At 49.1% G+C, this 141,545-nt stretch overlaps 5 protein-coding genes across 13 annotated transcripts in view; 3 read left to right on the top strand and 2 right to left on the bottom strand.

Annotated features, from left to right (window-relative positions):
- Positions 1-40,604, top strand: part of SMPD3 (sphingomyelin phosphodiesterase 3) — an 82,112-nt gene extending 41,508 nt beyond the window's left edge. Inside the window, exons 2-9 of one of the 2 annotated variants that reach the window (XM_059905110.1) lie at positions 12,923-12,995; positions 27,546-29,076; positions 34,063-34,138; positions 34,255-34,410; positions 35,182-35,271; positions 35,531-35,594; positions 37,483-37,645; positions 37,899-40,604. In XM_059905110.1, coding sequence (XP_059761093.1) covers positions 27,757-29,076; positions 34,063-34,138; positions 34,255-34,410; positions 35,182-35,271; positions 35,531-35,594; positions 37,483-37,645; positions 37,899-38,000 — 1,971 coding nt within the window. In that variant the 5' untranslated portion in view covers positions 12,923-12,995; positions 27,546-27,756 and the 3' untranslated portion in view covers positions 38,001-40,604. Of the gene's footprint in view, positions 1-12,922; positions 12,996-25,672; positions 25,728-27,545; positions 29,077-34,062; positions 34,139-34,254; positions 34,411-35,181; positions 35,272-35,530; positions 35,595-37,482; positions 37,646-37,898 lie in introns of those variants that run through there. The other variant, XM_059905111.1, reaches the window with a different exon arrangement.
- A 1,366-nt stretch (positions 40,605-41,970) lies between these two features.
- On the bottom strand, positions 41,971-93,142 carry PRMT7 (protein arginine methyltransferase 7). Of its 3 annotated transcripts, none has more exons than XM_059904812.1 (18): positions 93,062-93,142; positions 88,930-89,105; positions 86,079-86,115; positions 75,721-75,870; positions 68,645-68,753; positions 63,322-63,434; positions 59,167-59,408; positions 58,789-58,969; positions 54,920-55,047; positions 54,372-54,507; positions 53,282-53,365; positions 52,845-52,892; positions 52,082-52,171; positions 48,231-48,392; positions 46,843-46,917; positions 43,458-43,618; positions 42,436-42,532; positions 41,971-42,197 (listed from the first exon to the last, which is right to left on the bottom strand). In XM_059904812.1, exons 1-18 carry the CDS (start codon positions 93,080-93,082, stop codon positions 42,018-42,020), a joined length of 2,190 nt encoding a protein of 729 aa, XP_059760795.1. In that variant the 5' UTR covers positions 93,083-93,142; the 3' UTR covers positions 41,971-42,017. The 3 variants fall into 3 exon arrangements, with proteins under 3 accessions (XP_059760795.1, XP_059760797.1, XP_059760796.1); XM_059904814.1 differs by lacking the exon at positions 93,062-93,142 and adding an exon at positions 92,940-93,019; XM_059904813.1 differs by lacking the exons at positions 75,721-75,870; positions 86,079-86,115; positions 88,930-89,105; positions 93,062-93,142 and adding an exon at positions 72,065-72,316.
- On the top strand, positions 71,782-73,326 carry LOC132353552 (ras GTPase-activating protein-binding protein 1-like). Its single transcript, XM_059904815.1, has one exon. It carries the CDS (start codon positions 71,853-71,855, stop codon positions 73,230-73,232), a length of 1,380 nt encoding a protein of 459 aa, XP_059760798.1. The 5' UTR covers positions 71,782-71,852; the 3' UTR covers positions 73,233-73,326.
- Positions 93,143-93,224: 82 nt separating the features above from the next.
- SLC7A6OS (solute carrier family 7 member 6 opposite strand) lies at positions 93,225-102,033 on the top strand. 2 transcript variants are annotated; one of them, XM_059904810.1, is made up of 5 exons: positions 93,225-93,433; positions 93,572-93,847; positions 98,958-99,161; positions 100,391-100,511; positions 101,282-102,033. In XM_059904810.1, exons 1-5 carry the CDS (start codon positions 93,239-93,241, stop codon positions 101,443-101,445), a joined length of 960 nt encoding a protein of 319 aa, XP_059760793.1. In that variant the 5' UTR covers positions 93,225-93,238; the 3' UTR covers positions 101,446-102,033. The 2 variants fall into 2 exon arrangements, with proteins under 2 accessions (XP_059760793.1, XP_059760794.1); XM_059904811.1 differs by having other exon boundaries at positions 101,263-102,033.
- Positions 101,083-139,160, bottom strand: SLC7A6 (solute carrier family 7 member 6). Of its 5 annotated transcripts, XR_009499046.1 has the most exons (13): positions 138,456-138,527; positions 136,279-136,398; positions 129,385-129,468; positions 128,226-128,787; positions 116,552-116,677; positions 114,323-114,467; positions 113,560-113,683; positions 113,246-113,349; positions 109,961-110,057; positions 106,175-106,324; positions 105,873-106,056; positions 105,189-105,459; positions 101,083-104,146 (listed from the first exon to the last, which is right to left on the bottom strand). XR_009499046.1 is itself a non-coding variant. In XM_059904805.1 (12 exons), the coding sequence occupies exons 4-12, from the start codon at positions 128,749-128,751 to the stop codon at positions 105,365-105,367; spliced, it is 1,551 nt and encodes a 516-aa protein (XP_059760788.1). In that variant the 5' UTR covers positions 128,752-128,787; positions 129,385-129,468; positions 136,279-136,398; positions 138,962-139,160; the 3' UTR covers positions 101,083-105,364. The 5 variants fall into 5 exon arrangements, 4 of the variants coding, with proteins under 4 accessions (XP_059760788.1, XP_059760790.1, XP_059760789.1 ...); XM_059904805.1 differs by lacking the exon at positions 138,456-138,527 and adding an exon at positions 138,962-139,160 and having other exon boundaries at positions 101,083-105,459; XM_059904807.1 differs by lacking the exon at positions 138,456-138,527 and adding an exon at positions 138,916-138,935 and having other exon boundaries at positions 101,083-105,459.
- Positions 139,161-141,545: the final 2,385 nt, after the last annotated feature.

Genomic DNA, 141,545 nt, shown 5'->3' with positions numbered 1-141,545 from the left:
TCTCCTCCGTTGTAGGTGGATCCAGTGGTGTATCCTTCAGGGTGCTGGCCAAGCCTCGGGGTTGAAGTGAGCCAGGGTAAATTATCCTGCAGGCGATCAAACATCAGCAAATCCATCCTAATTCACTTCATTTAAAACTTTTGTTTTCCATAAAGGATTAAGCCAGGAAAGAATTTAATCACATCAAATCCACTTCCAAAATGGTTACAGATCCCACGATCAAGAGTAATGATTAGGGTTTCCCTGGTGGTGCAGTGGTTAAGAATCCGCCTGCCAATGCAGGGGACACGGGTTCGATCCCTGGTCTGGGAAGATTCCACATGCCGCGGAGCAGCTAAGCCCGTGCGCCACAACTACTGAGCCTGTGCTCTAGAGCGTGCGTGCCACAACTACTGAAGCCTGCGTGCCTAGAGCCCGTGCTCTGCAACAAGAGAAGCCACCGCAATGAGAAGCCTGCGCACCGCAACGAAGAGTAGCCCCCACTCAACGCAACTAGAGAAAGCCCGCGTGCCGCAACGAAGACCCAACGCAGCCAAAAATAAATAAATAAATTAATTTATTTTTTTTAAAAAAGACTAAAAAAAAAAAAAATACCCAGATGTTGAGAACTCGTGTTTGGTACCTAATTGATGAAAGTAGCCTTCCTGACACCAAGAAGTAGCCTTCCTTCAGGTTAGGGGCAGGAAGACAGAGGAAGAGGTGAGGTCAGGACCCTTTTCTTTACACCGAGCTCAGTTCTGACCTGCAGCAAATTTGCACTGGTGTCTGCTGTGAGCCGGGTGCTGTTCTGGGGGAGCAGCAGGGAACAAGACAGACACAGTCACTGCCTTTGTGGGCTTTACTTCCTAGTGGAGGAGGAAAGACAACACAGAAATGCATACTGTGTGAAGTGGTGATTCAGGAAAGAAAAATGGAGCCGGGTAAGGGGACAGAGGGTGATGGAAAGGGCGTTATTTTATACGGGGTGGTACAGGCTATGCCAAGGTGGGGGGGGGGGTGCCCTGAATAAAGCGGACGAGGGAGCCATGTGGATAGCAGAGTGTTCTGTAGGCGCAAAGACCCTGCTGGAGGCAGTACCCTGATGCGGCCGCTACAAATCCCTCTCCAGCCTCAAAGAGGCAAGCCTGGGGCTTCCCTGGTGGCGCATTGGTTAAGAATCCGCCTGCCAATGCAGGGGACACAGGTTCGAGCCCTGGTCCAGGAAAATCTCACATGCCGCGGAGCAACAAAGCCTGTGTGCCACAGCTACTGAGCCTGTGCTCTAGAGACCTTGAGCCACAACTATCTGCGCCACAACTACTGAAGCCCCCATGCCTAGAGCCCGTGCTGCACAACAAGAGGGGCACCGCAATGAGAGGCCTGCGCACCGCAATGAAGAGTAGCCCCCGCTCGCTGCAACTAGAGAAAGCCCACACGCAGCAACAAAGACCCAACGCAACCAAAAAATTTACAAATAATAATAAGAGCAAAGCTAAGTAAATGTCTTTAAAAAAAAAAAAAAAAAGAGGCAAGACTAGCTCCTTATCAATCCAGGAACAAAGCCTCCTCACCAGCAAGTCAACAGAGTGGGCCTCAGTCCCAACGAGCCATTCTTGCCCTTCTCAGCAACTTCCTGGAAGCCTCCTAACTCAGCACACACTGGCTTCCCAGGGGAATGACATGCCAACTTGGGGGTGCGTTCTGGACTGAGATACCAGCAGGAAAGGCTCTGAACAGCCATTGCTTTAAACTCTCAGTCACGGTACCCACCAGGCTGTACAACCAATCAGACCATTAGAAGAACACCCCATGCCTTCCAACACCAGCATAAACGTGTCTGCTGACCTCACGTGGACCCTGCTCTGTGGGGCTCCCACCGCTGGTGCCAAGACGAAAAGCCCGACTGAGTCATGATTCTGGCCTAAAGCTTATCCTCAGATGATGACAAATGTACCTGCCAGGATCAATCCCAGGCTCACAGCCCTTAGCACATGGATGCAGTCCCCTTCCCGGGGCTGGTATATCTCACATCACCCCCATTTTATGGGGGAGACAAACTGAGGGTGCTGTATCGCTCAGGGCTCAGTCAGGGAGGCAGAACCATGCAAGCATGATGGCATAAGGAAATTATTATAGGAGTCAGACCTTACCAATTGTGAGAGGAGCTGGAGAAGCAATGGTCCAAAAGAGGGACCTGATGGACCAGAGGAAGGTCACTAGCTGGCCCTGGTGTGGGTGAGGGCGTGTCGGAGCTTGCAGAGAGGTCTGGAAGGCAGGCCCGTGCAGTGAAGGGAGGCTGTGGTAGGAGTCTACGAAACATTGTTGGCTCTTAGTGGCCACCACCTCCATGAGTTTGCAGAGAAGGGTCTGGGATCTCTGTTGGTCAGCTGGGCTGGCAATCGAGAAGGAAGAGGGGACAAAAGTTTCAATCCAATCTGAAAGTAACAGATCCAATCACAATCCCCAATAATCTGATTATTATTTGGCCTATATGACTCCCAAATCACCAGTTAGAAGAGAAATTCTCTCCCACTCAGAGCTGGTCAGAAGTTTTCCATGTCCATGAGCTCAGTGGCTGAGAGTTTTATGATCCTCAGGCACAGAAGGGGAAGGAAGGGCCAGCCGCACTTACTGGTTGATCTCCCAGCTTTGGTTTTGAACAGGGCAGTGTTCCAGGTGTCTAGAAACTTTTGTCAGGACTTGAAAGATGTGACCATGGCAGGATGAGGCTGGCGGTGTGCACGTGGCCAGTCTGAAAGTTGCCCCCATTTATGTCTGGGACACATGACTGTGTGTACCTATAATGTATGGTACTGAAAAAGTTTGTCTCTTCCACTTAATTTTTTCTTAATGCTGTCAGAAAGTACTGGTTGGTCCTTCTGGTCTGAGTCTAATCCGACCATCACTGTTGTCTAACTCACTGGACCAGCTTCTATATCTTGATAAATGTTGACAGAGCCACTACATTGAATTAGCAGCTGATTATATCTGATTTACCCTCTAACAGGGTTAGGTCCATTTCCTGGGATGTAGCAGAAGGGCCGGACGGTCACCAAGATGATCCATAATTGCCTCTTAAAATTGCAGCCCAAATGGGTCATGCCAACGGGTCCCTCAACTAAGGGGGACACCCAAGCAGAGCTGGGCAAGACTGGACAAGAAGCACCATGGCTGCCAGTACCTCCATAAAGCCCTTGACCCAGGACACATCACCCCTGATGCTTCTGTTTGAGGGTGGCCCCTTCCAGAGGCCACTTGCCAAAGGCAAAAAATGAGACCAGGAGGCTCTGTGACAGGATAGATTGAGAAGAGCTCTGGTTTCAGAATCACATGGATCTGGGTTCAAATCCCAGCTCCTCCACTGTGATCTTGGGCAGCACGCTTTACTTCGCTGGGCCTCAGTCTCATCTGTAAAATGGTAACGACAATAGTAGCCACCCTGCTATGGTGTAGAATGGGGAGGTGTGATGATGTCAGGAACTCAGTGTAAGCCCCATGGAGCCGAGGGCTTCGGGGTATCATGGGTGTCACTGATGTGACTGTGTTTGTCACCAGGCACTCCTCTCTGGACGTGGGCACTACAGAAGCAATGTCGATACCTGGCAGCTGGCCAAGTCCTCTAATCAGTGAAGACAGGGAACCTGGCGGTCTGGGCAAGAAGCAGCTGACCGGGCTCTGAGTCACCCAGGAGGAACGGGGACCACCACCCTCCCCCCATATTGCAGTCAGCTACGTCTGGGGGAGCCTGGGCCTGGAGGGTCCTCGTATGTGGGTGTCCCCAAGATGGAATGGATGGCACTTAGCTCTTCTGGACCCCACGGGACTAGAAGAGGTCCCCTCCACTCCCACTCCCCTCCATCCCACATAGCAGCCGTGCTGGGGGGAAGGAAGGCGGAGGCCACCACTGTTGTCCTGTTTACATCCAAAGCCTGTGAAGACCAGGGACCAGTCCTCATAAATGAAGCGAGGTGGTAACAGATGTGCAGTGGAGCATCAGGCCACGGGGAAGTGGCAGCTGGATGGTAGCCCCTCCCACCTCACCCACCGCCACTGCCCGCCGCACCTCCACCCTGAACCCAGAGCAGGAGCCCACCTAGTAGGAGAGGCCAGAAGCCCCCACCTAGGCAAGCCAGGCCTCACCCTTCAGCCCAGCCAGGCCTGATTTTGAATCCTGAAGTGACCTCCCCCCACCCACACACAGAGGGACAGTTTTCTTCCTTCAGTATTTGAATGAGAGGCCAAGAGCCCGAGGAAGCTCAGGGAGAAGCTCCTCGGCCCAAGGAGGCCTGGGGGATCTGTTCTCTTTTTTCTGAGCCAACAGCTACAGGCTCGGTGTTTAAAAACGTTTGAATCAACAGAGGAACTGTTTATCAATATTTAAAAAAAGAAATGTAATTAGAGGTTGGCAAACCCCCAGGGCTCCAGGCCATAGATGTCAAAGGCTTCCTTGACCTGGAGCCAGGCGGAGGGGTTGGGGGGAGACAGGGTGGAAAGCGACCGCAGACACGGGCTGCTCCGCCATAAACCCCACTGGGCAGGGCTCCCTGCTGAGGCTCGTGAAAGCCTCCGTGGCCAATGGAATGGCATTTCACATGCGTCCACGTTTTCCTTTCCTAGGTGGTTTTTCTTTCTAAACTTGGGAATACAGACATTCTATTTTAAGAACATTAATTACTGTCCAATTTTAATGTAAGTAATGCGAACAAAAAAACCAACTTTGAACCAGGGAAAGAAAACAATTTATGGGGTGATTTTATGTTTACATCCCTCAAGATTGCCTGAGAACATTTGTCTAATGCATTTATTTCTGGTCAAGAGAAGTGAATACCTGACTTTTTGGTGGTTTCTGGAGAACGAGGTGAGGGCTGGCCACATCTGCCTCAGAGATGCCGGCTCGGTCCACCTCAGGCCAGGATGCCTCCTCGGGGCTCAAAGAGGTAGTGTCAGGAACGTAAAAATAGAGAGGGATTCGGCAGCCTCCTTGACACACGGTGTTCTCATCCCAGGGACTGCCACGTAGGGCCCTCCTGTTCCAGCTATTCTAAGTGAAACAGAAAAAAAGTAAGACTATCTGAGACCTAAATAAAAACAGTGCTATATCTTAGCTACTTTTTTTTTTTCTGCATTCTTCCACCTTTTCCCAAGTGCTCTTTTTGGCTCCTCTTTCCTCACCAAGCCAAAAATGGGATACGTCTCAAGGTTCTGTCCTTGACCCCTTTTTTCCCTCCACCTGCCTTCCTTGAGAATGGACGTCCACAGCTGTGGCTTCAGCTTGGGGTCCACGTGGCCACAGCCCTGCACGTTCCAGGCACTGCCCGCCTCTTGGACAGCTCCCCTCCCAGTATGAGGCCCCAACATCCTGGAACCAGATTTGACACCTCCCTCTGGAGGGTCACATTTGGGGTATGTTGTCCCTCCTGGTCGTCAGTCCCCATGGCTCTGTCTGTATGCAGGTGGCCAGGTCCCAGCCCCTAGCCCCCCGAGAGCTCACCTCTGAGGCAGGGCTGGGACTACCGGGTGCTGCCTGCAGGAGGCCCTCATACTGACCGCCGGGGAGATCAGGAAGGCTACCCTGAGGACGACTTTTCAGCTGAGACCTGAAGCTGAGGAGCAGCCAGCCAGGCAAGGGAGGGGGATTCCAGCATGAGGGGACAGCGCGAGGAAAGACCCTGCCTGAGAGAGACCAGGACCATGGAGGAAGCAGAAGGGCTCTGGAGGAGGAGAAGACTGGCAAAGAGTGAGACGTGAGAGGATGGTGGGCTCAGGGCATGGATTTTATTCCGGGGGCAATGAAAGAGTTTTAAGCTTGGAAGGCAATCAGGTTTGCACGCAGAAAGATCACTTTGGCTTCTGTGCGAGAACAGATGGTAGGGGCCAGGCTGAAGGACCAGGTGAGAGACAATGAGCTTGGCCAGCATGTCCTCACAGCACCTGCCCAGCCCCACGGCAACAGCTCTACCCGGTTCCTGCGGGTTCATACCTTCCAAGCCTCACCAGCATTCTGTCCAGAGCAACAGCCCTTGGACCAATCCACACTCTGGTGCTAAGGACAAATAGTGGCAGCATCCACCTCAAGTCCCTCTGGGACAGGAGGGCAGCAGCAGAGAGGGGGGAGAGTGGTGGCTACAAGCCTTCCCAGACCCCTGGGGTGTTCCTCCCTGGTCTGTGGGTGCCTCCTGAGCATTAGGGAGCCCTGGAGGGTCAAAACCCTAGCCAGGAGGGGGCCATCGATAAGCTTTCCCCACAGAGTCTGGGCTCTGCCACTCTCTAGCCGTGTGACTCAGACAAGTCACTTACCCTCCCCGAGCCTCAGTTTCCCTCTCCGAGTGTGGGAACAATAACACCCAAACCTTCCCAGGCTGTTCAGAGAATTAAACAAGAGGTTCTGCATGCAACATCCCTAGCTTAGCGCAGTTTCTGGCACGCAGCGGGTGCCCCCGAAAAGGTTGATTATGATGATGATGGTAGTGATCTCAGCCAGCTGCAAGCACTACCACCAACACACGTGAGTTCACACAGGTCTTTCAACATTTAAGGCTACATGTTTGCCTATCTCCCTTTATATAAGGCAGCCTAATGGATGCACTAGTTCAAACAATTAGGAGCAGTTTTCTCACAGCTCCTGCTGTGCCAACTGGTATGTACAGAGGGAACTGAACCTTTTGGTGACTAACTTTCTGGTCTGGCTAGAAACCACTTTATTAATTCAACCAAGGTTCCTTGAGGGCCTCTCAGGGACTGGGCTCCATGCTCTGCACTCGGGGGGCTCTGGGCTGCCAGCACAAAACCCGGTGGGTGTGCAATTGAAGGGAGGGGCTTGACAGCTGCCGAGCTGAGCCTTAGAGGCTGGGTGCCAGGTAGATGGACTGGGGAGGGTGTTCCAGACACAGGGGACAGCATGTGCAAAGGCACGGAGGCGTGAAAGAGCATGGCATGTTCCAGGAAAGAGGAAAGCTAGAGGTTGAGGCCATCAGAATGAATCACTGGGAGGAAGAAAAAGGCAGACGTGAGGCTGAGGAGGGGGGGCCCATCACCAAGGGTCCCCACGCCAGGCAAGGTAGGGGGATTTGTTCTGTGCACAGAGAGAGATCTGAGATGCTGGACGAGGGCAGGATGAACTCAGACTGCTTGTGGTGGGGATCACGGGCTTGGACACGGAGCATGATGGAAGGGGCCACACCCAGGCTTACTGGCTGTGCCACCATGCGGGCAAGAAATGAGGAGGCCTGAGGGGAAATGACAGCCAGAGAAGGGGGGCAGCAGGGACTGGAAATGGACCGCAGAGCTGGGAGGGACTGGCTCTGGACAGGACACGTTGAGGGTGAGGAAGAGGCCAAGGACAGAGCCTGCCCACCCGACTGAAGGGGCAGGGCCTGCCAGGGCTGGGAGCAGGGAGCTGCAGCAGAGAGGGCAGGGTGGTCCCTGGAGACAGGACTCTGACTCCTGCCTTCCCTCCACTGCTTTCAATCTCCTCTCTGTCTTTCTCTCTTCTTTAAGTGCCACCAATAGGAAACCAAATCCTTTTTTTTTTTTAATTTTTTAATTTTATTTATTTTTTTATACAGCAGGTTCTTATTAGTTACCTATTTTATATGTTTTAGTGTATATACGTCAATCCCAATCTCCCAATTCATCCCACCAGGAAACCAAATACTTTTTAATTGTTTAATATATTTCCTTGTTTTTACTCTAAAAAAAAATGAGCAAGTGGAATGTTTTCTATTTCCTCCTCAAACAGAAAAGCAAAATTACCTATACATGAGCATTCATGTGCATGAATCTCTCAATTTTTATTCTCCCTGGATGTATTAAAAAAAAAAAAAAGGCATTTCAGGCACCAGGATGAGGTCTGGCAACATTATTTGGTGCCCAGCTGGCCCTGGGTGCCCTCCACCCCACCACAAGAGAGGCTCAGGCTGGCGGCCACGACTGAGCTCATCACTCAAGGGCTTGAGTGAGACCCTGACATGACAGCTCTTTACCTGTAGGATCTGCAAATCTTCCCTCAAAGCCAGAGGGCATGTTCTTAAACCCCCGGACGATGACATTTTGATAAAGTTTTTTTTTTTTTAAAATGATTTCACTTTGCAAGACAAACAGCTAATAAAATAGAATCTTTTTTGGTAACCACCCATACACCAATCAATCTGTCACTCGGAAAACTTTCCTGAGAGGTGTGAAATGAGGCCACTCTGGTGTTCTATGGGAACAGAGAGCCCCCCAAGAAGACTTCTTCTCACGCAGATGACACCTGCCACCCCAAAACAGGGAAACAATCTGATTCAGAGCACAGGAAATACACAGCTAATTAGTTGCTCAATCAATATTGACTTTTGGAAGACGAGCAGGAGGCAACTGTTCCAGTGTTTACAGGCAGCTGCCCACACATCCACATCATGAGTGTATCTCACCTCTTGTTTCTTTTCAATTCCATCCCTATTGGGAACAAAACACAAAAGCGTTTCCCACCCTGGGGGCCTGCAGAGTGAGCTGCACCATGTGGCCCGTTCTGTGCTGCAGCCCTTCAAGTAAGAACTCAAAGGGTCAACACCAGCAAAAATCAAAAGGACAGGTTTCAGTCATAAAGCACATCTCCTTTGTGCCCATTTGAGGCTACCTTCAGAATCAAGACCCTCCCCTCACTCACTCCATCTTCCCATCTCTGCTTGGCTACTTCGTGTTTTTTCCACCTTTATTTTCCCTTAGCCCTAATTCTCTCACTGCTTAAAAAAAGAAGTATTATATTGTACATACAACACAGTTTAAGTCATCTTGAATTGTTTTTAGAACAAGATGGAATAAATCTTAATCAGAATCCCCCTCAAAGCAGCTCTAACTGCAGAATTCTCCTGAGTTAACCTTGGAAGGGAAGCAGGCACCACAGTGTTAGATACTAAGCAGCAGTGTCTGAACACAGTAGGCCCTCAAGGAATGTCAATTAATTTGTTTTTAGATGATGGAATCTGCAAACCCTCAGGAGCAAGTAAGGTGAACTGAGTAATAACTACGTTGAAAGAAAGAAATGACCAAAATACTACTAACAGGAACAGATCAGAACAACAACAACAACAAAAATGACTGTAATTCCATGACTGTAAAAGAATGGAGAAACATATGGATGTAGTAGTTTGCCTAATTGAAACAACAGAACAAAGGAATCAGTGATGTTGAGGATAAAATAAAACATCCAACCAGAAATGGAGACACAGAAAACAAACAAAGGTGCAAATAACTGATCTGGAAAATGGGAAATGGGGTCACAGCCCAAAAATAGGAGAGAGAGAGATGGATGGGATGAGGCATATGATGAGGAAAACATCTAGAAAGAAACAATACAAGAAAAGTTTACAGAGATGAAAAAACAGCTCAGCCTAGAACTAAAGTATACGCACTGTGCCTTTCAAGTTTGACTCTCAGGGAAAGAAATAAACATTTGCTAGTTCAATTTTTGAATGGTAAATTATCTGGCAAGCCAAAATGAAGGGAGATAGGTTCTTTTGAAATTAGAATGACCAGAGAGCTGACATCATGAGAGTAAAGATAAACCTCAGGAAAAAACGTGCAATTCTAACCACACGTGTATTCTAACCACACATCAGTTATGCTCCTAAACAAGACCTGCTCTGTACAAGTAGAAAGAAACAAACTCCTCTCACCAGCCATTCCTAGTAGTTATTCTAGGATACTTCTGCATCCCCCACTAAGGTCCCAACCAAATGCACAGACTAGCCAGCTCAGCTTGCCTGTCCAGCCATGCCTCTTCCCTTACCTTGGTGCTGGGGTTCTAGGGGTAACTCCTTCACCAGAGTTCAGTCAAGACCTTTCCCCAAGGCCAGCAGTTGCTCCCCACCCTTACCTCAAGGGGTTTCTGCCAACCCAACTTAGTCTCAGATCTGCATGAAGTCTGAACCTGACACTCAGCTGAAGGGCTGTGCGACTTTGTGTATGTTACCAAACCTCTCTGGGCTTGAACCTTGTCGAAGGTAACCTGACTCCAGCATCATCATGTGGATAAACAAACCAACCTTCTAGGTGCTAGGCCCTTTGCAAACATTATTTCTGGACCTATAAAGTCAGTGTTATTATCCTCATTTCAAGAAAGTAGAAACTAAGGCTTGGTGAGATGCCCTGCTTGAGGCCACTACTTACTGGTCTAGGGAGCAGGTCCGTCCAACTCCACAGCTGGTTCTGCTCTCCAGGCTGTGTCTCAGGACAGGTAGAGGCATCCAGGAACCTGGACAAAGCTCCGTGCGTCTGGGCATGTGGTCTCACTTGGAGCTGCACGTCCATCAGGGGTCATCCCAGGTGACGGTCTGTGGTCTGGGGGCCTGTGGGCTTGAGGCTCATGGTGGATAAGCAGGCAGGCGTGTGTTTAGGACCACTGCTGGCTCGGTGGACACTGCCTTGCTGTGCTGGGTAAACAGCCCACTTTCCATGCCCACCCCCCATGCCCGCCCTCACCCCCTCCCACTGCCTATTTAAGCAACAGGGCCCAGCTCCACTGGCCCCAGACACCGCCAGCTTCCAGAGCTAGGAGAGCAGTGCTGCAGGCCTCGCTCACTCGGGATGAAGGGTCCTTCTGTTTCACCATTTCCTACTGGTGCGTTTTGAATGATGATGCTGAGCTGGGTTATAGCGGGAGCTGATTCTGCTCGCCTGGGAGCGTACTGAGATATATAACTGGCAGAGGGAGGCTCTGATTGAATTTTTCCCATTTCTAATCCCTGACTTGATGTGGTCTTATTTTCAAAGAGGGAGAAAGGCTGTAGTTTGTTGAAGGACAGAGGAGAGCGTATTTCAAAACAAGGTCTGGCTCAGAATATCAATGATCTTACATGTTTTTCTTTTCTTTTGAGAAGAGGAAAAGTCCTGTAATCTCAAGGTTGCAGAGATTCCATTTCCTATCAGGAACCCCTCCCTAAATAGTTAGATCCTGTCATTTAATTTTATTTTGGAAAAACACACAGGGGATTTTTCAGAAGAGTCTGGGAGGGGGGAGAGACTATGCAGCCTACGGGGGATAGTTTGGGGAATATCTGAGGACAAAGACACCCTCCTTGGCAAATCTCTCATTGAGAGATGAGGTGTGAGCTCCTCACTGCTCTGGGAGAGCGCGGTGGGAGCTGAGAGCCGCAAAGGTCGGGATGGCTCCTTTATGTCCACTTTCAGATGTTTGCCAGCCTGTGGTCTAGGGGCAGGGTGAAGGTGGCTTACTGAGGGTGAGGAGGCAGGCATCCCAGGCACAGGGGACAGGACACCCTCTAACGTCTTGGCAGGTTGGACTCCCTAGGCCATGGGTGGGGAGGGATGCCTGCCAAGTGCTTAACTCAGAGGAAATAAGCCAGGGTGTCCATAAAAACAAGGGCCCCCTCCTGTAGAGCATGTAGAGCGAGGACCTAGGGGCTCAGGCTTCCTTCTTCCCTCTCTGATCTGGTAACATCCAGTACCTGTGCTCACTTGGTCCTGGCCGTAGCCATCCAAGATCCTGTAGGGAACCCCAGTGTTACGGGGGAGGGGGCATCTGAGGCTCAGAAGTTAAATGACTTGCCCAAGACCTTTCAGCTGACTAGAACCCTTGTCTCACTGGAGGTTTTCTAATGGATTTCTAATCAGGAGGGCGCCAACTGTTTCCCAAGTGAGAAGACACTCCTTACAGCTCCTCTGCAACATCTTTGGCTTGAGGGCAGAGGGCTTGGGACTCAAATTTCAGATTCTTCTGAAACCGTTTGGGTGATTTGCAAAATAAGTGTATATACAGGACAGCGGCTGGTCGAGGGGCCCTGGGGAGTAACAGTTGCCTTGCCTGCGATGTGAGGGTGGTAAGAGGGCTCTGGGCCGGGCAGCAGAACTGGCTTGAAAAGGTGTAAAGCCAACGAGCTCCGCGCAGGGTTGCGCGGGTGCGGGCTGAACTTCCTGGGCCGAAATCCAAGAGGCCGAGCCAAAAGCCAGGGATTCGGCTGCAAATTCGGGGGCGTGACTTGGGACTGGAAGGAGGGGCTAAAGAGCAAGGACTTTGCCTGAGGCCAGGGGGCGCGGCCAGAGAGCTGCCTGGGGCCAGGTTTCAGGAGGCGGGGCCGAGAGAGTCGAGGCCAGGTAGTGCCTGAGGCCCAGGGGCCTCGCGACCAGAAATCGGGGCGGATCCAACACCTGAGGCCGGGGCGGGGCTAGAAGGGTGGGGCGGGGCCAGAGAGTGAGCCGGGCCTAAGAACCCCTACTAGGGAGTGTCTGGGCCCGCCGATCCTCCGAATGGGTCAACAAGGAATGCGAGGAGCAGGTGGCTTCGTGTCCAAAGGTCTCCGCTCACACGAGCGCCCTCCCAAACGCCCCGCTCCGAAGACCCCATTGGGTTCACGAAGCGTCCCCGCTGAGCCTTTCCTCTGCCGGTCTGTGTACTCCTTATCTGCGGCCAAGCGGCTTCCTCCCCGTGCCCCACCCCCGTCCCAGTAGCCACTGTCCCTCTTTCCGGGTCTGGGTTCAGCTCTCCCCCACCCTCAGGTGTCTTTGTGAGGCTGAGAATTACACAAAGCTCCTGCGGAGAACTCCGATTGTTCTAGCTTCGCCTATCAGATCAAACCCCTACCCCGCGGCCAGGGCTCCGAATTCGCCTCTCCCCGCCACTCACCTGCACATCGCCGGCTTGGCCAGGGTCCAGCCGTCCACGTGGAAGCCTCATGCCTCCCACCCACGGAGTCCTCCGCACCTGTCAACCCTCCTATCCCCCGGGCCTGTCTAGGTCTGTCCCACAAACCTCAGCTTCCACCCCCTCTGGCTGAACTTCGTGGGGACAGCGGGGCCCACACCCTCTCCTTGGCGACGTGGAGGGTGTGGCGGTGCTTCCGGCGCGGGTGCGGCCCCTCGGTCTTTGTACCTGGCTCACTTGTACTGCGCTGTTCGGTGACTGTGGAGGTCCGGACACCTCTGTGAACCGCTCATCTACTTTCAGGTCCTTGAGTTCACGCAGGGAGTGCTCCCTCTTCAGCCAGAAGGACAAGAAGGTCCCCGCGGCCCCTCCTCAGGTGAGAGGAGCTTCTGGAAGGGGGAGGGGGACGGGAGGGGGCGCTCCAGGCCTCCCCTCATAGGCTACTTATTAATGTTTTATATAAAGAGGTACTGTGTGAGATTGTTTGAGAAAAGGTTCTGCTGCTTGGATAAAAAGTTTGAAAACACAGCTCTGGGGTAAGCAATCTGGAGCAAGCAGTTTGGTCCCATTCTGAACCCACCCTCATGTGGTTCAATGCCTGCAGAGGGGGTATGTCTGACACACCCAAATCTATGGAGAAAATTCGAACTCCTTCAATAAGTAGGAAAAGGATTGAGGCAGCACTTCACAATAATGAAGGAATACAATTTAAATATCCTGGAAATTGTAATCAGATATCATTACCCATTAAACTATTTAAAAAAATTTTTTTAAATGCTAAAACCCAGTGCATTTCACAGTAAGGATGCTGTGAAACAGGCACTCTCAAACAACCTTGGCGAAAAGCAGTTTGGCAATATGTATCAGAAGCTTTAAAGTTTACCTTGTAATTCTAGTCTCGAATCCATCCCAGAGAAATAATTCAAACTACTACAATAAAAGTGGAAACCAGAAACACATTTTCTGACCCCCTGACAGTTGGGAACTTCAGTCCAGGAGCCAGGACAGCAAGACCATTATAAGAACCTGCTTCCTCCCAAATATTGGCAAATTAGATGTTTTCGCGGTTTCTGGGGAGGTCACCAAGCTGGGAGTAGGGAGATTTGGGGGTCCAAGGTGAAGGTGACTGGATGGAAAAACAAAAGAGGAGCTGGATGAGGCCGGCAGTCCACAGGGAGGGAGGAAAATTATTAGGGTCTTCACTAAGGGCTCAGTGGGGGTGGGTGACAAATGTAAGCTTCAGAGACTGGAAAGACAGGGTGAGGATCTTGTTTGGTGGGAACTGAGGGGGAAGAACAAGCAAGACAAGGGGGATAGTGTGGGGAACTTGTCCTGGAGGTAGTGGGGCTTGGTACTGGACAGCGCTCATTTGCATATTTTGCATATCATGTGTATTAAACTTTGGTGAGAAATGCAGAGAGGAAAGGGAAATTGGGGTCTGGTGACCAGGCTACACTTCTCGGGGACTGTCATTTACTTTTCTGAGTCTCAGTTTTCTCATCTGTAAATGGAGCCAACAATATCTGCTTGGGGTGGTTGTACAGTGTAGCTGCACCATCAGTGTCAAGAGCACATTCTATGAGATGTGTTCTGTGCAACAACTGCTCAGATGTCCCAAGAAGTGGACCTGTTACTTCTGCTTTTCTGAGGCTCATTTCTAGTCTCCCTCATGTCTCTGCCATGGACTGGCTCGTAGTCCCACCTCACAGGGAGAGAGTGTGGAAGGGAGGGAGGGAATGAGTTTGAGGTCCTGAGCGGGCCACAGGTGGCCCCAGATGAGCTGGATTGCTGAAGCCGCCCTGGCTGGACTCCAGGTCTGCAGGGGGCAGGGCTGTTGCTTGTCAATCAGTCATCAGGGGTTCCTATTATCTGCCTACTCTGTGCCCAACATACAGGTGATGGGATAAAATACTGAGTGCCTGCAAGGGGAAAAAAGAACTTGAGTTCCCCAGGAGTGGAGGTCCAAGTGGGTGGATGAGCTCCAAAGCTGCTGGTGTCACCATGTGGGCAGGGTCCCTGGTCCTGCAGACACCCTATAGGGCCACACACATAAGGCCCTCCCTCCCTTTGTTTTGAGGTATGGAATTTGCCAACATTGCTCAAGCCTTCTCTCTCTCAATTCTGTGTCTAGTGTGGTAGATCTGAAAGTATGGGAGGCTGGTTACCTTTCTGGTGTGCAGACTGCAAACATGCAATAAATGCATGGAAACTACCAATGTCAAGAGAGAAATGGCTCAGTTGAGGCGGGCCAAAGGTCTCTAGTTATCCCTGGGGCCACAGAGGAGGGGACTGGCTGGGGTTTGGTGAAGAGACCATCACTGTGACTTGCAAACCCTGAGCGCCTCTGCTGAGGCCTCATCCCTTCGCACAGATGATGGTGGCAAGGAAACCGCCTCAGCAAAGGCATGGAGGGCTAGAAGGGCTTCGGGGGAAATTGCGCAGGTCAGGGTCCCCAGGACTTCAGAAGTAGGCGGGGACGCAGAGCAATCAGGCTGCTGGGCCTCGCCCCCCCTTTCCTGTCCTTCCCTGCCAGGTGCATCTTCCTGGGGTCAGCAAGGGCCACTGAAGAGTTTAGCAGGGGAGCAGTGTGGTCCAATGTGTAGTTTAGAAAGATGCCACCAGCTGCCATGTGGATCAGAGGAGGGAGGCCAGCTGCAGGGGGACCAGGTGATGGCTGTCACAGCGTCTAGGTGGGAGAGGGTGAGGCCTGAACTGGGCGTAGCCGTGGGAATGGATGCAAGGGGTTAGGGAGGCAGAACCGTGGGCTGGTGAGAGGAGGCGGGTATGGAGGAGGTCCAGGGGCCTAGGACCACTCAGGAGACAGAGCTGGTGTTGGGTAAGTAGGGGAAGACAAATGATAAACTTTTAGGGGAAGATAGAGAGCTGTCAATTAAATTCATGGGGTCAGAGGTCAGGAGAGACACCTGGGCTGGCTATCACCTGGGAACACGTGACCCATGAGAGATCAACCAAGAGAAGAAAGAGGAGGCAGGGGAAGGTCCAGCTCCTAAGGGGTGGGCCAGGGAGGAGGGGACAACAAAGGGCTCGGAGAAAGAGCAGTCCCAGGGGCAGGAAAGGGAACAAGAAGGATGGTGGCCCAGGACCAGGGGGAAGAGGGCTGAGGGAGAGATGAGGATCAAGCCGCTTAGGCCTCCTGTTGGACCTGTTTCTTAAAGCAAATCTGGTTGAAACTGCATAGACTGTTTTCACATTGGTGCTGACCTCTGTTCTGAAAATGTTCTTTCCAAATCTCTACCAGAAAGCCCGGTGAGATACCCTGTGCACCTTCTGTCTAGCAGTGGGGGGTGGTGCAGGTAGCATCAAGCTGGGTGGCTGCCCAGACCCGCAGCCAGCCAGAGGGTCACAGCCAGGGGGTCACTCAGTCCTTCCAGAGTGCAGCCAGCACACGCCAGGCTCTCACTGCTCTGAGGTCTGCGTGGTATGGGTGGGATGCTAACTGGACATTCTAAGCACTTAAGTTAAACAGAACCAACTAGGGGTGAACTGTAAGTGCATGCATCGGAGCCTCTTCTCAAGCCCATTTTCCACAGCTGCTCCTCCCCCGGTGTCTCCTCCTGGCCTGTAATCTGGGATCTGGCGCTCACTGTGGCCATCAAGGGCACAGGCTGGCAGGCAGGACTCCTGAGTGACACTGCCTTCCTCGTGCCTACTCTCAGCTCTCTCTGCCACCCCATCTTACCTCCCTCCCTTGCTCACTGCTTGCTTCACCCACCACCCACCACCCACCACTTTCCTGTCTCCATACCTTCTAGGAGTACCCCCCCACTCTAATATACACCCCTAGAAAGCAAGGCTCTGCCCCCAGAAATTCTTGGGCCCTTGCTGTGAAATACCCCAAGCAGCATCTGACTCACAGGGAATGGATGCTAAGCACCCCAGCCTCCCAGCTTGACAGCTGCTGCCCTGCCCCTGCCCCTGCCCCTGCCCCTCACCAGCCCTGGCAGGCACCAGTCAGCCAGCACGACCTGGCAGCGTCTGACCGCGCCTGGCCTCTGGGCTCTGACACCCCAAGCTGTTGGCTTCATCTCGAAGCTCCCTCCTCCCATCCCCTGCAGGCCCTGCTTGGCCCCTGGGACCAACCGCATATACCTGCTGTGAAGTACTCTGGCCCAGCAGTGACACACATCACTTTCACTCACAGCTTGTGGGTCAGAGCTAGTCACACGATATCACCCAACTGCAAGGGGACCAGGAGGTGCAATCTTGCCTCATGCCTAGAAAGTAGGCCCGCACTGCTCTAGGGGCCAGAGGAAGTGAGGTAAGAGACCTGTCCTAGGCTTGCAGGCAGATGTGGGCAAAAAGGGAAGAAAAGTCTAACCCGGATCTTCACAAAGGCAAAGCATGCTTATCTTTTTAAGTTAGTCACTCCTGAATGGAGACGCGTCACAGTCTACACTAGCATGTCTACACCAGCAATCTGGGGACATGTGGTCTCCATCGAAGCGTTCTTGTCTCCCTTTTCAGAAGTGTAGGATTCAACAGCTAAGAGTAGGTATAGACAAGGCACCACTACCAGAGAGGCAGGGGTTAACTGGAACCCAGAGCCTCAGAAGACCCTTGGAAGCAGGTTTGGTGGCAGCAACTAGAGGGAACTTGGGGGGCTATAGATCCCCATGATGTCTTCCCCACTGGTCTTTGCTGTGGACAAATGACTAATTCACATTCTTATGCAAATGTAGCTCTAAGTCCCACTCCCCAGGGTAGCAGACGGCAGCCCCCAATCCCCTCCCAGTTATACCTTCTGGAGCAGGCCCAGGACAGCCCTGCAGGCAGGTCGGAGGCCTCCCCAGGCAAGCAGTCCATGGTTCGGCCTGAGCTGGGCCATCCTCTCTCAGGAGGTCTTCTGGCTGGTTCTCTCAGAGCCAAGGGCTCCTGTGGTACCGTGTGCAGAGGCAGGACCTGAGGATAGCAGTGGCCTGGTGTCCAAGATCTCTGAAAGGGCCCAGGACAAGGACCTCAGCCCTCAGTGGTGAGTGAGATCCAGTCTCGGTTCAGAAATGCAGCCCTCGGGCCCAGCTGCCCAGAGCTACAGGGAAGGTTGGTGAGATGCTGATGCCTGATTTTATTTACTCATTCACACTGATTTGCTTTTTAATCTTTGCATAAATTCTCTTCTAGGACTCAGTTTGTTAAATGTTCTTTGCATAGAAAACTTGAGGCTGAATGTGAAATGATTCCTTTCAGAAGAATTTTAGCAAGTGTATTCCGTTTTAGGGAGGTTTGTTGTCTTCATCTGTGTTCTCTGGTGCCTTGAAATGCCTACACACTGCTCTGCCAGCCAATCCATTCCAGGAGGAAAGGCTGTACTTGAAATGCAGCTGAACACTGAGTCTGCATAAATCCTGCCATTTGTGTGGACTTGTATTTAAAGTTCTACTCCCACAGAAAGTATGTTGTCATTTCTTCTTAAGTGAAGTAGGTTCCAAGCCTTGTTCGGCTCAAGGACCGTTAACATCAGCTCTCATGTCAGGGAAGCAGGGACTTTGCTGGGACAAAAGCCTCAACAGTGGAGCCTGAGAGAAGCGAGATTCTTCCTAGTGTCCGTCCCTGAGGAAGGACTCTCCTGAGTGGCGCTGGCCAGCAGGGAACTTGTTGGGGGCTGGCACTCAGCTGGTCACACAGCACACAACACAGGGCTCACCTGAGGCAGGTGACGTGACCTGCTAGGGAGTTCCAGGATGCCCGGCTTCTGGCCACTTGCAAGGCGAGGCTCAGGCACAAACCTCAGCACTTGGGCAGGCCCAGAGCTCTTGAAGTAGGAGGCCCAGGCCCGTCTAGATGCTCAGCTGTTGGCACGTGACCTCTCCAGTAGTCAACAACTGCCTGCTCCAGTCCTGCCCTGGAGCTGCCCTGTCAATGCCAAGTGGAGCAGACCCTGTGAACAGGGCGATCTCAGACCTGATATTCATCATGCAGGAAGCCCTCACCCCCCAGCACCTCCCCACCGTGGGTTCAGCCGCTGTGAAGGCAAAGGACTGGCAGGCGCCCTATGGGCTTCAGCCCTCAGCAGACTCTAGGCAGACAGATCTGGCTGCAGGCAGGTTCCTGAAACTAATACAAGGGTACATAGGAATGAGAGAAGATGCCGCTCAGGATGGCTCAGGTGTGGATTTAGGTATCAGCCACCATCCAGCCTTCTCCTTAACAGTCCCCATTTCAGTCACACCAACAGATGATTCTGGAATGGCAGACCATAGAGGGGAGGGGAGGGTGGCCAGATCTTCGAACGCAGCCCCACCCCATTATGGAGCCCACACTCCCAGGCAACTGGCCCACATCCCTGCTACACAAGGTCCTGAACCCAAAGGTCCTGCAACTCTAAACACTAGGTTGGTTGGGGCACCCCAGCACATATAACTTCAACCTGGCTTAAGATTTGCTTTCCGGTCACGCAGGAATTGGCTTTATCTGGGCTTTCTGAGTTCTGACATGGAAATGCCGAGGCTGACTGATTGAAGGAGTGCCACAGAGCTGCTTGCAGCCTGTTCCTATTCTCAGAAACCACATGACACATTAATAGCTCCCATGGAAAATTTCGTTTTGAAAATTTTATGGCCCCACTGCCTGCATCTGGCTTCTGCAGAGGCCTGTGACTTGGGCTTGCACAAGCAGCCCACAGTAGACAGTCCTGTCCGGAGATGGAGGCCCGGCACCCCCTGCACCATCCTTGCCCCTCATTTGGGATAGCAGGGCACGCTTTTTGTCAAGCAACCAAGCACACGAGGAGGAAACTTCAAAGGCTCCAGCTGTATCTTGAGGGCCTTTGCAACAAAGAAATTAACAGTAGTAGTAGTAGTAATAAAATAATACCACAGTTGTCCTTCAGTATCCACAGGGGATTGGTTCCAGGACCTCCCACAGATACCAAAATCCAAGAGATGCTCAAGTCCCTCAGAGTCAGCCCTCCGTATCTGCGGGATCTGCATCCATGGATACGGAGGAGTGAGGAACCGTGGATTCAGAGGGCTGACTGTATGAGAGATGTGTCAGGCACCATGCTAAGTGCTGCCCATCCATCATCTCTAACTACCCTGAGATACTGTTACTATGTGTGCTTAACAGATGAGGAAACTATAGCTCAGAGAGTCAGTTAAGCACCTTGTCCAATATCAGAAGCAGGACCTGAACCTGCACTTCTGACACCAGAGTTTGTGCTTATCATGTCTGCACTGCTGTCTCCTAAGGGATGCTCATGGGGCACAAAACCACAGGCACCAGGTCTCACCAGGCCTTCGAGCACTCAGGAGGGAGACCCCCTTTGCCCAGTAGGCAAGCCAGGGGGTACCAAAGGAGGTTTGCACCGGAAGGGAACTGATAAGAATTAAGTCTTGGAAAGATCAAGTAGCAGGTATATATTAGTCAGGATCCTTTTGGGGGCAAATGACAGAAACCCAGATCAAAGTGTCTAGAGCAAAGACAAAGGTATTTTGCCAACTCGTTAGTTAGAAACTCTGGGGCTTGCGTTGGCCTCAGGCACAGGGAACTTGGAGCTCAAAGATGTCACCAGGACTTGGCCTCTCTCCTTCCAGCCCTAAGGTCTGTTTTCCTCTGAATTGGATTCACTCTCCAGGAAGGCTCCAGAAGCTTTAGGCTCTTAGTACTTCCATCTCAGAGAAAATGCAGGCCTCTTTCCTGAGGGGTCCAGGAAGAGCTAGGGTCGTGTGACCATTCAGTGGGGTCAAGAGGCTGCTGGGGTGCCGACTGGCCTGGTGTGGCTCACGGCCCTCCCCTTGCATTGGTGTGGGGCAGCAAAGTAGGTCTGCCACATCCATAGCGCTGGAGCAGGCTAGGATTTGGGCCTGTGTTGGTGCTTGAGACTCCACTGGGAGCTCCCAGGCTGGTGGGGGGCCTGATGTGCAAACCAGCAGGTACCCGATTAGAGGGACAGCTGGGGATATGCAAGGGAGGGAGAGGTGGGAGGGGTAGGGGGGCTGGGGAGGGCTTCAAGGGAGGGGAGGCAGGTGCTTTGGACATGGAAGGGTGAATAGACATTTACCTGGTACAGCTGTGTTGGTGGGAGTCGTTGCTACAGCACATGTGTTCACACCAGATCCTGGACCCCGGTTCGGCTTCTGGGATGTGGCTTTCAGGGATTAGCCTGGATTTGTCTGACCTGCGTCGCACGGGAAAGCATCCTCTTCCGTCGTTCTTTCTGTCCTCCCAGCTACGAGTTGACTCCAAGTTTCAGCAGCTCAGAGCCCATGTTGCCATGCCAACCCCTCCCCAGCAGGCATCCAGGCAGAAATGGGCCGGCCCTGATCTCAGTGCTGCCGGCGATGCGAGCACATTCTGGTCATTGGATTGGAACAATCCTCTCCGCCTTTCCTGCGGAAACCTGGGGCTTGGCCCAGCTCCTGCTAGACGTGAGCCTTTGGAAACAAAGACGATGAGAGGAAGTCCCTCTGCTCCAGAACTCCCAGCCCTGCTGCCGGGATGAGAGTGCTCAGCAGGCATGAGGACCACACGGAAGTGGTGTGAGGGAGGGCCAGGGCCCATCCTAGCCCAACATGGGGCAACACCTGACCCAGATTCCCAGAAGTTCCCAAAGTAAGGCTTAGAGATCCCAAAAGATGGTGTGGGCTTCCTCAGAGGAGCCAGGGCTTGCCTTCGCCAGTAGAACTGGTCTGGCTTACTCACTTTCATGCTGCAGGAGAAATTTAAATTCAAAGTCAGCACCCCTAGGACCCTTTGGGCCTCTGTGCAGCTCATCTTGGGGACCAGCACACATGCCAGGTCCACTTCCCAGGGAGATGGAAGTGGGATGGCGTCTCAGCGCCAGTGTTATTTGGCATCCAGTAAGCAGAGATCCTGTCCACTGCAGCTCGCCCACGAGGGCTGTTGGGGACCCATCTCTCTACCCCGCCATCTTCACTCATCTTCACCAGGCCTGGCCAGGCCCTATCCCTGAGGATGCCCCCCACCCCAGGGGACGGCAGATTAGCCAGCCCTGGAGCTCTGAGGACAGTGACTTTGATCAGTCCGAGTCCCCACTTCTCATGCTGTGGTGGCTGCAGGTCACAGGTTAGCAACCGGGGGTCTCCGTGTTGACGGGTCACCACAGATCATCAGTAACCTGCAGAAGCAAGTGCGGTGTGAGCTGCTTGCTCTCAATGGCCCAGGCATTGCCTGTCTGGGAGTGGCTGGGCCTGTGACCTCCCAGGTGCTGTCCAGGACCTGACCAGCCGCCTCTTCCTCTCCCATCTGCAAACTGTGGAGCTCTCTGCTCCTCTGTCCATCCTGGCTCCACAGCCCGGTCTCCTTGTCGCAATCAGACCCAGTCCAGTCCTCGCCGCAGGGGGAGGAACAAGTTAGTGAAGGCCAGTGGCTCCGACCTAAAGAGTGTGGAGGCATCTCTGAGGATCTGAGGGCTCTGCAGGTCAGTCCGGGGCCTAGAAATACAGTGGGCAGGCTCGAGCTGCCCCCAGAACAGCACACAGAACCAGCTGGTCCTGTCTGCAAACTCCACTGAGTTTACAGGTTGGGGAGAACAAACAGGGGCCAGCCTCAGGGGAGGGGTGGTCAGGGAGGTCCTGCAAGGAGCGGGGGAGGTAGGGAAGGAAACAGGGCCAGCCATGTTAGCGGCCTGGCCCCCTTTAATCCTCGTGATAGTCCTGGGAGGAAGGTATTGTTACTCCCGTGATGAGACAGAGGCTCAGTGAGCCTGACTCCAGTGCCAGGATTTCATTCAGGTCAGCCTGACCTTTGAGCCCACGCTGAGCATTGAGCAATGCAGCCGGGGGTGAGGGAGTGAGTCTGTGGTCTCTGCTTCTAGAACAGAGCGTTTGAGTCCTGGGAGCCCTCTCTTGGGCACTGTGTAGACCCCCACTCCTGAGCCCAGGACCTGAGGGTGTCTGGGACTCCAGGCCAGTTCTGAAAACCATGGTATTGGGGCAGAGGTCACCCCAAGCAACCCTAGAAGCCACACACCAGGATTCACAATAGGGATAAGCCCGAGGGTGGTGGTCTGCTGTAAAATAGCAACCTGAAAGAGCAATCCTGCCTGCAGGGTTGACTGGTAACAGCTCAGCACACAGGGCCTTTGAGGGACCTGTCAGCCCCACCAGAAATGCCCATGGTGGACTTTGCTTGGCAAAGGTGCCAGCCCCAGGACACGGAAGCAGAGAACTGCGGCGGGGAGGAGAGGCAGGTGTTCCTCCCTGGGAAACAGAACCCGGGCCGGGCCAGGCGAGAGAAAGGGCCGCGACTTGGGGCGCAGGCTGGGCGCCTGTGCACCACATCCTGCCCTGCCAGCCCTCTGAGGACTCTCGGGTTCTCTGAGAAGCTGCCAGCCTCCGATGTTTAACTTTGCTCTCCTCTTTCGTGGAGAGAATGTAGATCAGACTAATTAATGTGTTGTTGTTTGTTTACCCTCCTTTCATTTCACTGAGACAAAATAATTAACCACAGAGCTTTAGTAACCAGCTCCGTTGGTGGCAATCCCTTTTGTGTCAATTGCATCAGCAGCTTCTGTGCGTGGATGCAGGGACTGCACGTGGCAGCAGGGCAGGTGGGCAGCACCTGAGGCTCCTTATGTCCAGGGCACCGTGGAAGGAGAGGCAGGTGGAGGGGTTCTGGACAGGGGACCTTGGAGAGTCGTGAAGGGCCAGGATGGCAGGCAGGAAGGACCGAGGTGCTCGGATCTACCACATCTTGGAGAACCGCTGTGGTGGCCACCGCTGCCCATCGGCCCTCTGGGCTGCCAGCCCCCTCAAATCCATCGATGCCTGAATGGGGACAAAAAACATTCCTATGACCAGCCCAGGGGAGGCAGAAAAGTCACACCTACCACTGCAGGCAGGGCTGGGGAGGGAACTTGCCGAAAAGGGTTTCTGGGGCCACAGCAGAAGTGAGGAGGACCCAGGGGAGCTGAAGAAGGACACTCACCACCACCCAATAGCCCTGTCCCAGCAGATCCCAACCCTGATCAGCCAGCTGGGGATGAGCCACACAGAACCGAAGGTTTAAGAATTTATCTCAGGAAGCCTTTTATGAAGCGAGGCTGCATTTACCTCTGACCCATGACGGAGCTATGGCCACCCCACGGAACACAGGCCAGTTCTGCTTGGAGGGCAGCAAGGCGTGAATAGAACAGACCCTCTCCTCTCCTCCCAAATCCTTCCTCCAGAGCTGTCATCACAGCCAGGGCCACGCCTGACTCCTAACACAGTGTGATAGTGCTCCTTGTGGGGCAGACAGCCCCACCCGCTCCACCTTCCCAGCCTCTCAGCCTGGACACAGCAGGGCCCATCCCTTCCTCAGGCACGCCCTGAGCTCAGCCAGATAGTCCTGACCGAGTTCCGTTTGTGGGACCCAGATGTTAAACCACTCCAGTTCTTGCCAGGATGACAGCACAGCGTGGAGAGGGTTTGGGGGTCACAGGCAGCCCTGGGTGGGTCAACGAAGACCCCTCCTGCCCCTCATCCCACCCCGCAGGAGGCGGCATATCAGCTGGGCCCTGAAGAGTAAGGAGGAGCTGATAAGAGACAAGGCAGGAAAGGAGTCTCAGGCAGAGAGCCCGGCAGGGGCAGGGGCCTGGAGGTTAGACAGCAGTGGGCATCAGAGGTGGTGGAGGAGCCCAGGTGGAGGCTGGGGGGGAAAGAGGCCAGTGAGGGCAGGAGCACAGAGGACCCTAGACAGAGATTGGGAGACTGGACTTTGTCCTCCGAGACGATGAGACCACCAAAGGGAGAAAGAGTCTAATCAGATTGTTTCGGAAGCTCCTCCGGACCGCGGTGCAGACTGTGGGTCTGGGGCCTGTGGCCTGCTACTGAGCACAGGGGAACGGTGGGAAGATGCCGGGTGGGGCAGGTGCTCGGGGGAAGATGGTGTTGGCTGGGCTGGGCTGATGACCTCAGGCTACAGAGAAGAGGAAAGAGGGGAGGGAGATGTGGGAGGGGGTCTGTTCTGTGACACTGGGGCAACATCCAGGGCTCCCCAGGTGTCTGGCCTGGACCCCAACCCCGAGCACCTTGGTACCAACCACGGGTGCTCCTGGCAGCTGGGGAAGCTCCAGACACCCCACCCTGCAGGGACAGGACTGCAGGCTCTTCCTGGGGGCCCAGATGGTTCAGGCGGCTGTGTGCTCTCTTGCAGCTCTCGCTGCAGCCAGCCTGAAGCCAGCGGGCTCCTGTAGGTGTACGCTCGGTGTGCCGTGGGAGAGGGGAAGGCAAACCCATCAGGCTACGTGGGAGTGCGAGGGGGCTGTCACCCCAACTCCAGGTTAAACTCAAATGAAACTGCTGGGATTTAAAGAAAGAACAAGTGAGTATGTCAGACGGCAGGTGTGGCCTCCTTGGGTAGCCACCAGCCCCTCCAAGCCTGAGCTGCGAGCCCTGAGCCACAGAGGTGACACAGCCCTGCTGTGGGGTTAGAGGAGATCATGGCACAGAGGGTCAGCACACTTGCAGCAAGTCCTCCAATTTCAGCCACTGTCATTATGAAATTGGTCTTGGGGCCCCAGCCCACCAGCCCGGCCTAAGTTCACAGGGCCCTTGAAAGAGCCAATCACAGGAACAAGGCCATCAGGGTTAGGACATACCCGACCCGGGGTCTGGCCCTCAGAGGCCAGGATTCGGGCTGGGTGTGGGGGAGGTGGTGAAGGCCACTGGCTGAGTCTGAGGCTCCAGGACAGCATGTGGCGGGGAGGATACTGGGGCCGGCTCTCCGGCCTCACCACCAGTGAGCCTCATTGCTCACACCTGAGTGAGGGGCTCCCGGTCAGATGGCTGTGGTCTGAGTAGACACACCTGCTTCGAAACGTAACCTTCCAGTGTTTGCTTCAAAGTGATTTCCTCTGAAGAAAGTAAAATCTTTGTGAAACACATTCTCCAGAACCAGACACAGCCACCGGCTTAAGTTCATCTTCCGACATTAAGCTCTGTTCCAGGTTGAGCACCACACCCCGACACCAGATGGTGGCCGCAGGAGTGCGACTGGGTGACTGAAACTCCCCCTCCTTACACCGTGAGGCAGATCGACCAACGTTTACTCACCCGTTTCCTGAGATCCCGCTGCTGGTGCAGCCCAGGGAACCCCGGCGCCCTCAGTGCAGCTCCTCCTTCCAAGAAGCCCCCAGTTCCGCAGGGAGGTAGCCTCACCCCATGAGCGTTTATGATCTAGAATTGCAGAGATCAGGCCATGCCCAAGGGGGACGGGAGCCCCCAGAGAAGGTACCTAAGCCACCTGGCAAGGGGGACAAAAGGGCCTGTCTGAGGAGGTGATTTCTAAGCTGAGTCTTAGAAGAAGAAGGGTGAGCTGGACGAGGGGCAGAGAAAATAGCAAGGCGTGGACAGGAAACCACATCCAGAGACTGGGAGGTGAACACAAAGCGGGCTGGGGCTGCAGACATGGGTGGGCCTGGCTGGGGAGATGCAACGCCCAATAAGTGCTGAGCAAGGCCTCAGTGGGGCTGAGGCGTCTGTGATGTGATCAGATTAGACAGAGTCTCTCCAGCCATCGTGTGGAGGACGGCCTGATGGGGAAGAGGCCGGGAAAGTGGGTGACATGTGATGCAGTCCTGGACCAGCACAGGGGCTCCACGGGGGCTTGGGTGGGCAGGAGGGACTGATGGGATGTGGGGACTGAGGGAAGGCAGAGTCCAGATGACACCCAGGTCCTGGCTGAGGTGACCAGGAAGGCAGGAGGAAGAGAGGGTGTGGGGCCAGGACAGATGGCCCTGTGGACGCAGACCCCCAAGGGGCCATGGCAGAAGCAGGGCTGGGCCCGTGAGACATCAACTCGTAAAAACTCTGCGTTATGTTTATACCAGCTGCACCACAGAATGATCAGCCCTTGGTCCCTGGAGGCTGGGTAAATAGTCCAGACCCTTGTCTTTACTGATTCTACGTTCAGTACAATGAATGCACCTGCGACCTCTCCTGGACGGGGCCCTGGGCCTGCTCTGAGACCCCCAGCAGCTCCCGCACGGGCTGAGGTGGGGACCCGGGGTGGACTCATTCTGGCAGCTGTGAGCCTCAGCTGGGCCCTGGGGCTGTGTGGCGGGGGGCTTAGGGGAGAAGCTTGGGCCAGACCCTCAAAGCTCCAGGGAGCTTCTTCAAAGGTCACAGGGACCATCAGGGTCCCCTGTAACTGGGTAACTCTGATCATTCTAGAACTTGGGAAGGCCCACACAGTGCCTGGGTCCTCGTCAGGCGGATATTTCTGCTGGGGCTCAGCAGGAGCGGGACGGCAGAGACGGTCTGATGCTGCAGGCTGGGGCACAGTGAGAGCCTGGTTGTGGAGGGACTCTCCCCTCCGGGGCCCCACCAGCCACACTGTCCTCTGCCCCAGGACCCTCTGGCCCCTTTTCGGCACTCAGTGACAGGCGGCTGTGTCTGCAGCTCCTCTGACTCAGGCTCACCCCTCGCCTGTTCTGAACACACCGCTGGCTCCTGACGGGCTTCAGGCTGCTCCAGGCCAGTGTCAGCCCCAGGCATCCTCTAGGACACCCATGTCCTGCATGCCCACCAACTGTGCTCCTCAAATCCTGGGCCAGTTTCCAAGCAATTAGCTTACAAGGTCAAAATGGTCAGCTAGGGAATTCTCTGGCGGGTCCAGTGGTTAGGACTCAGAGCTTCCAATGCCAGGGGCCCAGGCTCGATCCCTGGTCGGGGAACTAAGATCCCGCAAGCCACACAGCGCAGCCAAAAAAGAAAAAGGTCAGCTAGAGGCAGTCAGGTCACCAGGCAGTTTCCTCGAAGAGAGCCTAACACACAGTCAAATGCAGCGTGCCAGGCCCGCTCCTGGTCCCAAACGCCCCACGTGAGCCTGCCGGCTCCGGCCTGGTCCTCAAAACAGTCCTGCTCATGTCAGAGGAGGCAGGAACGGGGTGAGCAGGGCAATGGCCCCAGCATCCGACCTGCCCCCCTAAAGATGAATAAAAGCCCCCTCACTTTCTGTCTTGCAGGTTCTCCAGCAGCCTTTGGTGGCCCAGCATGGCCCACTGAGGGGAACCATGACTGGCTGGCTGACATGCGCCGCTGACCACCCACAGTCGTGTCTCACCAGCAGGTGACCCTCCTCTGGCCGCCCCCCACTCGCCTGCCCCGCCCAGGAAAGTGCCTGCACCGCCAGGGACATCATGTAGTAGGGCCGGCCGCGGCGCCCAGCGAGCTGCAATGGTTTTGTACACGACCCCCTTTCCCAACAGCTGTCTGTCTGCCCTGCACGCCGTGTCCTGGGCCCTCATCTTCCCATGCTACTGGCTGGCGGACCGGCTCCTGGCCTCCTTCATACCCACCACCTACGAGAAGCGCCAGCGGGCGGATGACCCGTGCTACCTCCAGCTGCTCTGCACCGTGCTCTTCACGCCCGTCTACCTGGCCCTCCTGGTCGCCTCGCTGCCCTTTGCGCTCCTTGGGTTCCTCCTCTGGTCCACCCTGCAGTCGGCCCGCCGGCCCTACGTCTACTCCCGGCTGGAGGATAAGGGCCCAGCCGGCGGGGCGGCCCTGCTCAGTGAATGGAAGGGTACGGGTCCTGGCAAAAGCTTCTGCTTCGCCACTGCCAACCTCTGCCTCCTCCCGGACTCGCTGGCCAGGCTCAACAACGTTTTCAACACCCAAGCCCGGGCCAAAGAAATCGGCCAGAGAATCCGCAACGGGGCCAGTAGGCCCCAGATCAAAATCTACATCGACTCACCCACCAACACCTCCATCAGCGCGGCCAGCTTCAGCAGCCTGGTGTCACCGCAGGGCAGTGATGGCGTGGCCCGGGCTGTCCCTGGGAGCATTAAGAGGACGGCCTCTGTGGAGTACAAGGGTGACGGTGGGCATCACCCTAGCGACGAGACCGCCAACGGCCTGGCCTCCGGGGACCCAGCCGACGGCGGCAGCCTTGAGGACGCCTGCATCGTGCGCATCGGTGGCGACGAGGGGGGCCGGCCCCCCGAAGCCGTCGACCCCCCCGCTGGGGGCCAGGCCGGGAACGGGGCTGGTGGGGGCCCACGGGGCCAGACGCCCAACCAGAGTCAGCGGGATGGGGACTCGGGGAGCCTGGGCAGCCCCTCGGCCTCCAGGGAGTCCCTGGTGAAGGCGCGGGCCGGGGCCGACGGCGGCGGTGGGGAGCCAGGCGCCAACAGCAAGCTCCCGTACAAGGCCTCGGTGGCAAAGAAGGCAGCCGTGCGCAGGAGGCGCCACCCGGACGAGGCTTTTGACCACGAGGTCTCAGCCTTCTTTCCCGCCAACCTGGACTTCCTGTGCCTGCAGGAGGTGTTTGACAAGCGGGCGGCCGCCAAGTTGAAAGACCAGCTGCACGGCTACTTCGAGTACATCCTCTATGACGTCGGGGTCTATGGCTGCCACGGCTGTTGCAGCTTCAAGTGTCTCAACAGCGGCCTCTTCTTTGCCAGCCGCTACCCCATCATGGACGTGGCCTATCACTGTTACCCCAATGGGCGGTCCTCCGACAGCCTGGCCTCGAAGGGAGCTCTGTATCTCAAGGTAGGAGGCCTCAGCCAGCAGGTCCCAGAGCCACGGGGGGAGGCAGGCTGCAGCCGGGATCCTCGCTCTCTTGGAGGGCAGGGGGCAGACAAGGCCTTTCATGGAGTGGAACCGGGGGGCCTCCAGCTCAGGGACAAGGGAAATAAGAATGCAGGGACAGGAGCCGAGGCTTCAGGCTGGGTGATCTCAGGCAAGTTCCTCAGATCTCTGAGCCACCATTTCCCCATCTGTAAAGCGGGGGCAACGTAGAGCCTACTCACAAGGTGGGGAGCGGCACAGGAGCGGCGAGGCCTGGGAGGTTCTCACGGTGCCGGTGGTGAAGGTGGTAGGCGGTGGAGGCAGGGAGCCCCTTCTCTGAATCATTGCAGACAAATGGCTGTAGGCTTGCAGGCAGGCCTCTCAGGCCCTGGCCGTTACCACAACCGCTCCCTCAGGCCACCAGCCTCACTGGCCAGGACGCCCTCTCCCTCCTGGCTGTCACGCAGCTGCCACACCAGGCCCTCTGCCCACCAGCCCGAGGCTTCACTTCCACAGTCACTAATTAAAGTGAATCATAATTATTTCTGCTAATTTGGGTGCAATTGGGGAGTTTTTAGACCATGGTAATTTGGTCATTACGCATTTATCTTCTTCTGAGCCTGACACGCTCAGCATGTTGACTTTCTGCTCCCCATCCAAAAGCTGCTCTTGGTGCTTCCAGAGTTTTCCGAAGCACCATTTGGCCAGCTGCTACAGAACAGGGCTTTCCGCCCCCAGAGGCAGCAGCTGCTTCGGGTGCGGATCTTCTCTGTATTCCCCTCAAGACTTCTCAGTTCTCCTAGAAGGAGTTCCGTGAACGGAGGGGGCTGGTGCGGCTACTGTGGAGGCCCAGTGTGGTGAGGCGCTCATGCCCAGGCCTCAGCTCTGACCGTGCTTGGCCTGTCCAGGGAAGTGCCACCTGTCAGTCAAGCTCCTGCCAGGAGCGGGGGCCCAGGTGGATGGTCCACACGGAGCCTGCGGGAGCCAGGGCCACACCCCAACGCCCACAACTCCCCTCCCATCGCTCAGGCCTCTTGTGTGGCTCAGCCGGCGCAGATCTGTGGTCCCTGGCTCTCCTGAGACGCTGAAATTGAAGGCACTCCTCTTACAGGAGACCGACCTCCCCATTTTGGCATATGGTTTGTCAGTGTTCTGTCTCAGCAGCCAGAGTGACCTTCTGGGGAAGGAGGGGACATGTCAGTTTGTGGGTGGGAGGGAACGCACCCTCTCCCTCGCGCCTGCCCTACTACAGACGGCTCAAAGGCCAGGGCCGCTTCAAGCCTTCCCCCAGGCCACACGCCCCCTCCTCCTCTCTTTCCTCAGCCTGGCACCCCAACTATCATGCCCACCAGGGTCACAAGTCTCCTTGGGACAGCCCCTCCGACGTGGGCTTCCCTCCCACCCCCTACCTCTCTGGCCGTTCCTTCCAGGATCCTTGTCGCCTGCCCATCCTTTAAATGCTGAAGAGCCCTCTACCTCCTGGATCTAAAACTAGTCTTCAGATATGTTTAATTTGGTCCACACCATTAAAAAATTTCTTGTGTTGGCCAACATTTAAGAATCAAGCAATTTCACATGAAACTCAGTTTGCAACTTCTCTCCCCACCTCGGCAGATCTGGCAGCACCAGGCCTGCTGCATTCTGTCCAGCTCTCAGCCTGAGCTGGGGGTTGGCAGCCCCCAGAGCAGGTGACCCCACTTGGCCAGCCCTCTTCATTTCCAAGCTGTTACCATGGCCAGCCGGCCCCAGGCACCTGCCCGGGGAAGTGGCTCCACAGCCTCCATCTCCGCACGTGCTGAGTACTCTCTTGCCCTGAGCCCAGTCAATCCACCCGGGCTCCCACTTTCACTTTCCAGATACCTCTGGGTCCACCCCGTATCTCCAGCTGCAAGATCACTGCCCAGGCCATCATTCCTCTGCATCCACCCAGATGTTTTGGGCTGTCCTCCCACTTCTAACCCGTCCTCCTCATGTCCCAAGTCTTGACTCCTTTTACCATCTTCCTGCTGCCTCAGGGAGAAGTCAGCCTTCACCTGGGCCCCTCCAAGCTCCCTGGGCTCTGCTCCAGCCGCACCCTGAGGGGCCTCCATGTGCCGATCCCCCTTGTCTTGGCTGCCCCACCTCAGTGGAGCTCTCCTCAGCGGCGTCCAGCACAAGCCAGCTTTCCCTCAGGGGTTCCTCAGCCCTGGCCCCAGGTGTCTTGCTGCCCGCCTCTCCCGTCAGACAGAACTCGAGAGCAGAGCTGTTGTGCCCGGCACAGCAGACCCAGCTCGTCTCTGTTGGCGAGAGTGTGCCTCTTTCTCTACGTGGAAGAGTGAAATAAGCGAGGTTTCGGGAGCCAGGCCAGCCCCGGAAGGGCCCAGGGGCTGGAAGTGTGCGAGCCTGGCTGCGCCCTTCCCCCGGGGCTCCCCGTCCAGCCCTGCCTACCCATTTACTCTGCAGAGCTTCTCATCCTCGAGGAAAGTGTGCTTTCCTGCCACCGAGACGCCCGGAGAAAGGAGGGAGGGAACGGACTGGCTTCTGCCTCGGGAGGGAGAGCGCCTGATTCTGGGCCCTGCTCTATTGACAGTCTGTCCACCAGGACTAACGGCACAACCTCTCAGAGTGACTGTTTGTTTTTTGCAAGAGAAACTCGAGCCTCTGAGGCTCCCGAGGACTCAAGCCGGGAGTCAGTAAGTCCCAGCACATGATAAAGTGGATCTTGGTGAGCTCACAGGACTGATGGAAGGAAGGGGGGGGGGGCGCTGACATACCTCGTGCTGCGTGTCTTCCCTCGGGGCGGGTTCTCCTCAGCAGCAGCGTGGAGGGGTGCCTCCCTGCACTTGTCTCCGTCCCCACCCAGGATTCAGCACAGGCAGGTGACATGAAGTGCTGAGCGAGTGAGGGGCTTATGCACTAAAAGCCTCAAATGGGCAGCTGCTGAAAAGCGTGGCTCAGTCACCAGGAGCTCAGAAAGCAGTGTAGAGCAGGGGGAGGAACTGGGCATGAGCCAAGAACGTCAGATTTGAGCATCAGATTTGAACCGGCCTCCGCCACCAGAGCCTCATGACCCCGGCCACCGATGGCGTAATTTTAGTATAATCCTCATAGTTGTTGTGAGGCTCTAGTAAGGCCGCATCTGTGAAGCGCTAGGCATGGTGCTCACAGCGTGAATATTATAGAGGAGGGAACAGACTCCTGGCCTGAGGATGCAGACAGCACCATCGTGTGGCCTCTGGGGGCACTGTGGTTTTAAAGCTGTGTTGTGTTTTTGCAACAGGGGGAACCAATGGTGTGTAATTTCCAAGGGATTCCAGGGTTGGGGGTACCATTGGGCCAAGGTCTGGGCCTGGAATATGGGCAAGAAGTGAATGGTGAACATATGAGCTTATAAACAGCCCCAAATCCAGGCCCATTATCAAGTAACCAGACATTCATCTGCCTGGGCACTGGAAAAGGAAAGATGTGCATCTATCCAGGCTGGGAAAGGGGATGAAGAGCTGTAGAAAGCTAAGGGTGTTTGATGACGAGAAAGACCTCATGGAGGAGAATAATACCAACCTGACTTCAGCAGCAGAAAGGATGGAAGCCTCCCGAGGCTCTCAGAGCGGAGGGCCCGTGATGAGTCCAGGCCACTGTTAGCTGGAGGACGGGCAGAGCTATGCTCAGCAGAGGCCAGGGGCACCCGCGCTGCTGCTGCATGCACCTCAGCCAAGAACTGGCCTCTACAGTCACCCTCCCTGGAGACTTCCCAAGGTCCAGGGTCTCATCATCATACGAAACCCAGTCTGAAATAGATTAGTGAAATATGGGGAAGACAGCTGAGGCTCAGATGGGAGGAAAGCCCAGAGAGGAAGAGGATGTGGATCCAACCAGAGGCCTCTGGGAAGGGCACCCGAGGACGGTCTGGGGAGCACGCCAGGAGGGACTCTCCTGTCACAGCCTCCAGCAGAGGGCCTGAGAACCCGCAGGCTGGGTGGCCAACCCTCCCCTCCCCTCCCCGACCACAGCCCGACAAGGGCTCAGGCTTGCACCAGGCTCACCACTGGGGGCCGAGTTGTCTGTGCTGTACAACTGAGATGCTCGTTTTCATTACGCCAACCCGTGGAAACAGTCTGCCAGGGTCACCTGCAATTGGGCAGGGAGTCAGGGAGGAGCCCTCGGCCCCACTCCACCTGCCAGGGACGCTGTCTCCAGTGAAGGAGGTGAGCAGGAGGCAAGGACCGAGGTTGGGGAGGGTACAGCGTGAAGAAGCCCCTGTGGAGGAAGGAGGACTGGGCTCAGGATGGAGGCCATGGGGTGCCTGGGGTCAGCTATGACATAGGTGCCATGGTGACACCGGCCACAGCTGTCATCCCAGATCTGGGGACTAACAGGGGACCACAATCAAAAAGCAGCTAAAATGACTGCTCATGAAGCCAGAGAGGCAGAGACTGGGAAGACAGAGCCGAAGGCAAGGTCCAAGGCCTCTCACAGTGGAGGAGGGTGGTGGGCTTTGTGGCTGCACCACATCCCAGAGGGGAGCCTGATTCAGACTTCACAGGGATGGGCTCCAAGCCATGATCAGGTCCAGGGTGTGACCAAGGGGAGGAGGAAAGAGCCACCAGGTAGGAGTGGACAAAGAACCAAGGGGCTGGCACTTGAGGGTCATCCACGTGGATCTTCTGGTCACCAGGAGACAGCAGGGGTGTGGGGAGCAATTTCTGCATCTCTCCTCCTGTAAAACCGTGCCTGAATTGTCGGTGGCACTCACCATGCCACAGGCTGGTACTTCTTCATGCATCTGCCTCCCACACTGAAGCAGAAACTCCTAGAAGCAGGACATGTGCTGTTCTTCCCGGGGCCCCAGTCTAGCCAGGAGTCGACAGAGCTGGGCTTCTGAGGGTTTGACCTGGCTGGGGGCAGGAGTCGCCAGTGTCCCCTTGTGCTCAGAGCAGTAACTCATAACTCATAGGCCTCATCACCAACACCTCGCTTCCTCCCCTACAGGTGCAGGTAGGAAATACACCTCACGACCAAAGAATTGTCGGGTACATCTCCTGCACACACCTGCACGCCCTGCCAGGTAGGGTCCAGGGGCCCGAGCTTCAGCGGGTGGGGAATGTCCCCTCAGAGGGTTGGGACTGGCCCGGCTGGGGCCTGGCAGCAGCTTCATCATCTCTCTGTGGTTCTGCCGCACAGAGGACAGTGACATCCGGTGTGAGCAGCTGAACATGCTTCAGGACTGGCTGGCTGATTTCCGAAAATCTACCTCCTCGTCCAGCGCAGCCAACCCCGAGGAGCTGGTGGCGTTTGACGTCGTCTGCGGAGATTTTAACTTTGACAACTGCTCCTCTGGTGAGGCGTGCTCCTCACCATTAGGGTCGGCCACTCGGGGAGGCGTGGGCTCCAGTCACAGCTGGAAAGACCGGGGTTAGGCAGCTCAAATAACTTCTTGCTCCTCCAGAGCGTGGGGGTGGGACATTTAGCAAGACTATGATTTCTCTGCCCCCGAGAGATCCTAGAATAAGAGCCCTTTCTCTCCCTAAATAGCTCAGAGGCCACCTTGCTGGAGACAAAGAGATGCCCCACAGATGAACCTCTGGCAGGGAAGGCTGGGAGCCTCTGAAACCCAGACTAATGGGGTTAGCTAATGATACTCACCAAGTCTGTATTCAGCTCTTACTTTGCACCAGGCACAATTTTTTTTTTTTTTTTAAAACATTTATTTATTTGGCTGTGCCGGGTCTTAGTTGCGGCACGCGGGATCTTTGTTGCTGCGTGCAGGATCTTTTTTTTAGTTGTGGCATGCAGGATCTAGTTCTCTGATCCGGGATTGAACCTGGGCCCCCTGCATTGGGAGCGTGGAGTCTTAACCACTGGACCACCAGGAAAGTCCCACCAGGCACAATTCTGATGGCTGTTAGAGGGGGCATTCTCAAGGACACAGAAACCCAGTGACAGATGAACCACAGATCCATCTGTCTGGGGACACAGACCCCACCCAGAGGCAGTTACCTGAGGGACAGGGACCTGGTGACTCTGGTCAGACCGGAGCCAGGGGCAGGTGGCCCTCCAGGACAGGCCAGACGCCCGGAGCCCCTCAGCACTCCCTCCCTCCCTGCACAGACGACAAGCTGGAGCAGCAGCACCCCCTGTTTACACGTTACAAGGACCCCTGCCGCCTGGGGCCTGGGGAGGAGAAGCCGTGGGCAATCGGTGAGCCGGGGCTGGGCACGGACTCTGGGGCGGGAGGGGAGGGGGGACGGGGGCAGGGGAGGGGCACTGCCAAGGCCTGATACCCCACGGGCTTCCCGGAGAGACCTGCCCCCAAGACCCCACTGCTGGGGGGAGGGGGGGCACTCAGCTGCCCAGCCCACAGAAGCCCTGGCCTACCCCTCCTGCCCCAGGGAGGCAGCCCTCCTTGAGGCTGGCTGGGCCCTTCCCGCAATGACCACTCTCACCTCCTTGTCCCCAGGTACCCTATTGGACAAGGACGGTCTCTACGACGAGGAAGTGTGCACCCCTGACAATCTGCAAAAGTAAGCACCCAGCACCCATGCTGCCATGGTCAGGCAGGGTAGGCAGATCCAGGCAGCTCCCAGGTCTGGGACGAGCACCAACCCAGAAACAGGTGTGGAGAGATGGGCTCTGCGGGCAGACAAGAGCGCACAGCCCCATGGGATGACGCCTGTGAGAGCCTCAGGGATGCAAGCTGGGGGTGGGCAGACGCTGTGGTGGACCTCACGCCCCAGGGGTATCCTTACCAAGAAGAAGCCTCCGAGTAGGCCTGGGGCCTCAAGGTGGTGTTTCCTACACCAGCACCCAGAGTCCGGGTCCACTCTACCAGAGCTTGGCCTGCCCTGAGCCCCAGCCTGCCTTGGGCACAGGAAAAAGGACCAGAATCTCCCAGGGCGAGGCCGAGCGCTGCAGAGACCCCTGTCGAAGAGCCTTGGGGAAGAGCCTTGGGGCTGGCGTCTGCTGCAGGAGCGCGGCAGCTGGTAGCCACCCATTAGGCAAATAAAAACACGAACAGAGATAAGACAAGCCAGTCCTTTTCAAAGTAGAGACAGTTCCATCCCAGCCAAACTGCATTCTTGAACCCGAGACTTCCAAAAAGGACACAGTTGAGAGGCCAGCAGCAGAGCCAATTTATAATTCACAGCCCGAGACTGCACAGAGCCACGGCAATGGCTCCTTGCAGCTAATTTGAGCCAATTAATTAGATTATAGACTTAAATTTGAAACATCATCCTATGCCTAGAAAATTATCTTTTTATGAGATGATGATTTAAAAATGACTATCAGTAACTCTTACATCACTGATGCTGGAATTAATTATCAAAGGCCAAGGACAGTAATGGATTACATTTCTGAGATATAATGATGTTCTGCATGTCATTAGTGTTATTTATCTCAAGGCTGATAAAGACCCTGCAGAAATCCATGTTTGCTGGCTGTGCCTGTCCAGGTGCCCTGTCCATTTGTCCAGGCATTAGCCGGGCAGGCAGGCCTGTGTAGTGCCTCTCGGTGGCTGCACCTCTCACTCCCAACATTGGCCTGCAACTGCCCACTGAGATGGGGTGTTCCTTGAAGGCTCCTTCCCACTGATATTCAGGCTCTGGAGGAAACCTGGCAGGAAGCAGATGGCAGTCGAGGAGCCAGAAGACCCAGCCTCAGGGCGTAACATTCCACCTGAGCGCCCTGCCCTCCCTGTAGATCCTTGACCAACACATACGCATTCCTATCAGTTTCCTTCCACTGAGAAATGGGGCGACAGCCGCATCCTACCTTGTTCCTTTCTTGACACACCTTGTCCCCAAAGTGTTCTGGGGCCACAGTCATCATTCTTGTGTTAGAGGGGACAATGGAGGCTCAGAGGTTTGATGGCACAGCCACTCAGGGACAGACCGACACAGCAGTCCAGTCCTGGGATGGGGTCTGGTTGCTCTCCTGGCTCCCCTGGCCCCCTGCTGACCTGAAACAAGAGTCATGGGAGGCCTGGGGACTTCCAGAAGAGGAGGGTCCCTGAGGCTCACTGCAAAGATCAAGTTCCCCACAACAGGACACTCTTAGCTCAGAGCAGAACCCATCCTGGAGAGGGGCTGGGCAGTTCTGTCCCCAGCTTGGTCACTGGGGCTCTGGGTGGTGCCAACGTTCTGGTTCAGAAAGGGAAAGCGAGTGCTGCCAGCCCACGGTGGACACGGGACACTCCCAGGCAGATTCTGGAGTGGCCCAGGTCGGTCAGGAACTCACAGGCTCGGGTGTGGTCTCTGTCCATCCCAGTCCCTTTTGGGGCTCACAGGGAAGACAGATCTTAAATGCAGGGGTTTGGTCTGACTTGTGGGCAGAACGTGGCTCCACATTCAGGACCTGGACCGCAGCGGGGGCGGGGCTCACCTTGCCTTCCTGTGCCTTCTGTGTGAGCAGGGTCCTGGAGAGCGAGGAAGGTCGTCGCGAGTACCTCGCTTTCCCCACCAGCAAGAGCCCCGGGGGAGGCCAGAAGGGACGCAAAGAGCTGCTGAAGGGCAACGGCAGGCGCATTGACTACATGCTGCACGGGGAGGAGGGGCTGTGCCCAGACTGGAAGGCCGTGAGTCTGGGCTGGGCTGGGCTGGGCTGGGCTGGGCAGGGCAGCCAGGCCGTGTCTGCAGATAGGGGACCCTAGCCCTGCACCCCTTGGCAGCACTGAGCTCTCCTCTGGAAATGGGACGTGCCCATCCAGGAGGCCTTTGGGGCCCATGGATCCTCCCACCCCTCTGCCTTCAGGAAGGTCCGGGCCAGGCCTCTCCATTACAGGATGCCCTTTGGGTCTAACTGGGATGTTTCTCCTCCCCCCCGCCCAGGAGGTGGAAGAATTCAGTTTCATCACCCAGCTGTCGGGCCTGACAGACCACCTCCCGGTGGCCATGCGGCTGATGGTGTCTGCGGGGGAGGAGGAGGCATAAACGAGCCAAGTCATCACGAGCAGCAGGGCCTCTGCCAGCCCTCTGAGCCGCAGTCCCTCCCTGGCCATGTCCCCTCCAGCAAGCACCACCCGTGCTGGGGGAGGGGGGCAGGGGCCTGGGAGAGCTGCAGCCAGTCCTGGGTGAGCTGGAACCAGCGCTGCCCAGCACCTCTGGGCACTCGCCATGGACAGGAGTCAGGCTGGCCTTGGGAGTCCTGGCTGCCCAACCAGTGCCATTCTTTCAAATCGTTATTTTCTACAAATCTACAGCACAACCTAGTTTGTAACCCGTGGGTTAGTACGAGAACCGGGTTTCTGTACTCTTTATATCTCTTCTCAAGCTTCGTCCAGGGTTCATTATTTTTGTCTGCTGCCATGTTGTCTCGCATGCCTGCACCCTCGCATGCACGCTGCCCGCATGCCACGTGCCACGCTGTAGCCACAGACCCCTCACTCAGGCCTCACCCAAGGCCAAACTCCAAACACAATCAGAACCAGCCAAAGAAGCATTCCTGGACACACGGCCGCCGGCTCGCCACCTCCAGCCTGGACAGCTCACGAGCAGGGACCGTGAGGGCTGTGTCCAGTTACCAGCGAGCCCGGGCTCTTCCCCAGGGTCTTGCATTCAAGGGCGATTACATTTTAAAAAGAAAATCAAAAAAGTTAAGAACAAAAACAACCCTTCACTTTAAAGGGTCTGCAAGCCACGAGGGAGAACGCTGCTCTTCCTGAGACAGGCATAGCAGAGCCTGGAGCCTCCCCTGGAGACTCCAATCTGGGCAATGAAGCCACAGACAGGAATCCAAGGAAAGAGCATCACTTTTTTACAGGAAAAAGGGAAACTCATGGCATTAGGGGGGAGGGGGACTTCTGGTTTTGAAAATGACAGATTTGTAGCTTCTCTTCTGTCAAAACCAACACATCCTCTTTCTGCCTGATCCTGTCTCCCCTCCGGACACCCTTCTGGTTTGGGACCAATCTTCCTGGGGACTGTCCCCATCCACGTGCTGGCTGAGCTCAGGAACCGTCCACCTGCCTCTGGGTGGGGCTGAGGCTCTGTCCTCCCAGGCCCATCCTCAACAGCAACCCGATCCGGGGGCCCTGGACAAAGGGGCTGGAAGCCAAGGCACAGAGCAGCCTGTCCCCTCACCAGCGTGCAGGCTGGGGGTGGCAAGGCCAATGGCCACTGCTCGCCCCAGGCAGGGAGTGGTACTGGCTGGCATCCACTCTGCCACCATGTGACCAGGGCCAGCCCCGGGCACATGCGCACAGCATGGCAGAGTCTGCAAGTGAAGCCCACAGCTCCTCTTCCCACGGCAGCACTGCCTCTGCCCACCTGCCTTTTTAAACTCACCTGGGGACGCCCCCCAGAGTCACGCAGGGAGGGTTTTGTCTGCTTCCAGGTGCGAGGCCCCTTCGACTCTGGGAGCTGTTACTGACAACTCCCAATGGTCTCCCCTCCTCACAGCGCCCCAACCAATGTGCACGCCTGGCTCGAGGCCAGTTCTGCCCAACGAGGCTGGGGACACACCGGGACCATGCTGCCAGGAGCCTCCTGGTGCCTATAAGCTGACGCTGTGCCTTGTCACCCACTGAGCTGCAAGAGGGACCAAGAGGGGGCCAAGGCCAGAGGCCAGGCCTGCGCTGGAGTAAGACACTCCTGAGAGCCACACTCACGGTGGCACTGGTTGGTCTGCATGCCCCTGGCTGGGGCAGCAGCTGAGCTGAGGGCCTCACTGCCTGGAGCACTTCGCTGGCCAGGCCCCCAGTCCCACCCCTCAAGTCAAGACAGGAGGGGCTGCTCACCATCTAGGGTGTAGTCCTCCTTGGGCTCTCTGCTGCACCCCTCCTCCAAGGCTGTGGCTCTCGGGGCCCTGGCTAGGCTTCACTGGGTCAGGGGCCTCCAATCCCAGGAGCAGCCAGGAATCTGCTCACAGGTGGAGCTCAACGGGGCAGATGTGATGCCTAGATGTCTGGGCCTGAGCCGAGGCCCCTAGGCTGCGGGTCAGCTGTGTGCCCAGGACAACAGCGGAAGCAGGGCCAGGGCTCCTGAAGCAGAGCGACTCCAGCACAGCTTCCATCCTTCAGAAGGGCCGCCTGCCTCCCAGGGCAGCTGGTGGGGAGCCAAGGCACAGGGGGCCATGCTTCTCTCCCTACTCACAGGGCAGCCTTAGGCAAGTCATACCTCCCTGTGCCTCAGTCATTTCCTGTCCTAACAAGGTCACCTCTGCCCAGCCTGCCTAGTGTCCAGAGCAGAACTGGCCTGGCTCCCCGCTCCCCTCGCACCGCCCTCTGGCAGGGCCTCAGCGCTGAGGCCGCCATCGCCCAGCCACGAGTTTCATCAAGCCTGTGCACCCCCGGGGCTATGTACAAGCCAGACTTTTCCATTTCGATTTTTAAAAAAGAAAGAAAAGAAACATCTCAGATGTTTCTGTGGCATCTAGGCCTGGGAAGGACAGACCAGGGGTCACCCAAATCCCCAAGGCCCCGCACCTGCCCCGGGCCCAGCCTCCTCCAGAGGAGGCAGGAGGCAGGGGTCAACTTCGGAAGAAAACGGTCATTTCCTTTGTCCAGACCACCTTGAGTTTTAAGTATGGATATTAATCTTGATGCTTTTTAACTATTGTATTAACTTGCTGAGATTTAGAAATACTGTTTTAAAAAAGAAAAAAAAAGACTTTTTTAATTTCTGTATTTTTTTCTGTATTGTATCCTCATGGGACATTAGGGGTTTTATATGGTAAGCACACCTGAGGTTTTGGTAAGAACATTATCAAATATATATCCAGACGATTCTTCCCTAGAAGAAAAACAATCTTTACACCTGATAAAATATTTTGAAAAGAGAGGTGTTTTTTTTTTTCCTTTACTGGTGCTGAAAGGATGGATAATGAGGAAAAAATAAAACTGTGAGGCTCAAGGCTGGTGTTCTCCACTCATTTAAGTGAAAAGCTGTGCTGGGCCCTGCTCTGACTCCAAGGGGCTAGGCGGCCAGGCGGGGCTATGGGGAGACCACTGTGGGGGGCCTGCCTTTCCTGCCTCTCCCCACAGGATGGGCACAGCCTGAGTCTGCCCTGAACCACCAGGAAACCAGGCCCCTTGGGTTCTCTTACTCCCTCTGGAACTGGGAGTAAACAGCAGAAGGGCACCTCGAGTGTGGGAAGAAACAAGGCTGGGGCCTCCTTGGGACTCTCTGACCTTCCCTGGCAAGGCAATGTCGGGGTGACTGCACTCATACCCATCCGCCCCAGACTTCTAGGGAACGAGGTCCTTCTGCTAGAAGGGGGGCACACGGGAAAGGGCCGTACCTCTTGGCTCCCTTCTGATGGCTGGTGTCCTGGGTCTGCCTCTGAGGAACTGCTTTGGGGCAGCCTCCTCCCTATCCTCTGAAAAGCAGCCTGGTGTCCAGGTGCTGGTCTTGGTCACCTGCTGGTGCTGCACATGGAGGCCAGACCCTTACAAATGCGGATTGGTGCCACTACTTAGCAAGTGAAAGGGTCTGAACTCGGTCCTCAGCCTGGCCCTGCCAGGGTCTTCAAGGCCTGGGGCCCAGCCATAAGTCAGCGACTCTGCCCCCAGAAGCCCCTCCTAGCTGAAGCAGGCAGGTGGGACTCAAAGGTTCCCAGTGCAGGCCAGGCTAGGCCAGCTCCCACGAGAGCAGCATGCCCGCCCCAGCACTGCATAGCCAAGAGCAGCCCAACCTGCCCAGCCCAGTCAACTCTGGCTCCACTCCCTGGTTGGGCAGGAGGGACGCTGTAGCCTTGGAGCTTTCTGAGCACTTCATAACCACTGCAGGGTGGGCTCCTTGGCCCCTCCTCAGCTCCAGAGCCATCCCCGCTTCCCACCACATCTGGAGCAAGGAGCCGCAGTGCAAAAACACAAAAAGGGAAGAGGTCTCCTCCAAGCCCAGAGGCCAAGCCGGGCCCTGAAAGGAGAGGCGTCTTCACCTTCCTTCACAGAAAGCCACACCATTTAGAGCCTGGCGCCCTCCGCCACTTTATTTCTCAACAAGTGAGGGTCAGCACCCACGGTCCAGGGCATCTGAGAGCGTGAAATCCACGGTGACATCTCCAGTGTGGGGGTGGAACTCCACGGTGTAGGTGATGGTCTGGGGGCCACCTGGTGGCACTCTGGGGTCTAGTGTGGTGTTGAAGAAGTACACGGCCTGCTTGCAGTGGGGGTTCCAGCAACAGTACCCCTGCAGGGGTAGCAGCAAGAAGGCGGTGAGGGCTTCTGACACCCCAACGCCCTCCTGGCCAGCCTCCAGCCCAGGCAGCTCACGGTGGGAAGCTGCTGTTCAGGGCCAGGTGACCTGGGGCCACTGAGGAGTTATCATCTGGCTGAACGTGCCAGGAACACCCGGAGCGCAGGCGGGTGGCACGGCGGCACCTGCTCTCGGGGCCGGCCCACTCTGGGACCCGCGCACACAGCACTACCTTGTCCTCTGCAGGCTTCAGGAGGCCGGTGCTGACCGTGCTGTCTGGGGTCAGGTGGTATTCCATCCACAGGACGGCCCCGTGGCTCCTCCCGGGCCTGGGGGTGAGGGTGGGATGGGGGGTGGGAATGTTGGGCCAAAAACAAACAGCCGCATGAGAGACTGGCTAAGCATGGTCATGGCTCCCCTCTGCTTTTCAGAAACCTCTCGTCTCTTCCACTTCCATCCTGCCCAGTTAGGAGGCTCCTAACACTCCACCTAACTAAAGGCAACTCAGTAAAATGCTGAGCAAGAAGAGCCACAACCCAAAGCTCCCACTCACTCCCCACAGCCTGGCCAAATACTTAGAGTAACCCTGGGGCAGGGCCAGCTTGCTGCCGTACCAGCCTCCTCGGCCTGAGGTCACAGAAAGGTTTGGCTCAGAAGGCTCAGAGAGGAGTCCAGGCATCAAAGTCTAGAAGATCTCTCCCAGATACTCTGGATGGCAGGCACAGATGGGCAACTGCCCTGCCTCCCCCTTGTCACAGGAGCCCAAAGGGGCTCTGGGCTCACGGCCTCCACCCAGTTAGAAGAAAGTTTTTCCTCCGGGAAGAAGCAGCCCCTCCCCATGAAGGGAGCTAGAGCTGGAGCTGGATGGGCCTGACCACGCATAACAACAACAGCCCCTGCCAATTCCTAACCTGCTTTAATTCCCAGGAGAGTTCAGGAATATGATCCAATGGGTAACCATAGCAACCAAATTCACATTTCTCTGCAGCTGTGTGTAACATGCTGCTTAGCTCAAAGGGAGCCTCAGATGTGGGAGGATCTGAGAGAGCCCACTCTGGCTTGCTCTCCCCCCCAGAAGCTGTGGGGACCCACTATACACTCAGGGCCACTTCAGGAAGGGCAAGGCTGAGACAAGGACAGCCATCCCACCCACATGAAAGTGGCCAAAGTAAGTGCTCAACCACTCGGGCAATAACTATGAGAAAGCAACCCTGCCACTTCCCCCACTCCCCCCACCTTGGAGCCCACACTCACCTCCTCAGCTCGATGGCACCCTCAGCACAGATGGGCTGCAGGGGGACTGGCTGCCGAAAATCAAATGTCAGGATCTGCTGGGGCACGGAGCGGCTGCAGCATGGGTACTCCCACAGCGGGTGGGGCTCGGCCTCCTTGCTCTCCCTGAAGTCGAGGGCGTGCTGAGAAGGGAAGAGGAGGCAGGGGTGTGCAGAGACAGAGCCGGGCAGCCAGGGAACAAGGGGCTCATGTCCTCGTCTCCAGAATTTATCTATGCCAGTGGCCCCTAACCTCCATGGCCCTGGTCCCTCAGGGTAATTGCCACGGTCACGTGGGGGCAGTGGGTCCTCACAAAAGACCACAGGTGCCTAGCTTGACCAGCTGGCTTCTGTTCCTGTCACCACTCACAAACCGTTTCCTCGGTAAGTCACTCTAAGCTTCATTATCTCCCTTTTAAAACTGGATGAGTGGGAATTCCCTGGTGGCGCAGTGGTTGAGAATCTGCCTGCCAATGCAGGGGACACGGGTTCGAGCCCTGGTCTGGGAAGATCCCACATGCCGCGGAGCAACTGGGCCCGTGAGCCACAACTACTGAGCCTGCACGTCTGGAGCCTGTGCTCCGCAACAAGAGAGGCCACGATAGTGAGAGGCCCGCGCACCGCAATGAAGAGTGGCCCCCGCTTGCTGCAACTAGAGAAAGCCCTCGCGCAGAAACGAAGACCCAACACAGCCAAAAATAAATAAATAAATAAATAAATAAATAAATAAATAAAGGAGTTCCTTTAAAAAAAAAGACGTATTAAAAAAAAAAAAGAGAGAATCTGCCTGCCAATGCAGGGTTCGATTCCGGGAAGATCCCACATGCCGCGAAGTAACTAAGGCCGTGCGCCACAACTACTTAGCCTGTGCTCCAGAGCTGCCAAGCCACAACTACTGAGACCGCGAGCCACAACTACTGAAGCCCGTGCACCGCAACGAAGAGTAGCCCTCCGCTCGCCGCAACTAGAGAAAGCCCACGCGCAGCAACGAAGACCCAACCCAGCCAAAAATAAATAAAATAAAATAAAGTAAAATAAAATAAAATATAAAACTGGATGACACTGCCCATCTCATGAGCTACCTTGAAGACCAACTGTCTATACTGATGAAAACACCTGTCATTTGGACACTTGCCCGTTCAGTGACCCTTTCTGAGCACTACAGCTGCCAGATCACCCCCATACAAGGCTCCCAGTCTAGAGGGAGACAACTGGAAGACAAGTGAACACAGTGCCTGGGGGACACTGACCGGCTGAGAACAGGGCTGGGCAGGAGAGCTGCCCGGAGGGGTGATCTCGAGGCTGCCTCTTGAAGGTTACACAGAAGTTGGCAGCAAAGAGGAGCGTGGACAAAGCCCAGCAGGGAAAGGGCGAAGAGCAGCGCAGAGCGGGCCGAGCAGTGGTGGGGTGACTGCAGGGGTGGGAGTAGGGGCTCAGGGAGCCTTACAGGGTTTTCCCGCAGGGGACAGACAGGGCCGGACTTTGGATCTACAAATTCACCTGGGCTCCCTGCGGAGGAAGGCCGACTGGGAGAGGCAGGAGGGTGCATGGTCAGACAAAGAGAGATCAAAGTGCCCCAGACCAGACCAGACCAGCAGCAGCAGGGGAAGAAAACTGGCTCACAAAGGACCTGATGGTTATGGAACCCAACAACCAACTGCAAGGGAAGGCGAAGACTTGTCTGGGAGGTTGCTGGGGCCCTGAGCCCAGCAGGCAGGTATGAAGTGGCAGCAGGTCTAGGACAGGAGCACTGGAAGGGGCCAGGCTCAGGGAGGGGAAAGAGAAGATGGATTCTGGAAGCATCAGGTCAGAGTGCCTGAAGTCATCTTGGTGGAGAATCCACAGCTCTTAGCTATTTGGTCTGAGCTCAGGAGAGATGCAGACACTGGCCAGCAAAGAGAGAAGATGGGGACAGCTATGGGGGTCTGGGCAGGGGCCTGGGGGAGACCTAGAACACAGGACACATTAGGGGATGAGAAGAGGGGAGGAATCCAGGAAGGAGCCTGAGAAGTGGCCAGGGGGAGCCCGGGTGTGCAGTGATTTCTAGAAGCATCGAACAGTCAGTGGTCTGCTGTGGAGAGGCAGGTAAGATGGAAACTGAAAATGTCCACTGGATTTATTTACTTAAAATATGTTTACACAAGTAATCCACAATCACTGTAGAAAATTGTAAACAGAAAGATAAGCAAAATGAGGAAAATGTTAACCACTTCCTAATCACACAACTAACATTTCGGTGTCCACTGCTCCACCCCTTTTTCTCTGTATGTGTAAATTTTTTTCTAATTAAAAAAAAATTGGGGGGACTTCCCTGGTGGCACACTGGTTAAGAATCAGTCTGCCAACGCAGGGGACATGGGTTCGAGCCCTGGTCCGGGAAGATCCCACAGGCCGCGGAGCAACTAAGCCCGTGCACCACAATTACTGAGCCTGCGCTCTAGAGCCCGCAAGCCACAACTACTGAGCCCACGTGCCACAACTACTGAAGCCCACGCGCCTAGAGCCTGTGCTCCGCAATAAGAGAAGCCACGGCAACGAGAAGCCCGTGCACCGCAACGAAGAGTAGCCCCTGCTCACCGCAACTAGAGAAAGCCCGTGTGCAGCAACAAAGACCCAACACAGCCAAAAATAAATAAATAAATAAGTTTATATTATTAAAAAAAAAATTAATATTGTACACAATTTTTAAAGGTTACTTTCCATTTACAGTTATTACATGTGTGAATTTTCTTAATACATAAAAATGGGATGGTACTCCCTGCCCTGCCCTTCTAACGGGGCTCATGACTCTTCACATCCATCCTGGCCGAGCCAAATATCACTGGCACTTTCAAGACTGCTCTGGGTTCTGGGAGATGCAGACCCTGGTGGCTGACTCGATCCCCTACTGATGTACAAATAACCCTGCAGGACCCTCCTTCCACAGCCCACCCCCCTCCATGCTCAAGCACCTTCCCCTGGAATGGAGTCCCCAGAATGAAAATGGCTGGCTCAGAAGGTTGCCAAAATTGCCTTCTAGAGAGACTGTCCGAAAAGAGAACAAGCTGCTGACATTGGCAGGAATGGTTCCAGTGGCCTGGTGGTGGACGGGCCCCAACCCAAAATTCTGATTCAGGGGTTACAGCCCAGGGCCTAGAATGGCCTAATACCAGCCAGACTTGGAGACCCAATGGCTTCTCATGCTCATGGTGAACCAAGTAGAACGGATACACCTGCCCTCGTTGCCCCCAACAGAGGAGCTCCCTGCACGCTGCCCGCACTGCCCAACCCAGGTCCCTCCATGGAAGCCAAACGTCCCCATCAGAAGCCTGTGGCCATGTGGAGTGGGTGGGTGGGACACTGCGGGTGGGAGCTGTGGCCCTGCCTACCTTAATCATATCATCCATGATGTGCACATCAAAGCCTTCACAGTCACCACAGGGGCTCCGGATCCTCCACAGGTCCTGTAAGGAAGGCACAGCCTTCACTGACACCCACCCGGCCAGGGCACACCAACATCTGCACTCACCCAATGGGGGCGGGTGGGCAGGCACGCCAAGGGTTCTGTGGGACAGCACAGAGATGTCCACGCCCACCCAGGCACACGGAAGTGTGGTGACAAGAGCAGGAAGGGTAAGTGAGGTCAGGCTGGGGGGCTGCCCCAGGTCCAAACCTGAGGCACATCTTGCTGCTCCCGCAGGCCTGGAAGAAATGCCCACAGTTGAAGGGACCCAGAGACACCAAAGACCCAGGATGGTTCCTCAAACCTGTAAAGCCTCCCATGATCCCAAGCCCTCTCCTATGAGGGACAATCGGCCAGAGCTACCAGGATAGTGTCTCTAACTCCCTCCCTGTCCATCCTGAACACCGGTTCATTGGGAAGAGCTCTATCAACCAGTTCTCGAGGCTCTACACCTATAAAGAGAGCGTGAGGACAGGATCCCAGGAGGGGACCAGAGGTGCACTCAGGCCAGTCCACGCCGCATCCTCTGTCTCTTGGACGTATGCCTAGGAACAGTGTCATTCTCCACATTCCCTCTTTGGCCATGAAAACCAGAATTTTCATGGAATCTGATCAAGTGAATAAATAACACAAAAGAAATGCCCAGAAAATTAAGTGATGGAACCACTAAGCTACCAATGGATAAAGCTGTTCTTATCAAAGAAATATCAAATGACGTTCATGCTACATTTCAGGTTAAAAGCATTTCAAAATCCTTTTAATAAAAGATGCCTTTCCCAAAATGACTTTGTGACTGTGGTTCTGCTTTGATGAGAAAATTAAAATGAAGCTTTTCAATTTTTCTCGCATAAAGAAGCTGACTCGCCCATCTCAAAATGCTTTTAACAACTGGAGCCTCAGCTCTCTTTTTTTTTTTTTTTTTGGCCAGAACAGTCACTTTACTAACAGGAAGGGGGGCCAGGCCCCTCGGCCCAGCGTGGCACGGGCTGCGTGTGAGGTATGGTACCAGAACTGGAGCCTCAGCTCTTAATGAGAGCAGAGCAAGCTGCACAGCTTATCTTCTGAAACGCTTAATTTATATCTTAAAATTATTCTGATAAGCCATAATTGTAAAATGACAACACACAGCCATTTCCATTTCATGTGCTTCATTTTTACAAAGGCAAGCCTCTTCTATTCAGCCCTGCAGTGTGATGACAAAGAAAAACAGAGGCCCAGACTATTAAGACCCTAGTTGCTCCATCTGCATCCAAAGTCTTTACAAGAAAACAAGGTCCCCCCCATCCCCCGCCCGAAAACTTCTGGGTGGCCTACCCTGAACTCCACGACCATCATGTGCAGCGAGGCAGCCTGGGGCATCACCACAGCGCCAGGCGCCAGGTGCCTGTCCACAGCAGTCCGTACATACCAGAAGTACAGGTTGTGCCACGGAAGCAGGCTGGTGGTGAAGAACGGCTCACCCAGGAGGAGAGAAACCTGGCGATCAGAGCAAGAAGCAGGACCAGGGCGTCAGAAGGATTCGGCTGAGGAGCAAAGGACAGGTTACAAGTTTCACAGGCACATTCATTCATTCATTCACTCACCCACGCGGTCAGTCAGTCAGTCAACAAGCATGTCAAGGTCTGCACCTGCCCTTGAGGAACCAAAGATGAGAAACAGACATGAGCCCTGCCCTCAGGAGTGCAGAGTGGAAGGGGTAGCAGACAAGGCTGGGGGCCGGCCTCAGAGAGTGCAGTAAGCTCTGACAGAAGCAAGGAAGGGGCTCGTGGAGAGACTCTAGAGGTAAGAGCACAGGGAAGGGCTTCCAGGATGGCATCCTGTAAACCCTACTCAAAGCCTTATCATGACAATTTATTATCAGCGCTGGTCTGTCTCCTTCACCAGGCTCGGAGACCACAGAATTAGGGACAGAGAAGTGGCAGCACAGTATTCCCAGCACAGCACCTGGCCCAGAGCAGATGGTCAGTGAAGGTTTGCTGATTAGATGAATAAATGCATGAACAGGAGACAGAAAAGCAAAGGAGTAGGGATTACAGGCAGAGGGATGGGCAGAAGCAAAAGCAGGGGTGTGAAAGAGAGCAAGGCCCTTTTGCGAGCTTGTCAGATGAGCCGGTGGGGTAGGACGGTAAAGAGCGAGGCCACAGAGGTGGAGAGAAGCCAGGTCACCAAAGGCAGCTGATGACAGGTAAAGGGGACTGGACTCTGCCCTGGAGGCAAGAGGGGATCACGAAAAGCTTTAATCAGGGTTTAATATGAGAAGAAATGTGCTTTAGAAAGATCCCTCAGGAGTTCCCTGATGGCCTAGTGGTTAGGATTCTGGGCTTTCACTGCTGTGGCCCGCGTTCAATCCCTGACTGGGGAACTGAGAGATCCCACAAGCCGCGCAGTGTGGCGAAAAAAAGAAAAAAGAAATATCCCCGAAGTATGCAGGAAGTAGGGAGGCGACCTGCAGGTGGAGCTGGGGACAGGACATGACCTGCGCGAGCACTGCTACAGTCCAGGCAAGGAGGGGGGAGTCTGTGTCAAAGGCAGGAGAAGCAGACAGCAGATGCTGAGGAGCCAGACCACCCAGGGCTGGGCCCAGGCAGACAGGCATCAAGGACAGGGCCAGTCCAAGATGACGCATGGGTTCCTGGATGAGGTGACAGAGATGCAGAAGGAAACAACGAACACAGAAAGGGGTTGGCCCTGTGTATTCCCTGCTCCCCCAACATCGAGGCAAGAACGCCCACTCTCACCACTTCTACTCAACAGTGACCTGGAGTCTAGCCAGTGCACCATATCAATGGCTTTCAGAATTTAAATTTTCCTTCTTTCTCTTTTTTTTTTTCGGCCGTGCCGTGCGGCTTGTGGGATCTTAGTTCCCCAACCAGGGACTGAACTCATGCCCCCTGCAGTGGAAGCGTGGAGTCCTAACCATTGGACCGCCAGGGAATTCCCTAAATATCTTTTTAATCCTCATCTTTAAGGGAAAGAAAGAGCAACTTGTACACGAATGATCAGAGCAGCATCCTTCATGGTAGCCAAAAAGGAGAAACCACCCAAATGTCCATCAACTGTCCATCAATATGGATAAATAAATGTCCATCAGTATGGACAAATAAAATGTGGTATAGCCATACAGTGGAGTATTATTCAGCAGCAAAAAGAAATGAAGTATTGATTTATGCTGTAACATGAACGAACTTTGAAAGAAGCCACCTATGAAGGACTATACGTCGCATGATTCCATTTATATGAAATGTCCAGAACTGGCACATCCATACAGAAGGAAAACAGGCTAGTGGCTGCCTAGGGCTGGGAGGCTGGGGATAAATAGGGAGTGACTGCTAATGGGCAAGGAGTTTCTTTCTGGGTGATGAAAATGTTCTAAAATTGACTGTGGTGATGGTTGCATAATCTTATGAATATACTAAATCACTGAACTGTACACTTTAAATTTCTTTGCTGTATGAACCGTATCTCAGAAAGAAAGCTGTTCTTAAAAAAAAAGGCATGGGAAGAAAACAGGCAAAAGGCTTAAATAGATATTTCACTAAACAAGACATAGAATAGCTAATAAGCACATGAAAAGGTGTTCAACATTACTAGTCATTAGGCAAACACAAATCAAAACTACGAGACATCACCACACACCCACTAAAATGGCTATACTAAAAAAAAAAAAAGAGACAATACGAAGTGTTGGTAAAGATATGGAGAAACTGGAACTCTCATACATTACTGGTTGGGATGTAAAATGGTATACCCGCTTTGGATAACAGTTTAGTAGTTTATTTAAAAGTTAAACAGTGAATTCCCTGGCGGTCCACCGGTTAGGACTCGGCACTTTCACTGCTGAGGGCCCAGGTTCAATCCCTGGTCAGGGAACTAATATCTCACAAGCCATATGGCGCAGCCAAAAAAAAAAAAAAAGTTAAACAAAAATATCACACAATCCAGCAATTCCAAGCCTAGGTATCTAAGGGAACCAAAAAACACAAACCCTCACAAAGACTTAACATACCCATGCTCACAGTAGCATTATTCATAATAGTCAAAAACTGGAAACAATTCAAATGTCCACCAACAAGTGAATGGGTAAACCAAATATCACACAGTCATACCCTGGAATACTACTCAGCATTGAAAAGGAACAAAATACTGACACATTCTACAACACAGATGAACCTTTCAGCCATGAACAGTGAAATAAGCCAGACACAAAAGACCACATATTGTATTATTCCACTCACATGAAATGCCAAGAAAAGGCAAATTTACAGAGACAGAAACCACATCAGTGGCTGCCTGGGCCTAGGGGCTGGGTGATGAAAGTTCTAGAACTAGACAGTGTGACAGTTATATAATTCTGTATATTTACTAAAAAATCTTCAAATTGTACACTTGAAATGGGTTAATTTTATGGTATGTCAATTATATCTCAATAAAAGGGTTAAAAAAAAAGTTGGCAAGAAAGATGACAGGTTCCAGCTTGAAGGGCCTGTGGGATATGTGAGATTTGAAGACCCGGCTTGGACATCCACGATTCCCACATGGGAAGGGATGTGATGGTCCTGAGAGGAGATGCAACGGAAGAGGAGAGGACAGACAAGGAGAGAGCACCAAGGACGCCTGCAGGGAAGGATCAAGTGAAGGAAGAGAGACCGATGAAGGACTGAGAAGGAGCAGCCAGAAAGAGAAGAGGAAACCCTGGAAAGGCAGCCTCTTAAGGGCCTAAAGAGAAGTATGTTGAGGAGGGAGAGGCCCCTGTTGTGAGGGTGCAGGAGGCCAGGGAGATGAAGCGGCAGGGAGACCGTGTCTAGTAGCTAAGGTTACTGAGGGCCGGGAGCAGTTTCGGAGGCACACGGGGGACTGAGGAACAGATGGGAGGCGGAAGCGTGCACAGCATTGCTGTGAAGCGAAAAGGGAGGGGACACGATGTGCCGAAGTCGCTCCCAGCAGAGCCCGTCTGCCGTTGCTGAAGGAGCAGCCATTAGCCACTTGAGAGCTGTGCAAGTATTTGCTCAGCAGGCATCTCTGCAAACCTCACCACACCCTCAACAGCGGCAAGTTCTTAGCTGGTGAGTGACTGGGGGACACAAAGTGAGGTCCGGAGAAGGGGGGCAGTCGGGCTGTCTCAGAGCCGTGCTGCCCAGAGCAAATGTAGAGCACTCACTACTTACCTTTTTACCCTCCAAGTCTGCAGGTGTTAATAATTCAGGCCGTTTCTCTATTATATTAATTTTATCTTCCAAGTGGTTAGCCTTAAAGATCTTAGAGAGAAAACAAAACTATTGTTTTTGTCCAGAAAAAGAACATCTCAGTTGCTTTATCTGTGTGCAGTTCTCTGGCCAAATAGTTCTGGAGCACCACTTTCAGCTGCTTTGCAGAACTTCTCCCATCCAAAGGCCTCCTACAGACCTCAGATGAGATCAGGAGCAAAATGTCATAAGAGCAAAATAAATTTCTCTTGCAGGCACACTGGCAAGACTTAGCTGTAGGCTTGGAGTTCTGGTGGAGGTAGGTTGTCCTTCAGAGAGGGAATCACTGGCCAGGAGGAGAAACACTGTCACAGAACCAACCAGTCAGGTCAGTTTGTGAGCAGTGACTCCGTGGGCGCTGGTGCCCCAGAAACAAATCTCAAATTCAGTTCTATCACCACAAAGATTTTAGTTTTTTTAGTTTTATGTGAAGTGAGGAGAGAAGCCTACACTTCGTCAGCCACAAAAAACAAAGTAGAGTTTAAATGCTCACTGCTATTCAATGACAGCCCTAGAAGACTTCCAGGCCAGTTCTCGACTCAGGAGTCACAAGAACTTCACTGGCAGCTGCTACTTCTCCCAGTTCCCTTGGTACCAGCACTGCTTCAAAGCGATCAATCCCAGACTCAGGAAGGCAGGCCCCACAGGTCCCCTCATTATTTCAGTAACAACAATTATCACTTACTTTTTTCATCAGTCTATGAGAAGCTGCTGAATTCTCTATCGTAAATACCTGAAGAGGATACCATGCTATTAGTTGTAGGAGATGCACTTAACAGAGAAAGAAAACAAAGATTAAAATGCAACTGCAAGGCAGAGGACAACATCTAACTAACTCTACCTGTGCTCATTATCCCCCTGGGACAGTACAACATTCTGCGCTGAGCCTAGCGAGGTGGCAGACTCAGACCCGGGAGCTGTGGCGATGGGGCAACAGCTATAGCCTGACTCCTGCCCGCACACGAGGCAACAACCCCTCAGCCACCAACGCAAGCACGCCCGCCACATATGTGGCAGCTGCACTTGAAAGAGCTTTAGTCACAAAACCGTGTACCCAGACCACATGACACCTGAACTCAAGAGCGGCCGTCAGGAACTTGGTAGAAGGCACATGTCCAGTACCTGCTCTGCCCCAAGGTGATGGGCCAGCATGGAGAGCAGACTGCCATCACTGACGCACAGGCAGACACCGTCCGGCTTAAGCACCTGCAGAAAAGAACAACCTCAGCACAGATTTTCTTACAACGTCAAGAAATTCCTGTTGACAAACTGACAGGAACATTTCCCATCTGACCCCCTAACTCACTCAGTGATTATTCAATCTTGATCTCCTCCTCACTCTATCCCCTACACGGCCCGGCTGGATCTTCCTATGCCCTAACACCAGTCATACCTGCCTCCCAGGCCCAGGTGGTAACCAGCACCCCCCTCCAACACACCCACCTCCCTCCCCTCTCCCCACCATCAGGAAAGACTGTCCTCAAGCCGTCCTAGAAGGCCCAGCTGAAGGGCTGCCCTGTTTATCAGAGGCAACCTCCCAATCCATGACCACAGGCCTCTTCCCTACCTGGTCACAGCACAGAAAGCCGTGGGCATGTCAAATGACTCCCCAAAGCAGGAATGCCTTTATGGGTCAACAGACCCCTCTGAGAGAAACTTAGGATGGTTGGGACCCTCCCTCCCCCAAAAAATGCATGCATGTGCACACATGCACACATATTTTTCTGCATATGACTCCAAGGGGTCCAGAGACTGCCGTCCAAACCTTGTGTGTGGTCCCCAGGCTGAGAGACACCTTCCACAGGCAGCAGGGAGCAAAGTCTTTCAGGAGAGTTACATGACAATATTTACATTCTAGAAAATTTTAGAAAGGAAGCAGCAGATGAGAGGAATAATGGGATGGCTGAATCCACAAGGATCACCCAAAGGAATTGCTGGTGACCATAAAGGCAAAGTGTCCAGAGGGACAAAGGCAGGGGCCAGGGAGAGGCTCCCATAGAAGAGCAGAGAACAAGCCCTCAGGTAGTCCAGAAACAAGCTCCCTGGCCTCTGACCGAATGCCCGCCCAGAAGGAGCCGGCTGAAGCCACTCATGGACAGAGAAGGGAGCACAGAAAACAAAACCAGCTAATCATAAGTGAGCAATGAGCTCGGTCGGGTCCATGGGACAAACCCCTCCTGGCCTACAACCACCTAAGGGGCTGGACACTTACCGTCTTCAGGGCCTGGACGTATTGATCAGTTCTGTTCTGATCATTGATCTCTCCAAACCGAGGCCGGTTCCAGAGCAGGTGAGCCTGGCAGTCACACACAGGGCGTGCTGGGTGGGCTCTCCCATCCTTTTCGGGGCTGGGCCAGGAAATGAACAGACACAGGGTGATGACCTGCTAGGCACCAGTGAGCATGAAGGCACGGCACAGGGACCTGCCCCAGGGAAACAGAGATGGAGAGGGGACACACCCATGGTCCTCTAGGGGGCATGAGTCTAGGCACTGGCTGTGGAGTGGGCGTCAGAGGTCGGAGGGCCCTCCAATTCAAGGCTTTTCATATATATCTACTCCAAACGGGGGTCCTGCCACTAGGGGAGCCTCTTCTGAGTACACACAAACAAGCACTGAAATACCCAGTCACAAACTTCTGCTCTTATTCTGTTCAGATACGAATGTGCCCACTCAAACCTCTACAGGGTCCGTACAGGGAATTTATATAAAGGCACAGTGTCACAAGCCCAGTGCCCCACCCAGTGAGGCTCGGGGCACACCTGGTCCTCTGGAGGCTGTACCACACACAGTAGTCGTCGTGGTGGGCTACCAGGCAGAGGGCTGAGCCCTGGACAACTGGCTCCTCTTCTGGCAGGAAGTACACACACTGCATCCAGTGGTCGCGCCACTGAAACAGGAAGAGAATCAGCTATCACCAAGCTGCAACAAGAGCAATGCATCTAATCCGGGGGCCAAAACCCAAGTGAAAAATCAATTTGCAGGGAAACCACTGTGTGGACTATAGATAGCTACTATGGCCAAAGAGATAAAGAAGAAAATCCTCAAGTCAGAGAGGCTAAAGGTTCAAAATCTTGCTGGAACACTGCTGGCTTCAGAAAGATAGAACGTGGCCTAGGGCAGTGGTCTTCAAGGTGGGCTCAGGGGAGGGGACTCCAGCCTCTGCCGTGTGCCGTGTGTCGTGTGTGTGTGTGTGTGTGTGTGTGTGTGTGTGTGTGTGTGTGTACCGTGTGTCGTGTATGTGTGTGTGTCTTCCCATATCTAGAAAAACACTAAATTCATTAACAGAGACGTTCGTGACTAGCAGTAACCTTCTCGTGACTAGCAGGAACCTTCTGCCAAAATGTATACTTGATTGCAAGTATCTCCCCTCCACTAAAATCATATCTATACTGACCTCCTGCCCCCACCCACACCTCTTCAGAGTAGCTCCTCAGAGCTGAGAGGCTGTCTCCCAGGCTACAGTCCTCATCTGGCTTCAAATAAAGTTAAGTCACAACTCTCACACTGTGGGTTTTTTTTTTTTTTTTTTTTTCAGTCAACGCATTCTATCCTAACTGATCTTGAACTTAACTTAAAGACAGGTGAATGGGGCTTCCCTGGTGGCGCAGTGGTTGAGAATCTGCCTGCTAATGCAGGGGACACGGGTTCGAGCCCTGGTCTGGGAAGATCCCACATGCCGCGGAGCAACTAAGCCCGTGAGCCACAACTACTGAGCCTGCGCGTCTGGAGCCTGTGCTCCGCAACAAGAGAGGCCGCGATAGTGAGAGGCCCGCGCACCGCGATGAAGAGTGGCCCCCGCTTGCTGCAATTAGAGGAAGCCCTTGCACAGAAACGAAGACCCAATACAGCCTAAATAAATAAATAAACTTATTTAAAAAAAAAAAAAAAAAAAAAAAAAGACAGGTGAATGACATTCCCATCTATCTAAGATGTCTATTTGAATGTAAAAGCTAGAAAATTAAAATCTAACCAGATACATTCTGGAAAAACTAAACATTAACAAGGAGGAAAAAAAAGATTCTCTAAAACCTGTTATTCATTCTTTACTATGCCTCCCTGACCCCTCCTGGGCTCCCACAGTGCCTCCCTGTCACCATGTCCCTCCCACACACCAGCCTCCCAGGTCTTAATGCTAAAGAGCTATGATAGCCAGAGTCCACTGTCTGAGGCTGATCAAAAGCAGTTTAGTGAAGTCATGAGGGAGATTCATTAGCAGCTCTTCAAATTCGAAACAGTCCAAAAGTCACCACTGGTAGAGGAAGGACACAAGCCCCACAGTCAGGACACCTGGGGACAAGCACCCACCAAGGCTGCCTACACCTGAGGCCCTGCTCCCCTCATTGGGGCCGGCTTTGTGTGGTTACCCAGCATGTCTTATATGAGGATTCAAGGAGAAAATACACATAGAAGCACTTTGAAGATATACAAATGAGAAGTATTAACATTTTAATGAAATTCTTATGCTAATTTTGCAATCACCACACTCCTAGAGTGGAGCCGGGGCAGCTCAAGGGCCCAGGAGGACTGACCGAAATCCCACAGCAGTCATGACCCTTTGGCCTAAGCAGTAACTCAGGGAGCAGGATGAGATGCTAAGGCCTTCCCTGAAGTCACCATGTATACACCCAGAACCAGCAGCTGAGCAGTCAAAACAAAGCCAGTGCCCAGCAAGTGGTAACAGGAAGTCAGAACACACAGAGGACAGTGCCCAAGGCCTTCCAGGTGGAGGCAACGTTTGATTCCTTGGTCCTGAAGCTCCTTTCCCACTTTTCTTGTGTTTGTGTACAGAGGGGTAGATAATACATGCACATGAGAGAAAACTCAAAAGATATAAAAGGGTCATGGAGTGAAAAATAAGTTTCCTTTCCACCCCTAACCTCCAGCTCCCTTCCCAGAAGCAACCATTTTCACCAATTTCTGTGAATTCTTCCCATGATACCCTTACATACATGCACCACACATAAAAGCTCATAAACACATATATTCTTATTTTTAATAACACCAACGTTGGCATAGCACACACTGTTCTGCGCCTCTTGTTGTTTCACTTGATCTATCCTTGAGATTGTTCCACATCAGTGCAGAGAGAGCCACCTCACCCTCTGAGTGGATGCAGGAAAATGGACTTAGCCAGTCCCTGCTGGTGGCCTCTAGGTTGTTCCAGTCTTTTCTATTTAATCAGGGTTGCAGTGAGTATCCTGGCACACACGTCATTCTACACATATGCAGCTCCATCCAGAGCCTAAATGCCTAGAAGGGGCATCACTTCCCATCCTGACAGACCGTGGGCCTTGCTGCACTCCACAACGCTCTGGTGAGCACCCTCCTGAGCTGCCCCACGGCTCCACCAACAGTGTGCAAACTCTGAACTTTATTCACTAATACGTGAGAAACAGTATTTCACTGCAGTTTAAATCTGCATGGTTCTTGGACTTCCCTGGTGGCGCAGTGGTTAAGAATCCACCTGCCAATGCAGGGGACACGGGTTCGAGCCCTGGTCTGGGAAGATCCCACGTGCCGTGGAGCAACTAAGCCCGTGTGCCACAGGTACTGAGCCCGCGCTCTAGAGCCTGCGAGCCACAACTACTGAAGCCCGCGCGCCTAGAGCCTGTGCTCTGCAACAAGAGAAGCCACTGCAGTGAGAAGCCAGTGCACTGCAATAAAGAGTAGCCCCTGCTTGCCTCAACTAGAGAAAGCCCGTGCGCAGCAACAAAGACCCAACACAGCCGAAAAATAAATAAATAAATAAAATTAATTTTAAAAAATATTTTTAAAGAAAAAGGAATATAATATGTATTTCCTTTTCTGTAGTTCACGTCCTCCCCATTTTCCATGGAGCTGAAGAAGGTAGATTTTTTTTTTTTTTTTTTTTTTTTTAAGAAGGTAGATTTTGAGGCCACAGAAAATGCGGCTGTAGACAGGCTGTAGCTCTCTATCACAAGCTAATCTGAGGACCCCTGGATTACTCGGTGGGCAGGTCTAAGAGTGGCTGTACCAGGACGAGGGGAGAGCCAGCACACCAAAGCTGCCCTATGGCTCACTGTGACCGCTGGTGCTGACCATGAACTTGGCCTGAGAAGTCTATCTTATATCTTACTACAGCTAGCCTTGCTTTTTTTTCTTTTAAACTCTTCTTTGACATTGATTCTGACATAGTCCCTTCTAACTCTAAATTCTATTTTTTTTTTTTTTTAATAAATGTATTTATTTTATTTTATTTATTTTTGGCTGCGTTGGGTCTTCGTTGCTGCGTGCAGGTTTTTCTCTAGTTGAGGAAAGCTGGGGCTACTCTTCATTGTGGTGCGCAGGCTTCTCATTGCGGTGGCTTCTCTTGTTGCAGAGCACAGGCTCTAGGCGCTTGGGCTTCAGTAGTTGTGGCTCGCGGGCTCTGGAGCGCAGGCTCAGTAGTTGTGGTGCACGGGCTTAGTTGCCTCATGGCATGTGGGATCTTCCCGGACCAGGTCTCGAACCCATGTCCCCTGAATTGGCAGGCGGACTCCCAACCACTGCGCCACCAGGGAAGCCCTAAATTCTTAGGAATCTAAGATTCAACATGCTCCTTTCCCAGGACCAAAAGTGGACAAGTTTCCTGATTTCCACGAACACGTGCTCAGCTCCTGCCTCTTACCTGGAGCTCCTCTGGATCCGAGTGTGCCCAGAAGGGGGCCATGGTGCACTTGATCTTCCCCTCAGGGTCCATTTCAATATCCCACCAGGAGAGAACCACCTGAGCTTGGCCAGATGCCAGAGGTTCAAACTGCCTGCTATGGGAGGCTGCTGAGCTACTGACTTGCTTGCTGAAGTCCACACTGTGGAAGAATATTCAGGAACTGAAGCATATTTTAAGCTCACACACTCCATCTTTAAGCATTTATGGTGACCTCACCAGCAATGAGACTTGTTTGCAATGGACTCCTGATGTCAAAATGAACTCAAAAAGAACTGCCAAAGACCGCAATTCACCAAGTGTCTCCAAACACCACGACCCTGGGTGGCTCCTTGGTACCTGAACATAGGCAGCACGTCGCTGAGGACAGTGAAGTCAGTGAGAGACACCTGGTTCAGCTGAATGTCGTAGACAGAGGGCGCGCCAGGACACCTCTCCAGTTCCAAGGGGGGGACGATGACTTGCTCTCCAAGGCTGGTCTGAACACGGATGGGAAACAGCTTGTTCCATGACCACATCCTCCTGGACTCCACCAGCTGCGCGTAGACGGTTGCTCTGTGAGGCACTGCCTCACAATTTTCCTAAGTTTATATTAAAAAAGTAAAACAAAAGAACAAAAAAATAACCAGTTACATTGACCCACAGTAATTCCCATTGAGCAAAAGAGATTTATTCCCTAATATTAGGCAGGTTTAGTAACATCTAATGCCTTATCACTATTAGGACAGTGAACTGTTTTCAGCCAATGCCCTTGGGAACAGAAGAAACCAGATTTCAGAAAGAATACACATTATGCCTAGGACGACTTATGTCAGGTAAGTTCCTAGCTACCTGACACTCCTGAATATTTCAAAAATAAACCTTAACTGTCATCATGCTGATTAACTCCCACACCAACTGTGAAGAAAGAGCCTAAGTCTTCCTGCTAAGCAGTAATCCTGGCACTGAGCTCCAAGCTTCCCTTCAGTGTAGCTCTCACCCAGACACCAGAACCTTCTTACTGCACAGCCCAGTGGACAAGTGTCCACCCTCAACCGACCTGACCTCCTGGCCTCACCTGGCACTGCCGACCACTCTCCTCACTTGGCTTTGGCTGCAGTCCCTCATCCAATTTCCCTTCTGCCTCATTCATCCAACACGCTCTACACGCCAGGCACTAGGGGCCCAGCCATGAAGAGGACACTCACAGCTGCTACCACACAGAAAGCACAAGCACAGGGTTTCTCTACCTCAGCACTAGTGACCTTTTGGATCAGGTGATCCTTTACTGTGGGGGCTGCTCTGTGCATTGTGGGATGTTTGGTAACATCCCTGGCCTCTACCCACGAGATGACAGTAGCACCACCTCTCAGTTGTGACATCAAAACTGTCTCCAGACACAGCTCTGGATGAGAAGCACTGCTCTCCCACTCTGTCTCCTTCACAAAGCTGTGCTTCCCCTGCCCATCCCTCACAGCGAGGATTCCCCAGAGACCTGGTCTGGACCATCTTTTTCTCCCACCGTGTACTCTCCCGTTTGACCTCAAGCACTCCATCTTCATTTACCAAATACATGTACCAAATGCCTCCTAGTCCTCTCTACTTGGCTGACCCTCAGCTCAAAGTCTGTCTAAACCAAACAAGTCACCTTCACCTCTCCCCCACCTTCCCAGGCCTGGTCCTCCTCCCAGTCAACAGGGAGCTCCACCATCCAAGCCAGTCACCTACACCTCAAACCCTGGCATCATCCTCCATGCCTCCACATCTAAGTAACAGGAGTCCTTGACCACCTTCCTCCTCCCCGAGTCTACCTCTCTGGGTTCCATTTCTATGGCCCTGACTAAGGCCTACCTCAGCCCAGCACCTGGACAACTCCAGCCACCTTCTAACTAGTCTTCCTGCCTCCAGTGCTGCACCCCAGCTGCTCTCCACATGCCTGCCTGCGTAAATCTGACACAGATCCTCTGCTTAAAACCCTTCTGAGTGGGGCTTCCCTGGTGGCGCAGTGGTTGAGAATCTGCCTGCCAACGCAGGGGACACGGGTTCGAGCCCTGGTCTGGGAAGATCCCACATGCCGCGGAGCAACTGGGCCCGTGAGCCACAACTACTGAGCCTGAGCGTCTGGAGCCTGTGCTCCGCAACAAGAGAGGCCGCGATAGTGAGAGGCCCGCGCGCCACGATGAAAAGTGGCTCCCACTTGCCGCAACTGGAGAAAGCCCTCGCACAGAAACGAAGACCCAACGCAGCCAAAAATAAAAATAATAAATAAATAATAAATAAAAATTTTTTTAAAAAACCAAAAACATAAAAAATCTGGGGAAAAAAAAAAGTTGTACACCTATAAAAAAAAAAAAAAAAACCCTTCTGAGCTACCACATTGCCTTCTGGAGCACAGGGGCCCTTCTTGGTCAGGCCCTGCCCAGCCCTTCAGCCTTCTCTCTTACCCTGCCTCCCACACACCCATAATCTGACTCATCTTCACATCTTTGTGCAGGCTGACCTCCTCTGCCGCGACTCCCCCCAGCTGCCAGGCCAAACCCTGCTCACTCTCAAGACTGACTCAGCTCATGCTTCATCTTCCCCGACCTCCCCGACTTCTCCCACCAGAGTGGGCAGGACCTCACCCCACCGACCACCATCAGCGTGGACCTCAAACTGTACTGTGACCACCTGCCCACCTACCTGCCTCCCCAGGAGCTCACCCTCGTATTCTTGGTACTCAGAAAAGGGCCCTGCAAAATGAAGGCACCAATAAATGTGTCTTCTGAGATCAATTCCTGGGTCACTGCAATACCACATGGACTGTCAGACACTCCAGCATCCCAGTTCCATGACCTCCAATGTGGCAGGAAAAGGGACACGGTAATGGAGACTGTGTGCCGCCATAGCTCCTTCAAGCTGAGGCTCAGGCTGGGCAGATGGGGACAGGGATCAGAGTGGACAGTGCACAGCCGGCTGCTACGGGCCAGCTGGGAGAGGAAGCTGAGGACGGCTGCCAGTGCGCCTTTAATTACTACATGAACTAGAGAAAGACAAATTGGACAACATTAATTCTAAATATCCTTGTTCTCTATTTCAGGGATTCATCTAATTGATGGTTTTAATGTAGAGAAATAGAAATAATTTCTACCAAAGTTACTAGGAAGAATTTTGCATTTTGGAGACGACGAGACATCTCACGCAGGATGGGGAGCTGGAGAACGATCACCATCACATGCTGACCACATGAGTAATGTGGACGCTGGCCTCAAATGCCTTGGAAGGAGCCCCCTTCCTCACTCCAGGGGTACTAAGTACCCCTCGAAGAATCCCGGGCTAAGACAGTTACGGGCTCATGTGAACAGTGCCCACATGGCAGGTGCCAGCAGAAGCAGCAAACACTCACACCTCCCCAGCCGGCCTTTGCCTCTGAGTCTCCACCTCCCAGTTTATGTTCATAAAAAAGCAAGACCAACAACTCTGAGCTAACATTTTCAGCATATCTCTCCTTTCTCAAAACAACTGTCGGGGCTTCCCTGGTGGCACAGTGGTTAAGAATCTGCCTGCCAATGCAAGGGACACAGGTCAAGCCCTGGCCTGGGAAGATTCCACATGCTGCTGAGCAGCTAAGCCCGTGCACCACAACTACTGAGCCTGCACTCTAGAGCCCGCAAGCCCCAACTACTGAGCCTGTGTGCCACAACTACTGAAGCCTGCGTGCCTAGAGCCCATGCTCCACAACAAGAGAAGCCACTGCAATGAGAAGCCTGTGCACCGCAACGAAGAGTGGCCCCCGCTCACCGCAACTAGAGAAAAGCCTGCGCACTGCAACGAAGACCCAACACAGCCAAAAATAAAAACAAACAAATTTACTAAAAAAAAAAAAATAGCCAAAGATTATCACCACCCAAACTCCTTCATCTGGAACAGCCTGGCATTCACGGTCTTCTATCCTCTACCCCATTCTCCACATAAGCTTACAAGCACCTTAGGCTGGTGTTCCCACTGACCTACCAAACAGGTCCTCCACCTGGGACATCTCTCCTTTTCCTCAGTGCCTTTCCAAATTCCACCCTCTCCACACATGTCCTCATCTCCTTCCTGACCCTTGACCTTTTCCACCAGCCCTAAACCAAATGTCAGTGGTGCTTCTGCCTACCTCTCCATTTGGCCCATCAAGTCCTTACCACTGCTGACTAGTGTGGATGTAGAAGCAAGAAGAATGGCTTATACTTCTCCCTGGATGCTAGAACACCTTACACACAGGTGACATTCAAAGAATGTTTGCTGAATTGAATTTGAAGACAGTTTCTAGTCTTTTGACTCTAACCTACTAAGACTTGGCATTCAAGAGGCACAGAAGTCATAATTGAGGACAATCAGAATCTCGTAGGAATCAAAAGGTGCCCTAAGGTGTACAGAGAGGTACTGAGGGCTCGGGCTACGTAGAGCGTGCTCTACGAGAGAGTCAACGAGAGCTGTGTGAGTCAACTGAGATCACAGCAATTTGCCCGAAGGAGGCCCTCAGTCCCCTACCTGCACGAGATGCCTGTGTGCGTGTTCATAGGAGGGCAGTGCTCCCTCCCCAATCAGTTCCGTGTCAAACAGCTCCGTGATCAGGATGTTGGCACGACATGGCATGTCACCATCTGAGAAACAAAAGGAAAGAGTCAGAAGCAAGCAACAGATTGGAACAAATATTTACAGCAAATATGTAAAAGATAAAAGGTTAATAGGTCACTAAAATTGAAAGCACATACATATGCTGAAGTATTTAGACGTGTCATCATGTCTGCAACTGACTTTTCAACGGTTCAGCCAAAAAAAATAAACTAAAATCCACATTGACATAACATGTACACATCAAAATGCTAACGAGTGACTAAGTCTTGGTTAAGAGAACATGGGTGTTCAGCATACTACCCTATCAATTTTTCTGTGTGTTTAATATTGCAAGGGACTTGTAAAACTGATCAGAAAACTACAAACACCCAAGAAGAAAACCAGGCAAAAATACAAATAAACAGTTCAAAATAGAAAGCAAATCAATCAAATATATGAAGAAATTTTCATTCTTATTAGCAATTAGAGAGATACAAACAATTAAACTATTAACTATTAAATTAGCAAAAATTATTTGAAAAGCAAAAACTGAATGCTGGTACTTCAGATATTTCTAGGCTGCAGAGAGGGGGAGAAAACTAAAGCAAGAGAGAGGCTGATTCCACTGATACTCAATGATACAACTGAGATCCAGGATTCAGAAACCCCAGTTCCTTACACTAAATCCCGCTTAATCAAGTTAGTTTCTTGCTACCAAACAATCCCCCAAATAACAGTTTTTTTAAGGACAGTAGGATTATGGAAGGTCTTTCTGTTAACTCTATTTTTTAAACCTCTATAATATAATGTAATGTTACTTCTACAATTACAATTTTTAATGAGGCGAGATAAAACTGACTTTGGAAGGGGTATTCATCATGGAGAATTAACTGTAAACACTCCTAATGGCTCATGAATTACAATCTGACAAAGCCCACTCATCTTCCCTACACAGAAGACAAGTATCACAGATGAAGCAAGAAAAGAGCAGCATTAAGAGGTTCAAAGAAGGACGCAGTGGAGAGAGCTTGAACCTTGAGTCATAGAGAGCTGGGCCTGGATCCCACTTTCTAGCCTTAAACCCTCAGTCCTGACCATAAGTCACCTCATCTGTAAAAGAGTGGTAGGTTACAAGATCTGCTTCACCTGGTGGTGTTTCAAATAACAAAGGTAAAACCTATCCAGTTCCTATGAAGTACACGTGTTCTCAATGGCAGCACAACGTGAAAGGAGGCTGAGAAGAAACTTCTGCCTCCTGGCACAGAGACCACCCTCCCGGGTCACTGCCCATCCTCTCTGATATCATGCCAAACTGCAACTGAAATACACTGTCCCATACTAAGCCAACCACCCCACTTGCACACACCTGCTTCTCTGTCCAACACTTCTTCTCAATGAACGGCACCACCAGTCACACAGTCCTGAAACCTGGGCATCACTGACCAGCTCCAGGAGAACCAGAACCCTGACTGGCCTGTTCACCATTGCACCCCAGTGCCGAGAACAACGCCGAGCGCCCAGTAACAGTCAGCAAATGTTAGCTAAGTTCTTGATTCCTCCCTTTTGTCACCCTACATCTAATCAATCACCAAGCCCTACCAATTCTACCTTCTGACTAATTTTTAAGCCAATTATGTAACTTAAAATGATTTATTGCCCAAATCTGCTTCAAAAATAAAGCTTTATGATCTAATGAATTTCAACAAATACTTTTTGAGAGCCTGTGAGTACTAATGTAGAAGGGTACAGAGGGTGCAGGGGGAGCCAGAGGAGGGGCAGTTACCCCAGGTGCCTCAGAAGTCTTCCCCAAATGACTGGATGAATGAATAAATGCCACCCCAAGTCGGCTGCTACACGTCTCAGCATGTAATCCATCTCTGGAGACCAGGCAACAAACTCAGACGCCATTTTTTAAAAGGGCTCAGAACACAAGCTTGGAAATATGCATTTGGGAGCAAAAACGAAGCTGCAAAGGAGAACCAAGACTGGGAGATGTCACTGAGGCCTGGGAAGGGAAAGTTTTCAGAAGGACTGAATGGCAGAAGTACCAAAGCTGCAGTGTTTGTAAAGCAGGGAAAAGACCATCAGCCCGGGCAGTGAGGAAGCCACTTGTCAAGTTGAAGAAGTAGAAACAAAGTCCCATTTACAAGGGGTTAAGGACCAAGCAAAGCTAACAATCTACTCACTAAACAAATATGACTGAATTCTTTCATGTGCCAGGCCCTGTGCCCAGTTATGGAATGGAATAATTAATAAGACTACACAGTCCATGAGCTCAGGATGCTTCAGCTGTGTGGGGATACAGACATTAAATACATAATTACATAATTACTTCATTATTGCAGTCATAAGCACTACATAGAAAAATATTAAGAAACATGAGGGGCCTGGCGTGAACAACACACAGCCTGGAGGAGGCACAGGGCAGAGCACAGATGAGTGACACGGCAAAGGCTGCTCGGCAGGTGAGTCTCCGTGCTCTCAAGATCTCGGGCCAAAATGGAGTAACTGGGATCAGACTTATCCACCACCATAATCAACTAGAAAACCTGGCAAAATATATGAAACAAGTGGTTTTAGACGTTGAACAATGGGAAACAAAGTGACCTCTACTACTGCCCTGGCTTCCAGCCAGCAGGCACTTTCCAGACCATGGTACTCGGTACACAGAGTGAGAGGCCAAGCAAAGTGTCTTGCTGAATAAGGAGACAGCAAAGCGTTCAAGGGAGTGGAGGAGGCTACACTTCAGGGAGAGAGCCGGACAGGAAGTTACACAGAAAAAGGGCTTCAGAAATCTGCAGAGGGTTCCCCTCATGTCTCTTGCTGACTATAGTCACACACACACAGGCTAAGCCTCTAGAAGGCTGGGCAAAGGATGACCATGTAGCTATAAGGTGAACAACTGCCAGAGCTCAGAGGACTAAGAAACATTCTAGTTCTGATTAGCCAGCGCCCAGGCACTCAGCAGAGACCCCAGAAAGGTCACGCTGTACTAGTGTGGCTAAAGCAGGCTTAGAACAAGGGTTCTCAATAGGGGGAGCTTTGCCCCCACCCCCCTACACACACCTGGCACATTTGGCAATGTCTGGAGACATTTTTTGTTGACACAAATGGTGTGGGGGAGGGAGGTGCTATGGGCTTCTACCGGTTAGAGGCCAGTGGTAAACATCCCACAATGCACAGGACAACTCTCCCAGCAAAGAATTATCAGGCTCAAAATGTCAACAGTGCTGCAGTTGAGAAACCCTGTCTTAAAGCTATTCTAACCCTGCTCCAACAAAGCTTAAAAACAAGCCTTGAAAGGATCAAACTGATCTGCAAGAAACCCAACTGCATGCCAGACAAAGCTTTTAAGGGAAGAAAACAAAACTCAGCACTTAGCAATGCCAATCTCCCAATATACACAACCTTCAAATAAAAATTACTAGACACACAAAGAAGGAAAACAGGACCCAAAACCAGGATAAATATTAGTCAATAGAACAAACCCAGAGAAGACAGAGAGAGGCAGTGGAAAAGAAGGATGTTAAAACAGCTAATATAAATATGTTAACTATTTAAAGGAACACATGAACATATAGAACAACGGGAGTTGTAAAAAAGAATCAAAGGGAACTTTCAGAGATGAAAAATACAGTATCAGAAATGAAAAGTTCACTAGATATGCTTGACAGCAGATCAAACACCACAAAAGAAAAGATCAGTGAACCCAAAGACCCATCCAAGAAACTACTCATGTCCATCAATAGGTGAAGGGATGAACGGATTATGGGATGTACACACATGGAGTGCTGCTCAGTAACAGAAGGAAATGAATGCTTTTTACATAAAACACTGTGGACAAAACTCAAAAGCACTGTGCTACAGAAAAGAAAGCAGGCACAAAAGAGTATACACTGTACAATTTCACTTATTCAAAATTCTAGAAAAGGCCAATCTAATCTATATTGAAGAAAGCAGATCAGTGGGTGCCTAGGGCCAGGGATACGGGGGGGAATGACTGCGAAGAGTCATGAGGAATCTCTTTGAGCGTGATGGAGACATTCTAGTATCTTGATGGTGGAAGTGGTTACAAGTGTGTTTACATTTGTTAAAACTCAAACTATACACTTCAAATGGGTGTATCTACTTTACATGAATTATACCTCAATAATGTTGATTAAAAATGGGATGATCTGTGCACTCTTCTATATGTATGTTACGCTTTAAAAATAAATACAGGGTATACTAATCCCTTCTTTTGTAAATGTTTCCGATTCTCCATAAAAAATATGATTTTCAAATGGGAGAAAAATGTTGACTTTAGGTAGATGCTTCTTTTCTTTTTTCCTTTAAATAAATAAATTTATTTATTTATTTATTTATTTATTTATGGCTGCATTGGGTCTTCATTGCTGCACACAGGCTTTCTCTAGTTGCGGGCTTTCTCTAGTTGTGGCAAGCGGGGGCTACTCTTCGTTGTAGTGCACGAGCTTCTCATTGCAGTGGCTTCTCTTGTTGCGGAGCACGGGCTCTAGGTGTACAGGCTTCAGTAGTTGTGGCACACAGGCTCGGTAATTGTGGCTCACGGGCTCAGTAGTTGTGGTTCGTGGGGTCTAGAGCACAGGCTCAGTAGTTGTGGCACACGGGTTTAGTTGCTCCGTGGCATGTGGGATCTTCCTGGACCAGGGTTTGAACCTGTGTCCGCTGCATTGGCAGGCAGATTCTTAACCACTGTGCCACCAGGGAAGTCTCCCTAGAAGCTTCTTGTAAATCTTTCCACTGTGCTCCTCCGGTATCAGTGGCATGTGAAATGTTAGAAGTCTGATACAAATTCCTAAACTATAAAAAATATTCTGAAAACCTGGAGAGACCAAGCTACACAGGCAAATCTCTCACACTGGATACTGAGACAGGATATCGGAACTAAGCAAACCTCTTTCTACTATCAACTTAAGTTTTACCTCTGTCTGATAAAACTCAAAACTCAGATAAATTGAACCACATAAGAATTCCAACTTGCTTAAGCAACAGGTTTCATTTGTTTGCATCACCACTCTTATACTTGATTAGCTCTGGTTTACTCATTCCTGATTTGTTTCAACTAGTAGAGAAATAAACTAACAGAAAAGCAGAGTACTTATCTTCAGATCAGCACATGGAGAGGCCCCAGTCTCTGTGGTTACCAGGGTACATCTATTCCACAAACTGGAATAAACCTTTTCCTCTCTCCTACAAGAGCAAGTAAAGCTTTTGACACAGGATGTGTTGATCTTACCTGGCCCTATGGTCACCTCAGTGGAATGCTTGTTGATAATCTTAATCTTATCACCGAAGCCATTTTTCTCCACAATCTTCACAGCAGCATCAGCCATAGGTTTGAAAACCTAAAAATTAGAGACAAAACCCAAGTAAAAATGAGCAATAAATTAAATAACATCCTAAAACCCAAGATATGCCTTGATTCTGGTCCTATGACTTGAAGTAAAAGAGGCCTCCACTACAGAATTTCTTCCTGAATACACAAAATGTACCTTTGTTACCATTTGATACAGGCAAAATACTTCATTGGGCTGATTTGGGTTCATCTGATAAATAAACAAGACTTCATCTATGTAACTTAAATACTTCTCCAAACGTGTGTCTTGGAAATGAATACAAAAGGATGAGATTGCGCTGGGTTTAACTTGCAGCTGGGCCTTCCCATTACATGCCAGGCACAGGAGGGACGCAGGGGGCTCCCAAGGAGGCTGCACTACTTAGTAAGGATGGCAGGTGTCAGTGCTATGCTAGAGGGAACCAGGAAGGGGACTTGCCTCACGAAACCATGATCTGTGACCTGGGACAGGAAGTGTATGTGCTCCCTAGAGGAAAGTGAGACTGTAACTGTAGTAGATGTTAAGTGCGAGCAGGTTACCCTCCTGCTTAAAACTGTCTCAAATCCCTACTGCTAGCAGAACACAGCCTGTGTTTTCTCACGGTATTTGAGGCCTTCCAAACTGTGGACCACCTTACTTTACCCAGCCTTACTCCCCTCCCACACCCTCCACCCGATACACACACACACACACACTCACACACACACAACCAATGCTACAGCCACGCGGATGTCCTCATTGTGCAGGAGGCAAGCCTGAGTCTTCCCTGCCCTACCCCCACCTGCCAAAGCAAACCCAACTTTCCAGGGCAACACAAATCCCCCCCCCTACAGAAGTCTTCCCTGAACCCTTCACATGTCCCTAAACATAAGTTTCTCCAACTCTTACTTTCCAGCCTGCCCAATTTAGATTGCACAGCTCCAACCACGTCACTGCATAAAACATACAGATGCACACGCGGCCACACACAGAGAGAGGAAATTTTTGAAAATGATAAAGTGTCTGGTCACGATGACAAGATTTCCATTTTTTTCTAAGACCTTTTCTGCATCACCCATATTTTCTGCCATGATCATGTATTTCTTTTATTATAATCAAAAGGGAAATGCTATATTCTTCCATAAAGAATGCATATGTGCTCAGCTAGGAAAAAAAATCTTCACAATCTGTTTCAAATTATTTCTAGGCTCTGGCTTGATGGTTTTGATGTGTTCATAGTTTGAGGGCCTCAAACCCTCAGTTCTCACCAATCAGTTTACCTCCAACCCAAAAGTATCACAAGCTCACACCATCCTCTCAGTCCTCCTGCCTCATGACTTATCATTCATCTCCTCCACTGACCCTTCAGGCTCTGTCATTCACAGCCTCCTCCTCAGCCACCAAGAACTCAAGAACTCACCCCAACATTATCTGGAATGAACCCTGAAGCTGAATTCCCAACATCATTCTGTGTCCTCCCCCCGCCCTCAAATCAGTTTGGGGAACTGACCTTCTTTCAAGTGGTGCACCTGTCTGGTCTAAGGTCAATGAGGTAAGTTAAATGGCATTTAACCTTATTCTGGCCAATGATACCTAAAGAGAGGTCTGCTAGAGATTCCTGGGAAAGTTCTTTTTGCCCTTAAAAAGGAGAAAGAGAGGAAGCCAGGACCATGCTTTGTTTTCAAGGCATTTGCCACAGAAATCACTGTAACCAATGCACCTTCCCCAAATATTCCTTCCTTTTCAAGTGTACTAAAAGAGAAGCGTACAGTCAATGTCTGTGATTTCTTATATTCCATCCATTCCTCAACCTTATTCTCCTGAAAATATCACCTAAAGGCGGGTCACCAATAACCTCCTAGTTGCCAACCCACAGCTTTCTCAGTCCTCATCCTGCTCAATTTCTACACCTGCGCTAATACAGTAGCCATATGTAGCTATTTAAATGTAAATTAAAACTGAATAAAATTCAAAAATTCAGTTCCTCGGGCCTACTAGTCACATTTCAAGTGCTCAGCTGCCACATGTGGCTAGGGACCAGCATACTGGCCAGTAGAGCCATAGAAGATTTTCAACATCAGAAAGTTCTATTGGACAGTGCTACTCTATAACATCCACACCTACTGACCACTCCCTCTTTCTCACGATTTCTATGCAGTCTGCCCCCTACCCTCTAGGGTCTCTTCGTGTCTGCCTGGACTTGACTTTATGGCCACTCTTCTTCCCTCAGCCCCCTGAACATAGGCGTGTTCCAAGGTTTGCTCTTTTCAGTGTACTCTCTCTCCGTGGACAACCTCCTACACTGCCAGCTTCACCTGTCACATCTTTAGCAAGTGAGTCCCAAATCCACTATATATGCAACTCTCTCAAGGTTCAGACTTCTATCTACAGGGACCAGCAGGTTCTCGCTCACTCTTTCTTCTGGACCTGTCTTTCCTGTTGCCATGCAGCTCAGGCAGAGCTGAAACCACAGGGCAATCCACAGACAGGAAGACCAGAGGATCAAACAGGTAGTCACTAAACAAAAACTGGGAGGCCACCATAAGATGTCAAGAGTCAAACGGAAGGGGTCTGAGAGTCACAGGCAAGAGCAGCAAGAGAATTTGAAATCCAGGTAAGTGATGTAAAAATATGGAAAAACCTAAGAGTACAGTCCTACCAATTCTATCGAAAAATATGTTCTCACCCTATATTTTTAATTAGCAGTCCACATATATACTGGCTCCTGCCACAAGACCTGTCTCTCTCATTCTCAACACGTCCAAAATGAAATGCATTTTCTTTCCTGCAAAGTAAGTTATCTTCCTCTGAGTTCCTCTTACCAGTCAATGGCAACCCTGCCTCCACCCTAGACACCCACACTAGAAAACTAACTCTCACACACACTCACACCCTCCCATCAAAGCCACCAATGTGGAGTGAGCACCATATTAGGAACTAAAAAGACCAAGCTCCAGGTCTAGCTCTCCTACTTATTAACTGTGGGACTTATATCTTTAACCTCTATGGGTCTTAGTTTCTTCATTTACAAAGATAATAAAATCTAGTTGAGTTTTTTGTTTTTGCCGTGCTGTGGAGCAGAGCTTGTTCCTCTCCCGCTCAGCCGTGCAGGCTGAATCGACCAAAGCAATGGTTATGGAGAAGCCTAGTCCCCTGCTGGTTGGGCGGGAATTTGTGAGACAGTATTACACACTGCTGAACCAGGCCCCAGACATGCTACACAAGTTTTATGGAAAGAACTCTTCTTATGTCCATGCGGGATTGGATTCAAATGGAAAGCCAGCAGATGCAGTCTATGGACAGAAAGAAATCCATAGGAAAGTGATGTCACAAAACTTCACCAATTGCCACACTAAGATCCGTCATGTCGATGCTCGTGCCGCTCTGAACGACCGTGTGGTGGTCCAGGTGATGGGCTTGCTCTCTAACAACAACCAGGCTTTGAGGAGATTCATGCAGACGTCTGTCCTTGCTCCTGAGAGCTCTGTTGCAAATAAGTTCTATGTTCACAATGATATCTTCAGATACCAAGATGAGGTCTTTGGTGGCTTTGTCACTGAGCCTCAGGAAGAATCTGAAGAAGAAGTAGAGGAACCTGAAGAAAGACAGCAGACACCTGAGGTGGTATCTGATGATTTTGGAACTTCCTATGATCAAACTGTCAGCAATGACTTAGAAGAACATTTAGAAGAACCTGTTGCTGAACCAGAACCGGAGCAAGAACCTGTGCCTGAAGTCCAAGAGGAAAAGTCTGAGCCAGTACTGGAAGAAACTGCTCCTGAGGATGCTCAGAAGAGTTCTTCTCCAGCGCCTGCAGACATAGCCCAGACAGTGCAGAAGGACTTGAGAACCTTTTCTTGGGCATCTGTGACCAGCAAGAACCTTCCACCCAGTGGAGCTGTTCCAGTTACTGGGATACCACCTCACGCTGTTAAAGTACCAGCTTCACAGCCTCGTCCGGAGTCTAAGCCTGAATCTCAAATTCCACCACAGAGGCCTCAGAGGGATCAAAGGGTTCGAGAACAGCGAATAAATGTTCCTCTCCAGAGGGGACCTAGACCAGTCTGTGAGGCTGGTGAGCAAGGTGATGTTGAACCCCAAAGAATCGTAAGACACCCTGACAGTCACCAGCTCTTTATCAGCAACCTGCCTCATGAGGTGGACAAATCAGAGCTTAAAGATTTTTTTCAAAATTATGGGAATGTGGTGGAGCTGCGTATTAACAGCGGTGGGAAATTACCCAATTTTGGGTTCATTGTGTTTGATGATTCTGAGCCTGTTCAGAAGGTGCTTAGCAACAGGCCCATCACGTTCAGAGGTGAGGTCCGCCTGAATGTGGAAGAAAAGAAGACTCAAGCCGCCCAGGAAGGGGATCGCCGAGATAACCGCCTGCGGGGACCTGGAGGCCCTCGAGGTGGGCTGGGTGGTGCGATGACAGGCACCACCCGAGGAGGCATGGTGCAGAAACCAGGATTTGGAGTGGGAAAGGGCATTGCTCCAAGGCAGTGAATTGCTCGTCACCGATCTTCAGGCAGCAGTACAAACCCTAGCTCCCACAGAATGGTGAATTTCTTCAGCCAACTTTTGGTATCTTGGAATCTGATTCTAGTCTATGATACACTGCTTATGTTTGTACAATTTTACTTTTTGTATTAATGGTGTGTGCTCCTTCTCCCTCTCTCCCCAACCCCGCCACCTTTTAGTCCTTCAGTTCATATCATTTTGTGGAATGATATTTTAGGAAAAACAGATTTTTAAAGAAGAAAAGAAAAAAGACTGCATTTCCTTGTTTCATTTGCATATACATACTGGTTTTCTTTTTAACAGTTTCCCCAAAGGAATGTGTCTTGCTTATTACTTACATTTGGTATGTTTCACTGACTGGAATATTTCTTACTTATTTTCTACATGTTTCAAAAGCCTGTGAGAATTACAGGATTTGATAAACACTTTTAAGGCAGGAAGAACCCAAATTGTCTCTTCTTTGAGAGTCATGACTACCTTCTGGTGTGGAAAAATTGCTGTTGGAAAAATTGACAATTTAGATTCTCTCTGGTATGGTTAAAAACTGAATAAAAGGTGTTAGTGGAGTTTCTCTTTGGATACGTGGTCACAAAACAGTTCCCAAACCTACTGTTTTTACCACTGAAATTTAAATTGTTCAGTAGGTTTTAAATGTCTAGAATGCAACTGATAAGCTTTTCTTGAACTGTTAGGTTTTTTTTGAAGTAGTTTTTTCATGTTTAATTTGTATTTGTAAAAAAAAAAAAAATTTCTTTTTAAAAAATCTGAATAACACAAAACCAGAGCAAAACTGTTGTGCCTTCTATTTATCTTTGATTCCATTCTTGGCGATTGTTTAAAGAAAAATAATAATTTTTAAAAAACCTAGATTTGTTCTATCAGGTTCAGAGTATGTTGGGAATTACAGAATCCCTCCTTTCACGCTGTATGTCTTGTGTTCATTTGTTATGCCTTATTCTGAAATTGAGTCTCAAACTGGAATGCCTTTGAGGTCAGATGCTTCTGTAGAGGTTCTTTGACCTGAATAGTTCAGCATTTGCATTAAGTTTTATTTCAGTGTCTCTTCAGAATCCTAATCATAGCCCATAAGAAAGAATGTGACTTTAATATTTGACTTTGCTGGTGTGCTTGAGTGTGCACTAGTTTTTTTTCTTTAAATCATAGCCATATGGTAAATTTTCTATTTGTTATGGTTCCCTTTTATTGGTGGGCATGCAGTGGGCATTTCTTGGAAATGGCTAATTTTTATTAAAATGTTTCTGGAAGAAAATTAAAAAAAAAAAAAATCTAGTTGAGCCTACACTGATTTCTTTTTATCAGCTCAAAGACTCCCACAAAGGCAAAGAAATGGCTCTTAATCAATTTAATGAAATCCTGAGGCAAGTGTACAGAATCGCACGCACCCATGCACACACCCCTCTCAGAACTTTTATGGAGACCTGAAGCCCATTATTCTTACCTCAGGTTAAGAACACCTAACTCAAGATATTAGAGTTAAAAGTCTTTATTGAGACACTCAGGTCTTCCAGAGTCTAGCTATAATCCACCTTTCTAGGTTTTGCTACCACGACAACCCTCTGCCACAACTCTGGATGACTCTTCCCCAAACACACCACGTTATTCCCTCAGCCTAAAATGCCTACCTTTCTAGACCATAAACATGAGGGCTACCCTGTAAGCAAGGGGTGGCAGGGGAGCTGGAAGGAGTCTGGGTATAACACCCAGAATGCTGACCTCTACACTTCATGTGAGAAAGCAAAAAACTTCTTCTATCTGTTTAAGCCACTGTTATTTTGGGACTTTGTTATCTGCAACTTAATCACCATATGAACCAAATTTTGTAGGGCAAAGTGCTTAAATACATGCCCCCTTTCCCAAAAGCTTGGAAGAAAATACACCAAAATTTTAACAATAGTTAACTTTGATAATAGTTAACACACTATTTTTATTTTATATTTACCAAATCTCATATAAGGATATGTATTATTTACATTATCAGAAAAATAATATATGTTTAATGTTTTATTAAAGGAAAGAAATGGCAGACTGCGGAACTATTGGTAAATGTAGTAGGATGGCTGGCTCTGTGGGGATCTTTAAGGTAGTAATCTCAACCTTGGTGCACATTCAAAAACCCCAATGCCCCAGCCACATCCCAGAATAATAATTAAAATGGGTAGGTGGGGGGAGGACATGACAACGACTGACTAGACATTAGCTTTTTTAAAGATCCTCAGTGATTCTGACATGCAGCCAAGGCTGAGAACCGCTGTTTGCAGGGAAGAAAATGAGCTCCTGGAGGAAGGAACTGTGTCTGATTCATCTCTGTGTTCTCTGAACCTGGCCCTGTGCTTGGCATGGAGTGAACACTCCATGAATGTCTGTCTGTGAACAAACAGATGGGCAGAGTGCAAGGGACACAAAGGACTTCCCACATAGGACACAGGACAAACATGTGAAGAGTGTGGCTCACCTCAATGGCATAGCAGAAGTCAGCACCAGCCGTGACAGCCATCATTGACAAGAGTCCTGTGCCAGTGCCAATGTCAAGAACCAAGGCCTTCTGTCCTTTGTCCTTCACCCTGCTCACAGCAGCCCGGATACCTTGGTAATATTTCATATTCTAAGAAAAAGGGAGAAAAAGCTGTTATTTCATACCAGTTATTATAAATAAGTGCTTTGTGAAGTTCTGAAGTCATGGTTGGCAGCAGCAGTGTAAGTCATGACCCTGTAACCTCTGTGACTTACACTGGCTGAGTTGGGCAGGCCTCCTGAGGCTCCGGGGGCACTGGATCAACCTCTTAAATTAAGCGATTGTCTCTCCCCTTCACATCCACTCTTCTATACTCTGCTTAGACATGCTGGGGCTAGGGTTCTGCAAACTACATTCTTCTCTTTCCAGCTGTTAGGACTGGACAACAGGGGAACTAGAGGGTGACTGGAAGGTAGGAGAAAGGAGAAAGCTTGTTCCTTCCCACATAAGGGCTCTCCTTGGGCCCTTCAGAGCTAGCAGCAGCACTCAAGCAGAGATTCCTCTCAGAGATCTGAGCACTAGCCTCACAGGACCTCTCCTCCACACATCTAGGTTCTGGAAACCCCAGTCTTCTCCCTTTGTGTCCCCAGCCCTAGGAAAGGGGACTGCTTCCTGCAATTACTATCACTAGGCTACCCTGGTGCCTCCCAGCCCTCCCACACCTGTGTAACCAATTCCTTCTATTAAATTCCCTCTGTTGAAATATGTAACGTTGCTTTTGGTCTCCTCACTGGACTCTAATTCATACAGCTTCCTGGGCTAAAAAATATTTTCCTCTCACAAAATCATTTCTTCGTTTTTAGTTCAGGTCCTTAGTAGCTTAAGCAGACACATTTTTTTCTCTATAACAGTTTGGTTGATTAAGTACCCTGACCCTTCTGTTGAAAATAACTAAAAATGATGGGGTAAATATATGTAAATCTGTTTAAACGCACTGATGACCTTGCCAAGTCAGTAAGTAATATTAAGAGGCCAAACATGGACTTCCCTGGTGGTTCAGTGGTTAAGAATCCGCCTTCCAATGCAGGGGACACGGGTTCAATCCCTGGTCAGGGAACTAAGATCCCACATGCTGAGGGGCAACTAAGCCCATGCACCGCAACTACTGAGTACATGGGCCACAACTAGAGAGAAGCCCACGTGCCACAACGAAGATCCCGCGTGCCGCAACTAAGACCTGACGCAGCCATATATACATACATACATACATACATACATACACACATATTAAAAAAAAAAAAAAAAAAAGAGGCCAAACACCTAGAAGTGGATTCACCTGAGTTGAGCCTTAAGATGACTCCCCTACCAGCTGACACCTTGATCACAGCCTATAAGAGACCCAGAGGCAGGGAACTCAAGCTAAGCTGTGTCCAGATTTCTGACCCACAAAAACTGTGAGACATGGACTTCCCTGGTGGCACAGTGGTTAAGAATCTGCCTGCCAATGCAGGGGACACAGGTTCGAGCCCTGGTCCAGGAAGATCCCACATGCCATGGAGCAACTAAGTCCGTGTGCCACAACTACTGAGCCTGTGCTCTAGAGCCCTCATGCCACAACTACTGAAGCCTGCACGCCTAGAGCCCGTGCTCAACAAGATAAGCCACCACAATAAGAAGCCCGTGCACCACAGTGAAGAGTAGCCCCCTCTCGCCACAACTGGAGAAAGCCCACGCGCAGCAACGAAGACCCAAAGCAGGCAAAAATAAAATTAATTAATTAATTTTTAAAAAAGTGAGATAACTCTTTAAGCCATTAAATTTGGGGATAATTTATTATGCAGTAGAAAATAAGTAATACAGGACTATATTTTGATACAGGGCTGGTATCAAAAGGGCAATATTCTCTGACCACAGTACAATCAAGTTAGAAATTTCAATAACAAAAATGTAACTAAAGAAAAAAAGACTTTTGAACATTAAGAATTTTAAACTCACAGGTAAAAGACTAAAGCAAAAGGAAATTAGAAAATATCTAAGGAGTTCCCTGATGTCCTAGTGGTAAAGATTCTGGGCTTTCACTGCCATGGCCCAGGTTCAATCCCTGGTCAGGGAACTGAGATTCCACAAACTGCACGGCAAGGCCAAAAAACAAAAACAAACAAAAAAATGCAGGTTTCTGCTGGGTCTGAGGTCTGGGCTTGGTCTGCATTAAAAAAGAAATCTAGAATTGAGTAATATTTTTTAAACTATATATCAAAACTCTTGGGATGGCTAGAGCAATATTTGGAGAGAAATGCATTAAAAAAAGACAGAAGATGACAGGCATCCACCTAAAAAATTAGAAAGAGGGCTTCAAAATAAACTCCAAATGAGTAGATGAATAAAAATAATAAAGAACAATAATTAATGAATTAGGAAACAAATATAAAACAGAAATCAATGAAGATAAAATTTAGTTATTTCAAAAGACTAAAAACTTGATGAACCTCTGGTAAGACCAGTCCAAAAAAGAAAAAGAAAAAAAATGGTAAAGGAAGAAAAAGAAGTACAAGTAACCAAAAACTGGGACTGAAGGGCGGGTGATGAGGTGGTGATATCAGTATATATGCTGCAGAGATTAAAGAGTCCACCAGCAGGGTACTTCCCTGGTGGCGCAGTGGTTAAGAATCTGCCTGCCAATGCAGGGACACAGGTTTGATCCCTGGTTTGGGAAGATCCCACATGCCGTGGAGCAACTAAGCCCATGTGCCACAATTACTGAAGCCCTAGTGCCCTAGAGCCTGAGTGCCACAACTACTGAAGCCCACGCGCCTAGAGCCCGTGCTCCGCAACAAGAGAAGCCACCGCAATGAGAAGCCCGCGCACCGCAATGAAGAGCAGCCCTGACTCGCAGCAACTGGAGAAAGCCCACGTGCAGCAACAAAGACCCAATGCAACCAAATAAATAAATAAATAAACGAAAGAGATTAAAGGATATTAAAAACAATCTTTAGCAAATAAATTCCCCCAAAATCAGATGAAGTGAACATTATATTGGAGATTCTATCCAACACATTAGAGCAAGAAAAAATGAAATAAGATCTAGATAGAAAGAAAGAAAATTATTATTAATCACATATGAGATGAGTGTGAAGAAAACCCAGAACACCTACAAATAATTATTAGAATTAAGAGAACTGAGAAAGATTACAGGATTCCAAATCAGTAAATAAAAAACAATTGAAATTCAGTATTATCAGCAATAGCTTTTAAACCCTTGGCAAAAGGAAGGATTTCTTAAATATGAGACAAAAAGCACCAGTCAATAAAGAAAATATAAGATAAATTTGACATTAAATTTAAGAACCTGTATTGTGAAAAAAAACCCCATAAACTAAGAAACGAGCAATACATATAACTGACAAATGGTTAGTACCCAGAACATATAAAGAATTCCTACAAATTACTAGGTCATAAAAGAGGAAACATGAATAGCCAACGAAAAATGAAAAAAGCTCACATTCAGCTGTGATCAGGGGAATGCAAATTAAAACTATAGTGAGAGACTAGTTCAATCCTACCAGATTGTCAAAGATGTAAAAACTGGTTAATAGGACGTGAGAATGTAAACTGGCATGATTAGTTTGGAAAAGAATCTGACATTACCCAGTAAAGCTAAACACACCTGATGGCTGATGGCCAACAATTCCATTCCCAGGTATACACACCCTAGAGAAAAGTATGTATATGCACCAGAGTACAGTTACTGGAATGTTCCAGGTAGCACTACTTACAACAGAAAGAAACTGGAAACAACCCCAAAGCCTATCAGCAGAAGAATGGGTAAGTAGTGATGTATTTACACAATGGAATCTGTACAGCAGTGAAAACGAATGAACTTACAGCTACATGCAAAATGGATGAATCTCAAAAACAATGCTGAGCAAAAAGACAAGTCACAAAGAGTAAACACATTATGACTCCACTGTGTAAAGTTCAAAAACAGGCAAAACTAAGAATTTATATTTTAAGGACATGTAGTAGGTGGTAAAACTATAAAGAAAAGCAAGAGAGTAACTGATACAAAATTCAAGACAGTGGAAACTTCTGGAAGGAGGAAAACAAATGCAATCAAGGAACACATAAGGAATTCCGAGTAATGGTAATGTTCCATTTCCTAAGCTGAGTAGTGAGTCTATGAGCATTTGTTTTATTATTCGTCTTTAAACTATACATATACATTTTATACTGTTTTGTGTGTCTATGTTATAACAAAAAGGTTCTTTTAAAGAACACGAATAGTACTAGACTTTAAAATATCAAAGCCTTTAAAATAGTACTAGACTTAAAAAGAAAATGGAGTGATAATGTCAAAATTCTGAAGTGATTTCCAAACTAGAATCCAGCCTTAAGTGTGAGGATAGAATACAGAAGTTTTTGGATAAGCCAAGTCTCAAAAACCTTACTTCCCACGAACCCTCTCACAGGAAAGTGAGGAAGGATGAGCTTCACCAAAGAGGGAGGGAACCAAAGAGGAATACATGGGATCCAGGAAACGGAGGACCCAATAAAAAAAGAGGAATGAAGGAAGTCTACAGACAATAAACAAGAATCCCAGGACGACAGCTACACAGCAGGTCTAGAAGGCACCCAGTCTAGACTGGAGCAGGGCAAAATGATCCCAGAGACAATCTCCAAGAAGATGAAACTGACAGAATAGCTGATTGTTTTGACCTTTCCTTCAGAAAGGAAATTTATACTACTGGGAGAAAGTTTGGGCATAAAAGGATGAGTACATAGAAAACTAAGCAAGGGAATTCCCTGGCAGTCCAGTGGTTAGGACTCCACGCTTTTACTGCGGAGGGCGTGGGTTCAATCCCTAGTCGGGGAACTTAAGATCCTGCAAGCAGCAAGGCGTGGCCAAAAAAGAAAGAAAAAAAAAAGAAAGAAAACAAAGCAAAAATAAGATAATTACTAATAAAGAGTTATTCAAGAAAGAAAAAGCAATCAAAGTATATCACATAGCTCAACTGTGAACAGTGTTTACACATGTCTAATAAAGTCAACATATGATTTTAACTAACATGCACATTTATGTGTTTACCTCATCACAAACCTTCAAAAGGAGGTATTACCGTTATCCCTATTTTACAGATGAGAAAACAGAGGCACAAAGAATTTAAGTGACTTGCCTACTGAAACACTGAATATTAATTTAGCAAAAATTATAACTACATTGGGACAAAAGGAGAACGAGTGGGAAGGAGGAGCTGAAAGAATACCAAACTCTCAGCTCTCACAGCAGGAAGTCAATAGATAATAGTTATTTAGATCTGGAAGTAAACATAAAACAGCTCAAAGAAAAGAAATGAGGTTGCCTCTGAGGGTAACCATTAAAAGGTACTGTCTGGGGGACGATACACCAGGGGACTTTTTTTTTTTTAAATAAATTTATTTATTTATTTATTTATCTTTGGCTGCATTGGGTCTTCGTTGCTGAGCGCGGGCTTTCTCTAGTTGCAGTGAGTGGGGGCTATTCTTCGTTGCAGTGCCCGGGCTTATCACTGCAGTGGCTTCTCTTGTTGTGGAGCACGGGCTCTAGACGCACGGGCTTCAGTAGTTGTGGCTCGTGGGCTCTAGAGTGCAGGCTCAGTAGTTGTGGCTCATGGGCTTAGCTGCTCCGTGGTATGTGACATCTTCCCGGACCAGGGCTTGAACCTGTGTCCCCTGCATTGGCAGGCGGGTTCTTAACCACTGCGCAACCAGGGAAGTCCCTTCTTTTTTTTTTTTAAATGGCGTGTTTTTGTGTGTGTGTGTGTGTGTGTATTCTGCCTACCCAATTTTATTATTTATTTATTTATTTATTAGAAATTATTTTTTATTTATTTATTTTTTGGCTGTGTTGGGTTTTTGTTGCTGCACACAGGCTTTCTCTAATTGCAGCAAGCGGGGGCTACTCTTCGTTGCAGAGCGCGGGCTTCTCATTGTGGCGGCTTCTCTTGCTGCGGAGCACGGGCTCTCGGCGCACAGGCTCCAGTAGTTGTGGCTCATGGGCTCAGCAGTTGTGGCTCGCGGGCTCTAGAGCACAGGCTCAGTAGTTGTGGCGCATAGGCTTAGTTGCTCCACGGCATGTGGGATCTTCCCCGGACCAGGGCACAAACCTGTGTACCCTGCATTGGCAGGCGGATTCTTAACCACTGCACCACCAGGGAAGCCCTGGGACTGCTATTTTTCACAATAAGCCTCACAGAAATATTTGACTCCTAAAGTAACTGCATTTATGCTTTGGATAAAATCAGTATGTCATTTTATGTTATGTGCTTTTTACCACGATGAAAGAAAAAAAAAGTTAAAGAAAACAGAATGGCAATTGTTAGAATTGTTGAACTAGGAAAATGAACATCAAATACACTATATCCCCGAAAAGCAGGAGGGCACAGTTTTCTTTGTGTAGCTGTGCCTGTGGGGTAACAAGAAAGAGAGTGGGACTGGGAGCTGGCCTGGGAGTTTCAGTGAGCTGATCACCTGAGAACCCTAATTAGCAGCATCCTCAACAGTAAACCAGGGCCCACATATGTTCCAAATTAATAACACCCATTAAATTAGCTATCACTTTTTAATTATCCAACTTTGAATCTAGAAGAATGGTGCAGATGAACCGTTTTGCAGGGCAGAAACAGAGACACAGATGTAGAGAACAAACATATGGACACCAAGAGGGGCAAGTGGCAGGGGGTGGGGATGAATTGGGAGACTGGGATTGACATGTATACACTAATATGTATAAAATAGATAACTAGTAAGAACCTGCTGTATACAAAATAAATCAATAAAATTAATTATACAACTTTAAAGCTACTACTGGAGCCCTCTTAAAAGGTAATTGGTAGTATCTATCAAGAGTCCTACCTAATGTTCAAAACCCTAGACTACACCAAAAAAGATATTCGGATAGCAAATATGCACATGAAACGATGTTTGACATCATTTGCCATTAGAAAAAATGGAAATTACAACTACAAAGTTAGGGACTTCCCTGGTGGCACAGTGGTTAAGAGTCTGTCTGCCAATGCACGGGACACGGGTGCGAGCCCAGGTCCGGGAAGATTCCACATGCCGCGGAGCAGCTAAGCCCGTGCACCACAACTACTGAGCCTGCGCTCTAGAGCCCACGTGCCACAACTACTGAAGCCTGTGCAGCTAGAGCCCGTGCACCGCAACGAAGAGTAGCCCCCGCTCGCTGCAACTAGAGAAAGCCCGTGTGCAGCAACGAAGACCCAAGGCAGCCAAAAATAAATAAATTAATTAAAACAAAATAAAACTACAAAGTTAAATAATGTACACTTAACATATACACCTAGCAATTCTACTCTTATACATTTTTTAAAAAATTAATTAATTAATTAATTTTTGGCTGCCTTGGGTCTTCATTGCTGCCCGTGGGCTTTCTCTAGTTGCGGTGAGCGGGGGCTACTCTTCGTTCCGGTGCACAGGCTTCTCACTGTGGTGGCTTCTCTTGTTGCAGAGCACGGGCTCTAGGCATGCGGGTTTCAGTAGTTGTGGCACTTGGGCTCAGTAGTTGTGGCACGTGGGCTCTAGAGCGCAGGCTCAGTAGTTGTGGCGCACGGGCTTAGCTGCTCCGCGGCATGTGGGATCTTCCTGGACCAGGGCTCGAACCTGTGTCCCCTGCATTGGCAGGCAGACTCTTAACCACTGAGCCACCAGGGAAGTCCCTCTTATACATTTTCTGAAAGAAATGAAAACATGTCCACACAAAGACTTATATGTGAATGTTCACAACAAAACTATTCAAAATAGCCAAAAACTGGAAACAATCCAAATGTCTGTTAATTGGTAAATGGATAAAATATGGTATATCCATATAATGGAATATTACTCAGCAATAAAAAGGAATGGATATTGGGACTTCCCTGGAGGTCCAGTGGTTAATACTCCATACTCCCAATGCAGGGGGCGTGGGTTCAATCCTTGGTCGGGGAACTAAGATCCCGCATGCTACATAACATGGCCAAAAAAAAAAAAAAGGAATAGATATTGACACATTCAACATGAATGACCCTCAAATGATGAATGAAGGGAGAAAGACACATAAGACTGTATATCGTATGATTTCATTTAGATGAAATTTCTAGGAAAGGCAAAACTATAGAGACAGAAAACCTATCAGTCGTTGCCTGGCAGGCGGGGGCAACCAGGGAGTTGGGTACCAGGATTGATTACAAACAAACAGGAAATAATTTTATGGGATAATGGAAGTGTTTTTTTGTTTTTTTGTTTTTTAATTTATTTATTTATTTATGGCTGTGTTGGGTCTTCATTTCTGTGCGAGGGCTTTCTCTAGTTGCGGCAAGCAGGGGCCACTCTTCATCACGGTGCACGGGCCTCTCACTATCGCGGCCTCTCTTGTTGCGGAGCACAGGCTCCAGACATGCAGGCTCAGTAATCGTGGCTCACGGGCCCAGTTGCTCCGCGACATGTGGGATCTTCCCAGACCAGGGCTCGAACCCGTGTCCCCTGCATTGGCAGGCAGATTCTCAACCACTGCACCACCAGGGAAGCCCTGGAAGTGTTTTAAAACAACAACAAGACTTCCCTGGTGGCACAGTGGTTAGGAATCTGCCTGTTAATGCAGGGGACACGGGTTCTAGCCCTGGTCCAGGAATATCCCACATGCCACGGAGCAACTAACCCGTGTGCCACAACTACTGAGCCTGTGCTATAGAGCCTGTGAGCCACAACTACCGAGCCTGCACATCACAACTACTGAGCCCGCATGCCTAGAGCCCATGCTCCACAACAAGAGAAGCCACCGCGATAAGAAGCCTGCACACCACAATAAAGAGTAGCCCCCGCTCACTGCAACCAGAGAAAGCTCGTGCGCAGTAACGAAGACCCAACGCAGCCAAAAAAATAAATAAATAATAAATAAATAAAACCTTACTAAAAAAAATAAAATAAAACAACAAAATGTGAGGCACCATGCAAAAGCATAAAGAAATATGTTTTTCTTGACTCTGCCACTAACCAGCAACTTATGACTCCATTTCCTCATGTGCAGAACTGGGGAGGGGAGAACAGAAGTTAGAGGAAAATAATGAAGAGTCAGGAATGTTCCACCAAGGCAGTTGAATTTTACCTCAAAAGCAGGGAGAGGCCACTGAAGGGTTTCAACCAGAGGAGTAACATGGTCAGATGGGCATTTCAGAAAGACCCCTTGGGCTGCTGTATAGAGGAAGGAGAAGAGGGACCAACGCCAGTAAATGACGGCTGAGCAGGCAATGGGGTTGAAAGAACCATAGAATATGATGACCAACTAACTACAGGCTCAGATAAGGAAAAGGGCGCCATCTGGCTTGGCTGACCAGATGGATGACGATGCCATTTGTCCAAATCCCCTGGAAGCTGGGTCAAGAAGGACCCTCAATGGCGATGACACTAAAATCAGAGAGGCTCATAGGCCCACGAGTCCAAGAAGAAGACCATTAAACTAGAAAGGATTAGTCAAAAGCCGGGAACAATATTTGTTCCACATTCTGTAATTCCCCAACAGCTCAGCAAAGGCACTCAGATATTTGATGAAAATTAGAGAGGCACCTGGCCCCTCCCGTGGAGCCTACACACTAATGGTGCTGAAGGAGGTCCTTCGGTCAGAGTGTTGCCAAGAAGTAGGCAAGCTGAGCAGTTAACCAGGGCTGGGTGAAGGAGACACCACCACCAACACAGCCTCATGACCAGCCCTGCCATGTTCCCTGATCTTTCTGCAGTGCACTGCTCAGTTTTTAAGTGTAGCCCTGCATCATTCTCCTTCAAGCCTCCCAATTTCTGAACCATCTGGATGAGGCTGACTAGTCAAGCACTCTGGTAGACCAGGAAATACTGGGTTGCTAGCCATCATAAGACCAGAACTGTAACATTTACTCAAACAGACAAAGAAAACTCAGATGAAACAAAGGACAAAAGCTGAAATGTAATTCTGCAGTGAAAGCCAAATATGCTTTACAAAATACAGTCTGCAGTGACCTCTATAGATTTTATTTTAAAATTACAAACTGACTATACAAGGTGAAACTGTGTAATTAAAGTATTTTTATCTAGAGATCATGGAAATCAGCTAGTATGGCCCACTCATTGTAAATTCTAATAAATGAGGTCTGCAGAGGTCCCATGTTTTCTCCAAGGTCACGCTCAAGTCAATAACAGAGCAGGAAGTAGGACCCAGCTTCCTGATTTCCCAACCACTACACCGTACTGCCTCTCTGCATCATTCTAACATCATGCCTCGGGGGGAAGTTTTTAACCTTCTTGTAATGGAAAGTTTCAAACACCACATCAAGATAACAGTTTCCTTCTATACTTACCCTGTCTTTGTCATGCAGCATATCAGCATAGGATGACCTAAAAAAATAAAAAGACAGGTCAGAAACTTCTGCTAATAATGATAAACATCAACATACGAGAATATTCACATATATAAACATATTCTTTTATCAGATGGAACAAATATCCAGGCCCGTTTTAAACTATTTTAACAGAGCTATAAACTGTCATTCTCCTGTACTGCAGGAAAAAATCTCAGAGAAAGATGTTTATTTTCAGTAAAGAATCTTGGACTAAAAATGCTGATAGTTAGCCCTGTCACAGTAATTCCATAGTCCTAGCATACTGATCATGTTGTACATCATACGATTTTTTCCTCAGGAACATCTCAGATGTGTCCGATACTTTACATAATCTTGCATACATTTGTACATTGGGATGATCACACATGTAACACTGGGGAGAGGAATCGGGGAAAGGGAAAGTATATGCCTGCTGTATATGTGAAGGTTATCATGCCTGGCACTTTCCCTTAGTTGTCATCAGGGACAACTAAGAAGCGTTCACCAAACTACAGGGAGGAGAGCTGCTTATCCATGTTTTCTATCGTAGTAATTCAAAAACTTGAAAAATCTCTGGCAGGGTCAGGATAAGCCCCCAGAACTCAACAGGCTCAGCCCAAAGATGCTGTCTGAGAATTCCAGGTGAGAGTCAAGGCACTCTCATTAAACAGAGGACCTCCAGCTTCGGGTTGACATCAGAATTAATGAAGAGCTTATTTTACATGCAGATTCCCACAATACACACAAAGAGCTTCTGATCTAGAAGATGGAGCTGGAGTCTGGAAATCTGCACTTGAACTGGTGCTCCAGGTAACTGTGACACAGGTATTTCATACTCTACATTTTGAGGAACACTGCACCAAAAGCAAAGGCTTCTTTTTTTTTTTAATGGCATACCAAGGTTTTTAACATTTGAACCCACCTGTGAGTGTTTAGTTGAAATCTGGTCCTTTCTACTTTTCTCCACCTTTTAAGGGGCATTTTCACTCCCCCATCTTCCCTGCCTCACCACCCACTCACTCCCCTGACTCCACTGACATCACTCTCCCTAAGCACCACCAGCTCACTCACATCACTAACATCCAGGATTTCTCCGACCCTGCTGGACACTCCCTCTTCCTGAAACGTTCTCTTCCTTTCTACTCTCTGGCCATGCCCTCCTGGTTGTCTTGCCTCATCAGCTATTCCAGGATTCCTTCTCCAGCCCTCTACCTTTCACATTCTACACAATCTCAGAAAGCCTGCAATCTCTTCCAGTTTCAACTCTAACAACTGCAAACTGTCTCCAGACCCATATTTATCTGTCCAGTGGCATTTCCATCTGGATGTCCAAAGCCAGATACCTAATCTTCATCACCCCAACAACACCCATTCCTCCTGTGTTCTTCTCAAGGAACAACAGTTCCATCCACGTAGTCACTCTAACCAGAAATCTTGGTGCTTACTGAATTTTCTCTCTCTCCTTCCATCACTGCATCCAATGAGTTACCAAACTCAAGCTCTCGCAAAGCTTTTTCCTCCTCTCTCCACCTCCCCTCTCTCAGCCTTGGGGTTGCAATATCCACCCAAATGCCCATATGGTTTTCACACCCTCCAACCCACTTTCCACACTGCTCTCAGCTTAATGTTCCAAAATGCAACCCAATCTTTTTTCTTTCCCATTTAACACCTCAATCACTCAGAAAATAATGTCCAAAATATTTAGAAAGAAAGTAATGTGTTTGAGCCCTTACTCTGTACCAGACATTGTACTTCATTCACTCATCAAATAACCCTAAGAAAAGGGTATTATATGATGAGATATACATATTGTTATACTGAGGTATATACTGTTATACTGTATATGAGGCATATACTACTACATTGATCCTCAGAGAAGTTTAGTAGCTTGGCCAACGTCAAGCTACTTGATGTTAAGAAGTCAAGTAGCTTAAGAAGTGGCTAAACTAGAACTTATACAATCAGGTTCCTCTTCCTGCATTTTGTTACCACCAATTACAACATGACCCCTGCCTACTTTTTCAGCATCCTCTCTCACCATAGCCCTAATTTTGCACCACACTCCAGCCACACTGACCTGGCTAGCCATTCCTCAAACTAGCTCATCTGGAAGTTTGCACATAATCCCTGCTGCTCAGAAAGCAATCTCCCTCCCTTTAGATTCAGGAAATCATTCAAATATCGCCCTCCCAGCCCAGTTGGTTCTTGCTGCTTCCATGTACTTCTGTGCCCATTTCCACTGACTTTTATCTCATGGTGTCATAATTTTTTATATGTCTGTCTATTCCACAAAACTGCATGTTCTCTGAGGATGAGAACCTTATCTTTGTCATTTTGGTATTCACAGCCTTAGCACGGTGTCATATGCACTTAATGACTGCTAAACAACAGTAACTCACTTACATACTTTTAAACATCCTTCCAAAGGAAAAAAAAAAACCTCATTTTTTCCCACTTTTTCCATTAAAGAGAAGTTAACTATATGATAAACGTGCCACCATTTCAGTGACACAAGTAAATAATTAAATTTCATAAACTCGTCTACTACTACTACTACTACTGAACCTTGGGTCCTCTTTGGTCCACAAGACAGATCCTCGGGGACTCTGGTACAGCTGCCACAAAATGTCTGACTCTCCACACAGGCATAACTTTGCCTAACTCCCACACAAACCTGCCCAGCTGAGCAGACCTGCTGGTGACCAACACCTGCCCTGATCAGAAGCACTGGGTGACAGCCTATTCCCCACTCAGACTGGATTCCAAGGCATCTGCTTTGAGATCAAGGGCCCCACCCAGCTGCAGCCAACTGTGGAAAAACCCTTGTTACCTTGCGATCTCCTGGTGGTAATCATAATGCTCATCCTCCTCCAGCCACTCCACAGACCCCGTGGTTGGGTTGGCCCGCCCGCAGAAGACTTTCATGGTGCCAATTAGCTCCTCAGTTTTAGCGTAGAAAAGCAGCCTTGCCAGCTGCCTATAGACAGGTCTGATCGTCAGAAATCTCTTCAAATTGTAATGCCCAAAAATGAAGAGGAAAAAAAAAAAAAAAGAAATCAAGAAAGACAAAAATGTCACAGTCACTGAAACTATTTGTTAATCAGCATTTTAATCCTTCCAGCAGGGTTACTTGGTTTTATATTCAGCATATAACATCAAATACTATTAAGACAAAAACTCAGAAAGCTTTCTGGAAACTTCAGCAGTCCTCAATGATTTCAGTAGGGTCAAATGAGCCTTACAGGTGCACCTCAGTACAGGTGAAGGCAGGTAAGAAGAGAAATAAAGCAAAGGAAAGGGCTAGAAGGAAAGGAAAACACAAAGAGATTGGGGTGGTGGTAAAGGAGTGTCACCAATACTGCCTCAGAAAGGTAAACACTTAGTTTAAGGAAAAATACAAAGAAAAAGCAATTCAAACCAACAAAGAAACCTCACCTGAACAAATAAATCAGAGCTATATGCAAACATGGCTAATCCCAGGAATATAACATTGAGCCAAAAAAGAAGCAAATCACAGAATACAAATGATTCCATTCATATGAAATTTATAACTATTCAACATAGAACAATATATTCTTCAGGGATCACACTAAAAAGCATGGCAGGGAATGAGGATAGCGGTTACCTCTAAGAGGGAAGGGAAAAGGATGGAATCAACAAGGGCCACACAAGGGACTTCAAAAGTAACAGTATTGTTATTTTTCTAAAACTGGGTGGTGGGGGCTTCCCTGGTGGCACAGTGGTTAAGAATCCGCCTGCCAATGCAGGGGACAAGGGTTCGAGCCCTGGTCCGCGAAGATCTCACATGCCACGGAGCAACTAAGCCTGTGCGCCACAACTACTGAAGCCCGCGAGCTACAACTACTGAGCCCGCGAGCTGCAACTACTGAAGCCCGCGCGCCTAGAGCCAGTGCTCTGCAGCAAGAGAAGCCACCGCAATGAGAAGCCCACGCACCGCAACGAAGAGTAGCCCCCGCTCGCCGCAACTAGAGAAAGCCCACACGCAGCAACGAAGATCCAACACAGCCAAGGTAAATACATTTTTTTAAAAAAATTTTAAATAATTAAAAAATTTAAAAACCGGGTGGTGGGGATACAGGTGTCCATGATATTGTCATTCTTTATGCCTCACTATTTTTTATGATTACTTATCCACCCCATATTCAATTTTTTTTTTTAATTTTTATTTATTTATTTTTGGCTGCGTTAGGTCTTCGTTTCTGTGCGAGGGCTTGCTCTAGTTGCGGCGAGCGGGGGCCACTCTTCATCGCGGTGCGTGGGCCTCTCACTGTCGTGGCCTCTCTTCTTGCGGAGCACAGGCTCCAGACGCGCAGGCTCAGTAATTGTGGCTCACGGGCCCAGGTGCTCCGCAGCATTTGGGATCTTCCCAGACCAGGGCTCGAACCCGCGTCCCCTGCATTGGCAGGCAGATTCTCAACCACTGCGCCACCAGGGAAGCCCCATATTCAATTTTAAAAACAATTTTTAAAAACCTTTCTCCGTCTGAAAAAAAAACAAAGCCTTCAAATAAATGTCACCAGATGCATATCTTATATGGCCTGTTTCTCCAAAGAGATCTATTTCTGAGAGATAAACACCAAAGCTCAAACTCTGAAAGTACTTCTCAGCAGATATGGCCTCTCACAGTGCCCTCCCTCTTACCATTCAGAAAACAGCAAGTGTTCCACACTCCCATTCATTTCTTGATAAACACTGATCCATCATCAGGAAACCTTAGGAAGAATGCCTACTCCACAGGACCCTAAACATTCCTAAGGCATTTTACTGGCAAGAGTTACTTTCTTTTGAAGTTATCTAAACTAAATAAACACTGAATTCTTATACTAGAGGATGGAGAACAATCTTTTCTGAAAAGACTCAGGCAGTCACTGGACTGGTTCAAAGCAGTCAATTTGTCCTTCAGTAAAACTCTACCTCTAACTCTACTTCAGCATATCTATTCTCTAATTTAGTGGCTCTCAAGGTTTCCGACAACCCCAGTAAGAAATATGCTTTACCTTGAGAGACAACATACACACGCACATGCAAAGTTTCACAAAACAATACTTAGTCTTCCTGTAGGCAAGACCCTCTGATATAGTCCACTGTATTTAATTTTTATTTTTTGTGTTGGTCACGATCCACTAAATTGATTTAATAACTCACCAAAGGGTTGCAACCTACAGTTTGAAAAGCGCTGCTACAATCAGCTCTGCACATCTCTGCTAATACTTATTATTAAAAGACAGAGTATCTAGAACTACCATAATTTGTAATATGCTTTAGATAACTGTGTCCAACAAATGCTGTAGTAGACAAAAGTTTAAAAGATGGGTAGGATTTAGGTGGGTGAGGAGACGGAGAGAGCACTTCACCAGATTAGAAAGGCTTAGACCATCACGCACAGTGAACTAATCCGTTTAGCTGAAGTTTCACTGAACAAGGAGTCAAACATGTTGGTGGGGTCCATGTTGTGAAGAGTCCTGAAACCCTTATCCTGTGGTCCATGTGGAATCAACCATAAAGTCACTTAAAGGTTAAGAGTATAGTAAAGAACTGTAATTTATGGAATTCCCTTTTCATCTGTGATGTTGCAGAGGCTGTAACTAGGACCACAATGTCTTTTCAGATCTGTAGAGAAGTCACTGGTTTCATATAAGTCTAAATAAATGCTTGAGGACAGGAACCATGTCCTGTAACCTCTCTGGGTGAACACTAAACATCTTCTATGGATGAATTGCCTCGTATTATTAGGACTTGTCCTCTCCAAGAAGGAGCCCATACTCCAGATTCAGGATACTCTAACCTCCTCCTCATTCTCCAAGAGCTGTGAACTCACACGGTTAATGGAAATCACCATTGCAAGCCCTAATTGCTTTACTAGTCAGATTTCAGAGCAGACGTCTGGTTCATTTATTCAAAATTTACTAGGCACCTTCTGTATGCCAGGCACTGTATTAGGACTAGAGGACTATCGTAAACAATACAGAGGAGGTCCTTGTCCTCCAAGAATTTACAGACCCTAATGGGAGAAAGAGAATAAATATAAATATACAATTAAAGACTACCTGAGGGCAAGAAAGGAAATATACAGGGCGCTATGAAAGAGAATAACAAAGTTATGGAAAGACTCTCTGAGGAAAAGAGCATCTAAGTTGAGGCCTACAGAATAACCCAGGTTAAAAGCTGTGAAAGTGCAATGCTCATATTTCAGGAATCCTTACCCCAACTTTTCCAAGTAAAGGTCCTAAGATGTAAAGAACAAGGTGCAGAGTGACAAAAGCCTGAGTGACTGAAGCACTTTGAGCAGAAGAAATGATGGGCGACTAGGGGTGGGCTTCTGCAACGTCGGCTGCGGAAAGGTGTTTGGATTTTGTTCTAAATGCACTGGGAGCCACTCAAGGGTTTTAAGCAAAAGAATATCTACGTTGGATGTACGCTTTTACAGGGCCGCTCTGGCCAGTGTGTGGTAGATAGACTGGTTTCCAACTACTGAGATTTTCAACTACTGAGATTTTCAACTACTGAGATTTTCAACTACTGAGAATACTGCGACTGGGAAAGACCAGTGAGCCAGGGAACCGTGGCCCAGTCGAGGCGCGATGGCTGGAGCTCCGTTAATTTTGCGGCGCGGGTCTCTATCGCTGAAGGGAGGCACCAAGTACTATGATCCAGGTCCCGGCAGAGGTGCTCAGTCACAGGCCCAGCTAGAAGCAATGACCCGACTGGATGGCAGAGCCAGGGACCGCCTAGAACCCCGCACTACCGCCGGCCCGGGAGCTCTGAGCCGCCCCATACAGACTCTAGAAAGTTCCTCCAGAGTCCCGAAGAGATGCGTACCCCAGTGTCCGAGTACGACCATGCCACATTCCTCCGCCGACGCCTTGGGCTGAGCACAGGATGCTGGCTGCACCCGACCCTTCAACCGCGACCCCACCTTCCCAACCAGCCCAGCGCCTCACCGGCCAGGAGAACCGCTCCATTCACTTCCGCCGCCACCGCCATCTTACCGCGGCAGGCGTGCAAAGGCGGGACTTCCCTGGGCCCGCTGAGCGTGCCGGGGGCGGGGCCCGGAAGCAGAACTGGAAAGCTCTTCCGTCGCACCCCGCGCATTCCCATAGTGCTCCACGACAGCTGCTATGGAGGGGGGCATGACAGCGGTCCTCCGCGTGAAGCGGAAACGCAGTGCGGAACCCGCTGAGGCACTTGTCCTCGCTTGTAAACGCCTCTGCCCCAGCGCAGTTGAGTCGGGAGCCCAAAAGACGCCTCCGGAGGATCTGGAGAGAGCAGCAGAAAATAATGTCTTCCAGTTGGTGGCCACCGTGCGCTCCCAGGTATAGGGCCGGGAGGGAGCCAGTGTGAAAGGGATCTTAGGGCGCAGCTGGGGTGCATCATTTTCCCTCACCCTTTCACGAACCCCTGATTATGCCGCCCCATAACCCCGCTTCTTCCCCCCTCCCCACTCCCCGCAGGAGGAGCCAGTACAGCCGCTTGTGCGAGCCGCCCTGCGCCCGTCCCTGGGCAGCCAGCAGCGTATCCGCCGTCATCTCCGTGCGTCGGCTCGGGAGATCCGGCAGAACGGCCGCTACAGGGTAGTCTCTAGCCGCCGATCCTCGGGAATTCCATCGGGCGGCTTGGGGTCCGAGGACGCGCCGGGAAGCCCAGAAGCCGCCGAGGACGAAGGCTTCCAGCTGTTGGACCTGGTCCACGAGGAAGGAGACCCAGAGGCCGCCGCGATCTCCTGCAAAGTGAGTACACGCCGGGAGTCGAGCTCTGGGCTTCTCGGGACAGAGAGTACGCAAAGTTAGCACACAGTTAAAGAGAGTACACATGGCTTCACTTTAGAGATGGATGATCCATCCAGCTTGATGGACATGTTTTACAGGTTAGATTATCCATTCAACAAGTATTTACTCAGCGCCCACTATGTGCCAGGCATGGTTCTTAGGTTCTGTGGATACAGCAGTGAGGACCTAACATTCAGGTAGAGGAGAGAAACATCAGACAAATTCAATGTCAGATGGTGAAATGGGCTATTGGGGCGCTTCATTCATCATTCCATTTCAATGTCATTTTCACTGAGAAAATGACTTTTGAGTAAAGACTTGAATGGCAAGGCACTGCGGATATCTTGGGCAGAGGGGTTTCACACTGAGGAGCTCTAAGTGCAAAGACCCTGAAGCCGAATTTGTCTGGTGTTTGCAAGGTCATTGTGCATGGAGCCCATGGGGATGGGGGAAGATAGTAAGGAATTTGGGGAGAGGATACCTGCTAAACCCTTTCAACTAGGTAGTTGCAAGGATACATTGCCTTTCACCCAGAGATGGGGAAGATAGTAAGGAATTTGGGGAGAGGATACCTGCTAAACCCTTTCAACTAGGTAGTTGCAAGGATACATTGCCTTTCACCCAGAGATGGGGAATCACTGGAGGATTCTGACCAAGGTAAAGATAAAGCAGAGGGGAAAACTCATCAAAGGGAGGTTAAAGGACCAGGCCTGGGTAGCATACCAAGTTTGAGGCAGATTTTGGATTAGAATGCAAGTCTTCTCACATTTAATTCAGTGTTACTTTTTTTTTTTTTTTATGTTTATCTTTGGCTCTGTTGGGTCTTCATTGCTGTGCGTGGGCTTTCTCTAGTTGAGGCGAGTGGGGTATACTCTTCGTTGCAGTGCGCGGGCTTCTCATTGCGGTGGCTTCTCTTGTTGCAGAGCACAGGCTCTAGGTGCGCAGGCTTCAGTAGTTGTGGCGCACGGGCTTAGTTGTTCCACGGCATATGGGATCTTCCCGGACTAGAGATTGAACCCCTCTCCCCTGCATTGGCAGGCGGATTCTCAACCACTGTGCCACCAGGGAAGCCCCCAGTGTTACTTTCTACTAATTACATTTTCTAAGTTAGTTTTGTACCTCACTTCCAAAAAGCAACGTCAACTACATGCAGTAAGACCAAAGAAATAGAAAATTCTCAATCTAAGGTATGCTCCCTCTTGACAAACATTTTTCAAATCTACTTTTAAGTTTTTGAAGTTTAAAAAAATGAAATTTTGGGCTTCCCTGGTGGCGCAGTGGTTAAGAATCCGCCTGCCAATGCTCAATGTTGGGGACATGGGTTCAAACCCTGGTCCAGGAAGATCCCAAATGCCGCGGAGCAACTAAGCCTGTGCGCCACAACTACTGAGCCCACGTGCTGCAACTACTGAAGCCCACGCACCTAGAGCCTGTGCTCTGCAACAAGCGATGCCACCGCAATGAGAAGCCTGCGCACCGCAACAAAGAGTAGCCCCCACTCGCCGCACTAGAGAAAGCCTGCACGCAGCAACGAAGACCCAACACAGCCAAAAATAAATAAATAAAAAATAACTTTATTTTTAAAAAATGAAATTTTTATTCAAAATATATCAAGCAAAAGATATTTAATCACATTCCTAGTATACCTGGATAACAATTTGGGCATGATGTCCATAGCCACCTCTTTTACCAAAACTAATTCCACACTGCATCATGAGTTACACATTTTTAAAAGTAAACCAATGTTCAATGGAATCAAGTCAATTAAATAGCTCATTAAATCATATAAGAAAAACTAGTAGATAAGTTAGGAAGGATATGAACACAGATTTTCCCAACAATGCGATACAAACTGTAAACACATCAAAAATGTTTGCGCAGAATAATTATTAAAGAACATAAATTTAAACTGAAAGCAAACTTGAGGTTTTATGCCTACTAGACTATCAGGAAAAGGTTTGCCAGTAGCTCTGCTGGCAAGGCTGTAATTAAAATTGTACGACTGTTGTGCTTAAAATTGATGCAAGCCTTTGGGAAAACAGCAGGGCTTTACAGTAATATCAGGCATCCTAAAAATAGATTGGAGCCTAGTATTTTAAAACTATTTTTATTGTTTGGATTCTAAAGCCGTCCAAAAATCTAAGATTTTTTGTTGTTGTTGGCTGCGTTGGGTCTTCGTTGCTGCACGCGGGCTTTCTCTAGTTGCGGCGAGCGGGGGCTACTCTTCCTTGTGGTGCACGGCCTTCTCATTGCGGTGGCTTCTCTTGTTGTGGAGCACGGGCTCTAGGCACACGGGCTTCAGTAGTTGTGGCGCACGGGCTTAGTTGCTCCGCAGCATGTGGGATCTTCCCAGACCAGGGCTCGGACCCATGTCCCCTGCATTGGCAGGCGGATTCTTAACAATTGTACCACCAGGGAAGTCTCTAAAGAGATTTTAAAATTAGTGAGAGCATTTCTCTGCCACATTACAGTGGGTTTCTTCTTAAATCGAAATGATCTCAGTTTTGGGTTTTTTTTTTTTTAAGTTTTTATTTTATTTATTTATTTATCTATTTATTTATTTGGTTGCGTGGGGTCTTAGTTGCCGCAGGCAGGCTCCTTACTTGCGGCACACATGTGGGATCTAGTTCCCCGACCAGGGATCAAACCCAGGCCCCCTGCATTGGGAGCGTGGAGTCTTAACCACTGAGCCACCAGGGAAGTCCCGACATGATCTAAGTTTTAAACAAAGTATATTTGACAACAAATCTGAAAAATTAAAGGGGAAAAGTTCAGTTCATTTTATTTAGTAATTGCACCCCCAGGATTTATCCTAGGGAAATAATTCAGCAGAAGCAAATAGCTATGGTATTAACAAAAGCAACTATTGGTATACTAAGTAATTACGTGTCAAGTACTGTGTTAGGTACTTTTACCCCCCACTTTAGCTCATTTTATCCTCACAAAAACCATATAAGGTAGGTACTTTTATCTCCATTTTTCAAATGCAAGAATTGACACATTCATTGCAATGTTGTGTATGGAGGCTAAAAATTATGTCTAAGAAATTGACATGTGCAACTGCTTGGACCATTAAATTGATAACCATGAAGACTGGAAAGATGGGAAAATACTTATTTATGTTTAATAATAGAAAATGCTGTTTGTAGCATAATTGAAGATATAGGTAAACATACACAGACTAGACTTTAAAACAATTTTTCTTTTATGAAAATAATGTATGTTCATTACAGGAAATTTGAAAAAATAGTAGCAAAATTAAAAGTAAAAGGGCAGGGGCGAATCACCCATTTTACCCCCATCCCAAAGACAACTGGAGTAAAATTGGTTTATTTCCTTTTGAGTGTAAAATTGGTTTATTTCCTTTTGAGTGTAAAATTCTATGTCTGGCGTTTTTCTGTATTGCTAGTTTGTTTTTTTAATTTTTATTTATTTTTGGCTGCATTGGGTCTTTGTTGCTGCGCGCGGGCTTTCTCTAGTTGTGGTGAGCGGGGGCTACTCTTCGTTGTGGTGCGCAGACTTTCATTGCAGTGGCTTCTCTTGTTGCAGAGCACAGGCTCTAGGCATGCGGGTTTCAGTAGTTGTGGCACGCAGGCTCTACAGCGCAGGCTCAGTAGTTGTGGCGCATGGGCTTAGTTGCACTGCAGCATGTGGGATCTTCCCGGACCAGGGCTCGAACCCGTGTCCCCTGCATTGGCAGGTGAATTCTTAACCACTGCGCTACCAGGGAAGCCCCTGTTGTTTTGTTTTTTAATTAATTAATTTATTTATTTATTTTTGGTTGTGTTTGGTCTTCGTTGCTGTGCGCGGGCTTTCTCTAGTTGTGCTGCGCAGGCTTCCCATTGCAGTGGCTTCTCTTGTCGCAAAGCACGGGCTCTAGGCGCGCAGGCTTCAGTAGTCGTGGATCGCGGGCTTTAGAGTGCTGGCTCAGTAGTTGTGGCGCACGGGCTTAGTTGCTCCATAGCATGTGGGATCTTCCCGGACCAGGGCTCGAACCCATGTCCCCTGCGTTGGCAGGCAGATTCTTAACCACTGCGCCACCAGGGAAGTCCCTGTATTGCTAGTTTTTGTAAATATTTTAATGGCTGCATAATTTGTTGAACTGAAGGCTGAGGGCTTGTGAGTTGGAACCAGAAGTTTTCTTGTAAGCAGCTTTGAGGTTGGTCAAGAGTCTGCACAAAAACTGACATCTCTAGTTCCTTTTGACTTTGGAGCAAGAAAGAATTAATTCCCTGTAGCCTGTAAATGATGAGAACATTGGTCTCCCTTTATCTGCCCTGGCCATGGGACACCCCCCTCTTCCCCCTGTATGGTGTCTGGTTTGAGCTGCAGAGCTTCCGGTGATGAACCTGTCGAGAGTGACTGGCAGCATGTCCCTCTGGTTTCCAAAGTGACCTGTGCTACCCTAGACAACACAGCCTCTTGCCACTGGAGCACATCTTACCTGGGCAAGTTCTATTCTGGGGCAATCCATCTCAAACTATCAGAAAAAGGATTATAGGGGAGGCCACTCCTCGTTTGTGATTAAAAGCAGGATGTCAGGGTGAGCAAGCCAAGTGGTGGGTGATGGCTGGTGGTAGTCACCAGGGTCCAGGAATCGCCCATAGGCCCCTATAAGAGGCCACACAAAATGCAGACCCATTTGGGGGTCAACCATAGGGGTGCTGCTGTCGGCCTGTGGATCTCCAAGGGGAGAACATCATACCAAAGGAGCTCAGAGAAGACCTGTAGAAGCAGAGCCTGGGGGCAAGACTAGCCAGCTCTGCTGGCTCTCCCCTTCCTCAGGCCAGTCTTCCCGTGTGCTCTCTTATGTCAGCCAAGCACAAAAGAGCATGAAGCTATCTTGTAAGTTTCTATCTTAAAAAAAGTACTACACATTCATTTTATAGAGACTTGATTTTTTTTAAATTTCATAGATAACTGAGAAGAGACTAGTAGGCCATGGGGATAAGAATCTTGAATTCAACATAGAGAACTGCAGGGAGGCTTCCTTCACCGAGGTCTTAGGTTCCTCCTCTTGGGACATCCATGTTTTAAGTTATGCATGTATCATCTGCTGTTCTCTTTACAGACATCTGACCCAGATGTGATCCTCTGCAATTCTGTAGAGTTGATCCGTGAGCGGTTGACTGTATCTGAAGATGGACCAAGAGTTGGGTACCAGGAGGAACAGAAGGACAACTATGTGTATGACATTTACTGTTTGGACATGGCCACTCCAGGATGGATTGAGAACATCCTCTCTGTGCAGCCCTATAGCCAAGAGTGGGAGTTGGTAAGGGGGCCCGTGAGGCAGGGGGCATGAGGCAGCCTCAGTTCATTTTCTAGTCACGTGCTTTGCCTCCCTAGGTTCTACTCCTGATCGCCATTGTTCTTAGTTCTTCTTATCCTTGCTTAAAAGGAAAAATTTATGCTAAATGCCTTTTAGAAACCTGGGTTTAGTGCAGGAATTTTGGGAAAGACAGTCTACATTGATACTTTTTGCTCTTAATGAGTCTCTTACAAGGTTTGCAACATAGTCTTGTTTATGCAGTTGGTGCTATGTAATCTGCAGGTTCCGTGGGCTCTGCATCCCCGAATTCAACCAACCACAGATCAAAAATATTCCGGTGGGGGAAATTCCAGAAAGTTACAAAAGGCAAAATTTGAATTTGCTGCACACTGGCAACTATTTACATAGTATTTGCGTTGTATTAGGTATTACAAGTAATCTAGAGATGATTTAAAGTATATGAGAGGAGTAAAGCAACTATACTCCAATAAAAATTAATTTAAAAAATAAATAAGTAAGTAAAAATTTAAAAGAATAAAGTATATGAGAGAATGTGCATAGGCTATATGGAAATACTTAGCCATTTTGTGTAGGGGACCTATGGAAACAAAAGCTTTTTTTTTTTTTTTTAATTGTATCTTAGAGGGTGAAAAACCTTGGATTAAGAAAGCTAACATCCTGACGTTATTAAATTCTAAAATTATTAATGAGAAAAGTTAAGGTCTACCTCTCATCCTCTTATTATGAGAGAAGCACCCTGTCCCACACCTGCACTATAAGTGGCCTCACAGTCAGGTACCCACCTTGGACGACTGCACAGCCCCCCTCCTTTCTGCATTTCACACTTGGGTTTTGGCTCTAACCTTTGGCATCACCTGTAATCCATTTAATCCCTCTCCTACCTGGCTGGCCTTCAGCAGTTTGAAGATCACTGCCATCACCTGCTCAGAGCTGTTTCTCCTCCGCACCCTGCTGCGTTCCCTTCTGGTAGAGTTCAGATCATCCAACCAGGAAATGTGGTTCCTGGAGCTAGACTCTGAGTAGAGTAGGGCTACTGTCTCCCTCTTACAGCCTAAGGTTACTGCAGCCTCTACCAAACTAACACCTATGTTTTCTCTTTTTCACACATCACCCTTAAATGACATCTCTCCCAGTTGGTCTGCTAATAGCTTCCCCCAGAGCATAACTTTAGAGGTTTTGACTTATACTCATGTTTATGTTGAGATGTGCAGGTGAATGATGACCAACAACCAGAGGACATTTATGAAGATGAAGATGATGAGAACAGTGAGAATAATTGGCGCAATGAGTACCCAGAGGAGGAGAACAGTGACGGAGATGAAGATTCCAGAGGTAGGTGGTAGCAGCCCTGGTTGGGGAGGGACTGGTGGGATCTGGGACTGAGGTGTGAGCAAGGTTGACAGGTATATCTTAGCTGGTTTTCCTTTTCTGCCCTTTGAGCTCCACCAGCTTGACCACAAGCTGGTGGAGCTGTAGGACATGCAAGGACCAGTGTTCCCAGGGGGGCTGCTGGATGTATAATGTCAGTTAGGCCTGGGTTCAAATCCTTAGTTCTTTCATTGCCTAGCAATGGTCCCTTTCCCTCCTACTTTGAATAGAGTGCTGGAGAGGTTTGCCAGTAGGAGTGGGCCCAGGGTTTTCATAAGGCAAGGAATTGTTGCATTTACCTGTGCAACAACACAGACATGGTACGTGGGGGAAGAGGAAGGAAGGATGCTCTGGCACCACAGTTCTTCGACTTTCTTGGTGTTTGATGATAGAGGAACAGTTAATCAAGCTATGGGATATTCTATTGGGGAAGTGGCAAGGAACAAAATTATATTTGCAATATGACTACAACTATTATAACAACAACAAAAAAATACTGAGAGGAAAATGACAAAGCACTCCAATGTTAAAGGACTTGGTTTACATGGTAAGAATTTTATTGCTTTTTAAAAAATTGTTCTATATTCTAAATTTTCTTTATTGAGCAAGTATTTTATAATAGGAAACAAAACAAACGTTTTTGAGAAGGGAAGGGGCTTTTGTGGTCATTTAGAAAACCATACAATTAGAGCCCATTCCTGTTATCTCATTCTAGTCTCTGATGATTACAACAGCCTCAGTGAAGAAGAAGGAGACAACAGAGGACCACAGATGTGGAGCAAATACCCTTTGGATGTGCAGAAGGAGTTTGGCTATGACAGCCCCCATGACCTGGATTCAGACTGATGATCCTGTGACATCCCTGAGGTTCTACCACAAGCCCCTGAGGGTTCTGTGACTGCAGTGTCAGCCACACTAGTTAACATCCTCTCGGGCTTCCTAGCTTAACACGTGGAAGGAAAAAGCATATCCAACAGCACCATTCCACCATGGTGAAAACTTGCACTAAGGGAGTGCGTCTTTTCTACTATCTGTAGGGCCCCCCTTTGTCTCAGTCAAAACTGACCTTAGAGTCTGGGGGCGGGGGAGATGCTGTGAAAGTGAAGCTTCCTGGCCCAGACATCTTACCTGCATTCCCATTCTCCTCCTACGCCAAAGCCAATTAAGGGGAAGAGCGTCTCCCGTTTTGTCAGCACTAAGACTGGGCTTTCCCAGGCCACCTGCCTCCAGTAAAAGGCTGTTTCTTTTGATAGAGGGACTCTAGAAGGGCTGCAGTGGGTCCCTTGTAGCGGCACAGACTGGATAGTAATGGCCATTAGGAAAGAAAGTAGAATCTGCCTGAGCCATGAGAGGTTTTAGTTAACAGCTATCTCTACCTCCCTGCTTCCTGACTCTGATAATGGTTGTAAAGATTGCTAGTTTCCTCTGGCAGTGGTGCCAAGGAACAGGGTATGTATGAATCTCTTTAATAAAAACTAACTTTGAACAGGGGAGCAAGTAATTCCTTTAAAACCTTTTTAAATCTGACTATCTAATGTGCTTTCCCACCATACTCCCTGCTCCCTTTACCCCCCCGCCAAAAAGGGGGAGGGGTTGGTGAGAAGTTTCAGACACTAAGAACTTAAGGCAAGTGAGGAAATGCAAAGTACATCCTAAACTTGGCTTTCCATTGAGAAATGTTTAACTAGACACAGCACTCACCAAAAACAAACTACGGTCAACAGGACCAATTTTTTTTTACCAAAACTTGTATCTCTTGATTCCTTTCCAAACCACAAATGCCTTAACTCTGACTGAGTTGGCATTTATTCTGCAGTGACGAATAGGTTCTATATCTGCACTGTGTAGTAGTAGCCATTAGCCACATATGGCTGTTGAGCACTTGAAATGAGATTAGTGCAACTGAGGAATTGAATTTTAAAATTTTATTTAACTTAACTAGCTACATGTAGCTAGTAGCTACCATACTGGACTGCACAAGTCTAGGGAAACAATATACAGAAACTTTGATTCAAGGTGTGCCCTCTTGCCCTGTGGCACAGGCTTATCACATGAGAAGATAAATTACACAAGGAAATGTCTTCTTCCTGCCAATTCTAAGATTCCATAAGCATCTCTACTTTTCTATCCTACCTGCACCCATTTCACTTTATATTTTTTGTACATCTTTATCTTCTTATCTACAAGTTGTTAAACCTCCCAAAGTGATTAATTTCCATGTGTATGTATATTCGGGCCCTACTATTGCAGTTATAAAACCAACAAACAGACTTGGTTTCCCAACCTAACTATCCACTAAGGTGCAATTCAGTGCTGCAAAAACAGGCAGCAACGTACAGATCTAATACTAGTCATCTCAGTCTCCTGTAAGCATAGAAACAAAGGATTGAAAACCACTCTGCCATTATAATGTGCTCACTGCTGTTTCTGTACCCATTTACAGTTTGCCAACATTAAAGGGCTGACAGCTTCACAAACTGTACCCACTGCAAAAGGGATTAGCACACCAGGAGAAGGATTGAAGGAGATAAACAAAGACCTCGCAGAAATTAATTCCACTAGGAAGCCTGAGTGCTGTAAGGAGTCTCTGGCATCCCTCCCTCAAAAGGCTTCCTGGGAGAAGTCTGTATCCAGCACAGAGGGGAAGAATGTGGTCACCATCCAGTAATGAGAGGGGGGTGACATGGCTCACTAAGCAAGTACTAGGGCACCTGGAGTGTGAGGGCCTTGCTTCCCCCTGGAGCCACTGGGAGGCAACAAGTTCCTGAGATCAGCTTGTCATTTACTTCAGTAGAGAAAACTAAAGCCTGGGTCAGGGATCCTTCAAAGACAAGTGCAGTCTGCTTGAAGGATTAGCTCCAGAGGATCCCTGGGATAGGTGCCAGATTGGGTCAGACAGGAGTCATGTTTACACAGTCTGGGCAAGTCAGCCTTTGCACAAGACTCCCTGTTGTCAGGCAAATCCCCAACCCATGACAGTAGGAATGTACTCCTATGTTCTCACAGATGCATGCATGCCCTGAACAAAAGGCAGCTGTGAGCATGCTCCCCTAAATTGCCTTTATTGAGCAAGTGTGACCAAGGTTAGTCCCTTGTCTGCAACTGGGGCCGGTTTGGTGGAGAAGAATGGTCAGAAAGGTAGATTGCCTCATAGTTCCCATCTTTATCGTTGACCAATTTCAAAACCTAAGGACAAGAAGCCCATGGGGCATACCAAGCCAGCAGGTTCTTCTGGGTCCAGGATGACAGTGTCTGGAATCACCACAGGACAGTTGTCCAATCCAGTGCAGCCATGTGGCCCATGAAGGAACATCCATTAGGGCAAACCTACCCCTTTGGGCAGACCTGGGTGCTAAAGCACAGCCTGAGCGCCAGAATTAGTTGCTTCCGATCATGAATCTGCTGATGGAGGTTGAAGCAGCTTTACTTCCAGAGTCTTCACTGATCTCCACAGAGAGAAAACAGAAGTCTCCAAAGTACCAAGCTCTTCCTGAGACTGCAGCCCCACCAGACCTCAGGCAAGGGGAGGCAGGCAGGCGATGGGTGCATTATCCCGGTGATCCACACCAAGGTGGCTCAGTGTGAAAAAAGCCTGGTGCCTGGTGTCAGGGACAGAAGAGGAGGAGGATGCAGCCTGGTGTGAGGTTTTCAGAAAAATGACCACTTCTAGCACCAAGATGGGCTTGCGTGGGTCTGCACAGCAGCCCCTCATACCGGCCCTTACAGAGAGGAACAAGCTACTTGTCAGTTTGGGTCCAGGAGATGTTCTCTAAACCATTGACAGCTGAAAGAATTCAAGTGATTCACCTGAATCCTAGGACAGTTTCTGCCCTCTTAGAGTTCATACCAGAAACCCAGGGATTTGCTTTTTGTCAACTAGAACAGAGACCTAAGGTCTCAAGTAAAATAAAGGATTATCTTTCAAAGTAGCAGTATTACCAGGCCTCTGACTCATGAATTTGTTCATCTGTCCTTGTGGAACTTGAGCCAGGTGCTTGTAACATGTGACCTATCTGTATACTGAAGTGTAACTGGTACATGAGTAAAAAATCTTTAAAGTTCACCTCTGCAGGTAAGACTCAACAGAAGACTGTGCTAAAACCGAGCAAAACAATCTGTGGTCAGAGTCTGACCCACCACCACATAGACACCTCTAAGGTCAGAGGGACTTGCTTTGGGATACTTTGAATTTTTAAACACAATCAGCCTACTGCATCCTGTAGATTAATGAACACCAATGCTTTGCTAGAACTGGTGTCCTGGATTAAATAATATCAATAAATAATAGAATACAACTCTTTCACCAGGGAAGGATTTTGAGCCAGAGGAAGAAATGGTAGCATTTCAGGCCTCTAATGTCAGATGCTTGGACCTGGTCAGAGGAAAACTTCCCATAGAGCAGCCCCTTTGTAGAAACTCCCAGTTCAAACCTCAAATTCAGAAACCACCAGCCACAGCTATTAACCTAGCACTCCCTCTTCCCACAATGCAGCTCACCAAGTAAGTGTTTGCAAGGGCTGCACCTACTCACCAGGAACAAAACTAAGCAACCATTCCCCTATTCCCCGAGCCCTCTGCCACCACCACCCTCTGAAGTCCCCACCTTCAGGCTGGCCCCAGATCCTGAGACCCATAGCTTACCGATGAGAGTGACCACCTGAGCAGGCCATCAGCCCTGAGCCCCCTTACATAATGTGGGCCAACAGCCCTCCTTGAGTATAAGAGAGTTGGGTCCACACAGTCTTGTCATCTGGACTTCGGTGGCTGTGGCCACAGGTAGCGGCCTTCCAGGCCTCAGGGGATATCACCTCTGGCCTCTACTCAGTTTTCCTCTCAACCTGTCTCTCTTCAGCTACATCTAGCTCAGTCAGGACGCAAAAGCAAAGCTTCTGGGTGACTTCGGTGATAGCAGCTAAATGAAAATAGAGAATAGAATTTAGCAAACTGACATTTAGCCACAGCCCCAGTCTGAACACCACAAGGCTGATTAAAAGCAGGTGGTTCCCTCCCCACCTGTCCCCTGGGTACCCTGTACCAGGCTCACTCCCAGCAACCCTCACTGTCCCCCATCCCATGCCCCACCAGAGGGTCTGATGCATGACTCCTTGTCTTGCTATATGGACTGAACTTTCAGGAGGGAGTGTTTTAACCCCAAACTACGAGTCTAAAGTTGGAATTAAAGTGATCATGTCAAGACCAAAAGGGGCGGCCAGGCTTCCAGCGTATCACTAGTATGCGGAAGCTGTTAGCCACACCCACCTGTGCATGTGTCTTTGTATATACACACACACAAGGCCAGTGTGTGATAGGCAAAGAGAAGCTCACCAAGGACATTCCGAATAAAGAGTGGTCTCCGGGACTCTGGCAGATAAACACCCAGGAAGTAGATGGGGACCCCAGAGAGGGCAATCCCGATGCCAATGAGGGAATTGATGGTGTCACTGAAGAGGGGCACAACCACCAGAAACAAGGAGCATATGCAGAACACGATGGGAAAAAACAGGCTCAGCTGAAATGAAGGGAGGTGAGATATTAGATAAAATAGGATGGGGGAACAGGAGAATGGGGTATGGGGAAGAAGTCACCTTGGGGAGATGGCCCACCCCTCCTAGCCTAGAGCCACTGACCTTGAGAGGCCGGGGCCGCTCGGGCTCCTTCCAGCGAAGGTAGAGCTGTCCAGCGACAGACAGGCCCACAAAGAACCAGTAGCTGAAGCTGAAGTAGTTGATGAGCAGGAAGACATCCTCCACAGTGAGGTAGATGAGTGTCATGGTGCACTGGAGGGGCAGAGGTTGGGGAGAAGTGGGCACTGTCACCACCAAGCCACCCAGGAGACTCCACCATCCAGCAGTCAGCACCACATCTGCTGACTGCTGACTTAGCTTCACCAGATTACCTCCAGGTCTTTTCAGTGATCCCTTGGCATCAGATAGGTCCATTCTTCGCAATGGCCTTCTCTCCTTCTTCTTTTGGGGGCCCTTCCTGCACTCAATGCCTCCCTTCTTTTTGCAAGCACTTCAGTAACAAGCCAGACTCGGTTCCCCTTCTGATGGCAGACAGTGAGGCCCTCCTCACTGCAATGCACCAACCTCAACATGAATCACACTGTGCCCTCTGGAGACTGTTATACGTGGGTCCCAACTACCTGGCATACAAGTGGAGGAAATGTCTCCAGAACTATCTCACTGTCCTGGAGCCTTAGAAATGCAGATTAGCAAAATGGAACCATCCCCCTGGGAAGAAGTATGACAGGATTTGTCCTCTGGAACAAAAGAGTTCTAGAAGACAGGAGTCAGGGACTAGAGTCCTGGGACAAGGTTAGATTTGCTTTAACAGCCAAAGCAGTCTTGAGGGAAAAAAACGGAGCTGGAGGAATCAGACTCCCTGACTTCAGACTATACTACAAAGCTACAGTAATCAAGACAATATGGTACTGGCACAAAAACAGAAATATAGATCAATGGAACAGGATAGAAAGCCCAGAGCTAAACCCACGCACATATGGTCAACTATCTATGACAAAGGAGGCAAGGATATACAATGGAGAAAAGACAGTCTCTTCAATAAGTGGTACTGGGAAAACTGGACAGCTACATGTAAAAGAATGAAATTAGAACACTCCCTAACACCATACACAAAAATAAACTCAAAATGGATTAGAGACCTAAATGTAAGACCAGACACTATAAAACTCTTAGAGGAAAACACAGGAAAAACACTCTTTGACATAAATCACAGCAAGATCTTTTTTGATCCACTTCCTAGAGTAATGGAAATAAAAACAAAAATAAACAAATGGGACCTAATGAAACTTAAAAGCTTTTGCAAAGCAAAGGAAACTACAAACAAGACAAAAAGACAACCCTCAGAATGGGAGGAAATATCTGCAAATGAAGCAACTGATGAGGGATTAATCTCCAAAATATACAAACAGCTCATGCAGCTCAATATCACAAAAACAAACAACCCAATCAAAAAATGGGCAGAAGACCTAAATAGACATTTCTCCAAAGAAGACATACAGATGGCCAAGAAGCACGTGAAAAGCTGCTCAACATCACTAATTATTAGAGAAGTGCAAATCAAAACTACAATGAGGGGGCTTCCCTGGTGGCGCAGTGGTTGAGAATCTGCCTGCTAATGCAGGGGACACGGGTTCGAGCCCTGGTCTGGGAAGATCCCACATGCCGCGGAGCAACTAGGCCCGTGAGCCACAACTACTGAGCCTACGCGTCTGGAGCTTGTGCTCCACAACAAGAGAGGCCGCGATAGTGAAGAGGCCCGTGCACCGCGATGAAGAGTGGCCCCCACTTGCCGCAACTAGAGGAAGCCCTCGCACAGAAACGAAGACCCAACACAGCCAAAAATAAATATAAAAAAAAAATAAAATAAATAAATAAGAGCCTTCCCTAAAAAATTAAAAAAAAAAAAAAAAAAAAACTACAATGAGGTATCACCTCACACCAGTTAGAATGGGCATCATCAGAAAATCTACAAACAACAAAGGTTGAAGAGGGTGTGGAGAAAAGGGAACCCTCTCACACTGTTGGTGGGAATGTCAATTGATACAGCCACTATGGAGAAGAGTATGGAGGTTCCTTAAAAAACTAAAAATAGAATTACCATATGACCCAGCAATCCCACTACTGGGCATATACCCAGAGAAAACCATAATTCAAAAAGACACATGCACCCCAGTGTTCACTGCAGCACTATTTATGGAAGCAACCTAAATGTCCATCGACAGACGAATGGATAAAGAAGATATGGTACATATATACAATGGAATATTACTCAGCCATAAAAAGGAATGAGATTGGGTCATTTGTAGAGATGTGGATGGATCTAGAGACTGCCATACAGAATGAAGTAAGTCAGAAAGAGAAAAACAAATATCCTATATTAACGCATATATGTGGAACCTAGAAAAATGGTACAGATGAACTGGTTTGCAGGGCAGAAACAGAGACACAGATGTAGAGAACAAACGTATGGACACCAAGGGGGGAAAGTGGCAGGGGGTGGGGGGTGGTGGTGGGGATGAATTGGGAGATTGGGATTGACATGTATACACTGATGTGGATAAAATTGATGACTAATAAGAATCTGTTGTATAAAAAAATAAATAACATAAAATTTAAAAATAAATAAATAAATAATAGATTTGCTTTAACTTCAAGAATATGGAGTTCCCCCTACCTGTCTTTTCACCCAAATTATCAACAAAGGATTTAAAACAAGAAGAGCCCATTCTAGAGAGAGAAAGGAGACCCTATATTAAGAGGAGAAAAGTGGGGTGGAAGGTGATTAATTTACAAGACATGATGTCAGATTGCCCTAAATTTATAAATTCAGTGCTATCCCAATCAATATATTGAGAGGATATTTTGTTATTTTGATAAAATGATACAAAAGTTCATCAAGACAAATAAACAGGTAAGAATTGCAATGAAAATTCCAGTGGGGAGAGGGGAACTGAAGAAGTACCCTCAGCCCCTCCTTAGTTCTCAAATATTCCGTATAAAGCTAAATAAGGAAGCTTGGTGCTGATGCAAGGATGAGGAAGGATGAGTTGAGATGACTGTACATTTAAGGGGCAAATCATGGTACTTGGCACATAAGAAGCACTCTAAAAATTAGCTACTTTTATATGATAAAAATTTGAAAAATGTGGAAAAGTGGATTATTCAATAAATGATATTTGTACAGTTGGCTAGCCATTTGAGAAAAAAATTAAGTGAATGCCTACCTCACTCCATTCACCAAAATATAAATTCCAGATGAATCCAAAACTTTAAGTAATGAAACCATAAAGGAAAGAACTAAATGACAAGAAAATGAACTATTTTTCAAATCTTGGAGTAAGGCCTTCCTCAGGGTCCCTGTTAGCCTTTACGCCTAATAATACCTTAGTGCAAATTAGAAAATGACAGTCCTTCTTCAGGACTCCTTCCGTCTGTCAGAATACTTAATAATTTACTGATTTTGTTGAAATAAAACACTTCAATGCCATCTACTATATATAAATCTATGATGCCTATGATATGAACAGAGGCCCCTAGGGTAGCTAGTGTACAACTGGCCTGGCTTTTCTAAATATGATTTAACAAAAAAAAAAAAAAAAAAAAAAAAAGAGGAGCTAGAAGGAGGAGGAAAAAAGGAAGCCACTGACAGAAAAGATAGATAAATCTTACTAATTCACTTTTATATTCTTTTGTAGTATTTGCCTTCCCTAATATAACTATGTTTTACTTTTATATTTTTAAAAAATTGTAAGAAAAAGGAAGAAACACTGAGAGGCTCAGGAAGTATCCCAAGAAGCTAGTACACCTCCCCGCAAACAGTCTTCTCATAAAGTTGGCAGGAGCACCACACAGATACGTCCAATCCCCACACTCCCCAGCACAGCTTACATTGAACAATAAAGCAGGGATGGGTGTAAAACGCTCAACGTGGATCATGGAGAGAAGGTCCGGGAGGTGGCCCTCACGGGAGCCCACGAAAAACAACCTGAAAGGACAAAAAAATGTGTCAGGAGCATCTTTGTACTCAGCCGTGCAGCCACACTCCTCACTCAGACAAACCAGGCTCAGCTCCAGAAGAAAGCAGGGGGCAGTCTCTCAGGAACCTCCCATGTTCTCTATGCATGACCAACCCAACCTACCCCCATTTTACCCACAGGTGTCTCCACCATTACCCATGAATGCCCTACCCCACTGTTACCCACTGACACCCCCAGCCCCTCAGCTATGCAACCCACCATCACCCAATGGATACCTCACCCTGCCATCACCCATTGGCACCCCAATCCACTCCACCGGGGTACCCCACTCTGCCACCCCACACATTTCCTACATAACATAATGGCTTTTTAAAGAAGGGCAGCCAGACTTCTGATGGTCTGCCCTCCATATACCTTCCCTGAGCTCCTGGTATATGAAAAGTCAGGGAGAGCCTGGGGCTCAAAGAGACAACCCAAGCTTTCTCTCTGCACCTAATGAGCCCTACTGACTGGGAAACAGAGCAGCAGAGAAAGGAAACGCCATCCAGGTAGTCAGCAGCATCATGGAGCACTCAGCACCAGGCTTGGGGGTGGGCTGGGGAACAAAAAGTTTCACAAGAGATGATCACATCTGGACTGGGAAGAAGAGTTGGGGTTTTCCAGAAGGTGAGTGTTGGGTGGAGACACAGCATGGGCAAAGGCAAAAGAGGCTTAGAGGCATAAAAGAGTATAGCCTCTTTGAAGGTAGGCGCTAGAATGCCTATAGTCCCAGGATAAGGTGCGTGAGGAGAGTGCTGGGAAAAACCTGCTTATGAGGCCATGCTGTGGGGTCTGAACAAACACCAAGAACCAGCTGTGGCTCTGAAGTAACAGCCTGACCGGATTTGACACAGAGACTCTGGTAACATCACTGAGGCCAACTAAAGCAGGGAGAGGCTAAGGTATGGGGAGGACAGCCAGACATCTGTGACAAGGTCCCATAATAGAAGAGGTCTGAATGAGGGTGGACACCCTGGCAGAGGACAAATCTGCTGGTCTTCTGTGTGTGCCCACACATTTGAGCTGGGAGATGAGGGTGGACTCCAAGGGAAAAAATCAAGAGGCCAAGAGGCTGGGAATTCCCTGGCAGTCCAGTGGTCAGGACTCTGCGCTTTCACTGCTGAGGGCCCAGGTTTGATCCCTGGTTGGGGAACTAAGATCCCACGAGCTGTGTGGTGCACCAACCCCCACAAAAACAAAAAGAGGCCAAGAGGCCAAGTAAGGAGGACTGACGGACCACAACCTCACAGCTGGAGACAAAGCACACATGGGGCACATGTGAAGTTTGAGATACTTATGGGCCATCCCGGTGGAGCCACAGGAGTTGATGGTATCATCTGGAAGGATGTCATAGGGCACGATGTTGAAGTTGGCTCACAAGGCTAATATCTGTACTAAAGTAGAGGAGAAATATGCAGAGGGAATGCTGGAGAGGATGTGAAGGTGAGGCAAAGGTGTCTAGTACAAAGCCAAAGACAGCTGCATGGGTAATAAAGAGAAAGTGAAGAAGGTAACACAGGCAGAAACGGTTGTGCATTATCTTGACATTACTGCAGTTCACTTCATGTGCAGGTCCAGATTCTTACTCTGAGTCCCCTACCCTCACCCTCACCCTCATCCTGTCAATGCCACAAGATAGCGGAGTGAGGTTAGAATATACCTACTACCTAAATATTTTGGGACAATTGGCAGAGTCAGTTGGGATGTCCTGGGCCTCAATAAGGGTGAGGCTATGGGAAACATCATCTTTGAGTGGGGCAACTTATGAACAGCCACATGGGGTGCAACCTTGGCCACACCAGGCTGAGGTGAGGGAAGATGACACCATATTCTTTTTTGTTTTTTGTTTTTGGCTGCACCACACAGCTTGCGGGATCTCAGTTCCCCAATCAGGGATTTAACCTGGGCCACAGCAGTGAAAGCCCAGAATCCTAACCACTAGGCCACCAGGGAACCCCTGACACCATATTCTTTTACAAGGCCTTGATCTCTTTATTACTCTGGTTGCCCTACAGAGGCCCCAAGTACATGGACTGGGGTGTCAAAATTAGTAAGAAGAATGAATAGGACAAAACTATCTCTTTCATTAATTCATTCTCCTATCTGTTCATGTGGCAAATATTTATTGAATGCCTATTATACTCCTGGCCCTGGAGACAGCAACATTTATACAGTGAGTGGAAGAGAAATCAAGAAAGAAGACTTCCTCTTAGATATCAGAGGGTCACAGAAGCCATGGGAATAGTTTCAGAGGAAGAAGGGTGGTAAATATCACTTGCTTCAGGGGTCCAGTAGGGTAAGAACTAAAAGCAGGCTAAGAAGGAAGTCACTGGCACCCTTGACAAGAACATTTTTAAGGTAGTAGAAGCCTACCTATGGGTAGAAAGATGAATGACAGTCAAAATGCAAACGATTTCCTTTAGAAGTATGTCCAATAAGGAAGAGGGGAGATGAGAAACTGTTTCGTGATTTCTCCAAGTGAAGATGAGAGAAGCTTGTGCACAGCTGCCTCCAAATGAACATCCACCAAAGAGAAGGGCCAAATGATGAAGTGAAGTGCTGAAGAAGAGGGGACGTGCCGGAACCCTGAGACCAGGTAGCAGAATCAGCCTGAAAAGGCAGAACTGGTCCTCTCTATGAAACAACTGGAAGGACAGTGCTCTTACAGGTAAGTCTCTGTACAGAGAAACGAGCTGGAGCCTACCTGTCGGCCGCAGTGTTTTCTGTGATGTGAGGGCCAGTGTCATCCTGTACCAGTACCCAGTATACAGCAAGTGCTCAATAATCATTTATTACAAGAATGAATCCTGGGCCTGCAGCATAATCTGCAGGAGCCTAGAGTCTGGTCCCCAACAGGATCCCTCCTCCAAGCTACTGCCTTCTTCCCCTCTACCTCTTACCAATCTGTCCTCATCTCACATGGAAACGTAAGCGACCAGCACACAGATGTTGTACAAAGGCAAGGACGCGCATGCACACACGCATACACAACACAGAGTACTAACCACTGTACGATCATGGCCACACATGCATACACACACATACACACCCTGCATGTCCGAGAGAGGGATAAGGGAAAGAAGGGCTCCGACGGATTCACCTAGAGCCTCAGAGAATTAAATACTGGTCTGTTATCGGTGAAGCAGAAACACAGTACCTTGATGAAGCAAAGATAGATGCGTTGAGGCCCCCAAAGCAGGACAGGGCAACAGCAATGGGAATGGTCCAGCTAAACATGCCAAATGTCTGGTCAGCAAATGTCTGGGGACAGAGCACAGAAGAGGCACTCAGCACAGGACAGGGTTTCCAGCCTCCTGCGTCTCTCAGGACAAATGCCATCACTGCTGAGCAGCCCGCTCTCTGGCCCAGACCCACCACCTGGCCCTGCAGAGCTGGAGTGGCAGCAGAAACAAAGATCCAGCCATTCAGTACTATGAGATGACGAGCAAATGGGGATCCCAACAGACTCACCACAGCCACGGCATCACTGCCAAGGACATCTGAAATGCTCAGCACTGTGTAATAGGCCACGTTGGTCAGGATGTAGATGAGTGTCACAATCGGCATAGAAATCCCAATGGCCAGGGGCAAATTTCTGTCAGGACAACAGAAATAGGACTACCTGGAACCAACCTCTCCTTGGGGGGTCAAAGGTACCCAGGAATTCCCTAGCCTCTGGATCTTTGAGGCTGACTCCTCTTCCCCACGTAGCCTAAGGGAGGTATGCACCCCACGCCCCAGGCTCTTTCTACTGAGAGAGAGAGAGAGAGAGAGACCCTTCCCTGTGAAGATGGCTCATGATCAATATTTGATCCTCGCCCCAGTGGGACCACTGGGTCCCACTGAAGGAGGAGCACTGTCCTCTAGGGACTGGAGGCCAGGCTGGGAACCTGGCTGCCCAGAATAAGCTTCTGGCTCCCCAGGCTTCAGTGTCAGCACCAGAGTGCAAGGTCTTAAAATCTCAGCCCCAGCTGGGTTAGCTGCTGCCCACCGAAGGACCTCTCCTCCAGGAAGGACCCTGGGGATCCTCCAGTGTGAATATGAGGCCGAGGAGCCAGGGGTTTCCCACCTTCACTCACTCCCGTCCTCGCCCCTAATCCCTCACAGCTGGAGAAGGGGGAACAGGAAGAAGAAGGGATGAGAGACAGAGGGGGGAGGGGAGGGAAGAGGGCAAGCGTGCCCACTATCAGCAGGAGTTCCAGCCAAGTTGGGGAGAGTGAGGTCCCACCTTTACCTTTCTGGGTTTTTGATTTCTTCTGTTACAAAATTAAGGGTGTCCCAACCTGAGTAAGAGAAGAGGGCAGAGTAGAGGGCGAGAGAGAGGTCTCCCAAGTCCCAGGAGGAACCCTTAAAGGCATCCTGAAAGTGCTCAGAGTGTCCTGTAGGGGCAAAGGCGGGGAAGGGTGCAGAGAAGAGAAAGAGGAAGGAGAAGGACAGGAGAGATGGCAGGTGTAAGGAGAAGAGGAAGGAGGAGGAGGGGCAGCAAGAAAGAGGAAGGGAAGAGGCAAGAAAAGGAGAGAGGAGGAGGGTCAAGAAAAGAAGGGAAAAGCAAGAGGGCAGGGAGAAGAAAACAAAAAACAAAAACAGTTTAATACCAAAAGAACCACCACCACCAGCTCCCCACACCCCACCCACTCCCTCTGAATAGTTCATTTTCCTTTAGTAGAACTAGACAATGTCAGAAAAACAAAGACATTCCCGGCTGCCTTTTGACGTGATAACACCTTTTCCAAAGCCCTAGTGAATTTCCATTTCCTGCAGGAGACCACACGGTCGGCCACAGTTCTTCTTCCTATTTTTAGAAAGAACCCTGTTTCACATACAGGAGTCATTTTTCATTAACAATTAGATCTTCCTGTGGAACTGCCTCTCATGGCCCAGACAGTTCCACAACTTGGTCACATGGGTTTCTCAGTCTCATGGAGAGAACTCTGTTGCTCTACTCGCAGTGGCTACGGTTGTGTGCGGCAGGAAATCACAGGCTTCGAAGCAACTGGGGTCTTATTTCTCACTGGGCCTGGGGTGGGCCTGGGCCACCTCCACCTGTGGAGAGGCAGCCGAGACATCTGTCAGCCGCCTTGGAGGCCTCCAGAGACTGCAGACTTGCAAGCCAAGGGAACAGCACCCAGCTGTCCAGGAGACAGACCTTCTAGACACATTGGAGGTTTTTAATAAGACCCAGACTTCTAAGGAAGCCTGCTGTCACCCACTGCAGAAAGCCTAGACCCATCCCCCAATGTGGCAAAAAGGGCTGGGTGTGCAACAAAGAGGAGGGAAAGTAGAGACTCCCGAACCCCAGGGGTGCCACTCATCATACACAGTAGTTGTTCCCTAGGGCACAGATCCTGCAGGGAGAATTACTCAACTACCCAATTTGACCCCAAGATGTTTCAGAGACTCTAGGAACATCCAGATGGCTGGCTGTACTAACTTGGCACACAGGCACAAAGGTACTGGACCAGCTGCCTAAGATTCACCCAGGGCACTTCTTAAAAACACACCTTTTTCTTTTTTTGTTTTGTTTTGGTTTTTGGCCGCGCCACACGGCTTGTGGGATCTTAGTTCCCTGACCAGGGATTGAACCTGGGCCCTCGGCAGTGAAAGCCAGAATCCTAACCACTAGGCCACCAGGGAATTCCCCAAAACACATCTTTTTGAACTCCAAGCCAACCAGAGTTTGATCCAATAGGTCTGAGATTGGAGTCTCAGCTCCTCAGGGGATTGTAAACACAGTCAAGTTTAGAGACAGATGACCCAGAGAACTGTGTTGTCTAATGATTGAGACATCCTTGGCCAAGGGCACCTCAGGACTTCTCTAAGGGGTCAGGGAATATTGGGAGGCCTGTTACCCTCCCTGTCAGCCTGCTCTGATCTGGGAATGAAAAGCTCTCTAAAGCCAACAGGCAGGAAAGTCAGTGCCAACTTCACAATATTTTAATATTTTGCTGAGAGCTGACTTTAGGAGGAAATGCTAAATAAGAGCAAGTCCAGATGAAAAGTAAAGGCTGCAAAATAACCACTCATTTCCAGACCCCATCTCCCTGCCACCCACACACTTCCCACCCCTCTCAAAGAGGGCCAAGCCCTCCTCGCCACTGACTGGCCGTCACAGACCAAAAGCAGGAGCCAGAGCAGGTCTCACTCTATCTCCATTGATTACTTTTACGACCCAATTACAACCCAAGTTTCAAAAGCTCCTAGGCCTTCGGCTGGCTTCTTGCAGTGCTCCCCACCATCACAAAGGGAAAGCAGCCCTGAGGGAGGGGCTAATTCATGTCCACTAGGCCAAACCAGCCTCGCCTAAGAAGCCCGAGAACAGATTTCCTGTTGTCACTGACACAGTCTAGCACGTATACAGAAAGAGCTGAACAGTAAAGCTAACGGAGTCCCCACATCCTCCTCAGGGAATCCAGGGGAACTCCCGGAGTCACCCACCCTCCTTCCGACCTGGGGCCCTTCTTACCCTGGCACAGTTTAACAAGGCCCATGACAATGATGGCAATGAGTGCCAGGACCTTGGCATAAGTGAATGTGTCCTGCACACGTGTGCCCCACTTGACGTAGGCACAGTTCACAAACGTCAGCAGACCTAGGAAGAAAACCATAAAGTCAGTGGCAGGCTTGAGCTGAGGGCACCGACGCCCAACCTCTCTTTACAAAGCGCATCATTTCTATCCTGTCTGCCTAAGGCAAAGTGGCCGATGGACCGGTCAGAACCAGGAGAACAGGCAAATGGGGGACATCCCCCATCTGCCCCAGCTGAGAGGAAAACATCCCATCACTGTTGACAAGTAATGATACAAAGGCATGCACTACCACATATTCATGCATTCTGACAGCCCGAACCATTTTTGGAAATTCCCCCCAGGCCCAGGAATGGTGAACTTCACCCATTCTTCCCCACTCAGATTCCCAAAGTTTCAAACCACCTGGGGCACAAGACCTCTCCATGGCCACATTAGCGAATGGGGACAAGAGAGGCCCAACAACAAATAAGGTCAATTTAAATGCAGGTGGCAGGTCACCTAGCAGTTAGGGAGACAATGTTTAGCATGTAATTATTTTTTAAAAAGCCTGTCATGTGCCTGACAATTTCACATATATCCTCTCAATTAATTCTCACAACCACGAAATAGACATTCTTATTCCCATTTTACAGATGAGGAAACTGAGGTTAACAGAGGCTAACTACCATTCCCAAGCTTACATAGACCTCCCTGATCTCCCCCACCCCATTCCTATCCAAACCTCCCAGTTCTCGGATAGGCCCATGGAGAAGTGGGCTCGCGTCAGCACTGCTGGCTTTACATTCCAGCTCCTCACGTACCTCAGTGATACCTGGGTCCTGTGTTAGAGGTCCCAGCACCCTACCCCTGCTAAATAGGGACCGCTCTGATCCATGGAGAGGACTCGAGAACAGTATCCACGGGGCTCCACAGTGACACCTCTAAGTACTGCCCCTAGCCTCCAAAAATAGAACTTTTACGAGAACCTCAAATGTTATTATAAAATTTGGGGGCTCATCCTCCAGGCCACGTCTACCTACTTCTACCCATGTTGCACTCTCTCCTTCAGCCAGACTCTCTCCTTACTGATGCCGGATATACACATAAGAGAAATGTCCTCCCCTCCTCCTCCTGCCATAGGCAATAGCAACTCCCACTTTCAAGGTCTAGCTCAGTCCCCGCTTCCTCTGTAAAACCTTGCTAAAATATATCAGCCAGCTCCTCCCTGAGCTCTCTCTCCCTGAACCGTACAACGTTCTCACTTCACACACAGCTTAGTACCTTGTGCTGTGGTCATATGGACCTATGTCTCAAGAAGGTTCCTCTCTCTCCCTCAGGCATCTGGGTGGTACTTCCCCAAGGAGATCACAAATTCTTAGGGGGAAACAAAAGCATACTGTTTTCTTAAGCTTACTGCCAAGCAAAGATGGGAACTGATCAACCCTGATTGGAATCAAGATGGTGATGACTTTCGCTTAACTGCCAATCCCCTGGAGCAAGGCAATTTTCAGAAAGTTGGACATTCCTCCACTCAAATGGAGAGGAGAGCCTAGGGCCAGCCTGTGGATATAAACATGAGCGGCTGAACAGCCTCCGTGGCACTTTAAGAGCTTTCATTCAGTACTTTGGCAAATGACACAGGTGCTTACTAGTCAGTCATATAGGGTGCGTGGGGGCAGGGGGGTGGGGGAGAAACGAGGCGGTGGGGAGTAAATAATGGCCAAGGGGGAAGGGAGAAGACCAAAGGAATGCACACTGCTGGCAGGTCTTCCCGGGGACCTGCCCTGTTAATCAGAGTTCACTGTGTGAAGCTAAGCCTAGATCAGCTAACATGAGGATTACCTAATAAATAGCCACCAGTAATCCACAGGCCTCTGTGCAATACAGTAAGCATATTTTGAAGTACCTGCCAGGCCCCTTCTTGGGAATTGCTCCCCCTTCCCTATCACGGCTGATAGAGTCCAACAACGGACCCAAGCTGAGCCTATTTGATTATCTCTCCCAAGAATATGGAGTCAGGATACCAAGAGACTGAACCTATCTAACAGCAGCGAAGTCAGGAGCCACAGCAAGTCAAAATCACATACGAGCCCCTGTAACAGAGGAAGAAAAGCCACAAGAAAGCAGAGGAAGGAAGCAGGACTACAAAAACGAGCAGAAGTGAGAGCAGCTTGTAAGAAGCTGTGCAGCTTGTGAGAAAAAGATTGATGAAGGAGAAAAACAAATACTGTATGCTAACACATATATATGGAACCTAAAAAAAAAAAAGGTTCTGAAGAACGTAGGGGCAGGACAGGAATAAAGACTAAGACGTAGAGAATGGACTTGAGGACACGGGGAGGGGGTAGGGGGGTAAGCTGGGACGAAGTGAGAGAGTGGCATTGACATATATACATTACCAAATGTAAAATAGATAGCTAGTGGGAAGCAGCATAGCACAGGGAGATCAGCTCGGTGCTCTGTGACCACCTAGAGGGGTGGGATAGGGAGGGTGAGAGGGAGACGCGAGAGGGAGGAGATATGGGGATATATGTATATGTATAGCTGATTCACTTTGTTATACAGCAGAAACTAACACACCATTGTACAGCAATTATACTCCAATAAAGATGTTAAAAAAAAAAAAGGTTGATGAGGAAAGACACAGAAATATACAGAAGACAGAGGCAGGGGCAAAACAGACAAGAGACAAAGACAAGGAGGCAGAGACAAAGAGATGGAGACAAGAAGAGCGATAGAAACAGAAAGATGGACATACACACGGAGAAGGAGGCTGTCTCACAATGTCCTGGCTGTGCTTGCTGTGCTTCTGGTTTGTAGCACTGAAATGTGGCTGCAAGATGGGGAGAGAAGCTGACACACTCCTCAGCCCACTGACAGGCACTCCCTCCTCTGGGTTCTGCTCCTTTTCCTTCCCTCCATCCTGCTACAAACTGCCCCCATGGCTTGGGCCTCTCTGCACACAGTGGGAATTCAATGAGTGAAGGCAGCACCTCAATGGAAGCCCCTGCAGAGCCTCTTCTCAAAGACCAGATGGAAGGATACACAAAAGCCTGGTCACAGCAGCTGCCTCAGGGAGGAAGACTAAAGCTCTGAGAGGGAGGAGACTTTTCCACGGTACACCATTTTAGATACTTTGACTTACTTACCATGCACATACACTTCTTTCTCAATAAAAGTACTTAATTTAAAACATTATGTAGGACTTCCCTGGTGGTGCAGTGGTTAAGAATCTGCCTGCCAACGCAGGGGTCACGGGTTCAAGCCCTGGTCCCGGAAGATCCCACATGCCGCGAGCAACTAAGCCCGTGCGCCACAACTACTGAGCCTGCACTCTAGAGCCCATGAGCCACAACTACCAAAGCCCACGTGCCTAGAGCCCATGCTCCGCAACAGACAAGCCACCGCAATGAGAAGCCCGCGCACCACAACGAAGAGTAGCCCCCACTCGCCGCAACTAGAGAAAAGCCCGCGCGTAGCAACGAAGACCCAACACAGCCAAAAGTAAATTAAAAAAAAAACAACAAACCACTATGTAGGACTTCCCTGGTGGTGCAGTGGTTAGGAATCCGCCTGCCAGTGCAGGGGACATGGGTTCGAGCCCTGGTCTGGGAAGATCCCACATGCCGCTGAGCAACTAAGCCCGTGGACCACAACTACTGAGCCTGCGCTCTAGAGCCCACAAGCCACAACTACTGAAGCCCATATGCCTAGAGCCTGTGCTCTGCAGCAAGAGAAACCACCGCAATGAGAAGCCCGCGCACCACAACGAAGAGTAGCCCATGCTGGCCGCAACTAGAGAAAAGCCCACGCGTAGCAACAAAGACCCAACGCAGCCAAAAATAAATAAATAAATAAAATAAATTTATAAAACAACAACACTATGTAGCCAGGGAGCAGGACCAGGAGTAGAGTAAGGTGAGTAAGGAGCCCAGAGCACAAAATTTAAGTAGGCACTCACTGTCAGGGGACAACCTGGCAAACCTGAGAGTGAGTGCATCCTTAAATGCTGGCCCCAGGAGCCCTGCTTGCTTCACTGGACTCTCAGCCCTGCCAGAGAACAGAGAGCTCCGAGAACAGTCTACCAAGCAGACGCCAACTCCCTCGAATGTTTTCCTGATTCTAATTAAGAAACAAAATTTCACCATCTGATCCCCCATCCCCCCACCCCACCCCCCGCCCGCCTCCCAGAGCTCCCATCTAGCAGCAAGGACTATACCAGAGCTCAAATACAAGAGAGCCAGGCTGAGCCTGGAGGCCAGGCGCTCAGACTCAACTACCACAGTTAAAACATCCACGCCTTCCCTCTTCCTCCGATCTCATTTCCTTGCTGCAAGCCTGCACCAATGAGTGTGGGACCCATGTGAGGGTCTTCCAGGCTCTCTAGGGGCTTGTTGCTGAGAAATACTCAAATAGCAGATCCAGATCCAATCCCTAAGCAGAAACAAATCCCCAAAGTCTCTCTGTGGCAAAGATGGCTACATATCTTCTAATATCTGTTCTTCCATCTTTCCTTAGTAATAGAAATTTTAGCTGGAGTCCGGCTGCCCAAAATAATGATGACATTTACCAGCCTCTTTTGCAGGCAGGTATGGCCAAGTAACTTAAGTTCTTAACCCAGGGATATAAGCAAAGTGTCACATAAGTAAGACCTTATAGGAGTATCTTTGAAGGGTGAGAGGTGCCTTTCTTTGTCCTTCCTGTCAGCTACAACGCAGACATGACTAGAGCTTGAGTAGCCATCCTGGACCACCAGCCAGAAGTCACATGCTGAGGATGGCAGAGCAGTAAAACAGAAGAAAGGAACCTGAAGAATTATGAAGTCATCCTACTAGCCCCATGCTGCCTATTTTTAACATGTGAGAGAAATAAATTTCAACATGCTTGAGCCATGCTCCTTTTGGTTTTCAGTTGTTTGAAACCCAGACTAATCCTGAATAATACATGTGCCCACAGACAAAATCTGCACCTCTCATACTCTCCTTCTGATGAGGAGATGGCCTGGCATCTGAAGCGGCAGTTCCAGTTATGCTGTCGCAGCTCCCTTCTCCTACAAGCACTGGGAGGAAAGGGAACCTTCCAATTCCTCCCACAAACAGGCATTCAAGGACAGAGGAGTGCAATCCTTAACAACAATGGCAAAGTGGGAAAAGAAAAAGAAGGGGAAAAAAACATCTACAAGTCTCTTAGGAGAGAAATGTTCTACAACAGTCTAGGAGAGGTAAACCCTTCCAGATGGAGATCCTGGAATCAGAAGCTACCTCTTGGCATGTGTATGAATACATAATGTACATGTCTTTTTTAAAAGCCTCCTTGTTTTTAATTACACAAGTATACATATTTAGTCTTATTATCAAAACATTCAAACTATATATAGGGTTAGAATCCAGGGTTTTTGAGCAACTGTGGTCAAGACCAGTCCTCCTCAGGCCTGTCACTGTCAGAACATAAAAGCTGTCTATCCATAGCAACAACTGACCAAAATAGGGGAGAGTATCCTTGCTACTCAGAACCCTGCCCAGGCATGAGTCCAAGACAGCAAGAGGCAATAGGAAGCCATTCAGGCATCACACAGTGTTTCCTCACTGCAGTCTCACCCTTGACAGTCTCCCTTTCCTTCTTCCTTCCCCTCCTCCTCCCTTCCCTGTCAGCCTTTCCAAACAAACCCTCAGGGACAACGGAGTCTCAGCTGTGAGCAGACCTCTGCTGATGCCACTGTGTCAGTGCTGAACTGACTTCCACGGCAAATACTCTCCAATGATGTATTTGAGGTTACATAACAGACAGGATCCCACAGTGATAAATGCACCAAGACCTAAGCCAGAAACACACACTTCTGCAGACAAATCAAGTACTCCTACAATGCTGGGCACCTGGGCTACTGAGAATACTGCTGGTCACCTGGTCAGAGAAAGGACCTATGGACCTCAATAAGTGCCATTTCCCCCTACAGTCCCATAAGTGAATAAGAGCCCCTAAGCATACTGAGCTCAGCGGGCAGCCTGAGGCCCCACCCACCACAGAAGAGTCCAAGATCCCAGAATACATAACAGCAGAATGACAGTTTCTCAATCTCAGCACAACTGACATTTTGGGCCAGATAAGTCTGTCACGTGGGGCTGTCCTGTGCATTATAGGATGTTCAGCAGCACTCCTGACCTGTACCCACTAGATGCCAGCAACACCCCTTCCCAGCAGATGCGACAACCAAAAATGTCTCCAAACCTCGCCAAATGTCTCCTGGGGGGGAAACTCATCTCCAGTTGAGAAAACCACTGTTCTGACATAATGAGTACCACCTAAGACAATCTGAAATCCAAAAAAAAAAAAAAAAAAAAGCTGCTTGGATGTATCTCCCTGCCATGTGCAACCTGGGACTGGGGTGGAGGGCTGCTGGAAGCCAGGATCTGAAATAGCAATGCCTTCAGGGCCCGAGAAGGTAATATAAATGAGCAAAGGCAAGAATGTCTGGATATAAAACAAGAGGGAGTGGGGGACTGCAGTGAATGGGAGAATATATGCTCCATTTAAAGGAGTAACCACTACTCAAATGCAGCTGATTGTGTGAGGCTGGAATATGGGTCCAAGTTTGCCAGAACTTTTGATTTTTCAAGAGAAAGGGCAAATCCTGATTTTTAAATGTTGGCAAGTAATTCAAAATTATTTAGAACACTGTGCAGGCCCAATATATCTGTGGGCCAAGGGTGGCCCGTGGGCCACCAGCTTGCAGCTCTGCCCTAGAGTTAGTTATATGGAGACTGCCTAGGCCCTTTCTTCTAGGATGGAATTTTAATTGTCTAGCCTAGCATGGATATAACTTCTTTAAGCAGTCTCCCAACTAACCTGGACCCCTCTCATGTCTCAGTTTCAAGACTAACGTAATTCTCCTACCCAAGCCTCACCCAGCATTCAGTGCAGATCTTTGTTTTTTCCCCTAATTATGACATAGTTGGTTTCTTCCAATTTAGGTCTCTTGAGACCAGGCTGCTCTCAGTGCCACACCTGTCCAAGGAGGCTCCCTCCAGCACACCCCAGCTTAGCTGGATGATACATCAGCCTGATTCTACACCCTAATTTCCAAGAAGAGGAGTAAACTGAGCCCTAAAACCTAGTCTGTTAGGATGGGACAAGGTTTTAATGACTTGGCACCACCTCTGACAAGTTTCCCGCCCTCAGGCCCGCTTTATGGAAATGCCTTGGTTTCTGGAATAGGGGTTTTTTGAATGAAAGAAGTTATATGATACCATAACTTTGCATTTCTAAGAGGTGAGGTCTCTCCTCCTGATCAAAAGATCAGTTCCTAGTGTGGGGATGGGCTTCCTAAGCAGAAAAAACAATGGGAAAAATCATAAAAGAAAAAAGATTTAACAAACAAAAATCTTCTTTATGTGAGAAATTATGTACAGAGGTGCCCTTTGATTTGGTTATTCTTGGAATTCATCCGAAGGCCATCAAGGGACCAATGCACAGGCACTCACAGGTGCTCAGAAAAGAGTACAAATTCACGAAACCTTCTAGAAAGCAACTGGGTAAAACACGAAGAAACTTAAAACAGTTTAATTCTTTAGACACAGGGATTTCTCTTTTATAATTTTATCCTAATAAAATATGAAGAAACTCTGAAAATGATTTCTACACAGCAGCATTATTTTTAATAATGATATTATAGGGCACTTGCTGTATGCCAGGCAGAGAGAAGTACTGTACTTTATTTGTATTGATTCACTTATTCCTCACAACAAACTTTTCAGATAGGTACTATCAATGAAATGAAAAAAAAAAATGTTGCCTGCCATATCAGTAAACAAAGAATGTTGCAGCCATCAAGCCATCACAAAACAGCTGCTCCATGGAGAGCCCTGAGGGACCTCAGGATAGAAACAGGATGCCCGCCATCTAGCAGTCAGCACCCACTAACTGCAGCCACCCCGGACAGTGCACCCTGAAGAGATTTAGGTTAAGAAACCATAGGATACTGGTCCCAGATAGCTGAGCTACATATCAAAGGAATGATTTCAATGAGCCCTGACTTTTGCATTTTTCCATACATAGAAAAGCGCTCAATTCCTTAACGAGATATCTGGTTTTCTTTAATTAACAGCAATCTTTTGGGACTTCCCTGATGGTCCAGTGGGTAAGACTCCAAGCTTCCACTGCAGGGGGCATGGGTTCGATCCCATTTTTTCGGCAGCGAAAAAACAAAAACAAACAAAAAACAGTAATCTTTTGATGTTCCGACTACCTGGTCTTCGTTGCAAAAACTCCTATATATCCCGGCCCCTCCCTTACCTCTTTGCAGCAGTGTCTCAGAGCTATCTGAGATGCTGTGCCCCAGGCTTAAGTCCTCAGTTTTGTCTGCTGAATAAAACATAATTCTCAGCTTTTAGGTTGTGCATGTTTTTTTCAGTTCACAGTACAATCAATATTCCCATTTTACAAAATGAGAAAATTAAGGCACCAGTTAACTATCTCCTCCAAGGTCAGTAGCTACTCAATGGTAAAGCTGGAATCAAACCCAGTCTGGCATGGGAGCCTATGATCTTCCCCCTCCCCCCACCCACTGGCCATGCCGAGAGACCGGGATGAACCCACACCCCCTGCAGTGGAAGCTCGGAGTCTTAACCACTGGACCGCCAGGGAAGTCCTTTTTTTTTGGAATCCTAACCACTAGGCCGCCAGGGAACTCCCAAGGGAGGCTATGATCTTAACCACTACATTACACTGCCTGGAAACTACTTGTGTGTCCCAAACCACGTTTTCTAAGAATATTTGGTGAAAGAGATTAAATATTAAAATTTTTAAAATGCAGTATACAAACCACAAAGAGTATGATCTCAAGGGTACTTTTTTTAAATGATGGATAAGCAGAAAAAAAAATATCGGAAGGTATTTCACACAAATAGTAACAATAGTTCTCTGGGAGGTAAAATCATGGGTGATTTTAACTTTCTATTTTCTTTTTTGCATTTTTCTAATTCCCTGTAGGGTCTATGCATCACCTTTTAATAAAAAAGAAGATATATATATATATATATATATATATATATATATATATATAACTTTAAAAAAATGTTCCCTTTGGGACTTCCCTGGTGGAGCAGTGGTTAAGAATCCGCCTGCCAATGCAGGGGACACGGGTTCAAGCCCTGGTCCAGGAAGATCCCACATGCCGCAGAGCAACTAAGCCTGTGCGCCACAACTACTGAGCCTGCGCTCGAGAGCCCGCGAACCACAACTACTGAAGCCCGCGCACCTGAAGCCTGTGCTCCGCAACAAGAGAAGTCACCACAATGAAAAGCCCGCGTGCCACAACAAAGACCCAACGCAGCCAAAAATAAATAAATAAAATAAATAAATTTATTAAAAAAAAATGTTTCTTTTGAAGAACATTTCACAAAAAGGGGGGAAATCCATGATACACTAAGTTTAAAAAGCAGAATATCAAGTTATATGCAAAGTATGATTCCAATTCTATAACAGAAAGAAATGAAGACGTAACTGAACTATTAAAAGTACCCATATGCCGGGCTTCCCTGGTGGCGCAAGGGTTAAGAACCTGCCTGCCAATGCAGGGGACACGGGTTCGAGCCCTGGTCCGGGAAGATCCTACACGCCGCAAGCAACTAAGCCCGTGCGTCACAACTACTGAGCCTGCGCTCTACATCCTGCGAGCCACAACTATCGAAGCCCGTGTGCCTACAACCCGGGCTCGCAACAAAGAGAAGCCACCGCAATAAGAAGACTGCGCACCACAACGAAGAGTAGCCTCCCGTCTCCACAACTAGATAAAAGCCTAGAGAAAAGCCCACACATAACAACAAAGACCCAACGCAGCCAAGAACAAATAAATAAATTTATTTATTTATTTTTTAAAAGATTTATTTATTTTTGGCTGCATTGGGTCTTTTTTGCTGTGTGTGGGCTTTCTCTAGTTGCGGCGAGCGGGGGCTACTCTTCATTGTGGTGCTCTGGCTTCTCATTGCGGTGGCCTCTCTTGTTGCGGAGCTCAGGCTCTAGGCGTGCGGGCTTCAGTAGTTGTGGCACACGGGCTCAGTAGTTGTGGCTCACAGGCTCTAGAGCGCAGGCTCAGTAGCTGTGGAGCACGGGCTTAGTTGCTCCACAGCATGTGGGATCTTCCCGGACCAGGGCTTGAACCCGTGACCCCTGCGTTGGCAGGCAGATTCTTAACCACTGCGCCACCAGGGAAGCCCAACAAATTTATTTTTTTTTAAAAAAGTACTCCTGTCTGGGGACTTCCCTGACAGTCCAGCGGTTAAGACTCTGGGCTCCCAATGCAGGGGGCGCGGGTTCAGTCGCTGCATGATGCGGCCGAAATAAATAAATAAATATTTAAAAAAATAAAAGTACTTATGTCTTGGTGGTAGATTATAGGTGATTTGAGGCTAATTTAATTTTCTCCTGAACAAACATGTTTTATTATCAGAAAATTATTCCCTTTTTTAGAGAGCTCAGTCAGGCTAGAGTCCCCCTGGTGAAACCCTATCAGATATACAGCTGAGTTCCCACTTTCTCTCCTTCTAGGGGTATCTGTGGAAGAGTTCCCTTTTAACATCTGTCTTTAATAAATTCCTTAAAGTCAGGAGTCACAGCATATTGTACAATCCTTTACGGCTAACTCCAAGGTACTGTCAGTCTATTTTTAACACTGTGGATAAACTACACATACTGCCAAAGCTTTTGCAAGCAAAGATATGGAAAGAACAGAGTATAATTAAGTGCCTCTGGCAGCACAGTGCTAAGGAACACAGGGAATTCTGGGCCACTTCTCAGCTAAAACACTAGCTTTACTAGACTAAGTTCACAATAATCTTCTCTCCCTTCCAGTGTTTTCACACAGAATTCCTCCTTACAACCTCATAAGAAAAAAAGGAAAATAAAGAGAGATCCACTGGGATCTCTCAGGTTCTGCCCTCAGAAACCCAAATACAGGGTAGAAGCCACCTTCCTCACTGGCCGCAGGCAGAGCTTGTTTACAAAGTCAGCATAAAGAAATCTGAAACACCAATGGGAAACAGCCATTTTGGTGTGGTGCCTGCTGCTTAGATCGGCCTGTGAAGAGTGGCAGTGGCAGGAAGGAGTGGTCCTACTGTGAGCCTGCAGGTCATAAAGCCTTGGGACCCCCACAGTCTAGAGAACCCCATTTCCTCACTGATGGCTTTAAACTGGTTTAAGATTAAAAGCTGGGAAGCAAAATAACTTTTTTTTTTTTTTTTTTTTGGAGCAGCAGAATAAACGCCTCAGCACTGAGGGTTTTTCCTGGGTTAAGTTACAACTAGCGATGTTGACACCAATCAAAACAAGACAAATATAAGACATGCACCAACCTGTCACATAGACTGGGGAACAGAACTCACTCAGGGACACCCAAGAAGGAAAGTGAGGCACCAAAAGCCACAAACAGATTCAGACTCTCCCCATCCCCATCGTTTACCCTTACTTATCTCAGGAACAAATGACTTTGGTGAAATTGCTTCTTCAAAAAGGTAAGATGTCTCTCTTCCCCACAGAAAAAGAAAAGCAAATTATGCTGTTCAAATATAAATTACCATTAGCATTATAAAAATAACCCACAGCCCCACGCATACTCCCCCGCTAAGCCCTCAGACTTACACATGCAGGCTGCAGCGAGGAGACGGCAGGCCAGGTACGGGGGCTCGCAGGTGGGAAAGGAGGGCTGGATGATGTAGTTGGCAAAGGTGATAGCGATAATGGCCTGACTGGTGGGCTCAACAATTAGCAGGGAGGCCCAGAGGCGGATAAAGGCAATGAAGCCCCCAAAGGCCTCTAGAATATAAGCGTAGCTGGCCCCAGACTTGGTGATGGTGGTCCCCAGTTCTGCATAGCAAAGGGCACCCACAACGGAGAAAAGCCCACCAATGGCCCATATGATCAGCGACAACCCATAGGAGGCAGTGTAGACCAGCACGCCCTTGGGTGAGACAAAGATTCCTGAGCCGATCATGTTGCCCACCACCAGGCTGACCCCATTCAGCAGAGAGATCTCCTTCTTCAGCTGCATAGTTTCTGTGGACTGCTGAGGTAGCATGCTGACATCTTCTTCCTCCCTGGGCCGGCTGGCCTCAGGAATGAGATGGTATGTGGGTGTGTGGTGGCTCTCCAGCTCCCTGGCTTCCATGGCAAATAGTTCCTTCACACCTGTGTTTACTATGGCCTGGCAAAGAATATAAGTATGTCAGTCTAGGGTAGGGGCTGATAAGGCTCTAGTTCAGACCTGCAAGGCAGGCAGATTTCCCTGCCCACCTCTTGTGTAGGGACAGCATGACTCATGCACAGACCTAAATACAATGAGCCTGTCTCAGTTCCCACCACAGGATACAGAGAAATGGAGGCAGGCTGACCTCCACTGCTCCCAAGAAAGACACCAACAGGGCTCAGACACGACATGAGGGTGACTTCTAACAAGAGGCTTGATGCCCAGGGTAGGCTGGCATTAGGTTTATCCATAGCATGGATTCTCCCTGAGGTGTAGGTTTTGCTCTGTTCTTACCGACTTAAAACCTACAAACTTGCCAGAGTCCCAGCACTAGCCAGCCTGATGGGCCTCTCAGTTTCCATACTCACTCACCTCCACCCAAACATAAACAGGGACTTCTGCAGTGTCCAGCCACATGTGGAGAGGTCTGTAGCTACTCTCAGGCCAGCAAAGAACATGAACAGGTGGTGGGAAGGGCTAGGAAGATGCTAAGACAAGGGCATATCGCTACTGCAGAGACTAGACCAAGGAGAGAACATCCATGAAAATACACACCCTTGTGTCGCTATGTCCATTAACATCCACCTCACTTCCCACGTTGCTGCTTGCTCATTCAACACCTTTCTTCTTCCAAAGTGCCTAAATGAGAGAGATAACATAATAAGACCAGATGAAGAAAGAACATTCAGAGGGCACCCTAATGTGGGACTCATCTGCTATTGGCTTATTTGTTTTCCTCCTCAGCCTGCCTCTCACTACCACCTGGGGCTGCAAAGAGATTCCCCCAAAACAGGACCCAGTAATCTTGACACCAAAACAAAGCTATAAGTCTCCTCCTATCCACAGATCTGGCATTGGAAGGCATCCTGTAGGGAGACGGTGTGCACACGTACACACATGCACACACATGCACACTACTTCTTTTGGATCATCATTGGGCCAGTCCAGAAACCTCAAGGAAGATGGATCCCACACCAACCTACCTACGAAGGACCCAGAATCTGTCAGAGGAAGACAAGCACCTTCCTGACCCTGAACTCAGCAGGACCTTCTCTCTTCCTCAATTTCTGTGCCCTAGGAATTGGGAATTCAGATCCCCAACTCCTAGTTCATCTTCTGGAGAAAGGAATCTGATAAGCCACTTAATTCCCTCCCAGGAGTCAGTCCTTTAAGGTCACAGAGATAACTTCCAGGAATAAGAATGGGATCAGTACGTCATCTTCCCAGAACCTTCTCATCTAGTCAACAACAACGGATGTGCTGGAATCTTGCCTCATGGAGCTCAGAGCAAGTGAACTACAGCCACTCAAGACTGAGTAGTTCTCAGGGAAAACTCCAGTCTCCACAAGCCCCACTCAAAACTCCTGCCTTACCTGTCCCAGTACCCCTCCAGAGTCTAGACCTGAGCCCAAGTGAAAAAGCTCCTCTGGGGCCATTAATAAGCCTTCCCCCACTCCCAGAGGAGTTGAGCCAGCCTACTTTGCTTATTATGAGGCCTGGCTTTAAGGCAGCACCACTTTTCCTTTCACTCCTGGCACCAAGCCATGAAGGTGACTCTATGCTGGCACGTGGGAAAATATCTGTTTTCATGTGTCTGTCAGGTGAGCTCAGATATGCATGAAAACAAAACTAGGAAACACCTGAGGAGCCTGTCTCACATAAAAGTCAGGTGCAGGGGCTTCCCTGGTGGCACAGTGGTTAAGAATCCACCTGCCAATGCAGGGGACACGGGTTCGAGCCCTGGTCTGGGAAGATCCCACATGCCGTGGAGCAACTAAGCCCGTGCGCCACAGCTACTGAGCCTGCGCTCTAGAGCCCACAAGTCACAACTACTGAGCCCATGTACCACAACTACTGAAGCCCGCGCGCCTAGAGCCCGTGCTCCTCAAAAAGAGAAGCCACCGCAATGAGAAGCCCACGCAACGCAACAAAGAGTAGCCCCCGCTCGCCGCAACTAGAGAAAGCCCGCGCTCAGCAACAAAGACCCAACGCAGCCAAAAATAAATTAAAAAAAAAAAAAAAAAAGAGTCAGGTGCAGGCTCTTCATCAGTGAGTGCTTCCATGTGTATGCTCTATGCACATTAATAAACTTGATTGTTTTTCTCTTGTTAATCTGTCTTTTGCCAGTCTAATTTACAACGCCCCAGCCAAGGAACCTAAAATGGGTAGAGGGAAAGGGTCCCCCCCCCTCACCTCGCACCTTACATTCCTTTAAAAAACAAAAAAGTCAGTGCACAGAGACTTAGGTTGCCCTTTTCCACTCAACTCAACATGGAGGCAAGCAGAGAAACCTGGCCCCAGTGGTCACTCCAGCCTCCCCCTATTCATCAGACCCTAGCTGGTGGGGAGGGGGAGGAGGTTACCAGGTATTCTATTTGGACTTCTGATACCAGACTGCATTTTCTATCAAACAATTCTGCAACACCCAGCAGATCTGGTGTCTGCTACAGTTTAATCAATTCTAACACCACCTACCTGGAAATAGCAACAGATTCCTCAGGTTAAGGGCTCAATCTTACAAAACAGCCCTCCCCACCCAACTTAAGATGCCAAATCGCAAGTCCAGGTTGTTCCTGTGCTTCTGACCAACTGGCTATGAATCGGAGGCTCCCACTATCCCCTCCTCGGGTTCAATTAATTTGCTAGAGCTGCCCACAGAACTCAGGAAAACAGTTTACTTACTAGATTACCAGTTCATTATAAAGGATATAACTCAGGAACAGCCAGATGGAAGAGATGCAGAGGGCAAGATATGGAGAAGAGGCACGGGAAACTCTCCAAAACCTGTCCTTTTGGGTTCTTTATGGAGGCTTCATTACAAAGGCATAACTGATCAAATCACTGACCATTGGTGATTGATTCAATCTCCAGACCCTCTCCCCTCCCAGGAGGTCAGACCTGGACTAAAACTTCCAAACCTTCTAATCACAGGGTTGGTTCCCTCGACAAGCAACCCCCATCCTTAGAGGATCTAGATGCTTTCCAACAATCACCTCATTAACAAAAACTCAGGTGTGTTGAAAGGGGCTGGTTATATACATAAGAAAAGACATCCGTTTAACCTTTACTGATCTGGAGCTATTTCAGGAACTGGGAACAAAACAAATGTTATAACAAAAGATGCCTCTATGGCTTATTAGGAAATTACAAGAGCTGTGGGACAGGAACAGTGGACAAAGACCAAATAAATAATCACAATATCACAGGGAGGGAAAAAGAGAGGTAAACTCACTTCACTGGAAAATTTAAAAATAGTATGAAATGTAACTGCCTTGACTTCTAACTTTCACTTAAGATGTAGAAAGCTGGGAAAAGCATCACTCCCACTCCAATGACAAGAAAAAGGCAGATAATCTACAGAATTGTAACTTTTCTTGAAATCATTAGAGAGCTGAGGTTACAGGCCAACCAACCAGACTGAGATTTAAGGAAAAACAGATACCTCCCAGAGAGATGCAAGTTCTGGCTTACCTGTGGCGGAGGGAGAACAATGGAACCGCCATACAGGCAGGAAAGAAGAATTCGGGAACAAGTTTTAATGAATTACTAAAGGTCAAGTTTGGGTTAGCAAGAGCCATAGACACTTCGAGGGTTTTCTCCAGTGAGACCTCAGTGGGTGTTCACAAGAAATACTAGGCCAGAGAAAGCCTCTCAGAAGTGCCGGCCTGGAGGAGGAAAGCAGTCATTGCTCTGGGAAAAATACGAAGGTCCACCTGCTCCCTTCTCTACAAATCTTAAACCCCTGGGGAATGGGGAAACTCTGACATTCCCAAGGCAGCTGGGACAGGGTGAAAGAAAAAGAAAACAATCCTCTCTGCCTGCGGGAGGAGCAGGAAATTCTGGTCCAGACCATTAGACATGGCAGGCTCACCCAGAAAGATCCAATCCCCCAGACCCAGGGAAATAGGGCCTGCTTAAGGCTCAGGCTGAACCAAGACCACAGAGAACCCCTCTACTCCCCACCACCAGGTTAGCAAGCACCCAGCAACAAGGCTGTGGTACACTGTGTGTTGAGGCACAGGTGCACAAAGAAGCCTAATGCTGAAGGTGGAGCATAAGCACAGAAAAATCCACCCTCAGGGCAAGGAAACACCAGAGGAATTTGGAGCCACTGGTGCACCTAAGGTAACCATAGCAACAACAAAACCCAAACCCAACTCACCTCCTAAATGACTCAAACTCCCACATTAACAGGCTAGCAAAAGAAGACGTTGTACCCATTTCCCAGAATAAAGACTATGTACCTCAATCTCTACTTTTCCACATATTACATCTGACAATCAATAACAAATCACAAGCAACATACAGAAAGCAACAAAAACAACCCACTATCAAGAGGCAAATTAATCAATAGGACAAGACTTAGAGATGATCCAGATATTGGAACTATCAGACAGGGAATTTAAAATAACTATGACTGGGACTTCCCTGGTGGCACAGTGGTTAAGAATCCACCTTCCAATGCAGGGGACAAGGGTTCGAGCCCTGGTCCTGGAAGATCCCACATGCCGCGGAGCAACTAAGCCTGTGCGCCACAACTACTGAACTTACGCTCTATAGCCCACGAGCCACAACTACTGAAGCCTGTGCGCCTAGAGCCCGTGCTCTGCAACAAGAGAAGCCACTGCAATAAGAAGCCCATGCACCACAATGAAGAGTAGCCCCCGCTCGCCACAGCTAGAGAAAGCCCACACGCAGCAACAAAGACCCAACGCAGCCAAATATAAATAAATTTATAAAAAAAAAAAGAATATACATATATACATTTATATGTGAATCACTTTGCTATACAGCAGAAATTAATACAACATTGTAAACCAACTGTACTTCAATAAAATAAATTAAAAAATAAATAAATAAATAAAATAACTATGATTAATACATTAAAGGCTCTAATGGAAAATTTGGTCAGCATGCAGGAACATATGTGGAATTTCAGCAGAGAAATGAAAACCATACGAGTCAAAATGTGGAAAAAAAACAGAATAGAGCATCTAAGAGTTGTAGGACACTATCAAATGGTCTGAGGTAAATATTAAAAAATATACTTTTTTGATTCTATTAATTGCCTTAGAATATAACTAACTGCCTAAAGCAAAAATAGTAGCAATGCAGTGTTAATTTATTGCATAGGTAAAAGTAAAGTGTATGACAACAATAGCACAAAGATAAGAAAGAAGAACTGGGAGTTATACCACTGTAAGGTTCTTATATAATATTATATGCGAAAATTGATGTAATATTATTTAAAGGTAGACTGTGATTAATTAAAGATGTACATTGTGAAACTAGGGCAAACACTAGAAAGTTAAAAACGGTATAAATAATAAGCCAACAGTGGAGATAAAACAGATCATAAAAAATACTCAATCCAAAAGTAGGTAGAAAAAAGAAGAAAAAAGAAGCAAAGAACATATGAAATAAGTAGAAAACAGAAAACAACTAGCAAGGTGGCAGATTTTAATCCAACCATATCAATAATAACATGAAATGTAAATGATCTAAACACACCAATTATAAGACAGACATTGTTGGGTTAGATAAAAATGCAAAGCCCAATATGCAGTTTACAGGAAACCCACTTGAACTATAAAGACATAAGTTACAGGTAAAAAGATGGTGAAAAAAACATGTAAACACTAATCAAAACCAAGGGGGAGTAACTATATTAACATCCGACGAGACTTCAGAATAAGAAGTATTGCTAGGGATAAAAGAGAACATTATATAATGATAAAGAGGTCAATTCAGCAAGAAGAAAATTCTAAACGTGTATTTCCTCCAACAGCATAGCTTCAAAACACATGAAGCAAAAAGTGATAGATCTGAAAGGAAAAATAGACAAATCCACGATTATAGTTGGAGACTTCAATACACCTCTCTCAGTCGTCAATAGAACAAGTAAACAAAATCAGCAAGGATCTAGAACACCTGAAAATGGAATGTCCCAACATAGTTCTTGTCTAAAATTATGTGAATTCTGAGGGGAAAAACAGAAAAAAAGGCACCTGCAATAGGGCTTACCTCCATGCAGGAAATGGGGGCAGATCCAGGGGTGGGAGACAGCCTTCCAACAGGGAAAAACTGCTTTGGCTCCTCAAGTTTCACAACAGAATACCAACCTTACTATCTACTGAGTTGGTTGCTATCAGAGCACAGTTAGAAACCCTTCCTCAGGTGCTGCCCGAGGTCTTTAGGATCAATTCCAACCTTCTTATCAGGGCCTTATCACCAGACCCCCTGCTGCATATGGTCCCTCCCATGGTCCAGCCACACTGAATTACTTACAATTTCCAGAACCTGGAGTAGTCCAGGGTTTCCAGAGCCCATCAGAAAAACACATCTTTGCTCATACTGAGTCCTTTGCCTCTAACACCCTTCTTCTCCCACCATTTTCCTCAACATCCTGGCTGACTTCTTTCTCCACACATATCCTTGTGTCCCTGCATGTGTGTGTCTCAGTCTCCCTTTCTCGAAAACACAGTCTCTTGGGAATTCCCTGGCAGTCCAGTGGTTAGGATCTGTGCTTCCACTGCAGGGGGCCCAGGTTCGATCTGTGGTTGGGGAACTAAGATCCCGCAAGCCCCTCGGCACGGCAAAACAAAACAAAACAAAACAGTCTCTAAACTCATTGTTGAAGACAGTGTTCATTAAACAATTCCACACACCCTGTAAGTAAGTTCCTGCCTTGAGAAACTAGTGTTAAACCCCACTTGTAAGGACATAACACAGCTTTCTAACAGGTTTTCATCATATTTTCCAAGCTCCTGTGCAGCAGATAATAAAGGAATTCACCCGACCACTAAAAGTTCCTCATGAAAATTTAACCATGAAACTATCATATGCAATTTTCAGGGAGAAAAATTGTCTCTTTCAAAGTTCAGTTACAAAGAATATTTTATAAGCTGTATTCTAAAACTTTTATAATTGATGACTATGAAAAAAAAAAAACACTGTTGAGAAAGACACCAAAATCTTAAATGTGGTGAAAACACAGAAGACTTTTTTCTTTTTTATACTTTGAGTTTTACAAAATTTCTACAATGAAAATGCATTACTTTTTTTATGCTTAAACTTAAATTATGTGACTCTTTACATTTGTCTTTTCACCTAGGACACCAGGAAACTCAATATCAAATTCAGCTCCCAATCACAGTGAATAGATACCCTCACTTTTCAACAGTACTTGATATCTAGTCTTTTCCATGGCTTTGGTTTCCTATTTTTACTTCCTCATTGCAAGTATCTTTAAATATAAACCACCACAATTACTCTTTAGAAAGAGATATAATAAATATATAATTTATTTTTATAATAATTATAGTGTTACATAACTGTTAATTATGTGTGAGCCATTCTCTTTACTAGTATTGTACTCAACTAACTAAAACGCTTTACAACTCGCAAAGATCCAAGAAAATTAACGAAGAACAGAGCAATAATATTCACCTGTGAGGAAATAAGCAAACATCACACTTTCATAAGCCACCTCATCATAAATGGTCAGGTACGAAGAAGAAAATGAAGTCTCCACAGCCAGGCCTAATTCCACGTGTCTCCAATTAATCTCTGCAACAAAGAGTGAGAGGCAACTTATCAAAAAATGAACCTAGTAAGCAGCAGGACGATATTTCCTTTTGTAAAATCTAATTTTTACATGCCCAGCAGGGGTAGCACTCAATTACTTAGAAGTTCCAACACACCCACAGTGGGGTGTAACTGAACACGTGTCTGAGAACCAGCCTGGTCCTTTCGAATCATGCATGTCTAGACAACTGCTGTTCCCTCTGTCCCAGGTCCCTTGAGCACCACTTGCATCACTTTTGTAGTAAAGTGTCCACACATCCTGGAGACTACAGCAGGAAGGACAAAGGACAGAAGTCAGGAAATTTCCTGTACCAAGAAATGCCAGAGAGATCAGTCACATAACTGGTATTTATTTTTGGTTTGTAATAAAAATATGTCCACAGTCAGACAGGGAAGGAGGCAGACAGGAGAATATCAGGCTTGTGGTTTCCCACAAATTTGTCAGGAAAGGAAAATCAAATATAAGAACTTTTTTTTTTTAAAGAAATTCACGTTCTTTTATTTATTTATTTATGACTGTGTTGAGTCTTCGTTTCTGTGCGAGGGCTTTCTCTAGTTGCGGCAAGTGGGGACCACTCTTCATCGCGGTGCGCGGGCCTCTCACCATCGCGGCCTCTCTTGTTGCGGAGCACAGGCTCCAGACGCGCAGGCTCAGTAGTTGTGGCTCACGGGCCCAGTTGCTCCGTGGCATGTGGGATCTTCCCAGACCAGGGCTCGAACCCGTGTCCCCTGCATTGGCAGGCAGATTCTCAACCACTGCGCCACCAGGGAAGCCCCCAAATATAAGAACTTTTAATGACAATCTGAGACCAAAGTTGGGAAGCAAAAGCCATTAGCACACAGTGGGACCTCAGCAATGTAGGCAGCCTGGGCCGTTTCCTCAAGGGCCTCCGAACAAGAACAGAGAGTTGAAAATGATCTCAGGAAGCGCTCACAGGCTTTCAAAAGTCTGCTCCTCCCAGATCTTCAAAATCAGGGAGCAGCTCTCAGAGATAAGCACCAGATGGCTGAGCATTCTGCTAGCCCGGTGCTAAATTCACCGGTAGTGCTTTTTCTTCCCCATCAAGGGCAGAGACTGAATTCTTTTTACCAAGCACACATTCCAGTGCACACAAGAGGTATTCAAAAACAAATGTTAAATTAAATATTGATTCCTGCTTATCACTGGCTATAACACAAGTGGTGCCCAGACTGTTTGCTCAGTGCTTTGTGAAGAATTCTCTTAATGTTTCACAAATATCGCCTTCCATTTACGACATGAGATGATCAAACAAGATGACAGGATGTGAAGACACTAAGAAGAGCCATAGTAGCAGGAGCACACACCGTCCTCCCTCCAACAGGCCAGTCTCCCCGCGGCCCCAGGAAGCTCTGCTCAGGTGCTCACATCCTCAGGCTCGTCCCCCGGGCCTTTACTCATTTTCAGAGTCTCTCCCACGCAGCACAGCTTCTTTTTCAGCACCAGACTCACACTGGAGTATCTCACACGGTCTCTTTCACGTTCACAGGGTCGCACTCAGGGTCACTCTGACCGCGGTCTCTCTCATACTCAGTCTCTCACAATCTCCCTCTGAGTCCCTCTCACACTCATGGAGTCACCTCCACACTAGGGTCTCTTTCACACACACACCGAGTCTCCGTCACACTAACAGCGTCACCCTCACACTCTGCGTCTCGCACACTCAGGGTCACCCTCAGACTGACTCTCTCACACACACAGACACACATAAACACACAGCGTCCCCCTCACACGCTCAGTGTTACACTCCTGGAGTCCCCCTCACGCTCAAGGGCCCGCTCACACGCACGGCGTCCCCCTCGGGCACGCGCTCACTCGCAGCGTCTCTCACGTGCCCGCGGCCCGCCTGCCCGGTGCTGGGCTCCGGGAGCCGCATCCCGCATGCAGCGGCGGCGCAGAGTTCGGCCCCAGCAGAACGCGGCCCCGGCCCGGCTCCCGCGGCCCTGCTCCCTCGGCCCGGCTCCCCCGGCCCCGCTCCCACGGCCCGGCTCCCTCGGCGCGCTCGCCCGCGGCCCGTTACCTCGTGGTGGCCCGGCGCCCCCGGGATGCTCGGTCGCGCTGCCACCGCCACCGCCGCGACCGCTCAGGCCCCGCCCCCGCCACGTCATCCGCCGCCGGATCGCGACAGCGCGCGCCGCGTCGGGACAGGGCGCCTGGCTCCGCGCGGGGCTCGCGGGCGGCGGCGCTTCCGGGCCCCAGGGGGCCGCCGCGGCCTCTGGGATTCCGCAGGCCGCGCTCAGGCGTCCGCAGGTGAGGTCCCAGCCCCCGGCGGGCCGCGACCCGGGCCCAGCCCCATAGCCGACTGATTGGCTGCTCCGACCCTGGAGTCTCTCGGGGCCTCCGAGGGACTCAATACGGGGACGCTCCCGCGGGGACCTCTAAGTGCCCCCCCACCCGGTTCCTCTGTGGCCCTTGGCCTGGGCCGCACTCCCGGGGGACCCCATACAGCTCACACGAGGAGCTCTAAACAGCCTCCATACCCCGTTCACAGCCAACCCTCCGCCTGGAGACCCTAAGGAGACAGACCCAGGATTCGTCCTCCGAGTCACAGCTCCGACCACCGTGCATCCTTTAAGGTCCCTACAGACACATGGACACCGCTGAACTTCCAGAGCCAACCCCAGGCCTCTGGGGCCCAGGCTTGAGGACAGTTTCCAGTCCTCATCCTGCCTGACCCCTCTTGGAGCTGCACCCTCCTGTCCTCTTCCTCTCCCTGTGGTTGCTCCTCCTCCATCTCCTTCTAGGGCTCCTTTTCCTCTGGTAGCTCTGGGGCTCTGTTTAGGGCCTCCTGATCTCATGGAAAGCTGAGCCCTACCCCTTAGCTTCCTGTCCACACCTCAAGCCATGATTCTCTCCTGGGCCATGGAGTCATTTCCCCCCCGACACGTGTTCATAACTACACATCCTCTGGTTCCAGACTGCCTACACACAAACCCCTGCTCCCCACCACGTAGTGACCCAGCAGGAAATGGGCAGCACCCTGAACCCTTCCTCCTCCTGCTCCCCCAGGCCCTATCTCATGGTTTTCTTCTCCCCAGCCGTAACAGCCTCCCAATCCCTAGCCTGCTCTCTCTAACCCATCCCCACAGGGTAAGAGGTGCTCCTAAAACACAGATTGGAATGACTTCGTATCTCCTCTGCCTAAAAACCCTTCCATACTCCTACCTATAGACCTGAGGTGATGATCCTTGAAGAGCGTTCACTGGTGCTGCCCTCCTTGTGCTCTCTGCTTGGAATACTTTCCCTAAGTGTGAATGAGAGTACAGGCATAACATGTCTTATTGCTCTGCACCTTATTGTGATTCGCAGATGTTGCATCTTTTATAAATAGAAGGTTTGTGGCAATGCTGTTTTGTCAGATGATGGTTAGCATTTTTTTGCACTAAAGTTTTATTTTTTTTATTTTTTATTTTTGGCTGTGTTGGGTCTTCATTGCTGTGCACGGGCTTTCTCTAGCGGCGAGCGGGGGCTGCTTTTCGTTGTGCTGTGTGGGCTTATTGTAGTGGCTTCTTTTGTTGCAGAGCATGGGCTCTAGGCACGCAGGCTTCAGCAGTTGTGGCTCATGGGCTCTAGAGCACAGGCTCAGTAGTTGTGGCGCACAGGCTTAGTTGCTCCACGGCATGTGGGATCTTAACCACCGTGCCACCAGGGAAGTCCACTAAAATATTTTTTAAAGAAGGTATGTACATTGTTTTTTTAGACAATGCTATTGCACACTTAATAGGCTAGACTATAGTGTAAACAACTTTTAGATGCACCAGAAAACAAAAAAAAAATTCATGTGACTCAGTTTACTGCGACCTTCACTTTATTGTGGTGGTCTGGAACCAAACTCACAGTATCTCTGAGGTATGTCTGCATGCATATATTTGGAGTCATTAGAATCTGACCCTTTGCCCCCTGGATCAGTTCCTCCTGCCTTCCTGGCCTGGCAGAGGAAGGGCTCTGGACACTTGTGTCACTCAGTAACAGCCAGTCCACTTGTCCTTGTATCAGCAGCATACATGACCTACAAGCTCTCAGAACCTCTTCACTGTCTCACACCCAGTTACAGCATCCTGCCAGCTGAAAGCCGCCATGAACCAAGCACTGAATCAAATGTTCTCCAAAACCATCAGTGTTCCTCAGGACCACCCTACAGTGTACATTTATTCATCCCCATTTTTCTTTTTTTTTTTTTTTTGGCCGCGTTGGGGCTCTGTTGCTTTGCGCGGGCTTTCTCTAGTTGCAGCAAGCGGGGGCTATGCTTCGTTGCGGTGTGCGGGCTTCTCATTGCAGTGGCTTCTCTTGTTGCAGAGCATGGGCTCTAGGCATGCAGGCTTCAGTAGTTGTGGCACACAGGCTCAGTAGTTGTGGCTCGTGGGCTCTAGAGCGCAGGCTCAAAAGTTGTGGCACACGGGCTTAGTTGCTCCGCGGCATGTGGGATCTTCCCGGACCAGGGATCGAACCCGTGTCCCTTGCATTGGCAGGTGGATTCTCAACCACTGCACTACCAGGGAAGTCCCCATCCCCATTTTTAAGATGAGCAAACCGAAGCTTAGGGAGGTCAGGAGACTCCCCAAGCTACTTGGCTAGAGGTGGTAGAGCTCAGATTTGAACCCCAGTCTGCTGGTCCTGAAGCCTGCTCTGACTCCATACCCTGTCTCTACAGCTGTGAAACTGAGGGTAGAAGTGGGGTTGAAACAGATCAGGGGTGAGAGGGTGGCAGCAAGGCCATGAGTGGGTATGTGTCAGGGCACTAAGAGTCAGGCTGGGCAGGACCTGGGGGTAAGGGTTTACTCCCTTTCATGTTGTCATCCTTTTTACCAAGGCCAGCGATGCAGCTGGACCTATGTATTCCTAGGCATCCTAACCCTCTGGGCCACCCATTTTTCCAGGTCTGGCCAATAACTGGTGTAGTGAGAAGATTCAGAGCACCCTCTAGCGGCCCAGGGTGTATTGACACCTAAAACCCAGGCTGGCCAGGCTCCTGTGGAGGAGGCAGGAACTGGGGCTCCCACCACCCCCACTGGCCTCCAGCTCTGGGCTCTGCACCACAGACTTCTGGCCTAGTCTCCATCCTTACACACGTTTTCCTGTCTCAGACTCTGTGTTCCTCTGTCCTTACCCA

The sequence above is a fragment of the Balaenoptera ricei genome, chromosome 19, assembly GCF_028023285.1.
Source record: "Balaenoptera ricei isolate mBalRic1 chromosome 19, mBalRic1.hap2, whole genome shotgun sequence".
NCBI classification, from domain to species: domain Eukaryota; kingdom Metazoa; phylum Chordata; class Mammalia; order Artiodactyla; family Balaenopteridae; genus Balaenoptera; species Balaenoptera ricei.
Note: the sequence above shows the minus strand (reverse complement) of the source record. Positions and strands in the feature narration are given on the sequence as shown.

Bases quoted from the DNA above. Each gene is read 5' to 3' on its own strand.
- LOC132353552 (XM_059904815.1), top strand. From the start codon at position 71,853: ATGGTTATGGAGAAGCCTAGTCCCCTGCTGGTTGGGCGGGAATTTGTG.
- PRMT7 (XM_059904812.1), bottom strand. From the start codon at position 93,082: ATGGAGCGGTTCTCCTGGCCG. The intron at 68,754-75,720 runs GTGAGCCACACT...TCTAATTTTTAG, and splicing joins ACTTCTGCTATGCCATTGAG to GTTTTCAAACCTATGGCTGA. The intron at 63,435-68,644 runs GTAAGATCAACA...TTTGTTTCTCAG, and splicing joins TGAGGTGACCATAGGGCCAG to ATGGTGACATGCCATGTCGT.
- SLC7A6OS (XM_059904810.1), top strand. From the start codon at position 93,239: ATGGAGGGGGGCATGACAGCGGTCCTCCGCGTGAAGCGGAAACGCAGT. The intron at 93,434-93,571 runs GTATAGGGCCGG...CACTCCCCGCAG, and splicing joins TGGCCACCGTGCGCTCCCAG to GAGGAGCCAGTACAGCCGCT. The intron at 93,848-98,957 runs GTGAGTACACGC...TTCTCTTTACAG, and splicing joins CCGCCGCGATCTCCTGCAAA to ACATCTGACCCAGATGTGAT.
- SLC7A6 (XM_059904805.1), bottom strand. From the start codon at position 128,751: ATGGAAGCCAGGGAGCTGGAGAGCCACCACACACCCACATACCATCTC. The intron at 113,350-113,559 runs GTGAGTCTGTTG...CTCTGTCCCCAG, and splicing joins GCAGTGATGCCGTGGCTGTG to ACATTTGCTGACCAGACATT. The intron at 105,460-105,872 runs GTGAGCTTCTCT...ATTTTCATTTAG, and splicing joins CTTTATTCGGAATGTCCTTG to CTGCTATCACCGAAGTCACC.